Raw genomic sequence first — 144,179 nt, forward strand, 5'->3', positions numbered from 1 at the left:
ATCCTGAGAAAGAACAAATCAGGAAGTATCACACTTCCTGATTTCAAGCTATAGTATAAGCCGTAGTCATCAAACAGTACAGTACTGGAATAAAAACAGACAAATAGGCCAACAGAAGAGAATTGAGGGCTCAGAAATAAATCCAAGCATATAAGGTCAACTAATATTTGACAAGGAAGCCAAGAATACTCAATGGAAAAAAGACAGTCTCTTCTGTAAATGGTGCTGGAATAATTGGATATTCACATGTAAATGAATAAAATTCAACCCATATCTTACACATTCACAAAAATTAACTCAAAATGGATTAAGGATGAAATGGAAGACCTGAAACCATGAAATTCCTAGAAAAAAATTATAGGAACAAAGCTCCTTGACATGGATCTTAGTAATGAGTTTTTGGATATGACACCTGAAGAACAAGCAACAAAATAAAAAATAAAGTGGGACTACATCAAACTAAAAAGCTTCTGCATAGCAAAAGAAACCACCAACAACCTACAGAATGGGCAAAAATATTTGCAAACAGTGTATCTGTTAAAGGGTTAAAACCCAAAACACAAAGAACTCCTATAACTCAATAGCAAAAAAACAAATAACCCAATTTAAAAATGGGCAGAGGACCTGAATAGACATCTCTCCAAAGAAGATATACAAAAGGCCAACAGGTATATGAAAAGATGCTCAATATCACTCGTGATTAGGGAAATGCAAATTAGGTCCACAATGAGATATTAAATCACACCTGATAAAATGGCTATTAACAAAAAGACAAGGAATAACAAACGCTGGTGTGGATATGGAGAAAAGGGACCCCTGTGCACTGATGGTGGAATTGTAAATTAGTACAGCCACTATGGAAAAACAATATGCAGGATCCTCAAATAATCAAAAACAGAACTACCATATGATCCAGCCATTCTTCTGGAAATATATCCAAAGGTAACAAAAAAACACTAACTCAAAAACATATCTGCACCCTCATATGTATTGCAGTCTTATTTACAATAGCCTAGACATGGAAACAACCTAAATGTCCACCAGTGGATCAATGGATGAATGGATATTTCACACACATACTCACTGGAATATTATTTAGTCAGAAAAAAGGAAATCCTACTATTTGCAACAGCATGAATATACTTGAAGGCATTATGCTTAGTTAAATAAGTCAGACAGAGAAAGACAAATATGATCTTTCTTATATGTGGAATCTAAAACAAACAAACAAAACAAACAAAAAACACCAAACTCATAGAAAAAGAGATCAGCCTTGCAGTTACCAGAAGTACGGATAAGGGGAAAGGGAATTAGAGAAAGGTAGTCAAAAGGTACAAACTTCCAGTTTTAAGATAAATACTAGGGATGTAATGTACCGCATGATGCCTACAGCTAACATTGCCACAGAACACACAGCTAACACTATATAGAAAAGTTGTTAAGACAGTAAATCCTAAGAGTTCTCACCACAAGGAGAAATTTTTTCCCCTTTATTCTTTTCTCCTTTGCTTTCTTTTTATTGTATCCATATGAGAAGATGGATGTTAGCTGAACCTACTGTGGTAATCATTTCACAATATATGTAAATCAAACCATCATACTGTATGCCTTCAACTTATACAGTATTATGTCAATTATTTTTCAATAAAACCGGGGGATATTTTTAATTAGTTAATTAATTAATCATGTCCCTATTAACGCTACTCAGTCAAAATGATGCTAATAATAAAACTGTCATTGATTGAGCATTTCTATAGACCATGCATTTTGCTAAGTGCTTTTATCAATTTAACTCATTTAATAGTCCTATAAAATAAGAGTTAACATTATACAAAATTTGAAGATGAAGAAACTAAAGCCAAGAGTTGAAATAAATGTGATTTAAACCCCCAAGTCTACACTATTAATACTGTACTATCTATTCCTACTGCCTTTTACTATTAAGGAATTTTCCCCAGCTGTGATGCATCGTATGACTGGCTACCTTAAATTATATGCTATCTTCATGTGAAAGCTTAAACTGGAAATATATTTGAACATTACTTTTTATTTAATATTTCACAACGATTTATTTGTGCTGTCACCTAAAATATATATATTGAGAATATATGAATAAATATCCCAACCAATATTTAATTTGGCCCCCTTCTTTCTGCATAGTCTGCACCACTTAACAAATCAGGACTCTGTATTCAGTGCCAGCTTTTCATCAAGATAAATATAATATTTTTAAAAATAATGCAAATATAAAGTAAAGTATTTAAATGGGTGGGATACCAGCAAAGAAATATACCTTATAATATGAAAAGATATTGTATGGTCCTTACCAGACGCTCTGTGTGTACGTGTGTGTGTGTGTGTGTGTGGGCATGTGCGTGTGTGCACTCACTATTTAGCAATGACTAAAGGGTAATCAGGAAAGCAGTCTGAGTGCCTAGCAAGCACTGGGCACTGCTGACCCAGGGGATGCAAGCAATCAAAAGCACCTAGAGTCTTATTGGGAGCATAAGACCCACAGAGAGTCATCAAGTAATGAGAGATAAGAGCCAGGCAATAAAAAGTCAGGTGCTAATTTGTTCTGCTGTAGAGGCAGTGCTGTATTAATGATAGGGACAAAACTTCTCTTAACAAAAATTTTAATACAAATTTTCATTTTTTTCTTTTGTAAAGATGATAATTTGAAAAAATCTAAAACATCAGCAAATAAGATATTTTACAGAAATACAGAAAAACAGTTAATATTTGATAAGTTATATATCTTGAGAGGAGAGTTTACTTTAATATTTGCGTCAGTTTTGTGGGCAATATAAGAAGTAATGTTTAGTCAGAGGCAGTAACTAATCAGAAGCTAAGTAAGGTTTTACCTGGCAGAAATAGACCACTTCAGAAAGTATATGAGGGTGATATTCATTTATTCTTTTTGCCTACTTTTCCTGAATCAATTATGGGAGGTTAGATAATTTTATTCTATCTCTTTAAGTTTTGAAATCCTTTAGAAACCCATATATATCATGATGATTCTAATATCCATACTTTTGTTATTTCCAGACCGATTCTTATTTTGAGCCCTCTGTCTAATCAATATCTTAAAAAAGCCTTTTTTGACATGTCAATATATCAAACTTCCTCCATTAGCAGTAACTTTCTGTATTTGGTTGAATGGTGTCCTCCCCCCAAATTTAGTCCAGTCCGAACCTGACTATAAAATTATTTAGAAATAGAGAATTTGCAGATGTAATCTGGTTAAGATGAGGTCATACTGCATTAGTGTGGACTCTGATCCAATGATTGGCATCCTTAGAAAATGTTATACTAATAGTGAAGATTTGAAAAGCACAAAAGCACACTAAAGTTCATACCCTCTTGATGCCGGAAACCCCAAGACTTCCATGTAAAAAAGCATGATCTAATCACCTAGAATATGAAAAGAACATCTGTAGACAGTGTTCCAGCAATCCCAACCATTACAGCCATCCCAGCTGAGGCCCTGGACATGTGAGTGAAGCCACCCTAGATGATCCAGCTCCAGCTGAGCCAACTCAGACTAAAAGAAATGTCAGCCAACCCAAAAGCTGTGAGAAATAATAAATCATTGTTTAAAGCCATTAAATTTTGTGAATGGGTTGTTATGAAGGAAAGGGCAAGATAGTATCTGAAAAGGCCCCAAAGTTCATAAAATTTCAAACACATGTTCCTCTGTCATCTCCAAGAATACAACAAATACTTCTTTACATACAATTATCATAGACTTCCTGCTTCTCTAGTCTCACTTTCCAACTGCTTTCCTTATAAAAATAACTTACCTGTTTGATGTGGTTTTCTTAGGGAATTCATTTACTTTTCTGGTTTTACTGTTCTCTCCAGAATTCAAGCTTGTCATCTACCCTTGTGAGTTTCACAACAGCAATCATTCCCTCCAACTCTGTTATTTTTAAAGTAGGTGAGATGGGGAAGAACCCAAAGTTATGACAATGTTGCTTCAAATGTCTCTCAAATCCATTCTCTCCCCTTCATTCCTATTGACTCATTATTTCAGGTCTTCATTGTTTCTTATGTAACTACATATCGTAAAGTCTCTCAGGCCTTCAGTCTCCCCCCTAAAAATCCATCCCCTATCTTGTCGCCAGAATGATCTTCTAAAATAAAAATTTTCTTAAAACCCTTTGATGGGTTCTCATTACCTAGGTCAAGACAACCAAATATACTGGGGTTTCACTAAATGCTTGCTAGACACTATGCTAAGTGTTGAGCATATAAAGTTGAATAACCCAATAGCTGCTTTAAAGGAGTTTCCATTCCTTTAAAGGGAAAAAAAATTGGCAAAAGCTTAGAATATCATAAAAACTTCCTAGAGATGATGATACTTAAGCAGTCTTAAAAGCTGACTGAAATTAGCCAAGCAATGAAGTGCAAAGGGCTATCAGGCAGGGGAACAGCACAGCAAAGACACAAAGTCTTGAATCAGTAGGTTCAGTGTTGGAAACTAACCTCATTTGAGGTTAGTTGAGTTTTACATCATTTGAGGTTCAATTTTGAGAGGTGGTGTACAGAAGTTATGTCTTAAAAAGGGAGAAAAGAGCTGTACTAGGCAGTATGATACCTCTCAAAGGTGTCTACATTTTAATTTCCAAGACCTATGAATATGTATGTTTCATGGCAATGGGGAATTAAGATTCCTAATGGAATTAAGGTTGCTAATCAGCTGACCTTAAAATAAAGAAATTATCAGGGTGCCTGGGTGGCTCAGTCGGTTTAGCACCGAACTCTTGATTTCAGCTCAGGTCATGATCCCAGGGTCATGAGATCAAGCCCACATCAGGCTCCATTCTCTCTCCCCCTCTTTCTCTGCCCCTCTCACCCCCATGCTCTCCCTTTCTCTAAAAAATAAAAAAAAAGAAAATAAAGAAAATTATCATAGGTCATCTAGATGGACCCAACGTAATCAACAGATTTTTAATTATAGAGAGGGAGGCAGAGGTCTGAGTCAGAGATCTGAAGACACTACATGCTGGATTCGAAGTGGGAGGACGGGGAAGCTTCTAGAAGCCATAGAGAGGAAGGACATCGATTGTGTCCGACAGCCTCCAGAAGAATGCAGCCATGCCAACACTTTGATTTCAGCAAGATGGGATTCATTTCAGACTGCTGGCCTCAATTATTGTAAGATAATACCTTTGTGTTGTTTTAAGCCACTAAGATTGTGGTAATTTGTTACAGCAGCAAGAGAAAACTAATACAGGGACCAAGTCACAGAGGCTGTTATATGCTTTGTGTTAAGTCTTAGGGTAACTGGGGATTTACTAGAGGAGAGAGAGATGGCGTCAAAGATTAATTTGATAAAAGATGGACTATTGGGTAAAAGGTGGCAGACAGATAAGGCTGTTGTGATCACACAGACAAAAAAATGATGAGTGGCTTAACTGAGGGAGTAGTGTACAGATGGGTAGGAGAAGACCAATTAATTTCAGTGATAAAATCAGTAGGACAAAGAGATCAACTGAATGTGTGGAATAAGGGGAAAGGAAGTATCTAGTATTATATCTCAGTTTCCAGCTTGGGTAGATACTGATATTGTCACTGAGATGGGAAATGCAAGAAGAACAGGGCCTTAGTTTTGTACTGTTTTAGTGAAAGGGTGGGTTGAGATTTGAGTACACTCAATTTGAGATGACTGTGAGACCCCCATGTGGAGTGCTGGTAGTGGACTGTGTCCCGAGATCAGATTTCAAATTTAGGAGTCCCATGCATATGAGTGGCATTAAAAGAAACAGAACAGACATAAAACTAGTATATTGACTAAGAAACTGTCTCTGGGGCCATGCCTTAATAGTAACTATCATTCCTCTTTAACCTTTGGAAAAAAGAGGTCATTATTGGCAAGGCTGTTATAAAGATTAAATGTGGTGAGTGTTTACCACAGTATCTGGAGTTAGTAAATTCTCAATAAATAGTAGGTATTACTACTAAATGGGCCAGAAATAAGAAAGAACAAGGGTCTAAATCCACATTCCTGACAAATCGGATACATTCTGCGCCCTCCAAGTACTCACAGTCTAGTTAGCTCCTTGAAAGAAGGGGCCAAATTTTACTCACCACCATATTCCCAGTGCCCCTTTCAATGACCGGCCCCAAGGAGTCGTGCATTTTATAAATTCTGGCTGGATGGCTGACAGGAGAAGAAAAGAGGGATCTAGGAGAAAGCAGGGGAGGCAGAGAAGAGGGAGTAGGAGAAAGAGAAGAGCTAGAAAGGAAAGAGGAAGACTAGAGGAGGGAGGAGGACAGGAGAGAGGCAGAGCCCCAAAGGAAACCAAAGTACAGTAATGTGGACCTGGAGTGGAAAGAGGTCGTGGGAGCCTGGGGATGGGGTGTGATCACCGTGTCTATAAGGGGGCACATACACAAAACCAGGCCTCTGTCCCTAGAATGGAGTTTTTTTTGTTGTTTGTTTGTTTGTTTTGCTCACCCCCCACCGCCCTACCCCGGCCAAACCATAGCTCCTCGGAGGCCAGGAGAAATTAGCCAGCTACCCTCCCGCAAAGCTTTCAAAGTTTGGAGTTGGGTTTGGTATGACTGAGGGGTGCTGGATTCTGAGAGAAACGGTATTTCAACTGCAGCCCTCATAGACCAGGCCCCTAGAACTGATTTCCCCAAATCCCGGGCGCTGCACGCCCAAGCATCTGGGACCAGCCCTCGGGAGGGCACCACCTGTCTGCGGCCCCCAAGTTCGGAGTCTGGAACGCCGCGAGGGTGAGGCCTCGCGGACGCGGGGTACTGGCCATTCCGGGTCCAGTCGCAACGGAGGGACGACGACGGGGAAAGGGGTGCGAGGGAAGGGGCCAGGGGAGGGCGGAGAGGGGCAGAGGGGCCCGGGCCGGCGATGGAGCTGTACCTCAGCGCCTGCTCCAAGGCTGCCAACATCGCTGCCACCAAGACGGCCACCAGTAGCCTGGCCGCGGACAGCCAGGAATGCGGAGACGTGAGTGGCAGCCAGCCTGGCGTCGTGGTCCTCCGACGGGCTTCCGGCCCTCTGGGGCCGGGGCAGGGAGAGCCACAGACGGGCCGCGCGGTTCCTAACCGCCCGCTTCTGGCGCCCTCGTGCGGGCGGCGGGTGGAAGTGCTCTCGGCTGCTGGGGCCGCAACTGGCTGTGGCGCAGCTGCGAAGCGGGTGGCCCGGGAAGCGGGAAGCGGGAGGCGGGAGGAGGTCTTCAGGGCTGTGTGGTAGGGCGGGAGCCTTCGACCCTGACTGTATGACTCTTGATTGGAGTAGGAGTAGATTGGCCTCATATCTAATACTGAAAGGAAAGGCCAAACTCTCCAATTGCATCTGACAGGGCGTGCACAAAACCCACTTACCAGGGGTCGGAGCGGGTCAACTACTGGATCTGCCTCTTGGGGTCAAGCTGCCTATGATCCCAGGAAGCAAAACTTTATACTATACTACGAAGTTAAGTGAAAAGGTAAAGTAATTTTTAATGGTCTTACGTTGGTTTTCTTTGCTCTTTTCTATTTGCTGTTAGACTCAGGCACTACATCATACAAAGTCCATTAGGGGAATTTGCACTACCATACACAGGAAAAAAATAACCAACCCCACATCTAACCTAAGATATTGTTTAGGATGCATACGAAGCAACTTCATCTAGTATAGTCTCAGAATCTTGGGCTAGAAAGTTTAGATTCTTAGTTCTGCCTTAATTTATAATTTATAGAACCATATTAACTTTTCTTTATAATAACTTTATACCTATTTAGTGAGATTTTGTTAGAAAAATATTTGGTTGAAAGGTGAAAGATTATTGGTGCTAGCTGGCCATTTAATTGTGTTATGACTTTAACCAATAATAACTTGGACAAAACTCTCATTACAGAACACTTTTCTATGACTTTTGTTTGTGCTGCATTCTATTTCACACACTAAGTGAGAAAACAGTGAAGTTGAAATAAGTTAACATGTTTAGTATTTAACTAATGACTCCATGATTTGCCCCAACCTCCTCATCCAGTCTTTTCTCTCATCGAGAGCCTCAGCTCCTTCCACCTGGGGTATTTTATGCCTTACTCACACATACCATGTTAAAATTTCTGTGCCTTTGTTCACCTTGCTTCCCAAACCTGACATATTCTTTCCTCTTCTGCCCAATCTGTGAATTTGAACCATCTTTCAAGATTCTTTCTGAACTATTACAGCCCCCAATTAGCTTATATTTCCTTAAAATTTGCATTGCCCTTGGTTTGTGTAATTTTACTCAATGCTATAATTTTATAATTATAATTTTATAATGTAAATCATACTGGGGTAGAGTGTGCTTCCCTCAAACTCTTTCATATTCTTAGTCCTCAGCGCTACCTCTACCCTCAAACCTCCCCAGCCTTTGACCCAGTGACTAATGCTGAAGGAGGTTCAGTACATTTCTTTTTTTGAGTGGTTGCTTTGATCAATAGTGCAAAAAATTTTACAAGAAAGAATTCCGAGTGACCCTTGTGCCCTCCTTCTATCTATGATGTCATCAGAAATTAGTAGGGCCTCTTGGTATTTGATACTTGCCTAATAAACATGATCACTTAAAGTTTTGTTTCTGGGAAATATATAATTTCCCTTTGTTCCACTAGAATAGAGCAAGCTAACAAAAAATAAGCCACCTCACACTGTTTGGCTGAGTCACATCCAAACAAACTAGCTTTCCTAAACCATGCTTGAAAACTCTTCAGGGTATAAACTTAGCCCTGTCTTTCAACTGTTTAGTCAAATACACTGTTTGCTGAATTACCATTTCTGTCAAACATTAATTCACTTGCCAACTACTTTTTTAAAAGATGTTCTCTCTATTCTTTATTAGATTCATTCCCCCCAAACTATCTTCATTTAATCATAATCAAGCACCAGACTATTTCCCTGAAGACTGACTTTGTGAAATCCTTCTTTTTCTTTCAGTACTATCTCCTCAATAAAGTGATTTTTTATGTTTACACTTTTAGGGTTTTTTTTTTAAAAAAAACCAATCACTTTGACAACAGAATGCATACCCTGGCTCTAATGAATGGATATGTCTAAAAGGTGTTCCTTATTTACAGGTAATTAGCCCAAGTTTGGTCTTGAGAAACATACTACCATCACAGCTGAAGTTCAACAGCTAAGAGATGTTGACAGCTAAATGTCAACGTCTTAAAAAAAAAAAAAAATCAATCCATTCTTGAGTCACAATTGTTGATTGTTTCCCTTACAGAAAAGGTATGGGCTTTATACCTGGTCTCACTGAATTCAAGACACACTCCTAAGAGATTCTTTTCTTTGCCTTCTCAGGGAAACATTAGTAATTAGGGAATTTTGCTTTATGAAGTATGCCCTTGGAAGAGATTGAAGCCTTGTGTTAAGCAAGAAGTCAGAAATTTATCAAGGAAGCTTTTAAATGGAAAATGAAAGCTAGCATCCTATCATATTCCTCCAATCTGCCCCTTTGCCCGTATATGAAACATCCTCCCACCTATAGCTTGAGGGAGTTCTTTATAGAGTGCCACCCAGCCAGGCTCCTTAGTGTTCAGAATCTGACTGAGGTGGCTACTGCCAGGCTGAACACAGAGGTCACGAACTAGTACCTGCAGCCAGATCTAGATTGGTGCACAATGCATGGGGGCTTATCAATGGAATTGAATGCCTGCAAACAGGTCAGGTGCTCTCAGGTTTGCCACATCTTCCACACATTCCAGTTGCCTTTCACTTGAGCCAAGTACTGCTTTGACTGTACTTTAGACTAAAACTTCCATTTTTCTCACCACAAAAAATTAAAGGAAAGCAAAAAGAAAGAATGCAAAGGCAATATTAGGACAACTTCCACACCTACTTACATCCTCTACTTTTTCCCTTTCAGAGGTTCCCCAAAACCCATTTTCACCATCCTGCCATTGAAAAATGGGCTCGGAACTCACACACACACACACACACACACACACACACACACACACACACCTCACTTTGGTAATGTTTTAATTTACAAACGAGATGAGATAATTCAGCTGTTTCCTCTAATGTAACAGAGAAACAGGACTATTAGCTGATATTTTCCTTTTATATGCTAATGACTACTGTATAAGGTTGTATTTGGTCTTTACACATATGAAGAAACCTCAATCCTTATTAATATCTTTTATAATTGGTTCTTCAATATGTTGAACTTTATAATACAGACCTTGATTTTTTTCCTAACTGTAGTGCTCTCAGAGACTACTGGGTTTCTTGCCTTAAATAAGACCCTAACACAATAACCTTTATTCATTATCTTTTTTTTTTTAAAGATTTTGTTTATTTATTTGACAGAGAGAGACACAGCAAGAGAGAGAACACAAGCAAGGAGAGTGGGAGAGGGAAAAGCAGGCTTCCCGCGGAGCAGGGAGCCCGATGTGGGACTCGATCCCAGGACCCTGGGATCATGACCTGAGCCGAAGGCAGATGCTTAACGATTGAGCCACCCAGGCGCCACCTATTCATTATCTTTAACATCTGAGTTTTACTTCTACTTTTTTGGTTTAAGTTTCCATGAATCTTGGTGAAAGACTTTCTATTTTCTTCATTTTCAGATTACTGAGATAATCATAATTAATATTATCCCTTTATCCTTTTAAACGTAGTGAGTACTTTGACTTGGAAGTGGGAAAAGGAAAAGGAAGAATCATAGCTTTCACTTTCTTTATACATTAAAACAAATTTTATCCTAGTTCCTTTCTTTTCTTTTCCTTTCTTCTGTGACTCAGGGCCAGGGACTGATAGTGATCAGGGGAGGAATTAATTGAGTGAGGGAAGGTTTTTAGAATAAGTCAGGTCAGTGGGGAAAAAGAAGTCAGGATAATAAATTTATGTTGCCTAATCCAAATCTTTCTGTTGCCAGTTCTTCCCCACTTCAAATTCTTCTCGCCTGCTTTATTTTCAGTGAACAGTCTAGTCATTTCAATAGATTGACATTTAAAAGTGAAATTCATTAGCTTTACCCTTATAATATTTTAAAATCTGTGTTTGCAGCTTTTTCGACCTTCTTACGGTTTTAACCTGACTGATCCTTATTGTCGACTTTTGGAAAACCAATATAAAAGTCTTCATGATCCACATTTAAGAGCATACTATAAGCGCAAAGATATCCTGAGAAGATTAAAGAAAGGAGGCTATATCACCAGCAATAATAAAGTGGGTTGAAGATTAATTCTTTTTAATCATTGCAAACCTCCAAGACTTGATAAAGCTTGCTTCTGTACCTCACTGGGGGGTCTGTATCACCTTTAACTTGGTCATGAGAAATAATGGGAAATTTCATAAATTACTCAGCATTTGGGTCAAGGGAAACCAGACAGTAGTTTTTTCTAAATGAAACTACTTCTTCCCTCACCTTTTTTCTTTATGATATCAAAAGATGATTACCAAATAATTTCAGGATGTAAAGGTATTTCCAAATGTACCATAGTCCTCTTTCTCTGTCTCTAATGTCACTGTATGCTTGTCAAGGATTACGTCCCATAAGCTTTTTAAAAACTTGAGACAAAATAGGAACCTAGTAAAATCAGCCTGATGGAATCTTGATGGACTATATTCTTATTGGGATCAAACATTATTATTACATTAGTATTTTCTTTTAATAACTCCAGTTGTATGTACTAAATCCCCTATCATGATGCATATTAATAAAGTAATGTTATCTGGATAGAAATTTCCTGTTGATTAAACGTTGTAGAGAGTTACTGCTTACAAAATCGTTAGCAATTTATTACTCTTAATACCAAAATATTATCAAATGGTATGGTATTACTATTTTTCCTAGGAAAGTAATTGCTATGATTTTTAAATATTTGTATTTATATATTTTTGTCATTACTGTTGTTTTGTTTTTTAGATTGTATGTACCTTGAAGGACTTGAATAAGTACAGGCAATATCTTACCAGTTTAAAGTTAGACTTTGAAAGAAACTATATAAGAGATCAAGTAAGTTAAATACTTAAATTTGGTTTCTTTTCATAGGGTTTGGAAGAAAGCTTTATTTGTATGCAAAATATTTTCATATATTTTTACCTTTAATTCTGACAAACTACTTTTTCCAAATTAAAATTTAGAAGAGGAATAAATAATATTTTGAGGTTGCTATATTAAGCCAAGAAAAGAAAAGGGACCAAGTTATCTATTAATATGCCAATAGTAGCTTGCATAATTTAGCAATTAAATTACTACTCAGATATGTCATTTCTACCTGAGCTAAGAGCAATAGGAAGAGTCTATTGTGGCAGCAAGATTCTTCAGCTGGAGCCCCCAAAACAGCTTGCATAACAGGAGAGGAGGAGTATGAATAATTACCATGTCCTGTAGGTGACTGGAAGAACATGTACACTGTGTATGTGTACCCACACACATGCAGCTGTGTTCATTCAATAAAAAATGTTGTTCTTAAAAATGAAGTGGAATGGTTTGGTGTAGAGTGGGTATAGATAGTGACTTCCTTTCAATTTTTGACTCAAAAAGTTTGTGTGAGTGTGTACACATATGCACGTGTGCATGAGTGAATTCAGGTTTTACGGTCAAGAGAGTTGGATAAAAATGAGAAATGTGTGTGTACATGTACATTTACAAATTTATGTTCAAATGTTATGTAGAGGGGTGCCTGGGTTGCTCAGTGGGTTGAGCATCTGACTCTTAGTTTTGGCTCAGGTTATGATCTCATGAGTGGTGGGATTGAGCCCCATGTTGGGCTCCGCATTCAGTGCAGAGTCTGATTGAGGATTATCTCCCTCTTTCCCTCCCCCTACTTGTGCACTCATGCTCTCTCTCTAAAATAAATAAATAAATCTTAAAAAAGAGAGAGTTGTAGAGAAATGATAATGACTTCCCTATACTATTAAATGTTCTGTATTTTACCCAATTTCCTCCTTCTGCGTAGAGCTTCTCCTCCCCTCCCTCCTTATTATCATTTATTTTTTTCAGAATGGATAGAAAAATAAGATGAAATATTTATCATTCATTTTCAGAGAAAGACATCTTTATTTTGGGTTGGTTGTCCTTGTCTACAATAGGTTTAAATGCAGTTAAGCAGAATTAGCTATTCACAAAGTACAGGAATTTTACTAAGCATATGATAGGACAGTTTTATTTCTGAGAATGTAAAAAGAAGATTTTACATATACATAGTCAAATTTACATACATTTATGTATATGTGTATATTATAACACACTTTTCTTAATAGGAAATGCTTGCAAAGCAAGTAAATAGACTACAGGAAAACAGTCAAATACCTAGACGTTCTGATGTTGCACGGTTCCAAAATTGGTTGTTACAGGAAGGCACCCAATCTATTAAGGACCAGGAACGATTAATAAGGCACAGGTAAGATTGAAGTTAATGCATATTTCATTTATATATTGTGGACCCAAATATGTAGGAAGATACTAGAAAGAATTGAAGGTAGGATTTTTAGAGAACTAGACACTATTTAACTCCACAATTGTTCCCACTATGGAGAGGAAGAGACCAAGAGGTACGGGAATTGGGAAATTGTGGTGGCAAGGCTATAAAGAGAAATTTCTACCAGAGAAGACAGGGTTGTTGTGAGTCCAAAAGATAATCTAAGCTGATAACTGGAAGAACAAAATCAGATCCAAAGTCCTTCCAATTGTAGTAGATGGAGGGAAAGTATCTTTAGCACACGCTTCTACGGTAGCTTCTTATGATCATCTTTAAGGACTGATAGCATTAAGTTTGAGGAAGTTAGTGAAAATTCAAAAAAGGAAACTTTATCTAATGCCAGTATAAATATGCATCGTCTCTAAACTGTCGTTCTCTAAACTAAGATATTACCTACTAACGTTCAATCGTTACCATTCCATGACCAAGACCATTTCTTAGGAAGTGAAGGGATATTATTGGTCTTTTTCCTCCTCCTTCATTGAAGTGAGAGAGGCTGCAGTGCCTAACTTTCTATATTCCATAGTTCAATTTCATAGTAGGTCCATAAAACAGATTGACATACTAGAGACCCAGACTACAGATGGAAGATTTGTTCAAGGTCTTGTAAATTACAATGGACCCAGTATACATCTTTTTATTAGGAAACTCAGATCTGTTTTTTTTTCCCAGATTTGAAGTCAGTGTTTCAGTTACTTTAGGCTTCTTTGCAAACCCATATTCCCAAATGTACAAAGTTATGAATACTTACTGTGTAAAATGTTTTTAATCAATTTGCTCCACATTTTACCATTGGCTGTGCCATAACAGATACTTATATAATAGGGAGATTTGTATAAGGAGTAAAGTGAGTTGGTGGGTCAGGCTGGCTTGAAGGTCCATGAGCAGAGCTGATAGAGAAACTGTAAAATTCCTGTGGCTTAAGAAATAAAAAGCAAGCAAGAAGTTGGTTTGAGAATATCAAAGCAGAGATGATGCCATCATAAGGGAAATAGCCAATTCACCTTTACTTGTATTTGTACTTTTACTTAGATATTTGGATATGATAAATAGGGAATTAGAACAACTTGAGCACACAGCAGAAGAGCAACGCCTACTTCGGATGGATAGAGAAGAAAGACGACAGCGAGAATACACAAGGAGAAAACTTAGTCTTCGTAGAAAAATTGAAGAGGTGAGATAACAAATTCAAAATATTTAGAGAAAAATTGTGAACAGTTGTTTCATTTGTAAGTAATTTACCTCTCCATCATACTTCTTGAAGTCATTTCAGGTCTGAATCATTTATCCACATTAATCTTTTTTCCAAGTTGTTACATAAAATAATGAGGCTGACCACAAACTGTATGAGCCAATATCTACTATTAAAGTGATGATTGTGAAAGTTGCTAGACACTATTTAACTCCCCAAAAGTCCTCATTGTAGGGTGGAAAATTTTTTAAATTTAGCTTTAGTAAAAAAATAACCATACCTGCATTCCTAATAGGAATGTGTAAGAAAAGGCCATCCTAAACCCAGTGTATGACTTTAATTATGCTTGGCCTGATTTCTGTTAGGCCCCTTACTTATTCTAATTTGCTTGTTGGTGGTGGAAAAAACAGAAAGGTTTACTGTGAACACATACTGAGTATAGTAACATTCATACTTTCTAGGAATGGAAGACAAAAGAGATGTTACTTCTGACAAGGATTGGAGAAGATGTTAAAAGAGAAGCTAGGATAGAGGAACAACGGCGTAGAAGCAGAGAGGAGAGTGACAGGAAGGTAGGGTGAGCTTTAACCTCTAACTGGGGCTGTTTGAAGAGAAGCTTTTGCCAGTTTTGATATTTGGGAGTACACTCTGTGAGATAACAATGGACCAGTTACCCCAAATGATATGCAACTAGTGCAATGGAACAAGTTCTGGCACTGGGAGTGCCCATTAGACATGACCACTGATGGTAGGCATGGTCATGCCACAGGCTACTTGAGCCAGGTTATTGGCAGAGCTATTTGAATTCTAGATATTTCCAATGGAGTTATTCTAAATTGTTTCTTTTGAATTGTGTTTTAATACAAGAGGTTTTCAATTCATTGCTGTATACTTCTTAGTATTGTAATCTTTTTGAGATTGATGTTTTATGTATATAATGTCTCTATATATAATGTCAATTATATATATATATATTTTTTTTTACTCCAAAGTATGTGCTTAAATTACAGTTATCGAAATCTTTAAAAGATTTTTTGCCTTTGCATCTTTATCAAAAATCAGTTGTATAGACTGATTTTTGGACTCTTTTCTGCTCTTTGACCTATTTGTCTATTATACTGTCTTGATTATTATACCTTTAATCGTTCTTTAAATCAGTAGTGCTAACCTTCTAAGTCTGTTTTTCTATTTTAAAGTTGTGTTGGCTAATCTAAGCCCTTTACATTTCAATATAAATTTTAGAATCAGCATTTCAATTTCTACAAAGAAATCTCACCAAGATTTTGATTAGAATTATGTTGATTCTATAGGTCAGTTTGGGCACAATTGATGTCTTGATAATATTGAGTCTTCCAACTCATGAACCAAATATCTCTCTCCATTTATTTAGGTTTCCTTAATTTTTGCAGTTTACAGGTCTTACTTCTTTTGATAGATTTGATAGATTCATCCTTAGGTATTTCATAATTTTTATGCTATTATAATTGGTATTTTTAATTTCAAATTCTGATTATTTGATGTTAGTATATAGAAAAGCAATTTTTTATATTCATCTTGTATCTTGCATTGACAAAATCACTTATTCTAGTAATTTATTTCTAGATGCCAGTTGATATTCTACATAAATGATTATGTTGCCTACAAATAAAGGTGGTTTTATTTCTTCTCTTTGGATGTGAATGCATTTTTCTTTTTTTTTTTTTTTTGCCTGATTGAACTGACTATAACCTCTGTTATAACATAGAATAGAGAAAATGATAATGGACATTATTATCAAATATTTATTTTGCCCTTTCTCTCTTCTCTACAGGCATATTAGGCTGCTTGATATTGTTCCACACCTCGCTGATACTCTTTTCATTTTGTAACTTTTTTTTCCTCATTGTTTCCTTTTGAATGGTTTCTTTTCCTAAATTTGCATTAATTAATCTCTTCTTCTGCAATGTCTATTTTACTATTAATGCATATCTCATATTACTCATCTCATACATTTAAAAAATTGATTCTCTTCCCTTTTATATGTTATATGTCTTTTCTTTACCTTGTAAATATATGGAATACAATTGTGTTTTAATATTCTTATCTTTAATTCTAACATTTGTGTCATTATGGGTCAATTTTGATTGATTGATTGATTGATCACTCATTTTATGGGTTATATTTCCCTGCTTTTTATGCTTGGTACTCTTTGATTGGATGCCAGATATGGTGAATTTTACTTTTTGGGTGCTGAATATTTTCATATTCTTTTAAATATCCTTTAGCTTTTTTCTTGAATGTAAATAATTTCTTTGGAAACAGTTTGATTGTTATAGGTCATGCTTTTTAAGATTTGTTAGAGGGGCCAGAGCCATGTTTAATCTGAGACTAGTTATTCCCTAGTCCTAGAAGCAAGACCCATTTTAGAACTCTACACAACACCCTATGACTTACGAAGTTCTTCCAGAGTGGCTGGTGAAAATAGGCGTGATAGACAGGTGCCAAGCACTGTTCTCTCTAATCCTCTAGTACTGTCCTTTGTGTGGCCTTGCTTAGTTTCCTCACACACCTGTACGGATGCATCTGTTGCCGAATACTCAAGGGAACCCTTTGAGGATCCCTAGGGTTCTTTCTCTGTGCAGTTTCTTCCTTTCTGAGACATCCAGGGTCAATATTAGCCCAGAGGTTCACAAAAGGAAGTCACATTTTATATATTATGTGTATCTCTGGTAGGCCTGGGTGTTTTGGGTTAAGTTACTCAGGAATCCCTCCCATTGAAGATGATTTAGAAATTGCCTAAGCTCTGCAGGATAACTATGATTAAGAAACCCTACCTCATCTGTGACTGGACCAGTTTCCTGAAGGTATACAGTGAGGTAACTGTATCTAAGTTTTCATGTTTTATCACAGATGGAAATCTGTACCATGTAACTTTACAAGTCACAAGACAGGAGTGACTGTTGATTTCCAATATACACTCTCACATTTTAAATATTTGTCTTGCATTTTTAAACAGGAAGCTGATGTTAACTTATATATATATATATTAATATTTTAGAAACAAGCCCTTCTAGAGAAAAAAATGGCTTATCATTTACAAAAAATGCAAGAAGACAGCTTTAAAGGAGAAGAGATGAGAAATGACACATTTCATTACAGAGGACAAGATGGAACATACTGTGAACGTGAGAATATTAAAAGCTGATAGAGCTATGTAGAAAATGCTTATTTATATATTTACTTAAAAATCCTTTTGTAAAATTCTGTTTGCTTACAATTGCTATTTGCTTTGTGCTAGGCACAGTTCTAGGCATTTCTCTATGACAGTTCAACTTGAAAAGCAGACATATGCAAAAATTAAAACAAAGTAAAATAATCTTATCAAGTGGTTCAGTAGACAAGCTTGCCTATGCTGTAGTTCTAACCAAATTACATATAATAAAAATAATGTATTTTTTTGCTACTGAAACTTTAAAAACTCGTGTGTAAGATAATTGCTATTGTATACCAACATGGTGATCTACTATGTTGCCAGCCAGAAAGGACAATATCAGAAGAGAACGGCGGGGGGGGGGGGAGGGGGGCAGGAGGTTGGGGAATAAGGAAGGGAGGAAGTAGAGAAGAAGGGAAAGTAAGGAAGGAAAGAAAAAAGAAGGAAATGAGTTTAAAGGAGGGGCATCCAGTTATGACTTTTCTATGCCCAATCTCTACCAGCTTTTTTTAATTTATAACATTATAAAAAATAGTGAGTTTATTAAATTAAATTAATTAATGATATTAATTACAATTTCATGGCCAGAATGCAAAAATGTAAACTTGCTTTAATTATCATGACTAAGTAGTATTAGGAAAGAGTAAGATCATCTTCCATCCCATCAATCCTATCTCTATCCCATCAATCCTGTTTTTAGGTGAGAGCCTCCTTGCATCTCTCCAGTAGATTACTAACTAGTCTCCATTGGCTCTTTTTTCTACCTACTTCAAATCCATTTTTCATGCTGCTACTAATTAGACTTTAAATCTGTTCTGAGGCTTTCTTCCAGCCCCAAAATGTAAAGATTCCCATTACCTCTTAAATGAAGCTCAGACTTTTGAGGCAACCATTCATCACCATCTAGAGCCCAACCCAAACCTAACTTTTCAGCTTTATTTCACACTACCTCCTGGAAGAAGGAAGCTATGATCTAAGGGTGATGTGCATAGGCTCTGGAGCCAAACTGCTGAAGTCCAAACCCTGCTTTCCCATTATCTAGCCATGTAAATAGCTTGGACAAATTATTTAACCTCTTTGAGCTAAGTTTCATCATCTGAAAACAAAAATACTATTCCTAAATTCTCATAAAATCTCAAAAGCTCTGGCCCATAGTAAGCTCTCAATTTATTTCATTGTCCAATCAAACGAGACTACTGACCATTCCTAAAACACAAGTAACTTTTCTTCTGTGCCAGTCTTTGTCCAATTTTCTTAGCCTGGAGTGATGTGCTCACTGTCCATCTATCCCTATCCCACAATTCTTTTAGCTCCACTATAAATGACACTCCACGAAGTCTTTCTTAATAACCCTAATTGGAAGATCCTTCTCTGGGGCACCTGGGTGGCTCAGTTGGTTAAGAATCTGATTTCGACTCAGGTCATGATCCCAGGGTTCTGGGATCGAGCCCCATATCGGGTTCTCTGCTCAGCAGGAAGCCTGCTTCTCCCTCTCCCTCTGCCCGCAGCTCCCCCTGCTTGTGCTCTCTCTCTGTCAAATAAATAAATAAAATCTTTAAAAAAAAAAAAGAAAAGAAGATCCTTCTCCTTTGAATCCTTTATAGTTCTTTGTATCATTCTCCATACACTTATTACATACTTCCCACTGTCTTAATCACCCATAATATTCTAACTCCCACTTTTGTGTTCACAGAACAAATAGCACTATATGTATGTATGTATGTGTGTGTATATAAAATATATATTTGCTAAATGGACTAATTCAATCTATTCAGCTCATTGATATAATGACAACAATCTCATGCTTCAGAAAAGAAACCACTTTAGGGGCGCCTGGGTGGCTCAGTCAGTTAAGCGTCTGACTCTTGGTTTCAGGTCAGGTCATGATCTCCTGGTTGTGGGATCAAGCCCTACATCAGGCTCTGTGCTCAGTGCAGAGTCTGCTTCAGATTCTCTCTCCTTCTCCTTCTCCCTCTCACTCTCTCTCTCTCTCAGATAAAAAAATAAAACCTTTAAAAAAAAGAAACCACTTTAGTAACAATATACATCCCTACATCTTCAACTGATAACTGTCTCATTTAATAGGAAAAGAGTTTCAAGTAGACATTTTAGACCTTTGTTACCTCAGAACCCCTCTTTTGTTTTTTAATTTTTATTTTTTTATTATGTTATGTTAGTCACCATACAGTGCATCATTAGTTTTTGATGTAGTGTTCCATGATTCATTGTTTGCATATAACACCCAGTGCTCCATGCAATATGTGCCCTCCTTAATACCCATCACCAGGCTAATCCATCCACCCCTTCTAAAACCCTCAGTTTGTTTCTCGGCATCCATAGTCTCTCATGGTTCATCTCCCCCTCCGATTTCCCCCCTTCATTTTTCCCTTCCTTCTCCTAATATCCTCCATGCTATTCCTTATGTTCCACAAATAAGTGAAACCATATGATAATTGACTTTCTCTGCTTGACTTATCACACAGTATAATCTCCTCCAGTCCCATCCATGTTGATGTAAAAGTTGGGTATTCATCCTTTCTGATGGCTGAGTAATGTTCCATTGAATTTATGGACCACATCTTCCTTATCCATTCATCTGTTGAAGGGCATCTCGGCTCTTTCCACAGTTTGGCTATTGTGGATATTGCTGCTATGAACATTGGGGTGCATATGACCCTTCTTTTCACTACATCTGTATATTTGGGGTAAATACCCAGGAATGCAATTTCTGGGCCGTAGGGTAGCTCTATTTTAATTTTTTGAGGAACCTCCACACTGTTTTCCAAAGTGGCTGTACCAACCTACATTCCCATCAACAGTGTAAGAGGGTTCCCCCCTCTCCATAACCTCTCCAACATTTGTTGTTTCTTGCCTTGTCAATTTTTCCCATTCTAACTGGAGTAAGGTGGTATCTCAGTGTGGTTTGGATTTGAATTTCCCTGATGGCTAATGATGATGAACATTTTTTCATGTGTCCATTAGCCATTTGTATGTCTTCTTTTGAAAAGTGTCTGTTCATATCTTCTGCCCATTTTTTGACTTGATTATTCGTTTTTTAGGGGCTGAGTTTGAGAAGTTCTTTATAGATCTTGGACATTAGCCCTTTGACTGTAGTGTCATTGGCAAATATCTTCTCTCATTCCATGGGTAGCCTCTTAGTTTTGTTGACTGTTTCTTTTGCTATACAGAAGCTTTTTATCTTGATGAAATCCCAAAAGTTCATTTTCGCTTTTGTTTCCCTTGCCTTTGGAGACGTGTCTTGAAAGAAGTTGCTGTGGCTGATGTTGAAGAGGTTACTGCCTACGTTCTCCTCTAGGATTTTTGATGGGTTCTTGTGTCACATTGAGGTCTTTCATCCATTTTGAGTTTATCTTTGTGTATGGTGTAAGAGAATGGTCGAGTTTCATTCTTCTGTATATAGCTGTCCAATTTTCCCAGCACCATTTATTGAAGAGACTGTCTTTTTCCATTCGATATTTTTTCCTGCTGTGTCAAAGATTAGTTGACCATAGAGTTGAGGGTCCATATCTGGGCTCTCCGTTCTATTCCATTGGTCTATGTGTCTGTTTTTGTGCCAGTACCATGCTGTCTTGGTGATCACAGCTTTGTAATATAGCTTGAAATCAGGCAACGTGATGCCCCCAGCTTTGTTTTTCTTTTTCAACATTTCCTTGGTGATTCGGTGTCTTTTCTGGTTCCATACAAATTTTAGGATTGTTTGTTCCAGGAATGGCATTGAAGGTATAGATTGCTCTGGGCAGCATAGACATTTTAACGTTTATTCTTCTGATCCATGAGCATGGGATGTTTTTCCATCTTTTTGTGTCTTCTTCAATTTCTTTCATGAATGTTCTGAAGTTCCTAGAGTATAGATCCTAACCTCTTGGTTAGGTTTATTCCCAGGTATCTTATGGTTTTTGGTGCTATTGTAAATGGAATAGATTCTCTAATTTCTCTTTCTACAGTTACATTGTTAGTGTATAAGAAAGCAACTGATATCTGTGCATTGATTTTGTATCCCGCCACATTACTGCATTGCTGTATGAGTTCTAGTAATTTGGGTGTGGACTCTTTTGTGTTTTCCACATAAAGTATCATCTCATCTGCAAAGAGAGAGAGTTTGACTTCTTCTTTGCCGATTTGAATACCTTTTATTTCTTATTGTTGTCTAATTGCTGTTGCTAGGACTTCTAGTACTATGATGAACAATAGTGGTGAGAGTGGGCATCCCTGTCGTATTCCCGATCTTAAGGGAATTGAGAATGATATTCACTGTGGGTTTTTCATAGATGGTTTTTATGAAATTGAGGAATGTTCTCTCTATCCTATACTCTGGAGAGTTTTAATCAGGAAAGGATATTGTATTTTCTCACATGCTTTTTCTGCATCAATTGAGAGGACCATATGCTTCATCTGTCTCCTCTTATTAATGTGTTCTATCACATTGATTGATTTGCGAATGTTGAACCACCCTTGCATCCCAAAAATAAATCCCACTTCATCGTGGTGGATGATCCTTTTAATGTACTGTTGGATCCTATTAGCTAGGATTTTGTTGAAAATTTTGGCATCCATCTTCATCAGGGATATCGGTCTGAAATTCTCCTTTTTGATGGGGTCTTTGCCTGGTTTGGGAATCAAGGTAATGCTGGCATCATAGAATGAGTGTGGAAACTTCCCTTCTATTTCTATTTTTTGAAACAGCTTCAGGAGAATAGGTTTATTTCTTCTTTGAATGTTTGGTAGGATTCCCCAGGGAATCCATCAGGTCCTGGACTCCTGTTTTTGGGGAAGTTTTTGATCAGTGCTTCAATCTCATTACTGGTTATTGGTCTATTCAGGTTGTCAATTTCTTCCTGTTTCAGTCTTGGTAGTTTATAGGTTTCCAGGAAGGCATCCATTTCTTCAAGGTTGCTTAATTTATTGGCATATAGTTGCTAATAATAATTTCTAATAATTGTTTCTGTTTCCTTGGTGTTAGTTGTGATCTCTACCCTTTCATTCATAATTTCATTAATTTGGGTCCTTTCTCTTTTCTTTTGGGTAAGTCTGGCCAGAGGTTTATCGATCTTACTAATTCTTTCAAAGAACCAGCTTCTAGTTTCGTTGATCTGCTCTACTGTATTTCTGGTTTCTATTTCATTGATCTCTGTTCTAATCCTAATTATTTCTCTTCTAATGTGTGGCTTAGGCATCATTTGTTGTTTTTTCTTTTTTTATTAAGATTTTTTTTTTATTTTTTATTTGACAGAGAGAGAGTACAAGCAGGGGGAGTGTCAGGCAGAGGGAGAGGGAGAAGCAGGCTCCCCGCTCAACAGGGAGCCTGATGTGGGGCTCGATCCCAGGACCCTGGGATCATGACCTGAGCCGAAGGCAGACACTTAACCATCTGAGCCACCCAGGCGCCCCTGTTGTTTTTTCTCTAGTTCTTTAAGGTGTAAAGTTAGTTGGTGAATTCGGAATTTTTCTATTTTTTTGAGTGAGGCTTGGATGGCTATGTATTTCCCCCCTGAGGACGGCCTTTGCAGTATCCCATAGGGTTTGGACCAATGTGTTTTCATTCTCATTAATTTCCATGAGTTGTTTAAGTTCTTTGATTTCCTGGTTGACTCAAACATTCTTAAGCAGAGTGGTCTTTAGCTTCCAAGTGTTTGAATTTCTGCCAAATTTTTCTTGTGGTTGAGTTCCAGTTTCAAAGCATTATGGTCTGAGAATATGTAGGGAATAATCTCAATCTTTTGGTATCATTTGAGACCTGATTTATGACCCAGTATGTGGTCTATTCTGGAGAAAGTTACATGTGCACTCGAGAAGAATGAGTATTCTGTTGTTTTAGGGTGGAATGTTCTGTATATATCTATGCGGTCCATCTGTCCAGTGTGTCATTCAAACCTCTTGTTTCCTTGTTGATTTTCGGCTTAGATGATCTCTCTATTGCTGAGAGTGGAGTATTGCGGTCTCCTACAATTAATATATTATTATCAATATGTCTCTTTATTTTGGTTAACAGTTGGCTTATGTAGTTGGCTCCTCCCATGTTGGGGGCTTAGATATTTACAATTGTTAGATCTTCTTGTTGGATAGATCCTTTAAGAATGATATAATGTCCCTCTGTATCTCTTAATACAGTCTTTAGCTTAAAATCTAATTTGTCTGATATAAGAATTGCTACCCCAGCTTTCTTCTGAGGTCCGTTGGCATGGAAGATGGATTTCCATCCCTTCACTTTCAGTCTGGATGTATCTTTAGGTTCAAAATGAGTCTCTTGTAGACAGCATATGGATGGGTCTTGTCTTATTATCCAACGTGCAACCCTGTGCTGTTTTATGGGAGCATTTAGGCCGTTCACATTGAGAGTGATTTAAAGATATGAATTAATTGTCATCATGTTGCCTGTGAAGACCTTGTTTCTATAGATTGTCTCTGTAAATTTCTGTTGTATATCACTCTTGGGGTCTTTCTCCTTTTATAGAACCCCCTTTAATATTTCTTGCAGGGCCAGCTTAGTGGTCACATATTCTTTCAGTTTCTGCTGGTCTTGGAAGCTCTGCATCTCTCCATCCATTCTAAATGACAGCTTTGCCTCGTAAAGTATTCTTGGCTGCATGTTATTCTCATTTAGTACCCTGAATATAGTCTTGCCAGCCCTTTCTGGCTTGCCAGGTCTCTGTGGATCGGTCTGACATTATTCTGATGTTCTTCCCTGTGTACGTAAGGAATCTCTTTCCCCTAACTTCCCTTAAGATGGTTTCCTTTGTTCTAAGCTTTGCGAGTTTTACTATTACATGCCAGGGCATTGGCCTGTTTTCCTTGATCTTGGGAGGGGTCCTCTCTCCCTCTAGGACATGAATGCTTGTTTCATTCCCCAGATTAGGGAAGTTCTCAGCTACGATTTGCTCAAATATATCTTCTAGTCCTCCCTCTCTCTCCACCCCTTCAGGGATGCCAGTAATTCTGACATTGGAACGTTTCATATTGTCACTTATTTCTCTCATTCTGTTTTCATGGATTTTAAGCTGTTTCTTCCAGGCCTCCTCATGCTCATTCTTTTCTATCATTTTGTCTTCTAGATCAGTAATTCGGTCTTCTGCCTTGTTTACCCTAGCTATTAGAGTATCTAGATTAGATTGGATCTCACTGATAGCATTTTTAAATTCTGCCAGATCAGCTCTCATTTCTGCCCTTAGAGACTCTATGTTGCCATTAATCAATTTCTCCATTCTAGCTATCGTCTTCATAACTGTTACCCTGAAGTCTATTTCTGACATCTTGCTTATATCTATATCCATTTGTAAATCTGCAGCAGAAGTCACAGTCTCTGAGTCCTTCCTATTTGGGGGGTTCTTCCTCTTAGTCGTTCTGTTGAGGGGTGGTTGAGGGAATGTACAGAATCCAAATTATTGATCACAAGCCAAGCAAGATGCACCTGTTTTATAGGGACTTTAGGGTTGTCGGCCTCTTGTTTTCCCAGCCTGTCTTCTGGGGGAGGGGCCTGCCGTGCTGTTACTCAGGCAACCCTGTTTGGGCAGAGTTGCCCTGCCCCCTGTGTGGGGGGATGGTCTTAGTGAAAACCGATTTTGGGGGGGCTTTTGTTCTCTAGCGGCTTTCCCTGCTGGCTTTCCATGTCTCTTCTGAGAGTCAGAGCAGAAGAGATCATTTCCAACCCTCTGCCTCAAGCAGAGAGATCACAGTCTGTTCTTCAGTGAGCTTTCCAGGACACACTGTCTCCGTTTCTGTCTGTGCTGCTAAAACCACAGCATCCTGGGTTGTGCACCCCTCAGCAGCGCTCCCAGTCCTCGTTTCCAGGTCCAGGCAGGTCTTTGTCCTCTGTGCTTCTAAAACCGCCAGCCACCCCCAGTTCACACATGCGCTCCTGCAGCTCCAGGTTTCAGTCCGGGGGGGCTGCCCTAAAGTCCCTTCCCCGCCGCTACCAGTCTGTAAGTCTGTGCCCGTTCCCCAGCGTGGGAGGCTTTCGTGCTCCAGTGGTGCAGAATCCCTGAGGCTCCCTCCCGTTTCCATTTATCTTCCAGTGTCTGCCCGCCTAATCATGGCTCCCTGTGTCATACCTCAAAATCAACTGCCAGCGATGTTCTGTTTGTAGAGATCCAGATCTATCTTCTTACATCTCAGGCTGATTTCACGGGTGTTCAGAATGGTCTGGTAGATAAAGCCAGCTCACTTCAGGGGACTAGTTGGAGTAGGGTCCCCTACTCCTCTGCCATCTTTTTTTTCCCTCAGAACCCCTCTTTTTTTTTAAGATTTTATTTATTTATTTGACAGAGAGAGAGAGAGAGCACAAGTAGGCAGAGCAGCAGGCAGAGGGAGAAGCAGGCTCTCCACTGAGCAGGGATCCCGATGTGGGGCTTGATCCCAGGACCCTGGGATCATGACCTGAGCCGAAGGCAGCTGCTTAACCAACTGAGCTACCCAGGTGCCCCAGAACCCCTCTTTTGAAGAGGATGTAAAGGAATTTATATTATCAAGGTGACAGAAGAATATCTATTTTACAAATGAAATTGAATTATACTTCCAAGTAACATTGTCATCTTCCACTAAGTAGACATTTTTTCAGAGAGACAGAGAGAATGAGAGAGGAAGGGTGAATTTGGTCCAGTGGGGAGATAGAGCACTCTCACATTTTATATCTCTAATGAAAACATCTCTAATGAAAGTGTAATTGAGTACACTTGATGTGAGGAGCCTTTGCCCTCCTTAAATGATTAGAAACAGGAAATACAATTACCTCTATCACAAAGGAGGAGTATGTATACAGTTGCTTATGCCAGGCTGGGAGGCACATCCAAGAACTCCAATAGTCACTGTGGGCTAGTGGGTTTCAAGCCAGTAGCTATGTTGGTATGCACCCCCACAAATAGGAAATGACATGTTACAGTTGGTCTCTGTGTAGCTTTCCTCTCTACCAGAAGAAAATTCTGTCCCTCCAAGTATATCTTTTAACTTGAAGGATAATATTTCAAGAGTAATTGTCTTCCCATTTCACATCTCTCCATTTTGTCCAATGCCTCCCCACAGTACCACATACAAATTAGCATAAGGCTCACTTCTTCTTGGGCATGAAGAAATAGTCTATCTTGGGTAATTCTTTCATCACTATTATTAAAAATACATGTTTTATTACATTTCTTTAAGCTTATTATCCAAAGAAGAAAAAGAAGACTTATGATAATCAAAACTTAATTTACACTGTTGGTGACCAGACAGCAAGTAAAGGAGCATATGGTAATTGAATATTTTAATAAGAAATACTAAGTAGTAATTTGGGGAAAGACTGAGATAGCATCTTTTGCTTAAATGCTTTTAATGCCTTAAATCTTCTGTTTTCAGTTGTCAAATGACTGATATAGAGTGATGCTTACCAATAATGACACAATCTCTATTGCTTTCAGAATTTGATTTCTAGTTACTGATTTTGTGTTCTAAACTTAACATTATGTCATCACTTTAGAAAAATCAAATGAAGAGTCTATTGCTGTTAAAGAAGCAGTATATGAAACCCAACAAATCGCAAAATAGTTTTAATAATGCTCAAAATTATTTTAGAAAACTCTGAGGTGGGTCAGAAATTAACTCCAAAGCCACTGTGAACCCTATTTATTATTTATCTCATGCTGTGTTACTTGATATTGTCTATTAGGCTCGTTGGATTAAACCAGGAACCTAAATTACAGCATAAAACTCCCCCAAATAATACGCTATCAAAAGTATGAGACTGTTAAAAATTAAACAATATGAATCTCCTCCCACTATCAAGTTTCCAGGGAGAAATTAAAGTATAAAAGTTAAAATTCCTTTGGCCTTATCAGTTCAAATCTAAAGAAAAAAAAGTCCAAAATCTTTCCTCCCTGATGAGGTAATTTGATTAATCTCATCAAGACTTAGAAACCTGGGGAGTGACAAGGATGCTTTAGTGGAAGCTGTCTTCCATTCTCAGGACCACTGAGGTAGAATTAATTCAACACTAAGCTTCATGGGTCCTATATTTAAAGTTCAAAGACATTTTTTTAAGACACCAGAGTTACTACAACATACAAAATTATGACAATGCCAGCCCCCCCGCCCCACTAAATATAGACAATGAAACTAAATTTTCAGTTTCCAAAGCAGTTATCTCACACAGAGTGATCTTCTAAAACTCTAGTGTTTAATGCAACACAGACTGGTCTTACTGATGACAAAAATTCTAGTGCTATTAGGAGAGTATGATAGATGGAAAATACTGTTTTCATCCTTACCAGGCTACCAGTCTGTGACAATTGTTCAGGGATCAAACCTGTAAATTTAATTAAGCATAGTTGGGAAACATTCCATTAAAAGATGAATTCTGAAACTCTACTGACACCTTTCTTGGGGTGAGAGGTCTTCACTCTAAGAGTGCCTTGTGAATCATTTTTTTGTGAATCTTAGAACTATACATCAGTGACATCACAAGTCATTGTATATTATTAGAAGTGCCTCTCTCTCCTAGTCATTGCAATCAAACCTTCTTACTTTTCATCATTGAACCCTGAGTATGAACTCTGTACAGTATCACAGCTTTTATAGTCCTATGGGTAATTTGCCCCACATTTTGTAGCTGGCAACTCTCCAATATGAGTTCTGAGCCCTGAATTCCCTGTATTTCTTGCTTCTGATCTTGTGTCTGTTTTCTTATTTCTCCCAAAAAGATCCTGAGGTGTTCACTTTGTTTTTTCAAATATCTAAGGCAAAATGGATTTTTTTTTTTGTATAATTGCATCCAAACACATGTATGGATTTGTGTGATCTCTACCACAATCATGTAAGATTCAGTCATTACAATCACAACATCCCAAAACTTTCCTTTTGCTGTCATACATTCCTCCCTCCCACTAATAACGCTAGGTAACCACTGATTGTTCTTCGTCACTATAGTTCTTTTCCCTTTGAAGCATGTCTTAGAAATAGAATCTTATAGTATTTGACATTTTGATAATGTCTTCTTTCATTCAGTGTTCGAAATTTATTCAAGTTATTGCATGCATTGATAGTTTACTCCTTTTGAATCGCTGAGTAGTATTCCATTGTATGTATGCACCAGAATTTGTGTGTACATTCATCAGTTGAAGGAAATTTGGGTTATTTCCAGGTTTTGGTGATTATGAATAGAAAAATCAGAAGTATTTTTAGTCTGCTTTTTGTATAAATAAGGGATTGTTGAGTCATATGGTATATATGTTCAAGTTTATAAAGAGCTGTCCAACTGCTTTCCAGAATGCCTATAATATTTTGCATTTTCATCAGTAATGCATGAGAGATCCATTTGCTATGCAGTCCTGCTACCATTAGTATTTTCAGCAATTTTTAAAAAAGGTTTTATTTATTTATTTGGCAGAGAGAATAAGCACAAGCAGGGGGAGTGGTGGACAGAGGGAGAAGCAGGCTCCCTGCTGAGCAAGGAGCCCGATGCAGGACTTGATCCCAGAACCACAGGATCATGACCTGAGCCAAAGGCAGATGTTTAACTAACTGAGCCATCCACGCATTCCAGCAATTTTTTATTTTAGTCATTCTAATAGATGTAGTGGTATCTCATCGTGATTTTATTTGCATTTCCTTAATGGCTAATGATGATGACTATCTTTTCATATGTGTTCGCCTTTTGTAAACCCTGCTTGGTAAAGTATCTGTTGAAGTTTTTGCTCATTTTTAATTGGTTGGTTTTCTCACTGTTGAGTTTAAGGAGTTTTTTATATATTATGAATACAAGTCTTTTTCAGATATGTGATTTGCAAATATTTTCTCTCAGTCTGTGATTTACCTTTTCATTTTCTGTTCCATTAATCAATTTATGTGTCTATCCCTTTGCCAATACTGCACTATCTTAATTATTGTAGCTTTTTACTGTCTTAAATTCAGGTAGTATAATTCTACTAACTATTTTTTCCCTTAAAATTTAGGGACTATTTTAATTAATTTGCCTTTTGCATATAAATTGTATGATCAGCTTGTCTACAAAAATTATCCTGGGATTTTTGAATGAAGTACATTAAATCAATCTATAGATCATTTTGAGGAGAAAATAAATCTTTACAGGTCTTGGTCTTCCAATCCATAAACATAGTAACTCTTTCTGTTTCTTTAGTTGTACTTGATTTCTTTCATGTTTTTATAGTTTTCAGCATAGAGATCTTGTATATGTTGTGTTATATTTATACATAAGTACTTCATTTCTTTCATACTATTATACAGGACATTTTTAAAATTTGTTTTCCAGTTGTCCATAACTTTTTTTTTTTAATTTATTTATTTATTTTAGAGAGAGAGTACACAAGTCAGGGGAGGGGCAGAGGGAGAGGGAGGGAGAGAATCCCCAAGCAGGCTCCCTGCTGAGTGCCAAGACAGATGTGGAGCTTGCTCTCACCACCCTGAGATCACGACCTGAGCCAAAATCAAAAGTAGGATGCTCAACTGACTGAGCAAGCACCCCTGTCCATGACTGTTGTTTTTATGTCTCTTTGTACAGATTTTTTTTTTAGGGTTGTTCCAGATAACAATGTACTAAGCTTTTCACAATCAACTATAAATAAATATTTAACCCTTTAAGTGGAATGTGAAAATTTTGCCACTATATATGACTCCTTATCCCTCTTCCCTTTGTTATAGTTGTCCTATGTATTACATCTACATACATCAAACATCCACTCAGAGAATATAATAAGTTTTATTTTAAATAACTAAATAGAAGACTAGCCTATTATATTCACTCAGATAGTTACCATTTTGAATGCCTTTTAATTTCTGATATCCCAGGTTTCGTTCCAATATCATTTTTTTAGTCTATAGAACCTCCCTTAGAATCTCTTTTAGAACAGATTTTCTGGCACTGAATCATATTAATTTCCCTTCATCTAAGAATGTCTTTACTTTACCTTCATTCCTGAATGATAGTGTTTTCATTTGATATAGAATTGTAAGTTGACATTTTTTTTCCCCAACTTGAAAACTGTTGTTCCATTTCATTGTGTTTCCATGGTTCGGATGAGATATGAGCCATATTTGAATTGTTGATCCTCTATAAGTAAGGTGACATTTTTCTCTGGTTGTTAAGATTTTTGGGGGTGGGAAATAGTTTTTAGCAGCTTGATTTTGATATGTCTTAGTGTGGATTTCTTTCTTTTTTTTTTTTTTTTTCTTGTTTTAAGGTTCACTGAATTTCCTTAAGCTGTAAGTTTATATCTTTTGCCAAATTTCTTTAAAGCAGATTTCCTTCTCCCACAGAAAGAAATACTGTCCAAATCTGGTGATTGTCATAACCATTATTTTAAAATATATTTACTACATGAGTGTATACCCTTAAACTATATATACACATATAGACATAAATACCATTAAAATATTTTAATGTAACTTATATGCTGTTGTATCCAGTCTTATGTGACTTGCTTTTTACATCCAGCATTATATTTCAGAAGTTTTATCTCTGTGCTGCCTGACATTTTATTTTATTTCACAACTGATCTTATCCCATTGTGTGGATATACCACAATTTATACATTTGTTTTTCTGTTGAGGGAAGTATTTGTTATTTGAACAATATTGCCCTGAACATTCATATATATATGAACATTCATATATATATAAAAAATCTCATGGTACTCACAGAAAGGAGATTCTCTCGGGGTTATATGCCTAGATATGGGATTTCTGGGTCATGTTTCCTCTTCTGAGAAGTTATCTTTTCAAATCTCTGGTCCATTTTCCTACTGGGTTTTCTTTTTCCTGTGGATTTGAAAGATATTTAAAGCCATCCTAGACATTTGTCTATTATATACATATATATAGTATAAATAACTTCTAATTTGTAATTTTTTTCTATTCTTTCCTTTTATCTTTTGATGACAGAAGTTATGAATTCAATATGACTGATGTTAATTTTTTGTTTATTTACAGCAAATATTTCCAGTTTTGTTAATGGCTTTTTTAGCTTTTCTTATTAAACATTTCAAAAATAAGTAAAAACCAGCAGTACCCTTAATGTGCTTATCATTCAACTTCAACAACAACTCATGAATAATTTTGTTTTGCCTATGCCCTCAACCTCTCTCTGCTGCCTTGTTGTTCCAAAGTACATCCCATTAATATGAAAATAGGTATCTAAAAGACAAGGATTTTTTAAATGCATAGCAACAATACCATTATCACATGGCACAAATAATCCTTTAATGTAATAAAATAAATCCCTATTCAACTTTCCAATGATCTCATAAATGTCACAAAAATATTTTGATGTTAGTTTGAATCTACATTGACATGCATTACAATAATTTGTTATGTCTCCCGAATCTTAATCTAATAGGTTCTTCTTCCACATACCCTTCTCCCTCCCTCCCTGCCTCCTTTTATTAATTGTTTATTTGTTGAAGAAACTGAGTTGCTTGTCTGTTGAGTTCCTCACAGACTGGACTTTTGCTGATTGTATCTGTATGTAAATAATGTATATTATTTCTTCTGTATTTCCTGTAAAGTATTAGTTAGATCTATACACTTTCAGGGTTTTTGTTTTTTTTTTATTGAGGTATAATTGACATACAACATTATCTTAGTTTCAGGTATACAACATAATGATTTGATATTTGTATACACTGCAAAATGATCCCACAGTAAGTCTAGTTTCCCCCGTCACAGTATAAAGTTACATGATATGCAATACAATATTGTTGACTATAGTCACTGTGCTGTATATTACATTCCCATGACTTACTTATTTTGTGACTGGACATTTGTACATCCTGACCCACTTCTCCCATTCCTCACCCCCAACCTTGCCCCGTCTGTCAACCACCAATCTGTTCTTTGCATCTGTGAGTTTGGTTTCGTTTATCTGTTTTATTTTTTAGATTCCACATATAAGTGAAATTACATGGTATTTGTCTTTCTCTGATTTGTTTCACTTAGCATAATACCTTTTCAATATATAAAATCGTGTCATTCACAAATAGTGACAGTTTTACTTCTTCCATTCCAATTTGGATTCCTGTTGTTTTTCTTTTTTTGCCTAATTGGCATCCCGGTAGGTACCTATAGGTCCTTTAATCTATTTTTTTGACCTTTTTTTTTTCTTTTTGCTGCTCTGTTTGGGTGAGTTCCACTGACCTGTATTCCAGGTCACTAGCCCTTCCTTCTGTTTCATCCAGTCTGCGGTTGAACCCCTATAGTGTCTTTTTTCATTTCAGTTATTGTATTCTTCAGCCCTATGACTTAATGTTTGGCACTTTCTTGTATTTTCTCTCTCTTTGTTGATCTCTCTGTGTTCATCCATTCTTCTCTCAAGATCCATGAGCATCTTTATGACTATTACTTTGAACTCTTTATCAGGCAAATTACTTATCTTTGTTTTTTAAAGTTTTCTTTGGGGGCTCTTCTTGTTCTTTAATTTGGAACACATTCCTCCATTTCCTAATTTCACTTGATTCTTTGCTTCTATGTATGAGGCAAAACATCTCTCTCTCCCAGTCTTAAGGGAGTGGTCAAAAGAAGACTGGGGGTGTGTTTCACCTGTTGTCTGTGCAGCATCCTGCCAAGAACTGTCTCTCTGATTGCTTCAGTCCCCTGGGGCCCCAAAACACAGGGCCCCTTGGCCACCAGAGATAGGCATTCAAAGGGTATCTCTTGTGAACTATGTGTACTTACTGGCTTTGGCAGGGCCACAGGGGAGCGTTGGGGCAGGCAAGCCCACCCACTGGCTTTAGTGGGGCAGAGCCACAGGAGCAGTGCTAACAGGGTAAACAGAGTAAAAAATGGCATCTGGCATTGCCAGCACTTAGCAAGGTAGGAGAGTGTAAAAATGGCACCAACCAGCACCTCCTTCCCTGGAGAGAGTTGGAACAAACCTCTGCCCATCCAGCAAATGCTTTAAGAATAGCCAGTGGATCTCCTTTATGTATGGTCTAAGTGCTTTTCAGCCTGCTGCTTTTGTGCTGGGTCTCAGGATAAGTAGTCTGCGCACAAGCCCTTTAGGAACAGAGTTTCAGTTTCCCAATGCCCTTTGAATCTCCTAGACATAAGCCATGTTGATTTTTAAAGTCAAATGTTTGGGGGCTCATCTTTCCAGTGCAGGTCCCAAGCGTTAGGGGGCTCAAACTCAGGGATGTGCTCCATATTTGTGAAATCCCTCTAACCTGTGGGTTGCTGCACTGGGGGTGGGGTTTTCAGTTAGACCATGCCTCTGCCTCTCCTCTCAACCAGATGTGGCCTTTTTATCTCTCTTTTTCAGAGAGAGTTGTTCTAGATGTAGCTGGAGATTTTGTGTGTCCAAGGGAGAAGGTGAGGTCAGGGTCTTCTTATGCTGTCATTTTGCAGGTTCAGTTTCTCTAACAAGACTGATTCATAGATGGTGGTTAGTCTTTCCATCAGGTGGAATATAATATCTCCTTTTCTTTCTCTTTGTAATGTTAGCAGCCATTTATGTTCAAGGCCTAGATCCATGAATTAATTACAGGTTGCAAAGTTGGGATATTTTAATTCTATCATTCCTTCTTCATAGATTAACTGTAATACTTGTATAAAATAAACTTCCTCTTAACTACTATTTGGTTACAGTGTGGTACAGGATACTTCAGAAAAGCAGACTGATGCTTAATATTTTACCATTATTTATCAGTTTTCAAAATAGTGACTTGTTTCAGTAGCATCCTCCAACAGTAAGCAACTAGTTTTGTTTTGTGTCATTATGAATTTATAGATTTAAATAAATTCAATGTGCTTCAATACAATTCTGTTACTATGTTTATTAATGCTGAAATTTTGATAGCTTTGGCCAGTGGGATCTCCTTTTAGGATAATTCTTGAGTCCTTTGTGACATAACCCTAATGATTTTTGGTAGCTTCCTTGTTATCTGGGAAGACAGGCTTATTCAAGCTTATCTTATACACATTCAATTGCTTCAACATCATTGAGTTTTAGTGGAATTTTTGCAAAGATAAAGTGAACATATATAGATGATAGATATACAGACAGACCTATTTGTGGAAAGTCTCCTGTTTTATTTATCTATTTGTTCTTATGTGAATACAATGTTCTCTTAATTACTGTAGCTTTATAATAAGTCTTGAATGGCAGTTTGAGTTCTCTAACATTCGTGGTTCTTCTAGGCTGACTTGCTTATTATAGGGCCTTTATATCTCCGTATAAATTTTATTTTATTTTATTTTTTTTTTTAAAGATTTTATTTATTTATTTATTTGATGGAGAGAGAGACAGCGAGAGAGGGAACACAAGCAGGGGGAGTGGTAGAGGGAGAAGCAGGCTCTCCGCCGAGCAGGGAGCCCGATGCGGGGCTCGATTCCAGGACGCTGGGATCATGACCTGAGCCGAAGGCAGCCGCTTAACGACTGAGCCACCCAGGCGCCCCTCCATATAAATTTTAGAATGAGCTTTCTAGTTTCTACAACATAGTCTGCTGGGATTTACTTGGACTCACTTTTCATTTCCTTTTTCTTGCTGGCTAGCACCTCCAGGATAGTGTTGAATAAAAAGGTGATTGTGTACATCTTAATCTTGTTCCAAAAACTTAAGGGAAAGTGATCAATATAAATTAGAGTATCAGCTCTAGAGATTTGAAGATAGCTTTTATCAGAGGAAGGACACATCCTCATATTCTTAGTTCACAAAGAGGTTTTATCATGAATGGTATTGAACTTTATCCTATTTTCCCCTGCATCTTTCAGATAATCATCTAAATTTTCTTTTTTCTTTTAATGTTGTGAATCACTTTGACTTATTTTTAATGTTAAATGTTAAACCAGTCCTGCATTCTAGGGATTAATCTTACTCATTCATTATGCATTATCTTTATCTTATATTGTTGGATTCAATTTATTTTATTTATAATTTTTGTATCTTTGTTAGTGGGGGGATGTTGATGGAGGTTTTCTTTTCTTGTAATGTCTTTTAATGATTTTGAGATCAAGGTGATCTTGATCTCAAAGTATGAATTGAGAGAGAAGTTCATTCCTCTTCAATTTTCTGTAAGACTTTGTATGGAATTTGTGTGATTTCTTCCTTAAATATCAGATATAATTCAGAAATGAAGTCATTTGAGCCTGAAGCTCTTTCCGGACATGTTTTTAACATATTCCATTTCTTTGATAGATATGTAGTTTTTCATATCAACTATTCATGAATGAGATTAGTTTGTGTTTTTCAAGGAATTTGTCATTTGTATATAAGTTTTTAAACTTAACTGCCATACATTTTTCATAATATTCCTTTGTTATTATTTTTAGTATTATCTATAGACTTCCGTCATGCTATTATCTCTAATTTTCCTAATGCTGAAAATTTGTGTCTTCTCTTTTTCCTGGTCAATCTGGCTTATCACTTTTATTGAAGTTTTCAAAGAATTAGCTATTAGGTTCATTATTTTCTTTCTTTTTTCTATTTCTTTGATTTTCACTTTGATCTTTACTATTTTCTTTCTTCTGCTTACTAAATGTGGACAAGGATGTGAAAGAATTGAAACTCTGATGCACTGCTGAATGGTATGCAAAAGGTATAGCCATTTTGGAAAACAGTGTGGTGTTTTTTAAAAGTTAAACCTATACTTACCATATGATCCAGTCATTCCACTACTAGGTATTTACCCCTTAGAAATAAAAACTCATGTCCACACAGTGACTTGTACATGAAAGCTCATAAAGGTTTATTTGTGAGAGGCCAAAATGGAAACAACCCAAACAGTAGGTAAGTAGATAAAAAACTGTGATGTATTCATATAATAAAACACTTCTCAGGGGATGAAAAAAATTTAATGGTATTGGAAAAGTTATTTTGATTGCAGTGATAGCTTCAGAGTTGTAGACATATTTTAAAATTGAAAAAAGAACATTCAATTTAAATAAGTATAGTTTGTCGTATTTCAGTTACCCTTCAATAGGTTGTTAAAAAAAAAAAAAAAACAACTATGGTGTTTCTCTCTCCTTTACTTTTAGGACCTGCAGCAAATGTTATTTATCAATCTTTAAGTAGTTCAAAGACTGTTGTCAAAAAACCAACAACTTCAGCTGGCCAGTCAGAAGTGCAAGTTAGTGGTACTGAACAAAAGGTATAAAATTCGGTCTCAAATTTTTGAATGGTGATTTTTTATCTCGTTAATCTTTGACTTTTTTGTCCTATCTCCTTCACTAACATAATACTGATTGGCTATAGATATTAGGGTCTATTCATGAGGCCAGATCTTCCCTTCAGAGTATTGAGTCACTATGTAATTTAGCAGAAACTAATCCAAACATTTAGCAATTGTAATAATAATAGCTAAAATTTATTGAACATCTATTGTTGTCCAACCCCTGTGCTGAACCAGAAGGAAGGGAAAATGAGGAAATTGGGACACATAAGATAAAAAGATGAATAAAACATAATCACTCCCCTTGAGGACCTATTGCCTGATGGGACAGACAGACACAGAAAAATGATATCACAATGAAATGATGTTCTCAAAATCAAAATAAAATTTTGATCAAAATTTTGAGAAATGTGTTTGCCTAGCTGTAAGCTGGATTGGTATGGGTTATATTTATTTCCCTTAAACAGATTGAGTGACTCTAAACTTTTAGAACTAACCATTGAATGGATTACTATGCCTTTAAACAAAATATAGAATACTAGAAAAGGAACAACTGTACATTGCTACATACTGAACTCAATTTTAAACTAATTAAATTTGAGATCCCTATAGAAGATATTCTAGAAGGTTGTTAATATATATTTTCCCTGAGACAATTTTAGTTGAAAGTTAGGGCATAAATGGGGGAAAGTTTTTATAAATTTGGTTGACTGATAGAGGCAAAATTTCTTTTAGAAGTACAGTTGCTAATGAATGTTTTTCTCCTTAATGTACCATATAGAAAGATGGAGTAACTAGAAAATCAAGTGCTTTTGATGATAGAGGTAAGAAAGTGAAAAACAGTCAAACTTGTTATTTTGTTAATTTCATAATCATAGTTTTATCATATAGTTTTTGAAGTTGTTTTACTTGATTATAAAAACCATATTTTGGAAAGTAAGGCATGGTATAAAATTATTTATGAATATAGATATTATAATTGGCTCATATATTTCAGTGATTGCTTGATGAGTATGGCTTTTGAATTTTGTGCAGTGCGGAAAGTTAGGGTCCCTGCTGTGGCTGTTTATAGTGCTATAGCACATTACTGATAAACTGGGATCCAGTAAGGTACACTACAGAGACCTGTCTCCAGGACGATCCCCATACTCCACGGCCTTTAGTTCTTCCATAGATAATACATCTTACTTCTCATCTCCCCTTCAGTGGACTACACATTAGCTAAATTTTTCTGTGCCTTGTTAGATTTCTGGAAGTCACTAAAAATACTCCCATGCATATCCTACATATATATACAGAAAATATTGGACACCTACATCCAGTGGCCAATGATCACCTCTAATTCAATAGAATATCAAACTCATCATCTTCCTGATTTTTCTTGTTTTCATCCAGACACAAAATGTGAGTTATCTTTGACTCTTCTTTTTTGTATTTGTGTCCCAGAGTTGCCACTTTCTGTCTAATCTACCTCCTTAATTTCTTTTGCCCTTTCCTATTTTTTCATTCCCACAGCTTCTATCTTTGTTTCCTTCATCCTTGACTATTTCAGTAATCTTCCTCCATTCTCCTCCTCCTCTTTTTAATCCACCATAAATTTTACTGTGAAAGCATTCTTCCTAAAACACAGCTTTGGTTATTCCCCTATCCACATAGTGAGTTGGTCTTCCATTGCAGCCTGAATGAAATGAAAATAATTCTGGCAATGGTCTGTGTTTAATTATAGGAATTAAGCTGGCATAATATTAAATAAATTAGGATTAGAGGTTAAGGATTTCAGACTTGTCTCCAAAGGCAATGGTGAAAACCACTGGAAATTTGTAGCCAGTGAACATTTACAAAGGTCATGTTATTCTTGGAGATACTTCCTTAACTCAAATATATCCCTAATTGTGGTAATTCAGTGACTGTGGCAGCTCAGCAGAGAGAGCATTGGATCAAATATATTCATTAGCATTCACCCTTCTCCAGAAATATGATCTTCTCATATGTAAAATTATCTCTTCTTTCTCTAGGAGCTGTAAACATCTTAGCTCAAAATTCAGTTATTTCACCTCAAACTTCACCCACAAGAAATTGTCCAAGATCTTCACAGTCTTATTTGGATCCTCCAAAAGATGAGGTATATAATATTTCTTTTGCTCCAAATGCAAGTAAAATAAATGAGATACAATCTTATGATCAGCATTGGTATAAAAATTTTCATTCATGAAGTGACCATACCAAACTGCTTCACTCCCTGAAATTAGTCATATCATAATAAAATTTTAATAGTCCTAGGATAATCTTTCTAAATATAGGCTACAACACTGTAGTTCACAGTACATACCTGCAGCCTTCAGAGGAAGTATTAATTTGGCCTTTTATTGGGCTTTAACTAGTACTGATGGACTGTTCAGAGACAGTCATGCTATCTGTCCTCTTGGCTCTTGACCAGCCATCAGTTTTCTGCTATTGGAAAGTTACCAGCAAAGATTCAGGGTATGTCTTCTGATATAAATTAGATTTTTTTTTCTGTGAGTTGCCTACTTATTATAGATAGGAGTCAAAACCACATCATCCATTCCATTAGTAACACAGTGTTAACTGTTCAACTGTGCTAAAGAGTTAACATGATTTGAAAATGGTAATTTATTAAGTTCTTTCCAAATGAATTCTACTTGATTAGGGTAGGAAGTGGCATCATTTTCTGTTTCTTCTAATGCATAATAATTGACAGACTGTGTAGTGCAGTTTTATTATAAACATTTTACAGTTCAGTGTTCTACTATGTCATTTTCCATTTTACGTATGCTAAGAGTCAAAAAAAAATTTCTTACCAACTTCAATATTTAAAATCCTAATATTGCCCAACAGATTGCAAAAGCTATGTCCTTTACTAAAAAACAAACAAACAAACAAACAAAAAACTCCTGTAAAAACAGTATCTAAGTTTTATTACTGACTTTTTTTGGTTAATGTGTGTATTATTAAATTTGCCACCTATCTTGATCTCAAATGAGTACGAAATGTCCAAAAATTCCTAATTTATTATAAGAAATAGCATGGCCATTTTATTATACTAAATATTACACTCTGCTTCCAAATGTACATAGCCTACCACTGTCAGAAAATGTATTTGTAGCGGTCTATGTTCAGCTCTCAGACCTGGGGGGCAAAAAAAAAAAAAAAAAAAAAGCCTATTTATTTCACTGGATTTACCTCACTGAACATATTGAGTTCTTGAACAAGTCTAGAGAACCACATCCCTCTGTATTCAGAGAACCTGTTCTCTGCTTCAGCTCTACTTGAACTTTTCTCCTATTGTAGCTTTGTTAAAAAACACACCTATTCTTTTGTCCCACTGAGTTGATAAGCTTACTTACTAAACAGTGCATTCCACAGATAGTTAATTTTAGGATGCCAGTGAATACTACTGTGTAGGAAGGGGTTAACATAGCAGGCTTGAGACTGTTGTCAAGGTTGCCCTTTGGCTAGTGTTGGGGAAGTTAGTTTTTCTAACAGTCCCTAAGTGATAGGGAACTTTCCTGAGCTGAATGGATGGTGCACTATATTAATAGCAAATAATGTGATTTTTGCTGAACACCTGACTTCTTTTTAGGAGGTTAGAATTTTGATATGCACTAAGGCAGAGGGCGTCCTTATGACCAGCCTTCAATAAAGACTTTGAGTGCTGAGTTTCTAATGGATTTCTCTGGGCAGAAACACTGTACATGTTACTGCATTTTTTTTTTTTTTTAACTTGCTAGAGAAGAGAGCATGCTTAAGTGTGTCCTCTCACAGGAGGAGAGGGCATAAGAAAAACTATGCATGGATTTTTCCAGACTCAGCCTGTGTCTTTTCCCCTTCTTTATCCTACAGTGTATCCTTTTACTGTAATAAATCTTAGATGTGAGTACAACTATATTCTGAGTCCCATGAGTCTTAGCAAATCACCAAATGTGTGGGCGGTCTTGTGGACCTCCCATGATACAAGTGTGAACTTTTAAATTCTGTAAATAGATTTAACATAAACATCACAAAATGTGTGCATTTCTTAAAAACTGACAGTTAAGAGAAGCTCTCAAAATCTTAAATTTTTGTATTTTAAATATATAAGTAATAGTTGATGTTCAAATCCTGGAGGAAAAAAAATCCTTTGAGGATGTTTGTTTTGTTGTTTGGATTATGTAGAAGGAATTAAATGCTGATTGGAATGAAAGATCAAACAAGAGACCAAGATACTTCTGTGAATCAGGTAAATATCAGTAACAGCTATTGAGTAAGTTATGCAATCTCTTAATTCACTTTTTCTACTAACATTTATTGAGCTCCTGCTTCATGCCTAGTATGGTGCTAAATATTCCTTGAATGTTTGGTACAAATCACCAGCAAAATATTTAACCTGGTCCCGGATCTCTTAGTGAGAAAAAATTTAAAACTACAGAATCAATTAGATTTGAAACTATGTATTTTCTGTTTCTTTTTGAGTTTGTTTTCACAAGTTACACTTTTCTTGTAAATTTATTCATCTAAATTTTCAAATTTCTTGGCATCAAGTAATCGTATGTCCTATCCACATGGATCAGATTATCAGAAGGCAGTATGGCATAATAGGTAGGAACATATATACTGGCAAGACTACTTAAATTGAATCCACACTCCAACACTAAAAATTTATGTCTGGCCAAGTTATTTAATTTCTCTGTTCTTTGGCTTTTCCAACTATAAAATGAGAATATTACCTAACCCAAATTCACTGCCCATCTCTGGAAAGGCCAATCAAGAGATGAGTTTTGATTAAAAAGGAATTTGAGCTTTATTCAGGAGGCCTGAAATCTGGAGAGAGGCAGTCTCTTGTCTGAGGTTTCTGCCTGGCCATAAGATTTTTAAAGGGGTTTAATCAGTTAAGGGAGTACAGTAGTCTGTGACATTTTTTTATTACCTGCAGACTCAGTGATGTCAGCTAGAGTTATCTCTCAGCTCAGAAGTTGTGCAAGAAGTTCTAGTTCTTTTGTGTCCAGGGTGGGGGTTGTGCAAGAAGGTCTGGTTCCTTGGTACCCAGGGGTTGTGCAAGACTACTCTGTTTGTTCTGCAAAGGAGGGCAAGGTCTACAGATGCACAAAGGGAGGTCGGTAAAGTCATAGTGTGACCTTAAAAAAGAAAAACATTTTGCTAAAAGATTGTTGGGCTAATCAGAGTCCAGATGGCTTCAAATAGGTCTGGCCTCTGTGGCCTGGGAATGTTCTGGTCCTTCATTCCCCAAGGCCAGTGGTCTGCAGATCTCAAAGGAAGTAAATTAGTTCTGTTACAGATCAAGAACCTTAGGTCAGTAAGCAAGGAGTGTGTTAACTTGAAGCAAGTTAACCTTTAAGACTCTTTTGAGTGCTGTTACATGAACAGTAATAGTACATCATTCATATGATTCCTATGGCAATTCAATAAGTTAATATTTGTAAAAGTGCTTAGAATAGTGTGTGGCACTTAATTGGTGATATGCAAGAGATTTTGAAATGTACTGTAAAACTTAATGTGCAATATTTTCATTTTTTAAAAATCCTATCTAAATTCCAATTTTGTGTTATTTTGTATTTATAGATTAGTTTTAAAATTTCAAGTATATTGGATTTCTAGTTTCCTTTTTGCTATTGATTTCCAATTTAATTGCTTTGTGGACTGACAGCCTGGCCTTTATGATACCAGATTTTTGAAATATCTGCAAAATTGCCCTATTGGCTTAGCACACATGATTAATTTTGTACATGTTCTGTGTGGTTGAAAATAATAAATATTATCAATTTGGTGGTGCCATGTTCTAAATATTTCCATTCAATCAAGATGTTGAATTGTGTAGTTCAAATATTCTATATACTTTTATTTACTCTGTTCTAAAAATCATTGGGAATGATTAGTTATCAACTCCTCCATGTAGTTCTGTCCATTTTTACTTTTTAATTCTTGGTCTGGGTTACTCGGCACATCCAGGACTATCCTGGTGAATTGAGGTTTTTTTTTTTTTATTTAAATTTCAGTTAGTTAACATACAGTGTAATATTAGTTTCGGTTGTAAAATTAAGTTTTTTATTATTATGTATGGATCTTTATCATAAGTGATGCTTTTTGTCTCAAATTTAGTAGGTCCGACACTAATATAGCTATATCAGCTTTGTGTCTTAGTATCTTTTTATGTATAGATGTGGCTTTTGTAAGCACTCTACACCTGCATCATCTTGTTTTATTTTTATTGAGTCTAGGAATTTGACTACTAATTGAATTTAAGCCATTTACACTTATGTTAATTAAAACCTTGGAATATTTCTCATGCCTTATTGGTGCTTTTACTTTGTTCTGCTTTTTTATATTTCCCTTCAATTTCTCCTTTCTTGATTTCTTTTAGAGTATTAAGCTTATTTTTTTTATTATGTAAGTCACCATACAGTACATCATTACTTTTTGATGTAGTGTTCCATGATTCGTTATTTGCATATAACACCCAATGTTCAACATGTGACTTCCTTAATACCCATCACTGGGCTACCCTATCCTCCCACCACCCTCCCCTCTGGAACCCTCAGATTGTTTCCCGGAGCCCATAGTCTCTCATGGTTCGTCTCCCCCTATGATTGCCCCTCCTTCAGTTTTCCCTTCCTTCTCCATGCTATTCCTTATGTTCCACATATGAGTGAAACAGTATGATAATTGTCTTTCTCTGCTTGAGTTATTTCACTTAGCATAATCCCCTCCAGTTCCACCACGTCGATGCAAATGGTGGGTATTCATCCTTTCTGATGGCTAAGTAATATTCCATTGTATATATGAACCACATCTTCTTTATCCATTCATCTGTTGAAGGGCCTCTCAGCTCCTTCTGCAGTTTGGCTATTTTGGACATTGCTGCTATGAACATTGGGGTGCATGTGCCCCTTCTTTTCACTACATCTGTATCTTTGGGGTAAATACCCAGTAGTGCAATTGCTGGCCATAGGGTAGCTCTATTTTTAACATCTTGAGGAACCTCCATACCGTTTTCCAAAGTGGCTGTACCAACTTACATTCCCATCAATAGTGTAAGAGGGTTCCCCTTTCTCCACAACCTCTCCAACATTTGTTGTTTCCTGCCTTGTTAATTTTTTACCATTCTAACTAGTGTAAGGTGTTATCTCAATGTGTTGGGTTTTTTTTTTAAGATTTTATTTATTTATTTGACAGAGAGAGATACAGTGAGAGAAGAAACACAAGCAGGGGGAGTGGGAGAGGGAGAAGCAGGCTTCCCGCCTAGCAGGAAGCCCGATGTGGGGCTCAATCCCAGGACCCTGGGATCATGACCTGAGCTGAAGGCAGACGCTTAACGACTGAGCCACCCAGGCGCCCCCTCAATGTGGTTTTGATTTGAATTTCCCTGATGGCTAATGATGATGAACATTTTTTCATGTGTCTATTAGCCATTTGTATGTCTTCTTTTGAAAAGTGTCTGTTCATGTCTTCTGCCCAGTTTTTTACTTGATTATTTGTTTTTTGGGTGTTGAGTTTGAGAAGTTCTTTATAGATCTTGGACATTAGCCCTTTGTCTGTAGTGTCTTTTGCAAATATCTTCTCCCATTCCGTGGGTTGCCTCTTAGTTTTGTTGACTGTTTTCTTTGCTGTGCAGAAGCTTTTTATCTTGATGAAGTCCCAAAAGTTCATTTTTACTTTTGCTTCACTAGCCTTTGGAGACGTGTCTTGAAAGAAGTTGCTGTGGCTGATGTTGAAGAGGTTACTGCCTATGTTCTCCTCTAGGATTTTGATGAATTCCTGTCTCACATTGAGGTCTTTCATCCATTTTGAGTTTATCTCTGTGTATGGTGTAAGAGAATGGTCGAGTTTCCTTCTTCTGTATACAGCTGTCCAATTTTCCCAGCACCATTTATTGAAGAGACTGTCTTTTTTCCATTCAGTATTTTTTCCTGCTTTGTCAAAGATTAGTTGACCATAGAGTTGAGGGTCCATATCTGGGCTCTCTATTCTGTTCCATTGGGCTATGTGTCTGTTTTTGTGCCAGTACCATGCTGTCTTGGTGATCACGGCTTTGTAATATAGCTTGAAATCAGGCAACGTGATGCCCACAGCTTTGTTTTTCTTTTTCAACATTTCCTTGGCAATTTGGGGTCTTTTCTGGTTCCATACAAATTTTAGGATTGTTTTTTCCAGCTCTTTGAAAAATGCCACTGGTATTTTAATAGGGAGGGCGTTGAAAGTGTAGATTGCTCTGGGCAGCATAGACATTTTAACAAATGTTTATTCTTCCGATCCATGAGCATGGAATGTTTTTCCATCTTTTTGTGTCTTCTTCAATTTCTTTCATGAGTGTTCTGTAGTTCCTAGAGTATAGATTCTTTACCTCTTGGTTAGGTTTATTCCGAGGTATCTTATGGTTTTTGGTGCTATTGTAAATGGAATCAATCCCCTAATTTCTCTTTCTACAGTTACATTGTTAGTGTATAGAAAAGCAACTGATTTCTGTGCATTGATTTTGTATCCTGCCACATTACTGCATTGCTGTATGAGTTCTAGTAATTTGGAGGTGGAGTCTTTTGTGTTTTCCACATAAAGTATCATCTCATCTGCGAAGAGAGAGAATTTGACTTCTTCTTTGCCGATTTGAATTCCTTTTATTTCTTATTGTTGTCTGATTGCTGTTGCTAGCACTTCTAGTACTACGTTGAACAATAGTGGTGAGAGTAGGCATCCCTGTCATGTTCCCGATCTTAAGGGAAAAGCTCTCAGCTTTTCCCCCTTGAGAATAATATTCACTGTGGGTTTTTCATAGATGGATTTTATGAAATTGAGGAATGTTCCCTCTATACCTACACTCTGAAGAGTTTTAATCTGGAAAGGAATTTTGTCAAATGCTTTTTCTGCATCAATTGAGAGGATCATATGGTTCTTGTCTTTTCTTTTATTAATGTGTTCTATCACATTGATTGATTTGCAAATGTTGAACCACCCTTGCATCCAGGAATAAATCCTACCTGGTCGTGATGGATAATCCTTTTAATGTACTGTTGGATCTTGTTGGCGAGGATCTTGTCAAGTATTTTGGCATCCATATTCATCAGGGATATTGGTCTGTAATTCTCCTTTTTGATGGGGTCTTTGCCTGGTTTTGGGATCAAGGTAATGCTGGCCTCATAGAACAAGTTTGGAAGTTTTCCTTCTGTTTCTATTTTTTGAAACAGCTTCAGAAGAATAGGTAGTATTTCTTCTTTAAATGTTTGGTAGAATTCCCCTGGGAATCCATCTGGCCCTGGACTCTTATTTTTTGGGAGGTTTTTGATTATTGCTACGATTTCGTTACTGGTTATTGGTCAAGTCAGGTTGTCAATTTCTTCCTGTTTCTGTCTGGGTAGTTTATAAGTTTCCAGGAAGGCATCCATTTTTTTCAGGTTGCTTAATTTATTGGCATATAGTTGCTAATAATAATTTCTAATAATTGTTTCTGTTTCCTTGGTGTTAGTCATGATCTCTCCCCTTTCATTCATAATTTTATTAATTTGGGTCCTTTCTCTTTTCTTTTGGATAAGTCTGGCCAGAGGTATTGATCTTATTAATCCTTTCAAAGAACCAGCTTCTAGTTTCATTGATCTGCTCTACTGCTTTTACGGTTTCTATTTCATTGATCTTTGCTTTAATCCTTATTATTTATCTTTTCCTGCTTGGTTTAGGTTTTATTTGCTGTTCTTTCTCCAGTTCCTTTAGGTGTAAAGTTAGCTTGTGCATTTGGGATTTTTCTACTTTTTTGAGTGAGGCTGGATGGCTATTTATTTCCCCCTTAGGACCACATTTGCAGTATCTCATAGGTTTTGGACTGATGTGTTTTTGTTCTCATTGGTTTCCATGAGTTGTTTAAGTTCTTCTTCAATTTCCTGGTTGACCCAAACATTTCTTTAGCAGGATGGTCTTTAGCTTCCATGTGTTTGAATTCCTTCCAAATTTTTTCTTGTGATTGAGTTCCAGTTTCAAAGCACTGTGGTCTGAAAATAAGCAGGGCATACTCTCAGTCTTTTGGTATCAGTTGAGACCTGACTTGTGATGCAGTATGTCGTCTATTCTGGAGAAAGTTCTGTGTGCATTTGAGAAGAATGAGTATTCTGTTGCTTTAGTGTGGAATGTTCTGTATGTATCTATGAAGTCCATCTGGTCCAATGTGTCATTCAAAGCTCTTGTTTCTTTGTTGATTTTCTGCTTAGATGATCTGTCTGTTGCTGAGAGTGGAGTATTGAGGTCTCCTACAATTACTGTATTATTATCAATATGTTTCTTTATTTTGGTTAACAGTTGGCTTATGTAGTTGGCTCCTCCCATGTTGGGGGCATAAATATTTACAATTGTTAGATCTTCTTGTTGGATATACCCTTTAAGAATGATATAATGTCCTTCTGTATCTCTTAATACAGTCTTTAGCTTAAAATCTAATTTGTCTATTATGAGAATTGCTACCCTGGCTTTCTTTTGAGGTCCATTGGCATGAAAAATGGTTCTCCATCCCCTCACTTTCTGTCTGGATGTATCTTTAGGTTCAAAATGAGTCTCTTGTAGACAGCATATGGATGGGTCATGTCTTTTTATCCAATCTGCACCCTTGTGCTGTTTCATGGGAGCATTTAAGCTGTTCACGTTGAGATGACTATTGAAAGATATGATTTTAGTGCCATCCTATTGCCTGTGAAGTCCCTATTTCTATAAATTGTCTCTGTAAATTTCTATTCTATGTCACTTTCTCCTTTTATAGAATCCCCTTTAATATTTCTTGCAGGGCCAGCTTAGTGGTTACATATTCTTTCAGTTTCTGCCTGTCCTGGAAACTCCTTGTCTCTCCATCCATTCTGAATGACAGCCTTGCTGGATAAAGTATTCTTGGCTGCATGTTATTCTCATTTAGTACCCTGAATATGTCTTGCCAGCCTTTTCTGGCTTGCCAGGTCTCTTTGGACAGGTCTGATGTTATTCTGATGTTCCTCCCTCTGTACATAAGAAATCTCTTCCCCCAGCTCCTTTCAGGATTGCTTCCTTGGTTCTAAGATTTGCGAGTTTTACTATTATATGTTGGGGCATTGATCCTTCTCATTGATCTTGGGAAGGATCCTCTCTGCCTCATGGACATAAATGCTTGTTTCATTCCCCAGATTAGGGAAGTTCTCAGCTATGATTTGCTCAAATATATCATCTAGTCCTCTCTCTCTCTCCACTCCCTCAGGGATCCCAATAATTCTGACATTGGAACGTTTCATGGTGTCATTAATCTCTCTCAGGCTGATCTCTTCAGCTTTCAGGAGTTTATCCCAGGCCTCCTGGCTTCCTTCTTTTCTATCATCTTATCTTCTAGCTCATCAATTCATTCTTCAGCCTCTTTTACCGTGGCTGTCAGAGTATCCAGTTTAGACTGCATCTCATTCATGTATCTTTAAGTTCAGCCTGATTAGATCTCATTTCTGCCTTTAAAGATTCTATATTGTCACTAATATTTTTCTCAAGCCTAGATATCGACTTCATAATTGCTACTCTGAAGTCTGTCTCTGACATCTTGCTTATATCCATATCCATTAGGTCTGTGGCAGAGGCCATAGTCTCTGATTCTTTTCTTTGTTGGGGGTTCCTCCTCTTAGTCATTCTGTTGAGGGGTGGTTGAGGGAATGTAAAGAGCCCAAAGTATTAACCACAACCGAAGCAAGATGCACCCATTTTATAGGGACCCTAGGGTTGTCGTCCTCTTGTTCTTCCACCCTGTCTTCTTCTGGGGGAGGGACCTGCTGTGCTGTTTCATGCAACCCTGCTTGGGCAGAGTTGCCCTGCCCCTGTTGGGGGGGGGGGGCTCAGTGGAAACCAGTTTTTTGAGCTTTTGTAGCTTTCTGAGTCTCTTCTGTCTCTTCCGAGAGTCAAAGCAAAAATCACCATACCCAAACCTATGACCCAGAGCAGAGAAATTGTAGTCTGCTCTTCACTGAGCCCTCCAGGACACAGAGCCTCTGTTTCTGTCTGCACTGCTAAAAACTGCAGCCTCCCTTGTGGTGCGCACCACAGCAACTCTCTCAGAGGTAGATTGCAGGGCTTGGTGTGTCTCTGCCCTTTGTGCTTCTAAAACCACGAGCTGCCTCAGTTCATGCATGCACCCACAGCTCCTGGATCCTGTCTGGGGGCTGCTCTAAAGTCCTTTCCCTGCCACTATCGGTCTGTGAGTCTGTGCCCGGTCCCCCGCTGGGGACGCTTTTGTTCTCTGGTGTTATATTACCTTCCCGGCGCCAGCTTATGGTGGCTCCCTCCCCCTTCTGTTTATTTTCTGATACCTGCCCGCAGAATCATGGCTCTGCCCTTCGTACCTCACAACTGCCAGAGATTTTCTGCTTGTAGAGATCCAGATATATATTCTTACATCTCAGGCTGATTTCTTGGGTGTTCAGAATGGTTTGGTAGATATCCAGCTAATTTCAGGGGACCGGTTGAAATAGAGTCCCCTACTCCTCTGCCATCTTGCCTCTCCTAAGCTTATTTTTAATCCATTTTTCTCTCTACTGTTTTAGAAACTGTATGCTATGTATATTCCTTTTGACAATTACCTTTGAATTTTGCATGTATGCTTAAAGTAAAAGTCAAAGTTAAAATAATTAACTTCTAAATCACTATTTCATATCATATTTAACCAATAGTTTAGTTTTGATTTTTTTACCAGCTAAATTAAAATTCTGATTTTTATACAGTCAGGTTTTGGTTATATTTGTCCATGTTTACCAGTATTTTTTTTGTTCACCATTCCCTTTTGCATTTCATACTTTCTAGAATCACCTTCATTCTTCCTAAAGTAAATCCATTCTTTAGAAATGTCATTAGTAAATGAATTTGGGGAGTAAATCCTCAGATTCTGTTTGATAAAACTCTATTTTACCATGTTCTGGGATATAATTATGGCTGGGTATACAAGTCCTTAAGGACAGCTATTTTTTCTTAGCACTGTAAAGATATTGTTTTACTTAAATGTTCTACTTTTTCTCTATTTAATAATTCCTGCATAAGTGATTCTCCCCCTCCCCTACCCACACACACCTCAGTCTGCTTTTAAGGTCTTTCTTTTATTTTTCTTTAGTATTATTATGGTGAACAGTTCTGGACAAGTTTCAGCTACTTTTCCTCTCCTGTATTGCCTCTCCCCACTTTCTTTATTATTTTCTTCTAAAACTCCAGTTATGTATATTTAGACCTCCTTTTTTTCTTCTACATCCTTTAACAACTATCATATTTTCCATTTCTCTGTGCTGCACTCTGGTTAATTTCTTCAAATTTGTCCTCCAAATGACCAATTCTTTCTTCAGTTTATCTAATTTACTATTTTATCAATTCAATGCATTTTGAAATTTCTCTGATTAAACAAACATTATATATATATATATGCATATATATATAATTTCTGAATAGTTATTTTTCAAATTTAACTGGACTTTTTTGATAAGTTCTTGTTCCATTCCTATGTTTTCCAATCCCTTCTTTATATATTTATACATATAAGATACACTTTTTAAATATTCTCTATCTGGTAATTCAAATATCTGAAATAGTGATGTCTAATTCTAATGCTTTTTTTTTCCTGCTAATAGTCACAGGGATTTGTTTCTTCATATTTGTCTTTGTGTGTGTGTGTGTGTGTGTGTGTGTGTGTAGGGGGCATTATTGTTATATGTAAGCTCATTTTTGACAGAAATGTATCATTAGGAATTCTATATTTGGATAGTGTGTGTTGCTCTATAAAAACTCAAATTCAACACATTAAATATGTACAGTTCTTTGAGTACCAATTATACCTCTATAAAGCAGTTTAAAAAATTTCCATATGCTTCTGCTAGGCATCTGGAAGAGGTATAAACACAGGTTCATTTTAAATTAATTTCTTACTTGGAGTTTTATGACCATATAGATTTGAACCTCAAAGTCATATTGGAATTCATAATCACAGATTATCTCTTAAAAGAGATTTTTATTTTTTTCCTCTTATTCCTCTATCCACAGCTGTAGCCAAGACATAGTTTATTTGTGCTGCTACCTCTGTGGCATGAGTTTTTTTGTTTTTGTTTTTGTTTTTAAAACAACTCTTCAACCAAGGGTATAGCTCTTTGGCATCTAGTATATTTTTAGAGGCTCTTACTTAGTTTTGATTCCCCATTTTGTTTGTAGGTATTGCCAATGCTCACAGAGCAAGCATCAGCTTCAAAACTTGCTTACCACTCTAGATTTGTGTTATTACAAATTTTTTACTCTCAAAGATTTCTCTTAATGTGTTTGAAAGCTTAGCTGCTTTTAAGAGGGTAGTTTAAATTATTTATATAGAATTCTAGGCAATTTTTTTAGATATCTACTCCAGCATATTAATGGAAACAGAAAAGCTTTTTTTTTTTACTTTGCTTTTAAAATAGCATTATTTTCACACTTAATTTCTCAGATCTGTGCACTCTTAATTCCAATTACTTCTACCAAACTGAACATACACAAAAACGTATCTATAAAAACAAACTCAAAATGGTTCACAGGATTTAAGTAAGACATTTTATACACATCGTTAGTACCTATTGGTTACTCATTTGCTGGAAGAAACAAGAGTTACCATCTAAACTTAACTTTGAACTAGTTCTAATTACTAATACTACTTTCTGAAATTAGGGCAATCTTTTTGTCTAAAACTTTAATTCATTTGTGTTTTTGCATAATTGACATACACCAATTCAGTATGCCTGTAGAGATGTACTGCAGAAAGACTTCCTATATCACTTCAATCCTGAGTATTTACCAAAACTCAGCAATAGAATCTTGCTGGATTATATACAAAGCAAGTTAGATAATATTCAAGTAGGAGAAGATTAATGGCAGACAAATCAATGCATAAATGTTGAGGAACATATTAATTAAATAATGGATTCAACAAACAAATGTTACTGAATACTTACTGTGTGTTAAGTGCTGAAGATATAGTGGTAAATTTATTTCATAGTCAGGAAGACAGAAAAGTAAACATTTAATTATGATATAACATAATGAGTTTTGTAATAGAAATGTGTAAAATGCTTCAGGGGCACTACAGAAGGATATTTATTTACTTAGGCAAGGCTTTCTGGTGGAATTAATACAAACTGAGTGAAGCCTAAAAGATGAGAAGTTAAAAAGAAGGCATAGGGTGCTCCAGACAAAGGAAATGGCAAAAACAAAGGCCCAGAGACATGGAAAACAGGATATATTTAGCAAATTATATCATTCTGTGTCTATGGACCATAGATTATATATGAATAGATAGAGACTAGCCAGAGTAGACACTGCAGAGGTAAGTGAGAACATCAGATTGTATGGTATATTTTATGCCTTCCTAAGGAATTTGGGCTTCATTGTGGAGAATCTCTGGAGGCCTTTAAACAAGATAGTACCAAAGAATAAAGATCTACTAAAGAATATTAATTTCCATTTCACAAATTGCTGGGGAAGAATACAAACTAATTACAATTTTCTTTTTCTAATAAATAGGACCTCAGGTTCATGCCACAGCCCAGGGTACTTTCCCTTCTCGTGCTTTCTCAAATACGTAAGTATCTAAGAAAATTAATGTGTAAATATAAATTAATATTTTAATAATTACATGAGTGCTATTCAAAAGCAAATGATTACATAGAATCCTCTAGTAGTTCTACTTGGATTTAGTGAAACTTCTGTCTTTTGCAAATTCTCAGCACTAAGCTTAAATTGTAAAGCAGACAAAGGGAATGTTTTTCCTCTTCCTTCTCTGTTTCCTTATCCCCACTGTGGTTCTACACTTCCCCCTTCACTTCAGAGTCTTCAACCATGTTCAAGTATATCCTACCGTAATCCCTCCTCTTCAAGAGTTTTCCAGCATCTGGACCTTGTTCCTTTGCTTTTATCACCTTTGAAACATTTACCATTTCTTAGGCCTTTTGAGATTATTGGCTTCCCAAGGATGGTAAGTTAGTTTACTGCAAATATTGATGACTTAATCAATTATTCTCCTAACGGGTATTTGCAGTATAACCTCAAATAATAACCTCTGAGGATGGAAATTGCAAGTCTCTGAAGAAGAAATTTGGGGGGCCTGAGGGATTTTCATTCCTCAAACCTCAATGGCCACCTATTCTGTTGGTGGTTATGTATGGTTTTCTCAACTCTAGGGGGAAAAAAACAAAAAACTATTATTTTAGACCCAATATCATCACATTCTTATAAAGGTAATATGCCAAATAATGTCCAGGATATACTTTAGAAACCCCAAATCCCTATGAAAATGGTAGGTCAAAGTTAAGAGATGTATGGTGGTAAAGGTTATCAAAATATTCAGATCAAACTTCCTTGGAGGAAGTATCTTCTTTTAGGACTGATGGCTGTCAATTTAACTGACTTACTGAGAGTACATAGGATATGTAGCACTATAATAGATGCAGAAGGAAGAAAACTGACGAGTTCAGTTTAAAATACAAAGTGGAGGAATGATGATCATGTGTAAATAATGACTATTTTTATTTTACTTGTTGAAATATTTTTTTTTATTTATTGGAAATATAAATACTTGCCTCTTCATTAAATAGGTTAGAAGAGGCTCATAATAGTCTTAATTCCTGCCTCTTCATTTTCTCCCACCCAAGATTACAGAACCACAGAATCATTTGAATGTTTCATAGCAAATATTTTGGCTACTCTTTCATTAAAAATCTTAGCTCAGCTAAGATGATTAACTCTAGGCATGGCCTGGAGCTTCTTCACCAGTCCCTCCCAAACTGATGGGAATAAAATACTTTTAGTTTCACGTACCCATTCTAACCTCAGGTCAGAGTACAAATAAAACACAACTAACAATACTTTCCAGTCTGACTCTTCCCATCATACACATATCCCATTCCTCGTGTTCTGATTTAACTCCAGATTTCATAAGACTTTATGATAGAATCATCACATCTGATATACTGTCCACCTCATCTTCCCTCTCTTTCTTCTATTGTTTAGTTCTATTTTTTTCTAATGTTAATACAAAAGGCATACAGAAAGGTTTATAAAATAGACATGGAAATTCAGGACCAAGAGAATGAAGACAAATCAAATACCATAGCAGTGGGGGTAAACAGAGTTGCAATAATTATGTCCTGCACTTAGATAATGAGTAAGTTCATATTATTGGATGGAAGACGTTAGGAGTAACAGGGTGAAGAAGGCAGTAAGTCTGCAGCTGTGCAGACCGTGGTCAGGAATTTGTAGTTTATTTAATGGGTGGCACTCTGATGGTTTGGAGGGGGAATGTAGCGGTCATATTAGCATGCATGATAGACAACTCTGATAGAAATATATAAGAAAAATTGAAGGCAAGAAACCAGGAATCAGCTCTAGAAGCCCATATTAGTGACCTGCACAAAGGCTTCATTTTGTATTAGAGATTAGGCCTAGATCCAAAAGACTTTAAGTGGGAATTTATTTATCAAATATTTATTAAGAAACTTCTATGTTCAAAACATAATGCTAAATGTTAGGCAGATACCACAATGAACAAAGCCATGCCCCTGTGATTGAAAGGTGTTGCTTTTCAAGGATACCATGGAGCTGGAGAAAGGGGATAGAAATAGGGCAAGTTAAAACCCCACAAAGCTCACTGTTCTTACCTAGATCAATCATTTTTCTTGAATAAACATTCTCTGGAATGCTGAAAGCCTTTGGTTAATTTTCAGAGTTCAGAAAACTGAAAAAAAATGGCTATAAAAGCATTTATTATGAAATTATAAAAGAAATTTTTTTTTGCCAGTTTTCCCATTGCTTTTATGGAAGAGTAAGTTTTCAGAGCTCCTTACTCTGCCTTTTTCACTGATATCATACTTTATATGGTTATTATAACTGTTGAAAGTGGTCTTCATTAAAGCTTTCTGTTATTTGGTCAATTTTATTAAGTCTTTGCTCTTTGGATCTATATGCATGCCTTGGGGCAGAGAGCCTATTGGGGACAGTTATCAGTCAATAGGCTGGGCTCCTTGAGTTCCATTTGGTACCTACAGTAGAATGTGAAGAGAATAGAAAAAATGAATTTGGGAGAGTTAGATTGCAGAATGTCTAAAAGAAGAAAATTATGCTTAGGTTGACCTGAGAAACCAGATCCTGAAAAAATAAAGAAGGCCAAAATATAGAAAACATGTCACTGACATCAGCTTTCATGTTCCAGGTTCCATACTGCAAAAAGGTTCTAATCTAAATATGGGTTGTTACTACCAAGCCTAATTTCTGAGCTGAAACGAGTGAAGATGGGGTTTTTTTGCTTGTTTTTTGTTTTGTTTTGTTTTGTTTTTCTGCCAAGATTTAGGATGTAATTCTCAGTCTTGCTGTTTCTCATGATTGAATTTTAGACTTTGGGAAAAACTGAATGTTATAATGTATAGCACAGGCCTACAAAAATGAAAAAGGAATGTCAATTTTCTTTTAAGAAAGTAGGAAGAGGATTGAAATATATGAGAGTATCATATATCTGATTATAAGAAAAGAGCCCATGTTGAAATTTATGAAAGTATCATAATATGGTCTTTGATCTGCCTTTATTAACTATTTGTTTTTTCTATAATTTTCATTATTTTCTTTTATTTGTTACAATTCAGAAACTATGTTTTTTATTTCATTAGTGTGTGTTGATAAATAATTCTAATTAGAACACATGATAGAATATCTTCATATGAAGAAAAGGTCTCCATCTAAATTAGTATTGCATATGGCTAGGAACCTATTATTTTAACCCATAGTTACTGAATATCATTCACATATTCCCTTCCTGCTGTTTGGTGAAAGTGTAGGTGGGACCATGGGATTTAAAAGGGTAAGTAAACGATTATCAGAAAGCTCTGGTCAAATACTTTGCCTCATGGTACCTTTTAGCAGACAGAAAGGACTAGCCCACCCTCTCCTCCAATTCTGTGTCCTCCCCCAGAGAACCACAAAGCAGGCTTGACAAAGGTGGCTCAGAATTGGACTTTTCAGATAGATATATTTTTTATGCAGCAGCTACAATTCTATTCTTCCAAGCAATAAAGTACGTGAGTATCAAAGGAGCAGGATAAATTGGGGGGGTGGGCGGGGGTTGGACAAAAAATAAAGTTTATTCTTCCTTTTGAATTTCTGTAGAAAAACTCTCAGATATAAAGAAAAGAAACAGATGATTCAATGATTAGAAATTTTGGAAAAAGTTATATAAATTCTTGACCCTAGGTAATAACTAAATGCCCAACCTTTCTTGACTTTACAGAGAACAGAACCTCCTACAAAATTGCTTGCAAGAGAAAGTATGTATCATAAAATCCATTGATAAAGTAACATTTTTATGGTACTTTCTAATGTATCATAGTAGAAAAAAACTGTGAATCAAATAATGAGTAATCATCTATTGATATTAGTCTATCTCTTTGACTTTTTTTTTCTTTAAAGTTTACTTTCAGTTAATTCTTAAATTTTGCAGTGATCTAAAGTTCTTATCAAAAATAATGCTGGCCCTTCAGGAAGAAGTCTCATGGGCACAGAAATGTGTGGAATGACATTAAAGGACCTAGCCATCATAACAGCATCAAATACACAAACTCATTTTATCATGGGAAGCCATTAGGTGACATGGCTTTGCCGACTTGGCTGATGAGCTGGGATGCCTGGGTCTGGCTCTAGCCATTTTAGTGAGAAGTGTCCTGGTCACCTAAGAATGTCACATAAAAAAGTACCTGGTCACCTATGAGCTGAGACTTGGAACAGGCAGATAAGATGGTCCAACTTACAAAGCCCAACTTTGGAACTAAGACCAGTCAGGAAAGACAAAGGTGTTGGAGAACAACACATACTCTGACATTCTTTTTCACATGGACACTTATTCAAGTCATAGAATGTGTAGCAAATATAAAAGCTTTGATTCAAGGGAATATTTCTCAGTTTAATATTAAAATGGAAAGCAACTGAAAACTAGGTTCTAATTACTACATTTCACCACATAGAAAACTTAAGGAATATCTCTCTTTCATATATCAATATTGGAAACTTTCACACCTAGCCTTAGAGTAGCAATGTAGATTTTTTTTTAGTATCTTGTAATAAGAAAAAATATATATATTGAATGTCTTAGTTTATATGTGCTGTAGTGGATTAGAACAATTGCTTTTTCTGTTAAATTTTAGATTTTATTTTTAAAATGTTTGATTTAGGATGTCATTATATAAAACAAGTATTTTACAACATATGCTGTCATCCAAAATGTTTTCAAACCACTAGCCATTGTACAATAAAGGAAAAAAATACATTAGGAGACTCGTGAATTACAGCAAGATAGAATTGCTTTTCCTAAGGTGCCTCCACTCTAAAATGTGTAAGGAGAATATGTTACATAGGTGTTAAATTTTCTTTGAATGTTTGCCTGAAATGTGAATATTTCCATGTTAATTTAAGGTAATATTTTGGGTATGAACAGCCCCATTATAGGAATCATATTGTTTAACCTGGTGCCTATATACCAGCCTTCCAGGCTTTGCTGCCAATTACTCATATTTACAGCCTTTGTGTCTTAAGAGTAATAACAATTTAAAAACAGACTACTCATTTATTATAGGCAAAAGGATTTTTGCAAGCCCAAAATTTATTTTCAGTAAATAAGAAGTGGTTTATAGAATTCTACAGATGCACTGTTTCTACTTTTGGTCCAGTTTAAGCTGTGACATCACCAATGACTGCTAAGAAAATGGTTTTCCAAATCTGGTCCCTGGGTTTCTATTTCTGGCTCAAAAAGGAATTCAATTTCCCTACCCTTGTTCCTCGCTCCTGATCCTTTTTTTTTTTTTTTTTTTTAAGGGTCTAAAGCAAATTTTTTTTTTTTAAAGATTTTATTTATTTATTTGACAAAGAGAGACACAGTGAGAGAGGGAACACAAGCAGGGGGAGTGGGAGAGGGAGAAGCAGGCTTCCCGCTGAGCAGGGAGCCCGATGCGGGACTCGATCCCAGGACCCTGGGACCATGACCTGAGCTGAAGGCAGCCACTTAACGACTGAGCCACCCAGGTGCCCCGCTCCTGATTCTTTTAAACCCCAGTCTAGGGGGAGCCCTTTGTTGCTATCTTAACTAATTTGTTCCTTCATTTCACCATCTTTTCTCAGCCTTCCTATCTAAAACAGTTTGCACTGATACTCTTTTGTTGACTACAAAGCCAGTCGGTCTCCATAAGCATTAACTTTTTTGTTGCCTATTAAATAACTTTTAATAGCTGCACTTATTTCCATATATACAAATCATAGGTTCTCCTCTGCAGCAGAGAATCAGAAGAAGAGATGGCTTATTTTTCATCCTTACATCTTAGCTAGACAGATGCCTCTGAAGGCACCCAAATGTTCTGACCACATCTGTTTTGAGAAATACTTTGTAATAAATAATCTGGCATATTATTAAATAATATCATTGGATTGTAGACACTGTTTCTTCTTGCCAAAAATTGCATGTTCTTTGGCTAGACAGCAATTTGGTGACTTTTTTTTTCTATTTTTACCAAAAAGTCATTTATCTCAGCAAAAAATGTTGGGGAAAAACAACAAAAAACTTGGAGGGAATGTGAATCAAACAAATTTATAAAAACTATTTTACTATAGTACAGAGTAAACCAACTTGAAAGTAATCCAAAATTCTTTTTTTTTTTTTTTTAAGATTTTATGCATTTATTTGACAGGGAGAGAGAGACAGCTAGAGAGGCAACACAAGTAGGGGGAGAGGGAGAGGGAGAAGCAGGCTCCTGGCCGAGCAGGGAGCCCAATGTGGGGCTCGATCCCAGGATCCTGGGATCATGATCCGAGCCGAAGGCAGACGCTTAACGACTGAGCCACCCAGGCGCCCCAGTAATCTGAAATTCTAAATAAATTCTTTACTGTGTTCTCTTTATAACCCATATGATGGTATCCAGTTAGGTACTGTTTGATGTAAAAAATTAAATGATACCCTCTGTCCCAGAATACAATAAGTTGTTACATGAGTTTCTCTTCATTCCTTCTTGCCTCTTCTCCAGGTAACTTCTGAAGAACTGAATAGTATAATTCAGAATATAATGACCTGGGTCGTAGCTACAGTGACCAGTATATTATACCCAGCCATCACAAAGTATGAAGAAAGGTTGCGAACTAAAGCATATCCAGTGTCTGATGACTCCATCCTCTCTTCAGAGAGTTCAAGTTTCTGTAGCACATGCAGTGAAGAGTTTACATATGGAAGCTACACATCTGCCACAACTAAAACATTTCGGAGAGAGCCCCATGCATTTACAGTTGACCTATCAGTAAGGCGACCAACCACACCTTTAAAACCACCTTCTGCCCATGTGGAAAGAACAACTGTGGGTAAAACATATCACGTGGAAGGACAAGCTGTATCACCTGAACTCAAATATAATAAAACCAGTATGACATATGCATATCCTAAGCTCAGAACTTGTAAATCTGATAGTCACCTTTTAGCATCATTTGAAACAGGCACAAAAAAATCTAAGGATGCCACCACTGAAACAGATGGCTTAGAGAGTCCACTGTTTCCTGATCAAAAAGCCAAAGCCATGAATGAAATGAAGAATTTAAAGAATGTTTTTGTTAACTTTAAATGTCACTTAAAAGGGGAAACTGAATTGATTTTAGAAAGTATTTTTCAAGAAATAATGTCTGATTTAACGCAGGCCATTCCTTCTATTTCTTCTGTTACTGCTGAAGTTTTTGTTGACCAAAGTGAACCTGAAAAAGGAGACTTGCTTTCCAATGTTGATATCTGCTCAGCAGCTTCAGAGATTGTGGAGAGTATGCTCGAGAAGCTACAGTCTGCAGTTGAGAAAAAATGTGTTGAGATATTTTCACAAGAAGATCTGCCAGTTGACATTAAACCAAGCTTACCACCCAGTAAAGAATATCTCAGTCCATCAAATGGAAAATCTTTAAAAGCTTCACTGCCTTATAATTTGGAACCCATGTGTGATATTGCTGAGGATATGGTACATGCCATTTTAGAAAAGCTGATGACTCTTGCATCTTGTAAGCAAAATGAACTTCCTTATCTTGAAGATGCAATTAAACTTTCTGATCAGCAACCTACGACAGACCCAACATACATGTCCCTCAAAAGAGACAACAAAAAGAAATGTGGTCCTGAACCTGATGCAGCTAATTTAATTGTTAAAGATCAAATACAAAATTTAATGTCAAATATTTTTTCCCAGTCCTCTTTGGTTGGATATATAGAGGAAGCAATCAGCACTATACTAGAATATGTACAAACTGAACTTAATAACGAGAGACTTACTGCATCTGAAGAAACAGTAGTACTCCTTCAGCTTCTTGATGATATCGTCACTCAGCTACATCAGGAGCCAGTAAAAGCAGATGTTCAAAAATGCAGACACTCTAGACCAAGAAATCTTTCTGACACTGAAGAAAAGTACAGACTTACTGGCACTAGATTATCTAATGGTCCTAAGTCTACAAGATCATTTCCACCTATTAATGTTCCTGGCATGGTCCTTTATTCTGAAGATGATAATGAAGAAATAGACAAAATTGTGAAAAATGTGCTTGATTCATCTTTCAAAGGTGAAAAGCCAAAATCACAGAAACAAGTTCCTGAGAATTGGTTTACAAAAGGAAACACCAGTTTTGAATATAAAAGAAATAGTAAACCACCTGCAAATGCTGCTTCTGGAAGAAGCAAAGTTGCATTTTGTGATGGGGGATTAAAGACTGAGCTACCATCTTTTAATAATAAAGAAATTTTAAAGGGAAAACCCTGTTTGAATAGAGACATTTTGATTTTCAGCCAAGATCAAAAGCATCACATACAAAAGGCTTCAGAAAACATAGTTAAAAGTATTTTAACAGAAATGCTCAAGGACCTCTCTTCTGTTCCGCCTGGTCACTTAGACAATAAAACTGGCAAAGAAGCTTCAGTTCTTGTTTCAGAAAAATCTCAAGGACTGTCACATCAAGAATGGATGGACCAGATGTTCTCTGTGTCAGAAATTAGTGCAGTGGCTCAAGAAATAACAGATGCTTTGTTAAATATACTTCATAAGGCTTCAAGCTGCATTCCCAATATCACCAAAGGTTCCATTTCATCATCAGTTCAAACTTCTCTAGGTAGTTCTGATACTCCACACCTGGTCAAAGAAGCACCAAATAAAAAGTCATTAAAAGTATGGTTTGACAGTGAAAAGAAAGTGAAATATTTATCTTCATTCAATGTAGATCCTGCAAAACCTTCTGTGTTAAAATCTGAAAAAAGTGAACCTCAACCTATAGATGACATTACTGATAAGATCATTAATACAGTGTTTAAAAGGCTGAAGTCATTCTTTTGTCCAAAATTGCAAATGGGCTTCAAACCTTCAGTTGTGGAGCAATCTTCATTACAATCTCAACTTAGTACTTACACAACTAAAGTGGTAAACATTGTTTTGCATGCTATCCAGAATGAACTAGAACTCAGTAAGAGAAGCCTAAACTGTAGGGAAATAGACCATACCAAATCCCTTACAGGTAAAGGGTTTTTTGCTGACACTGATAAATTAGAATCTCTTGTCTCAATTATGGAATCTCCATTATTAACTTATATTTGTGAAATGTTATCAAGTGGACATTATGATCAACGCAATATATCACTCCCTTCAGATAAGCCAAAGCCTGCAACTTCGTATGGATCTGACAATGTTGATAAACAAAATGGTTTGCCAAGTAGGCAGGATAAAAAATCTTTTCACAAATATTTGGCTACTCCATGTGCCCTCCACAGTGTTGCAAATGGAAAAGATCTCAAAGACAATGCTAGATTGCAAGTGTTAGACAGTATTGGGGAAACACTGTATGAAATGTTATGTAAGCTCCTAGGAGCCCATCAACACCATCAGCCATCTTGTAGTAAACTAAACAGAGAAAAGAATGAAAATCCCGAAATGGCTACTACATTGCAGTCTAATATTCAGCTCATTTCCAAAACAATTTTTGAATACATCCTTGCAAAATTATGTAGTGTTGATATAGATACCAGTTTTGCAAGTTCTGGATTTAAAGTCTCAGAGTCTCTTGATATCGACAACCTATCATTTGCTTCAATTATTGAGGAAATGGCCAAATGCACTAACATAATCTCCAGCATAGTTTCCAGGATGATTCAGGAGGGTAATAAAGAGGTGACAAAAAATAAAGAAAAAACTATTGCTCCCGTGTCCTCCAAAACAGGGAGCACAAAAGAAATACATCCAAATGAACTGAAAGCTCTAGCTTCAGATATTCTAAATATGGTTTTTGCTAAACTGGAAGGGTTTGCTAACGGAAATTTAGAAACTCTGGGTTCTATTACTTATGGAAATGAAGAAAGCAATAAGATAGACTTGGAATATGAAAGTCCCAGTATTTTCACAGACACACATGAGAAACTATTGCAGTCTGCTTTATACATGAATGCAAAGAAGATATCAAGTACTATTTTGAAAGCTATTCAAACAGAATTAAATATGAACTCATTAGATTTGAGGACAAGTGTAAATACCCCACCACCTGAGAAACAAATGCTTAAGAATATAGTCAACTTAATTTTAGATGCAGTATCCTCAAATATGTTTAATGAAACTGAATCTGAAAAGGAAGGCATTGAAACTTATCGATACAGGCCAACCTATGGAAATTTTCTTCCTGGAGGAGCTGAATCAGATTCATTTCTAGAAGATGTCTCACATACAGAGAAAGAATTCACTGGGGAGAGAACATTACTAAGAGAAGAAGCTAAATCAGATTCTCTTAAACAATGGGTTCTAGAAAGAACCTTAAACAAAATTGAAGTGAAACTCAAAGAACCACAGAAATCTCCAATTGTTCCCATTATAAGAAATATTTTGAATGAAATTTTTCAAAATGCTTTGGTCAATCAATTAAATGTGCTTTCTCTCTCCCACTCTCATTTAAGTGGCATCGTTCACAATGTTGGTGAGCCAATTCCTCAAACATCTGTTCAATTTATAGATAAAATGATAGGTCCTTTAGTATCTGAAGCAGATGTAATCATAGTGGCAGATGATGTTGTTAGAACTGTATTTCATAAACTTTACTTGGCTGCTATGCCGGAAAGAAATGCAAGTGAAAACTGGTATAAAACCATCACCTGTAGAGCAAATGTTTCTTTACATGAACGCACCCATGGAGGGAAGTCCTCTGTTACTGTGCTAGACAAGAACCCATGTACTCTTAAGTCCAGATTCAATGTTGACAAACAGGCTAAAGTAAATGTAGTTGAAGATATTGTACAGGCAATATTAACAAACTTAGAGACTTTTGCTACTTCCAAAGTAAAATCTCTCTTTTGTCCCCAAATCAACTTTACCGTTCCAATGGCTTTACCTATTCAGCAGGATAAAAGTGCCTTAAGCAAAGCATTATCAGCCAAAGATTTGTATTCTGATGATCAATTGTCCTCTTGCTCAGTGGATCATATTACGTCAGAAAAGACCAACTCAGTGTGTCAACTCTCTTTGAATAAATTAAATACATATGCAACAGAAGTGGCTAGAAAAATTTTACAAGGAATCAAACATGAATTAGATAAAGAAAGGGAAAGTCCTTTCTTAACTCATAACATTGTGGTTTCTGAAAGTATTGCAAGTCAAGTTGTTAACACAGTGTTAGATATTGTATCATCTAAAGGCAAATGTGACAAAAACAATTCTGAGAAAGAGATTAATTCAGATCAACAAGAAGGTATTATTAAAAAGCTGTTTAATAAGACTGAATATAGAAAAGTGCTTCAGTTTCAAATACAAGATATCATTGAAGGTATCTTATGTGATATTTATGAAAAAACACTGTATCAAAATAATCTATCATGTGCCACATCCACTCTGAAATATAGCATAGCTGGGAAACATTCCGGAGCAAATTCTGAAATATTCATCAAGGATGCAAATAAAATTATTCCAAAAATTTCAGTTCCTAAATCAGATGTCATTTTGATATCTAATGATATAGTGGATATTGTTCTTCATAACCTCAGTTCTGCTGTCATGCTTAGCATAAATGCAAAAAATCCTACTTCTGCAAGATTGCCCCTGATCTTTGGTGACATATTTTCAAAAGCAGAATATCAACAGCCTCCTCTTGTGGGGTCAAAAAGTGAAAGAAAAACAGAGTATTTGCCATCCTCAAGAAGTCTGAAATCAGCTTATGCTGATGATTGTCAGATAACTACAGTAGAGAAAGAAGATGCCAAGAAATCTCCTGACCCATGTGAGGAAAATGCTAACTTCATTACTAAAAATATTTTCAATCGGTTAGAAGCTTTTGCCACAGAAAGAATAGATTCCTTAATTACTCTTGCTTTCCAGTCTAAAGAAAAGTCAATTGCTAGCCTGGAACTGGAAAATTATAAACAAGATGATAGCATCTTTCATGAATCAAGCCAAGTGGAATCAAATGTGAATGTCCTGAAAACATCCACTAAAACAATCCTCAGCCAAGAGCTCCCAGATTCCACTTTTGCAAGTTACAAAGAAAATCTTCGGTCCACAATTCATCTCTCACGAGCTAGTCTTAAGGAATATGCGGACATCATTGCCAGTGCCATTTTGAAACTTATTAAAAATGACTTAGACTTAGAAATTCAAAAGATGTATCCATATCCAAACAACATTTCATTCCAAGAAAATATCATTGTGACTGGAATTGTCAACAGTATTTTAAAGAGTTTAGATGATAAAAGATCTGCAAAGGAAATTAGTGTTTACTCAAAAGACATTCCTAAATTATTTTCACAACTAACTGTATCAAATGAAATATCACTGGGACAAAGAGAGCAGGAAAAAAACAAATTATCTCGGTTTTCAAAATATCCAATGGAACAAAACCAAATAACATTGGAAAAAGAAAGCCAGAGAATTGTTTTGGAAGAAATATTTATGAGAAAAAGAGAATCAAAACAAAAAGAAAAGACTGCATTGCTCAGTGCAGTGGAAGAAGTTTTAACTAAAGTGCATCAAAGAATAATGGAAATCATAGGCCATTTGCCTCCATTTAATGAAATCCCCCACTTAATATCTAACTCTAAAATTAAAACATCAGACATAATGCAAAAAAACTTCTTTCAAGCACAGATTAACAGTGTAGCAAATGACATAGTTGAAAGTGTTTTGGGGAAAATGTACTCTATAGTTGTTACATCATTATATGAAAGCAACAAAAAAGTAGAAGCATCTGACAACGATACCTTGTCTAAGAAAGCAGGCTGCATCAAAGAAACTAAACAACCAGGAAAAGGAAGTAATCCCCCCAGAGATGTGATACCACAGGTTTATTCTCATGCAGGCAGTCGAAATGTCTCTCTATTAGAAAACAAATTTTTGCAGTATTCACCATTGCAAGTGGGGAAGGATTTAGTCCAAATGGTTCTTAATAAGATTATAAATTTTGCCTCAATTTATCTAGAAGAGACTTTGTCCCCAGAAAGTTGTTCTCATGAGCTGCAACCTGTAAAGCCACACAGTTCTAAAGTGAGCTCTAAGGGCAGCCCTAAACCAGTTTTTAAAACAAGCTTAAAAGCAAGATCAAAAGTTATTCCTTTGCCTAAGTTTAGAACAAAGTCACACCTAGGACCTACTGGTGCTAAGGTCAAAAGCAAGACCAAATTAGGTCCTGGAGAGAAGACTCCAAAAGACAGCCAGTCCAAGACTACCACTGGGCTGCCACACACACTATCATCAGGAGATGCCAAAAACTTACTGGAAATGAGATTGTCCACTTCAGAACTAAAAATGTATGCCAGGGATATAATAAGTAGTATCCTGGAAACAATTGTGAAAGAATTTGAAAAGGTGAAGCAAACCAAAGCAATGATAAATGTTAAAGCTTTACCATCCGATCAAATCATGGCAGCAAATACAATAGTTAATACAGTTTTGCAAGGATTATATGCAACAAGTAACCACAATTTGGCTTATCCAATAAAATACTCACATGTGGAAGATCTCAAACTTTCACAGGGGAATTCAGATGCAGAGTATCTTGCCAAACCACAAGCATGTTTTTACTTGGAAAATGTTTCTTCACAGCTCGAACAGATTTTTCCTAAAGAAGGTATATTTAAAAAAATGTTTGACAAATGGCAAGCAGAATCAAATGATATGGAAAATGAAAAGTCTAAGCTAATGATGATAGCTGAAAATGTTTTGACTAAAATTCCAATAAAAGCAAAAGAATTAGAATATTCTCTTTCACTTTTAGATTTGCCACAACTTCAGGATTGTGAAAGCAGGTGCTATAATCATTTCAAAGGAGCTTCTACTAGAGTTGAAGATACCAAAGCACAAATTAATATGTTTGGAAGGGAAATTGTTGAAATGCTATTTGAAAAATTACAGCTGTGTTTTTTGTCCCAAGTGCCCTCCTCAGATAGGAGAGAAACACTAGCAAGCAGGAAAGAATATATTAGTATTAAAAGTAAATATGATTTGCCAATCAAGGACATCCTCAGCAGTGTACCAATATATAACACAAATATAGTAGACCAAATTTCTTTGGGCTCCAGCAACCAAATTGTTCAAGAAATTATAGAAAGGGTTTTAAACATTTTAGAGTCATTTGTAGACTTGCAGTTTAAATATATCTCTAAATATGAGTTTTCTGAAATAGTGAAAATGCCTATAGAAAACTTTTTTCCTCTCCAACAGAGACTATTAAACAAAAAGATGTTGCCAAAATTACAACCACTGAAAAAGTTTTCTGATGAACCCAATTCAAATACTATTATTTCCAAGGAAAACATAGAGAATACCCTTCTACAGATTCACTCATTCCATTCAGAATTACTTACATGTGCTATTAATATTGTCAGTGACATGCTAAGTATAATTAAGAACAAGCTAGACAAAGAAATAAGCCAAGTGGAACCATCTTCAATTAGCACATTGAAAGAGACTGTTATAGCAAGTGAGATCATTGGCACACTGATGGACCAGTGTACTCATATCAATAACCTTCCAAACAAAAGTTTGTTCCAAGGAGCAGAAAATACCTATATTGTTAATCAGGTTGAATTAGCAACTAATATGAAAATGCCCACATCAAAGTTAAAGGAAGTTAGTTTTGGGAATAATCCTTCACAAATCAGTGTACCTGGTTTTGTGTGTTATTCAGAGGAAAATACAAAAAAAAAGTATAGGGCTTCATCAAACTTACCCTCATATGCCAGAGCCTCTGTAGAAGATACAATTAAAAGCTCGGAGCCAATGGAAAGGCTTGATTCAGAAAATATACCATCATGCTTTAAAAATGAAGTACAAGACTACAGTCCAAGGGAATCGAACTTTGGCCATTTTGACAAAATCATGCAAGGAAATAGCTCTCTCCCTGAAGGCAGTGTCTTACAAAAACTATTTAAGAAAGCAAATGAGTCCACAGAAGCAGCATTAAAGCAAGTCATGTCATTCATAGAAATAGGAAAAGGTGAAAATCCAAGAGTATTTCATTATGGAACTCTAAAACCAGTTGAGCCAAACCAAATTCAGACAACTGTTTCCCCAATCAAAATATGTTTAGCTGCAGAAAATATTGTCAATACTGTGCTGTCAAGCTATGGTTTTCCAAGTCAACGACACATTAATGAAAACATGGAAACAATGAAACCATTTTTCCTATCAAAGCAAAACCCTTTGTCCATAGTATCTGGAGGACAAAAGAATGAGGAGAAAAGTTTGCTTGGAATGTGGGATAAAAAAATAAGCTGTATACCTGAAGAAGAAAATAAAAAACCTGAAGCCATCACAGAAGATTTTTCTTTATTGCAAAAATGGGAAAGTAAGAGATCCCCAAATGGAAAGGCTCTGAAGGAAGTTAAAGTCATTGCTTTTACTGATCATGAACTGGGTCCAAAGGAAATTCATTTGGTAGCAAGACATATTTCCACATCCGTGGTCACATATTTCAAGAATTTTGAAACTAGAGGTAAGCAAGAAATAACCTACTTTAAAAGTTGGGATAACTTAGAAAATATAGATATTTTTAAAGCTCTTCTATCCAAGGAGCTGAATTTACTATTTTTTGTTTTTATTTTTGTTTTTTTCTGAAAATAGCCTTGGAAGTGGAGTATTTAATTACTTCTTAACATATCAGGATACAAAAAAAAAAGTTTAACATTCAAACGATTTGAATCTGAACAAGCCTGTTGATCAGTTTTCCATAACTACAGATGAGAGAAAATGGCATTACTTTAAAGCAGAGGATTTTGGTTGAGTATGAGATAGACGCTCCAAAGAGTTTTTAAAGTTTTTATGCATGACTTCTCTATAATCATGCCAAATATACAGTTAATTGATTGAAGGTTAGTGATTCATCTTTTCAAGGTGAATAGTTGAAGTCTTTGCCATCTTTAGTCACAATGTATAAGAGCAGTGGTATTAACCATTTGTTTGGATTGTAGTCCAGTATTCTTAAATTCCTTAAAATCTAAATATATCCTCACAAAGTTATTTTCACTCTTTTCTAAGAGGTTGAATCATATGTAAGAACCATTTTTTATATATCAAAACCTGTTGATTATTGGCAGTTTCATTATTGGTAATATTCTAATAATGCTATAGTACTCCTGAACTGGATCAATAATTCCAGTTACCAGTAATTAGTTGCCATAATACCAGTTCAGATACATCACTTGCCAATCATTCAAACAGGAAAACATATCCTACCAGTCTTACCCACCTGCATAGGGGGGTCATTTCTCATCCTTAAAACTGGCATTCTTTCAAGATGGATAGCTGTGTGTCTGCAATTTTCAAGTTCATAAACAGACTTTCTCCAAACATAGCCTAACTAAACTTAGAGAATTATAAAGAAAAACAGAACAAACAAGAGAAGATCCATGATTCCATCCCATTGGTACTTTTCGCTATCAAATCTATTCTCTATTTTCAGACATGTTCAGGGCCTTCCAGTGATTTTACTCCTGCTCCTTATTTCTTTTGGAATACTCTTTCCTCACTTTCTTCATCTCAACGTAGCCAAAGCCTGCCTAGCAGTCAAAGCTCAGCTTAAAGTTTCCCATCTCCACAATTTTACCTGATTTCAAATGCAGAGGTATAACAGATGATTAAGTTTTGAGAAAAAATAGTGTGTTTCTCTGGCTGCCACTTGAAGAAGTTGGCCATCCCAGGGAGGTATATGATTTTCAATAAATACTCTTTTGAATAGAAAAAAGAATAGAGTTGTGACAAACTAAAATCTAGGGGTTAAAGTACTACTGACACTGCAACCTATCCTTCTGGAGTTTAGCACATTTTCATTTCAATCAAGTCATTATTGCAACACATCTCTGTAGCTCCCTAAAAGTAACAGAGGGATGCTTGGGTGGCTCAGTCGGTTAAGTGTCCGGCTCTTGGTTCCGGCCCAGGTCATGATCTCACAGTCGTGGGATCGAGCCCCCCGTTGACCCTGTGCTCAGCGTGGAGCCTTCTTGTCCCTCTCTCTCTGCTCCTCCCGCACCCCCAAACAAATAAATAAATAAATAAATTCTTAAAAAAAAAAAGTAACGGATAACCTAACATTAACTATTTTCACTAAAAATAAATTTTAAATAATTACATGAGCTCTCTAGAGATCACTGCAGACAAGCTAAATTGTAACATTAAACTTGGAAATCATTTTTCTGCCCCAAGATTTCCAGCTTCTTAGAGTCCCTAACCCATCTAAGCAAGAGAGATATCAGCACTTAACTGAGAGACTTGAATTCTTCAGGGTTATTTTCTCAACTTTCTGCCTAAAATTAAGATTCCACAGGTGGGTAATAAATATCTGAAGAAAACCCAATTTCTTTCTTGACTATGTTTTTTTCTTTAGTGAGATATTCCATAGGTGAAATTCATATGTAAATAATTACCAGTATGTTGAATTTTACATATTTCTCTTTATGCATGCTAAAAGTGGTAATTTTTTTCAGTTTCCAGTGAGGAGAAGGTGTCTATTATTTCCACATTGTCAAGGAAAAAATGTGAATCAAAACAGCCTCTAAGAAGTATCTACAGTGATTCTTCACTTAATCAATTTTGTGAACATCTCACTGAGTCTATTATTTGCCATTTAACTTCAAGCATTTCTGGTAACACCAAAGATAGTAGAGAAAAAAAGAAAACACTGGAAAGCCAAAATGTAGGATTTAACAAGATTATTTCAATTAATTCTCAAATGTTTGAAAGCAGGTCAATTTCTATTGGGGAACTTGCTTTAAGTATTTCCGATATCATCACTGAAATCCTTTTTAACAGTAATATTATAGAGGTTGACATTGCACAGCAAATGTCTCCTTTAAAAACAAAGTACATTTACTGCCCAAGAGCAGCTTCTGCTGACTTTGATAATCTCTTTCAGGATCTCTTAACAGGAGTGATTCATGTAATGTCCAAAGAAATAGGAATAAACCATCATCTTGAAAGCAATGGAAGAAAAAAATCATTTTCCATGCTTAGAAGAAATAGTGTGACCATTTGCAATGAAACAAATACCATGGAAAGACAGAAAGGCTCCAGAGATTGGGAATCATCTAATTACCAAATTGATCATCTCCTTCAAAAAAGTAAATTAAATTATCTGGCATGTCAGTTAGACAATCTGGTTGGTACTCTAAAAACTCGTGAATCCAAAGAAGTAGTCAATAAAGTTTTTAATATTGTTTTAGATTTATTTTTACCAGATGAACATCCAGGTGAGGCTATGAATTCTGATAAAAAGGCAGGAACATTTTTTTCATCCTCAAATGATCAGCAAAGTAACAGCATACTTGGAAATAACTTAGGCCTCACCCCCAAATCAGTTTTTCTTCTCAATGTCGTGTGTGAGAAACTTATCAGAACACTTTTGGAAAAATGCACAAACACTGTTTTTCTTGATAATAGCCCTCTTTCCAATGAAATATTAGCAGAAGAATGTAAACTTTTAAAAACACTGCAAAGTGTAGAAGATGAAGAATTTGATTACTGTAAGGGAGCAATGGACTGTGAACAATTTCAAGGAGATTATATGTCAGACTTTTTAGAAAATCTGGCAGAAATGGATCAAGATTTATTATCATCAGACTCTATGCTTACTATTATTTCCCACAGCTTGGTTAAATCATTGATGGACAAACTATGTCACAGTGTACAACTCCCCCAAAGCCCACCTTTTGCAAACAAGCCTTTGAAGTATGCAAGAAAAAAAATGCAGTCTAGTTTCATAAATGTAAACAGGCCAGAATTAACAGAATTAGGACAAGGTAAAGCCTTTTTAGGATTCATGAGTCATGATGGTAATGCTTTGACAGGATCCCTGAATAGTCCCAGTGGGGTTAGCTCCAAAATACAAGCAGCATTTGGCAAGAAATGTTCAGTAAATTCCACTTCTGTGTCACCTCTCAAAAGACAGGGAACAAAGGATGTGGATTCAATACCCATCCATAATAAGCTATATCCAGGAGATATAAATACAGGTGTGTACTCGGCCACATTTTTGGAGGAAATAATTTCAGAACTGTTTTTTAATCTCTCTATTTCACTGTGGGACAAAAACAAAAACATCACTGAGGGCTGGCTCTATGAGATGAATACAATATTTGTCAACAATGTAGTGAATGAGTTTAATAACGCACAAGTCACTGTTTTACGGAATGTTGAAGAAAGGCTGTGTTTTCCACCAATCCATAAAAAAACCATTAGTAGAATTGTTGATTCAGTTTATTTTGATGTTTTACAGCAATATAAATTGAAAATGACCTGTGATGATAATCTAGCATGTGACAATACCTCAATAGCAGAACAAATAACTAACGGCATATTGTCAGAGATTTTAGACTACCAACTCCCATCTTACTTCAGAGGAAAGCTCATACCAAACTCATATTACTCTCTCCAAGCTGAAATTATATTGCAGAAACTTCAAAATAACCTGAGAAAATTTACTTCCCAGTCTAGGTCTTCAACAGGCTACAGCACCATGTTGTCCCACTCATTTTTAGAAGATATCATCCGAAGACTTTTATCTCAACTCATTCTTTCACCCAACAAGGCTTCCTCTTTGGGAAACAAATATTTCATGAGTTCAGATTTCAATGAAATGTCTACCTGTATAATAAATAAGGTTATATCAGCCATTTCAAAACATAAAATTTGGTTCACTATATATGACAATCAATATCTATGTACTGGAAAAAACCTCCAGAAGATGGTGGATTCTGTTTTTAGTAATACCGTGCAAATGTCTGACTCTCTTGTTTCAATACAGAAAAGTATAGTTAGCCAAAGCCCAATTATGATTGACCGAATAGCCAGTTTTATTATCCAAGAGATTATTGAAAATCATCTTCAACCATTTTTGTGTGGAGAAGGTTTACCTCGTCCAAAGACTCCATTGGATGCAGTATCGAATATGGTTAAGCGGGTTCTCAATGAAGTCACAGAGTCACACAGACCCCAGACACCATCACCCTTAGGTATTTATCCTGATACATTTGTAGGGGAAATTGTTGCCAGACTTTTATCAAAGATTTTCAGTCCAAAGCGTAACACTGAAATTGAACTGGAAAATATGACCCAAAAAATAGTAAACTCAATAAATAACCATTTTCACAAGGCTAAAATTCACTTTCTATATGATGGCAAAGAACAATCTTACACCTCTGTAAATATGGATATTGTGGATGAACTTGTCACCTCAATTTATAGAAATGTTTTAAAGCAGCATGGGCTAGACCCTGAAGTTGATAAAGAGTCTGAAGACAGTGATATTTTTGTGGAAAATATTACCAATTTAATTGTAGCGGCTATTTCAGATTACCTTCTTCATCCACTCTTTTCTGGGGATTTGTCGTCATCTTCCCATTCTATTTCAATGGCTGAGAATATTGTTCAGGACATTCTTAGTAACATCAATAAATCTACCAAGCCAAGTCAGAGTTTATCTCCATATAACACCTTGCTGCCATACACATTTTTAGAAGACATGATAAGAGTACTATTATCTAGAATTTTTCCTTCTGCACCTAGCATTGTTCCAGACAGAGAAACTCCAAAAGACATATCAAGAGCGAATTTCAATGAAATTGCTTCAAAGATAATCAGTGATATTAGGATGAAAATTTCCCAACATGAAATTCGATTTTCAAAAAATGAAGAAGAAACCAAGTTTGTTTATTCAGAAGGTGATGTTCAGCATCTCGTTGACTCAGTATTCAAAAATATTTCACAAAACTCTGAGTCTCAAGAACCAGTTGAGCAAAATATCACAAGTAGTAATGATATTCTTATTGATAGAATAGCAGGGTTTATCATTAAACATATCTGTCAACAACATCTTCAGCCATTTGTGGATGGAAAGCTATTACCTTCTTCATCATACACGTATTTTGATGATGAGAGAAAGCAGTGGTTTTATGCCACTGTTTATTCCTCAACTTTTTTGGAAGATGTAGTCTCTGGGGTTTTAAGCAAAATATTCCACAGGGTGTTAGGCATTGTACAAACAAAATCAGTAAGAGATTCAGAAGATGAACTGTTTGATAAAGCTGAAAAACTCATAAATTTGATAGCAGAGGAATTCTCAAAATTTGAAGTTAGCATTCTAGAAAATGCTGAGGAACAATTGTGTTTGCCTCCAGTGGAGAGAGATATAGTCAAGAACATTATTGACAAGGTGTACAGCAAACTTCTGCAAGAATATGAGATGGAAATAATGCCTGATAAAGATTTTCTAAATGACACAAAGACATTAGCTGCAAGGATAACCAAAATCATCCTTGCTGAAACTTTTGATTTCCAAATTCATCCAAACCTTATAGGAAAGCTTCCTTTTAAGTCACACACCAAACTCAATACTAATGTTTTGATGAAGAGAGTTCAATGTAACATTACCAAATCAAGATTTCAAAGGCAGGCATCAACAATATATACTACCATGTTATCACATACTGATTTGGAAAAAATTGTCACTCAGCTTATATCTCAGATGAGTCCTTTGTCCCCCAGAACAGAACATCTAGATACTTCTCAATCAGACCTAAGTAATACAGTCATAAAACTGATAAATGAAATTATGTCAATAATTTCAAAACATGCAATATGTATTATTAAACATGGAAATGAAAAACAAAGTATAATTTCAGAAAAAGATATCCAGTCTATGGTTGAGTCCATTTATGCTGATCTTTCATATTTGAATCTATACCAATCTCTTACAAAAGATAAAAAAGGTATAAGTAACATACCTGTTTCAAAAATAGCAAGTTTTATAATAAAAGAAATCTTTAACCACCATCTTCAGTCATTTTTATCTGGAGATAAAACTCCTGTTTCATCAGCAGTTGATCAAACATATAAACAGAAAGCAATAGATCCTAAACAAAGAGAGTTGTCTTTCATTGTGAATTCAGCTTTCTTTTTGGAGGAAGTAATTTCTGAGCTTTTATGTAAACTCCTTTATGCATTCTCACATAATTTCTTGTCTGCTGAAAACCCAGATACAGTAAAAGCCAAAATTACCAGCATTGTTACAACATTAGTAAATTCAATTGTCCAGGAGTTTACCACATCAGAGATTTTAGTTGCAGATAACTTTGATGATATGTGTTTTTCAGAAGGATATAAAGAAATTGTTCAAAAAACAGTCAACCTTATTTATGAAAAAATTTTAGATGAATATAAATCTCTGATTCAAGTATACAAGGCTATACAAAGTGACACTGTTGGTTTTGGAAGAAAAATATATCATTTGCTATTAGAGGAAATTTATGACTATCAGGTGCAATCATTAGTTTCAGGAGAATTAGTGTCTTCTTCCTATTCTTCCCCTCAAGCTGATAATATCATTAGAAATGTGCTCAATGTCATCACAAGTGATAGCCATACCTTGCCATCATGTATTACTGTGCTGCCTCGTTCTCTTTTGGAAGATATGATTTACAAGCTGCTAGTGCATATCTTCCCTTCACCTAACACTGAAAGTGAACTAAAAGAGGAAGAAGTTACATCAGATTGTGAGTTTGTAGATGCAACTTCAAAGCTGACAGATGAAATTATCAAAGAAATTTCTGAACATGAGATCCGTCTTGCCACAGCAGAGGAGAATGCAGAAAGTATGCAATTAGAAATGATTGAGAATTTGGTTGACTCTATATGTAATAATATTTTGAAAAAATCTGAATTTCAAGCTGAAGTACAGAAAGGTGCAGACAAAAAAGGAGGCTCATTCCTCAGTAAAATAGCTGGATTCATCATGAAGGAAATCATGGATCATCATCTGCAGCCATTTTTACATAGAGAAGAATCATCTTCCAGTGAGGTATCTGATTATGGGCATATGCCTGTACTTAGTAAACCTGGTAAAGAAAAGACACAGCCTTCTCTATATTCAGCTACATTTCTGGAAGATGTAATCGTTGACCTTGTTCATAAATTCTATTCTCTTCCAAGTATTACTGAAGATTCTAAGAAAAAAGAAATCCTAGAGCCAGACATTGTGGGCTTAGCTATAAAATTTGCAAACTCTCTGATAGCAGAGTTTAGGAAAAGTAAAATTAAAGTTCTACCAAATGCTGAGGAAATGTTTTCTTTTCCACCAATTGATAAAGAAACAGTTGACAAGATATCCAATTTTGTGTATGATCAGTTCATAGGAAAATATGGCTCTAGTGATATTCAGAAGGATGATAAGAGTAACATTGTGACAGAAATGATTGCTGCTTTAGCTCAGAAGGCAATCTCTGCTTTTAAGATCCAACCACTTTTTTCAGGAGACTGGTCTTCCACCTTCTTTTCATTTCTAAATCCGGATAACATCACCCAAAGGGTTCAGCACCTACCACAGCAAACCTCTACACAGATAAACAGATGCTTGAAACGGAATGAACTTGCTTTACCAAAACAATCATATAAACACACTTCTGTAACCACAGGCCAGAAAAATGTGTTGGACACTTTGGAAATAGACAGTGGTGCAATAAGTAAAAAGAAAAGTTTCAAAACTGAAGGAACATCAATGAAAAAAGGTGACATCCAAGGTCCAAAATTTACCTCTATAACTAGAATTATGAAAAGCAATGTAATTAACATGTTATCAGTGCCAGCTGCAAGTGTAGCAAATGAAAAGAAAGAGACAGAAAATAAAATGGAAATTTCAATTAACAAATATGGGAATGTATCAGGAGTCAGTTCTCCAACTACTAGTGTGAAAAGTAAAGATAGGCAGGAACCAGATTTGAGGGTAACTCTTAAAAATGATGAAATTGAGAAGAAAAGCATATCAGCTTCAAAAGATGAGAAGAGACAAGGTAATAAGGTACACACACAATCTCCAGTAGCTACTGATGTTATAGTATATGAGGAGGAAATACTTGGACCAAATTTTGAAATAAACAATGAAAAGAAGATTGACAAAACAAGAGAAAATACATTAAAAAAGGAAGACAACCCCTTTCAGTTATCTTTGACATCCAAAGTGAGAAATACAGGGACCACAACAGAAAATATTTTGAAAACAGTTAACCAAAAGCCAAAAAAAAAGGTTGGAAAAGACTCTCCATCTCAAACAGATATAAATGAGGAACAATACTTAAATTATGAATATGTTCAAAATGTCATTGAAAACATTTATGACGATGTTTTAGAAATATATCATTCTCCAGAATCAGATTATTCAAAACGCCAAAGTCTCCCAAATGATACAATATCACATGTAATTCAAGAAGTCCGCCAAAATTTTACGGAGTCTGTTTCAACAAAGGATTCATCCCTCTCAATTAAGAAAAGTCTCCCAGTCAAAGAGAAAGAAGAAAAAGAGAAAGAGAGAAATACAGAAAGAGAGAAAGAGATAGAGAGTGAGAAAGAAAAAGAGAAAGAGAGTGAGAGAGGGAAAAAAACAGAAAAAGTGAAAAGTAAGGAGATTGAAAATGAACCTAGTAAATCAGACAGTCCTCACTACCCACCAAAAAGTAAACCTGGAATTGTTCCTGCTAAATTTTTAGAAGATGTTATCATCGAAATGGTTAACAAATTGCTCTTTTCTTCCTCATCAGAAACACAAATATGTGATAGATATCAAAATAAAAGTGATGGTGAAAATCAAGCTGAACTTTATGATACAGCTATGAAACTTATGGACTCCCTGTTGAAGGAATTTTCAGATGCTCAAATTAAGGTATTTAGGCCACATAAGGGAAATCAGTTTTTTCCACCTGTAGATAAGTTGTCATCACTTCCTAATGCACCTCCCAGGCGTAAAGAATCAACCAAAGATGAAACACCCTCCAACATTAAGAAAATAACTCTGGATAAAATGCCACTTATGCATAAAATGACTGAAAAACCCTCATCAAATAAGATACCTTTCCTAGATAAAATACAAGTAATTGATAAAACATTGGTCAACAAAGTTGTTCATTCTTCCGTGTGCAATATTTTGAAGGAATATAAATGTCAAGACTCAATTTGTAAGAACATAAAAAATAATGGGGAAAATTTAGCAAGAAGACTAACCAGTGCAGTGATAAATGAAATTTTTCAACATCAGCTTAATTTCATATTTTGCGATGAGGTTACAGCTTCAGCATGTTTGCCTCTGGAATCTAAGGATGTTGTTAGAAAGGTCCAAAAGGTGGCACAAACAGCCAGCAAAGAATGTCAAACATCATCACCATACACCATCATGCTGCCTCATGAATTCTTAGGAAATGTGATTTCAGCTCTTTTATCCAAAATTTTCTCAACAGTATCCAACACTGAAGTAGAAACATCTGAGTACAGTTGGTTCAGAGAATTGGATTTCCTTCAAATGAAATTATTAAATAAAGTTACAACAGCAATCTCCAAAGATAAAGATATGACAATACAATATGTGGCATCCTTACATCCCAATGATGATGAAATTATTCAATTAGTGATTCATTCTATTTATAATAATCTCTTGTCACAGTTTGGATCACAAGAGATAATACAAAATTGTGTAGCCAGCGGATGCAGAATCCTTTCAGAAAGCATAGTTGACTTAGTCCTGAAAGAAGTGACTGGCAATCAATTGCAAAACTATTTTTCTGGAGAGCTAACTCCACATCAGTGTGCAGAAGTTGACAGTGTTGTTGAAAATATCCTTAAAGATGTTATCCAAACTGCTGATGATCCCCAGCCTCAACCATCACGTGTTCATATACTGCCTTATAACATAATAGAAGAAATCGCTGTAAAATTTTTATTAAAGCTTTTATCTGTGTTTCCAAAAGTGGATAAGGAAAGAACCAAATCTCTAGAAACTGACATGCAAAAAATAAGCTCAAAAATATTAAAGTCAATACAAGAATTTATCTCCAAAAGTAAGATTAAACTTGTACCACCAGCCAAGGAATTGCCTACTGTGCCTTTAGCTAACAATGAAACTATTGAAAAAGTAGTTAATTCTGTTTATGCCAGTGTTTTAAAGCACTCTGGCTCACACACTTCTATATTTAAGGATTTAATGGGTAAGAGCAATGTCATCTCTGATATAATAGGTCTTTTAATGGTGAAGGAAATTTCCAATTCTGAATTTCAACCTCAAGTAGAGGACAAAGTATCAAGTTCAGAATTAGTTCTGGAAGCTGTCAAAGTTATGGAAAAAGTGGTCAAAATTATTGATGAATTTAAGTCCCAGGAAAAGTCTTCATCCAAAAAAGGTTCTATGTTAGATGCCAGGTTTTTAGAGGAAGCATTGGCCTTGTTCTTGGCTAAAATAGTAAGGTTGCCAAGTGCCTCAAGCAAGGATGCAAAAAATTTATCAAAGCCCGAGTTCAATATAATTGCATCTCAACTGACAAAATCTGTGACAGCTGAAATTTCCCAAAGTAATATTAATCTTGTTGCTGCTAATCCTGAAGAACACCTTTTAAATCCAGAAAGTATAGAAATGATTTCTCAGGTTATTGATTCTGTTTATAGTGATGTACTGCAACAATCTGGAACCCAGGAAGAACTTTATGATGATATAAAATGTACAAACACTGTTTTCCCTAGAAAAGTGGCTAGTTTAATTATTAATGGAGTTTCACATTTTCCATTAGATACAGTTAGCAGAAAGAATTCAAATGCTAATCTCTTTGGAAATCTAGATGTTAATAGAATTATTCAAAAGGCCCAAAAGCATGCTGATATTGATATGCGTGAGTTAGAGGAAGAAGAGCCATATCAAGATTCAACTGGAAATTTTCCAATTAAAATAGTTCCTCATTTTGGGAATAAAGCAATCAAAATAGATCCAGAAATTATCTCAGAACACTTAGCAGTAATTTCTGTAAAAACTCAACCTCTTGAGAAACTCAAGATGGAGTGTTTAAGAAAAACCGGACATAGCATAACAGAACTGAGAAGAGCATCAATAAATGGGAGAAGCTACTCCTTACCAGACACATCTAATGTAGAAAAGATAAAGAGAGAAAGACGTATCTCACTGAATAAGTTGGGACGGCTAGATGTAAAACCCTTTGAGGTAAGTGCAAAAGCAATAGCAAAAACATAAGTGAATAGTGAGACATGGTTGTTCTGTGATTCCCTTCCTCCAACAGGTATATGGTAATGTATTTTTGTTGTTATTGTCAAGCCCAATAGGAGAACCAGTTGCATGGGTTCATCCATAGAGTCATATAATTTACTGGGACTTGCCGTATCAGCTTAGGGGCTCACGCTAAAGATCTCAGGCTAGTTTTCTTATGAAAATCAGTTTAAACTGGCATTTTTTTTTTTTTAAGAAAAGAAATGCAGGGACATACCCTTAACAGTAAAATAAGGCTGACTGAAATTATAATCTTCAATTGCAAAATCAGAAGAAACACAATCTCATATAGTTCCTGTAGTTCTTTATTGTGGATACTAAAAGCAGTTTTAAAAGGCCAGTAATAGAATATCAGGATATATGAGGTTTCAGAAACTATCTAAAATAGTTTAATTTCTCAATTTACTTTTAGCAACATTCATTAATAAACATTACACTACAAATGCTAGATTATACTGTTTTCTTATTATTTCATTTCAATCATATTAGCCTTCCTCAAAATTTTCTATACTCTCAGTAAGTGCCCAGTTTCCTCTTCTATCCATATTCTAGACCCAGCTGTCCGAATGCTGCCATTTTGATGAACCAATTTCCTCTTGCTATGGACCTAGCTCTGCCCTAAAGCTCCATACTAGGGCCCCAAATATATTAAACTAATTAGGACTTTAAAATGTCAAAACCATGTCCTTGTTATATGGAAACTATACCACTGAGGACAAAGGGATTGTCTGGCCTATACATTTACAATGACCTACACATTTTAAGTTTTGTCAAATCCCCTTGTAATGATGGTGTTCACTCATTAAAAGACCGAGTGTACTTAGGGGAATAATCTATGGCCAGGAGCAAAGTTTTATAGAACCATTCTCCCTGAAGCATAAACCTGAAGTGAATTTTTTTTCCGATACTGTTCTGCAACACACTGAACTAAGTCTTAGGGCTGGTAAATATGTTAATTAGTGCTTTATATTTTCATACACAAATACTGAGATCATCATAAGCTAAGGCATAATTTAATCTCTTTTGCCCTAAACTTTTTGGATCAGAGGACAGTCCTTTTCACCCCTAAGTTTTGCTCTTCTATATGTGTTCTCATCATCGTATTAGCATATTACTTAGTAGTCTTCATTTATATACAAGTAATCCCTTCGGGGTAAAATTTGTGTGAACAGACTGTAGAATAACATTACTCAAAATTGGTTTTTAATTATCTGTAGAATTGTCTGTCACAAATCTTACTCTTAGTCATTGTCTGTCTTTATTTAAGTCATTTATAGAATATTAAAGAAACAGATAATAGATAAAGACACATGATTTGTACCAATCTGGGTATCAACACTATCTCTAGCATAGGGACAGAGAAGAGAGACAAAAGAACAGTAGATCTGACCAAAGAACCTAGACATTTGATGGCTCTATGACAGGGCTTTGTTTTTTGTTTTGAGTACTAGATAGTCCCAACACACTAGGCATATACATATCAAAATTATATATAGTAACAAATTCCAAAGCCATATGGAATGATTTTTGATTTTCTAAACCACTAATTCTCTCTACTAACACAGAAAATCAAAATCAATTGTGTTTTAATTTCTTTTTCTTTTTCTTTTTTTTTAAAGATTTATTTATTTGACACAGAGAGAGAGACAGCTAGAGAGGGAACACAAGCAGGGGGAGTGGAAGAGGGAGAAGCAGGCTCCTGGCTGAGCAGGGAGCCCAACGCGGGCCTCGATCCCAGGACCCCGGGATCATGACCTGAGTCGAAGGCAGCCGCTTAACGACTGAGCCACCCAGGCACCCCTGTGTTTTAATTTCTTAAAAAAGCTGCTTCTATATTTTTTTCCACAGAAGATATTCTTTTAGGGCACCATTGTCTGAAAAACTGGCTTACAGTATTACAAAGGGATGTTGAGGTCTACAATTATTAAGTCAGTTTGGAGGTTCTGTGGCATCATCAAAAGCTACAGATATTACAGAAATTCTATTATCTAATTATAATTGTCTTTTCTTTGTTCTGTCTTTAGACATTGAAAATGAAAAGTAAGGGCGCCTGGGTGGCTCAGTCGTTGAGCGTCTGCCCTCCGCTCAGGTCATGATCCCAGGGTCCTGGGATCGAGCCCCACATCCGGCTCCCTGCTCTGCAGAAAGCCTGCTTCTCCCTCTCCCACTCCCCCTGCTTGTGTTCCCTCTCTCGCTGTCTCTCTGTGTCAAATAAAATCTTTAAAAAAAAAAAAGAAAAGAAAATGAAAAGTAAGACTTAACTAGAAGGATAAAAAAAATTAAGATTTATGTTTTGAAGATTCTTTTGGAAAATATAACCAAAGGATCAGGAGTGGAAGAATAGGGATTAAAGAGTCAAAGACCTTCACAAGTTTGGTTATTCATCATTTTTAAAAGCCAAGACCAGACAATACCTTGATTGTTTTTTGTTGAATATATGTACATTTAGGATTCTCTATGATTGCCTATCTAGAATTTTAGAAAAATAGATTATAGTGTCTACTTCTGTCCCAAAACTTTCAAGGTCAATGAAAAAACAAAAAGTAAATTATGATGCAACAAAATAAAAATTTTAAGCAAAAAGAAAAAAAAAGAAGGAAACAAAGAAAAAGGAAAGGAAAAAGAAAGAAAGAAAAGAAAAGAAACCAGTGTTAGATGTTCCTCTATACTTTGGAGTAAATTCTCATAGATTAATATGATCTCTGGCATATAAAGAAATGCTAGACACGAACAAATATTTTTCATAACTTTCATTTGTTTCTTCTTTCTAAAACATTGCTAATATACAAAGAGTGACATTTGAAGATAATACTCCTTAAACTGAAACTATAAATCATATTAAAATAGTTAAATTACAATAGAACCACAGGAAGAGTGATTGAGGCATTTGTTTTTAATATTTGTTGTACCTTCAATTCCAGGCTGTTTGCCGAAATTCATTTCAGAATATAAGAAAGCCTGATATCTCCAAGGTAGAGCTTTTAAAAGATGTTCAGAACAAAAAAGATCTTATCATTCGGTTAGTGGCTCATGATATTTATCAAGAAAATTCAGCAAATACCATAGAAGAGGAACTAATGTCTGAAGATGAAGTTGTTTTAAAAGAGATTGTACAAGAAGAATGCTTAAGAGAACAATTTGAAGACCAAGTGAAAGAAGCCATGAAGCCCGTAGAAAGCAAAGTTGTTTCTCCCAAGCCAACACAAAGCACAAACAGCCTGAAAAAATTTTTGTCTCTAAGCAAATGTTGTCAGCCCACATCCAGTGCAAATACTGAAAGTATTGAAGCAACTTCAAATCATATAATAGAACCTAAAGAGCAAAAAGTTAAAAGAGCTATTGCTGAGTTTGACATGGCCACGTGCTCAACAACCATGACTGAAACAGGCTCTTGGGAGAAAAAGCCACAGAGTAAGGTGAATAAGAATCATAGCGGTCAGTGACAGATATCTATGGAAAAGGTAGAGATCTTCAGAAAATCTGTCCAAGAATGTATCTTAATTAGCCAGAAAAGAATATTAAAATGGTTCCAGGCTCCTCCTAAGCCTGGTAATATTTATAGTATAAAAGAAATTATTAACAGATGAAGCCATGAAACTCAATGGAGGGAAAGCAGATAATGAAAAGAGACCTAGATTAGTTAGAAGTCCAAGGAGAACATAAAATAGAAACCATTGAAAAAAATGCAAGCTAATTATTTAAATCTAATATTTAACAAATTTCAGTCCCTTTGTATTTTGGCTGGTAAATATCCATTGAACATTTTGTGTAAAGAAAACTTATACAGGTAGGATAGGACTAGAGAGTGGGTCAATGTAGGAGGAAGTAAAAAAAGATTCATACAAATTTAGATTGTCTGGGTCTGAATCCTTACTCTCACTTAATAGCTATGTGTCCTTTGGGCAAGCTACATAGCCAACTTTTTTCTTAAAAGTTACTTAGCCAACATGCCCAAAATTAACAGGCTAATCAAAATATTTGAAATATCACCCTTACTCTCAGCCCATAAGCTCCACTATCATCATGGGGTGTAGCTCTTGTCCCTAGTATCATGCCCCTCAAATGATGGTCTGGATTTCAGTGATCTTTGGGGTTTGGCCCTTTCCAAAAACTGGTACCAAAACATGTTTTTGGAAAGTGTATATGATTTAGGATTTCCTGATGAGACAATTCTATTGATTATCCAGTTGAAATGATTCTTGGGTACATACAAAAGCTGAGGTGAACAAGAGAAAAAGAACAGAGATACAACTCTGTTCAATTCAGAAGCTTAACAGGTAAATTATCTTAATGCAAATTCTGACCTATTTGTTGGGAAGCTATGTGTAATTTCATGACCAGATGCAGTCTTCAGAATAGTTTTCTTGAACCTCATAGTCAGAAATGCTGGCTTTATAGATAGTTAAAGAAATGTTATAGCATAACATTTACAAAACTCAAAATGAAGGGGCACCTGGGTGGCTCAGTGGGTTAAGCAGCTGTTTTCAACTCAGGTCATGATCTCAGAGTCCTGGAATCAAGCCCCATGTTGGGCTCTCGGATCAGCGGGGAGCCTGATTCTCCCTCCCTCTCTCTGCCCCTCCACCTGCTTGTGCTCTCTCTCTCTCCCAAATAAATAAATAAAATCTTTAAAAAAAAAAACTCAAAATGGGTTATATGAACAATAATCCCAATAATAGTAGCTTTTTTGAGATCTGAAGAAATACCACAATAAAGATATTCTCATAAAAAATATGGCCATGAAATCACACATGACTTCCCAACAAATAAAGTACATGTTAAGTTGGTTGACTTCAAAAACTTCTGAATTGACCAGAGTTATGTCTCTGTTCTTTTCTTTTTGAACTCAGTAGGATAGGATTTGAAATATTTGTAAAGTGCAGAAATTGAAAGCTATATTCTTTAAATACTGCTTAAATTTACATTTAAAATCTATTCAAACTCCAGTATTATAATAAGATCATCAGCACTGAGCCATTTCCAAAAAACGAAACAAAAAAATGTATTGGAAAGAGACCTTTTAATTAGAATTAAGGGGTTCATTCATCTTTTAAGTAATCTTTAGAATTTTTTTCATTATAGTGTAGATTAGAGTGCAAAATATGCCAATAAGGTGAGAAAGTACATGTCAAACATGTAACACATGTTTTTCACTTTTCCAGAAAGAAAAATGGCATCTTAGTACTGAACCAACACATTACTTCATACATAGAATCATGAGTTCATCTTCATACAACCAAGAAGATCTGATTTCATATGCCAGGTATATGAAATTAAAGCAGTATAAAAATAGAAATCTGAGATGAAAATAATACTTATGGGAAGAATGGGGTCCCTGGTAAAACTATGGCTGGGCAAATATTCAGCCTTGGACTTTCCCCCACTGCTTCTTATTCTTCCCTCCTGTACCTTCCCACTGTGGAGACTTCCTGAGGCCTTCCCATTTCTACCCAATCCCTGATTTCTAGTTACCTGGTTTCTACATCTTTTCTAGTATAGCAGTGTCTTGGATCAAGAATTTGCTAGTGGATTTTGGTTTGGGTTTTGGGTTTTTAACCCAGGAGATAGGCACAATGATATCTGCACTATCAGCCCAAAGGGTTCCTAATCAACTGTCTTCAGTAGCTAAATGTTCTAGTGTATATAACTGCCTGTAAGAAGAATTCAAAAATGAAAGGGGGCATTGTAAGGTAGAGCATTCAGAGATGAGGTCTGGAAAACAATGGAGCTTGATATGGGCCTCTCAGTATAAAAAGAGCATTTATATGAGAAGATAATTCAGGTTTGGACAACTATAGGAGCAACGTCTGGAGTGTGTGGAATTACAGAAGACAGAGAGAGTAAAGTATACTGTAGATGTGAAATCTAATAACTATATCTAGAAGAGTTAAAACTTGTTTAAAATTGTTCTTAAGTTTATGAATATTCTTATATTCTTATATTCATAACCCAGAAGAGGTAACATTTTCAATTATAGGAGAAAGAATGGGTATAAGGAGGAAAATCTGCCTGGTTACATTTCTTTCCACACAGCATGAAGGAATTGTTTCTTTTTGACACTGACACTGGCATTATTTTGGGGACACCCATCATTGCCTCTCTTTCCTGCATAATGGTTATTTTAAAATACATTATTGATGCAAGCACCTCTCTATTGTTTATATCAATGATGAAGACAGAGGGCATAGATAACATAAAAAAAAAGTCAATTTAGAGCAAGATGGCAGACCAGAAAACTATAGGCCCTTGTTTCCTCAGGAAAACAAACAAACAAACAAAAAAGAAAACTACAGACTGATAAAATAACTTTATATGAGCTCTGAAAAACAGTCAAATATTTGCAATAATCAGGTGAATGTGTAATCAAGGTAAAACCACATTCAAAATGGTAGGAAATTCCAGTTTTTTCTTGCCTTTGCACAATCCCCTCTGCAACATGACAAGACACAGTTGGAAAGAAATGGCCCAATTCCCAGTTCCCTCCTTTGGGATTGAAAAAGCAGATTGGAACTTGTTTGCATTGTTCTGCTAACTGTGTGCTGCCTGAGGGAATTTTTCTGTCTCACCTAAATAGATTGAGACAGTGGCATAGTTTGGAACTATGCCTGGAAATCACAGAAGGCAACTGATGGGTGCCACAGTGCATGAAAATCCCAGAGGACTACAAGATGCACCTGAGAGCAAGAGATTACTGGCAAAAGAATACAATGAATACTGAAGGTCCTGAAAATAAGCATGATGGAAAGCATTCTTGGGAAATAAAACATTTAAAAGAAGATCTGACAAAAGGGAGTCCTTGAAGTTCAGCTGGGAAGATGGCAGAAGGAGGACCCTAAGCTCACTTTGTCCCCTGGATACAACTAGATAACATCCATGCCAGTGTAAATAACCCAGGAAATAACTTGAAGACCAGTACAAGAAACTCCACAACTAAAGGCAAAGAAGAGGGCACATCAAAAAAGGTAGGAAGGGTAAAAACATGGTCTGGGAGCAAAATGGACAATGGCCTTCCACTGTAGGGGGGGGGAGCTAGTGGCATAGAGAAGGGCAGAAAACAGACTTTTCACACTGGGAAGCTCACAAATAAGGAGGATGAATCTCCATAATATTTGTCTTTGAAAGTGAGAGGGGCTGAATTTCATGAGTTCTTAAAACCAGCAGGACTTGTTATTTTAAAAATCAGTAGGCTTGGCTGTGGTAGAGCCCAGAGGTGTTAGGAAGTGGAGTCCCTGCCCTTAAAAAGACAGCATGACAAATAGCCCATGCAGATACCGGATAGAACCAGCAGTTTGAAAAACGCAGGGGACAGACAGGAGGGAGAGTGATCTGCTCATATCAGAGTGCAGCCCAGAGAGACAGGGATCATGGGGAGGTCCATCCAGGAACAAAGGAGCTGACAGGTGCCATTTCCCTCCCCTGCCCCCCAGCATAAACAATGGCCACCTGTGGGACCCAGGGCAGCACCAACACTCCTTACCTAACTTTTTTGGACCAAGCCCCACTAATCTTCCCCCCCCACACACACACACTTTAGCAGATCCACCCGTCTCAGTAATGCTCACCTCAGTCCTGGTACTGCAGGCCCGTCCCCCAGAAGACCAGTTCAAACCCTGTCAATACCACATCACCTGACCCCCGAGTACTTTGCAGGACCTCAGTTCCAGCAGCAGTGGGGGCAGATCTCATTTTGCAAGCAGACCACTGCACACCTTGCTGTCCACAATAGGAAAAGACAGGCTCTGCAAACAATTGGACTAAAGAAAAAAGAGACCAAGACTCAACAGCAGAGCATACACAACACACATAAGAGATACTCCCTGAAGTGCCAGGCCCTGGGGAACAGAAAATACTGTGCTGCAGGGCACCACAAGACATCTTCTGCATAAGTCTGTTATCGTTAAGAGCAAGTGAGTAGCTAACTCCTAACACATAGAAACAGACACAGAAAGTTACACAAAATGAGGCGACAGATAAACATCTCCCAAATGAAACAATAGGACCAAACCATAGCAAGAGACCAAAGTAAAATGAAAACAAATAATATGCCTGATAGAGAATTGAAAGTAATGGTCATAAAGATACTCACTGGACTGCAGAAAACTGTGGGGGGTGGGAGCACTGGGGTGGCTCATTCATTTGGGCATTTGACTCTTGATTTCAGCTCAGGCTGATCTCAGGGTCATGAGACCAAGCTCTGTGTCAGGCTCCATGCTCAGTGTGGAATCTGCTTAAGGTTCTTTCTCTCCCTCTGCTCACCCCCTTCTCTTGCTCTCTCTTCAAAAAAAAAAAAAAAAAAAAAAGAGGGGAGGACATCAGTGAGATCTTGAATACAGAGATAAAAAAGAACCAATCAGAGATCAAGAACACAATAAATTAAGTTAAAAATACACTTGATGGAATAAATAGCAGGCTAGATGAGGCAGAGGAACAAATTAATGACCTAGAAGACAGAGTAATGGAAAGTAATCAAGCTGACAAAAGAGAGGAAAAAATATGCAAGTTGAGAATAGTCTTAGGGAACACAGTGACTCCATCAAGTGTAATAACATCCACATTATAGGGATCTCAGAGGAAGAGAGAGATAAGGGAGCAGAAAATTTATTTGAAGAAATGATAGCTGAAAACTTCCCTAATTTGGGGAAAGAAACAGATATCCAGATCCAAGAGTCACAGAGATCCCCTCAAAAATACAACCCAAGGAGGTCCACACCAAGACACACACTAATTAAAATGCCAAAAGTTGTGATAAAATATTTTAAAAGCAGGAAGAGAAAAGAAGACAGTTACATACAAGGGGACCCCCCCCCCCACAATAAGGCTATCAGTGGATTTTTCAGCAGAAACTTGCAAGCCAGAAGAAAATGGCATGATATACTCAAAATGCTGAAAGGGAAACATTTGCAGCCAAGAATACTCTATCCAGCAAGGCTATCATTCAGAACAGAAGGAGAGAAAAAGAGTTTCTCAGACAAACAAAAACTAAAGGAAGTCATGACTTCTAAACCAGCCCTATAAGAAATATTAAAAAGGACTCTTTGAGTGGGAAGGAAGACTATAAATGAGAGTAGGAAAAGTAAAAAACACAAAAGCAGTAACAATAAATATTTCTGTAAAAATCAGTCAAGGGATTCATAAAAAAAAAAAAAAGTATGTAAAATATAACACCATATACCTAAAACATGGGAGGGAGAAGAGTAAAAAATGGATTTAAACTTAAGAAACATTCAACTTAGGGGGTGCCTGGGTGGCTCAGTCGTTAAGCGTCTGCCTTCGGCTCAGGTCTTGATCCCAGGGTCCTGGGATCAAGCCCCTCATCGGGCTCCCTGCTCCGCGGGAAGCCTGCTTCTCCCTCTCCCACTCCCCCTGCTTGTGTTCCCTCTCTCGCTGTGTCTCTCTCTGTCAAATAAATAAAATCTTAAAAAAAAAAAAAGAAATCATCAACTTAGTATACACTGCTCTATACATAAGATGTTATATGCAAACCAAATGGTAACCATAAATCAAAAACCAGTAATAGATAGGAAAAGAAGAAAGAAAAAGGAATCCAAGTATATCACTAACGAAAGCCAACAAACCATGAAAGAGAGCAAAAGAAGAAAGGATCAGAGAAAATCTTCTTTTTTTTAAAGATTTTATTTATTTATTTGATAGAGCTCAAGCAGGGGGAGCAGCAGGCAAAGGGAAAGGGAGAAGCAGGCTCCCCACTGAGCCAAGAGCCCAAAGTGGGGCTCAATCCCAGGACCCTGGGATCATGACCTGAGTTGAAGGCAGAAGCTTAACTAACTGAGCCACCCAGGCACCCCAGGATCAGAGAAAATCTATAGAAACAACCACAAAACAAGTAAAAAATGGTAATACATATTTATCAATAATTACTTTGAATGTAACTGGACTAAATGCTCTAATCAAAAGACATAGGGTGTCAGAATGGATTAAAAAACCCATCTATATGCTGCCTACAAGAGACTCAAGACAAAAAGACACCTGCAGATTGAAAGTGAGCAGACAGAGAAACATTTATCATGCAAATAGATGCAAAAAAAAAAAAAAAAAAGCTGGGGTATCAATACTTATATCCGACAAAGAAGCCTTTAAAACAAAGACTGTAACAAGAGACAAAAAAGAACACTATATAATTATAAAGGGGACAATCCAACAAGAGGATATAACAATTGTAAATATTTATGCATTCAACATGGAAGCACCCAAATACATAAAACAAACATAAAAGAAAAATTTTGTTAAGAACAAACATAAAAGAAATACTTGACAGTAATACAATAATAGTAAGAGACTTTAATACCCCACTTACACTGATAGACAGATCATCCAAACAAAAAATCAACAAGGAAACAATGGCTTTGAATAACACACTGAACCAAATGGATTTAACAGACATATTCAGAACATTCCATCCTAAAACAGCAAAATATACATTCTTTTCAAGTGCACATGGAACATTTTCCAGAATAGATCACACATTAGGCCACAAAACAAGCCTCAACAAATTCAAAAAAATTGAAGTAATACCATGCATCTTTTCTGACAACACTATGAAACTAGAAATCAACCCCAAGAAAAAATATAGAAAGACCACAAATACATGAAGGTTAAATAATATGCTATTAAACAATGAATGGATCAACCAAGAAGTCAAAGAAGAAATAAAAAATTACATGGGAAACAAATGAAAATGAAAACACAGGGGCGCCTGGGTGGCTCAGATGGTTAAGCGTCTGCCTTCGGCTCAGGTCACGATCCCAGGGTCCTGGGATCGAGTCCCGCATCGGGCTCCCTGCTAGGAGGGGAGCCTGCTTCTCCCTCTGCCACTGCCTCTCTCTATCTCTCTCTCTGACTCTCATGAATAAATAAATAAAACAAAAAAAAATTAAAAAAAAAAAAGAAAATGAAAACACAATGGTCCAAAAGCTTTGAGATGCAGCAAAAATGGTTCTAAGAGAGAAGTTTGTAGCAACACAGGCCTACCTTAAGAAATAAGGAAAATCTCAAATAAACAACTTAATCTTATACCTAAAGGAGTTGGGAAAAGAGGAAAAAACAAAATCTAAACCCAGGAGCACAGCAGAAGAAAGGAAATAAAATTTAGAGCAGAAATAAATGATATAGAAACTAAAAAAAAAAAAAAAAGAACAAATCAAATGAAACCAGGAGCTTGTTCTTTGAAAGATCAACAAAATTAATAAACCTCTAGCAAGGAAAAAAAATAAGAGAGAGAGAGGACCCAAAGAAACAAAATTAATAATGAAAGAGGAGAAATAACAACCAACACCACAGAAATATAGACAACTGTAATAGAATATTATAGAAACTTATATGCCAACAAATTGGACAACTTAAAAGAAATGGGTATATTCCTAGAAACGTTAACCTACCAAAACTAAAGCAGGAAGAAATAGAAAAATTTGAACAGACCAATTGTCAGCAATGAAATTGAATCAGTAATTTAAAAAATAAAAATAAAAATAAAAACCCAAAAACAGAAGTCCAAGACCAGACAGCTTCACAGGCAAATTCTACTAAGCATTTAAGGAAGAGTTAGTACCTGTTCTTCTCAAACTGTTTCAAAAAAATACAAGAAGAAGGAAAAATTCCCAATTCATTCTATGAGGCCAGTATAACCTGATACTAAAACCAGATAGACACCACACACACACACACAGAACTGCAGGCAGATATCTCTCATGAATATAGATGCAAAAATATTCAACAAAATACAAGAAAACCAAATCCAATAATATATTTAAAACATTGTACACCATGACTAAGTGGGATTTATTGTGAGGATGGAAGTGTGGTTTAATATTCACAAAATAATCAACGTGATATGTCACATCAATAAGGGAAAGGATAAGAACCATATAATCATTTCAATGGATGCAGACAAAGCATTTGACAAAATACAACATACATTATGATAAAAACCCTCTGCAAAGTAGGTCTAGAGGGGACATATCCAGCATAATAAAGACCTTATATGAAAAACCCAAAGTCAAGATCATACTCAATGGTAAAAAACTGAGGGCTTTCCCCTAAGATCAGGAAGAACACAAGGATTTCCACTCCCATCACTTTTATTCAACAATGTACTAGAACTCCTAGCCATAGCAATTAGACAAGAAAAAGAAATAAGAGGTATCCAAAATTGGTAAGAAAGAAGTAAAACTCTCATTGTTTGTAGATGACATGATAATATATATAGAAAGCCCTCAAGACTCCACCAAAAAACTACTAAAACTGATAAATGAATTCAGTAAAGTTGCAGGATACAAAATCAATGTACAGAAATATGTTGCATTCCTAAACACTAATAATGAAACAGTAGAAAATGAAATTAAGAAAACAATCCCATTTATAATTGCCTCAAAAACAATACTATATCTAGGAATAAATTTACCCAAATAGGTGAAAGATCTGTACTCTGAAAACTATGAAACACTGATGAATGAAATTCAAAATAATGCAAAGAAATGGAAAAACATTATATGATTGTGGGCTGAAAGAACAAATGTTAAAATATCTATACTACCCAAAGCAATTTACAAATTCAAGGCAATCCCTATCAAAATACCAACAGTATTTTTTTCAATAGAACTAGAAAAACAATCCTAAAATTTGTATGGAACCACAAAAGACCTCATATAGCCAAAGCAATATTGAAAACGGAAAAAAAAAAAAACTGGAGATATCACAATTCCAAATTCCAAGTTCTATTACAAAGTGGTGGTAATTAAAACAGTATGTTACTGGCATAAAAATACACACATACATCAATGGAATAGAGCAGAAAACCCAAAAACAAACCCACAATTATACAATCAACTTACCTTTGACAAAGGAGGAATGAATATCCAATGGGAAAAAGACAGTGTCTTCAACAAATGGTGCTGGGGAAACTGGACAGCAATATGCAAAAAGAAAAAAAGAAAAGAAAGGAAGGAAGGAAGGAAGAAAAGAAAGAAGAAAGAAAGAGAAAGAAAGAAAAGAAAGAAAGAAAGAAAGAAAGAAAGAAAGAAAGAAAGAAAGAAAGAAAGAAAGAAAAGAAAGAGAAAGAAAGAAAGAAACTAGACCACTTTCTTTCACCATACACAAGAATAAACTCAAAATGGATTAAAGACCTAAAACCACAAAAATCCTTGAAGAGAGCACAGGCAGTAATCTCTCTGACATCAGCCATAGCAACATTTTTCTAGATATATCTCCTGAGGCAAGGGAAATAAAAGCAAAAATAAACTATTGGGACTTCATCAAAATAAAACATTTCTGCACAGCCAAGGAAAGAATCAACATGGGAGAAGATATTTGCAAATGAATATCTGATAAAGGGTTAGTATACAAAATATATAAAGAACTGATACAACTTAATACCCAAAAAACAAAAATTCAGTTAAAAATGGGCAGAAGAGGGGCGCCTGGGTGGCTCAGTTGGTTAAGCGACTGCCTTCGGCTCAGGTCATGATCCTGGAGTCCGGGGATCGAGTCCCGCATCGGGCTCCCTGCTCAGTGGGGAGTCTGCTTCTCCCTCTGACCCTCCTCCCTCTCATGCTCTCTGTCTCTCATTCTCTCTCAAATAAATAAATAAATAAATCTTTAAAAAAAAAAAAATGGGCAGAAGACATGAACAGATATTCTCCAAAGAAAACATACAGATGGCCAACAGTCACATGAAAAGATGTTCAACATTACTCATCATCAGGGAAATGAAAATCAAAACCTCAATGAGAATATCACATCACAGCTATCAGAATGGCTAAAATCAAAAAACAAGTGTTAGCGAGGATGTGGGAAAAAAAGGAACTTTCTTGCACTGTTGGTGGGAATGCAAATTGGTGCAGCCATTGTGGAAAACTTTTTATAGTTAATCAAAAAATTAAAATAAAACTACAATCTAGGAATTGAACTACTGGGTATTTACCCAAAAAATACAAAAACACTAATTCAAAGGAATACATGCACCCCTATGTTTATTGCAGCATTATTTACAATAGCCAAACCGTAAAGCACACCAAGTGTCCATCAATAGATGGATGGATAAAAAAGAGGTGAGATTATATATATATGTAAAACACAATGGAATATTATTCAGTCATAAAAAAATGAATGAAATCTTGCCATTTGTAGTAACATGAACAGGGGCACCTGGCTGCATCAATCATTAGAACACGCAATTCTTGATCTCAGGTTCATGAGTTTGAGCCCCATGTTGGTCCCAGAGCTTACTTCAAAAAAAAAAAAAAGAAAAGAAAAAGAAAGATTCATGCAATAATATGAGAAGAGCTAGAGAGTATAATACTGAGTGAAATAAGTCAGCCAGAAAAAGACAAATATCGTATTAACTCACTCATATCTGGAATTTAAGAAACAAATGACCAAAGGGGGGGGAAAAGAGAGAGAGACAAACCAAGAAATAGACTCTTAACTATAGAGCACAAAAACTGATGGTTATCAGATGGGAGGTGGGTGCGGGAATGGGGAAAATATGGGATGGGGATTAAAGAGTAAAGAGTACACTTACCATGATGAAATAAAATAAAATAAAATAAAATTATTTTTAAAATAAGCAAAAAAACAAAAAACAACCAACAAACAAAAAACAAACCCAAACAGACAAATTGAAAAAAGAAAGCACATACATAGGCCGAGAAGAATGTATGCTGAGAAACGACCTAAGACCTTAAGGCTCTGCCTCAGGCTGTTCCCAAGATTGAGTTCTGTTAATTAGTGAAAGGCTTCCAACACCAATCTCCCAAAACTGAGAGAGGTAGCTGTTTCTTCAAATGCCTAAATTTCAACATAAGTTCATTATACAGGCAAAGAAACATGGAAATAAGGCCCATTTAAAGAAACTGAATAAATTTCCAGAATATGGCCAGGAAGAAGCACACAACTGGACATATACAACAGACTTTAAATAACTATCTTAAATATGTTCAAAAGCTATAGGAAAACACAGACAAAGAACTAAAGAAAATCAGGGGGAAAGTATATGAGCAACATAAGAATAAAAACAAAGAAATATAAATTATAAAAAAGAACCAGACAGAAATTCTGGAGCTGAAAAATATAATAACTGAATTGAAAAATTCACTAGATGGGTTTAAGAGCAGACTCAGGCAGAAGAGAACCAGAACACAGGTTGTTTGAAATTATTGAATCTGAGGAGTATAAAGAAGATACACTTAAAAAAAAAAAAAAAAAAATGAACAGAGCTTGAGGAATGTATGGGATACCATCAAACATATCAATATAGGTACCATGGGACTTCCAAAAGAAAGAAAGAAAAGGGGTGGGGAGATTATTTGAGGAAATGATAATTTAAAACCTCACCAAATTTGAAAAATGTCATGAATATACAAATACAATAAGCTTAATGAACTCCAAGTAGCATAAATACACAGAGACCACACCAAGACAGATTCAAATCAAAGTGTCAAAAGACAAAAATAAAAAGGGAATCTTGAAAGCAACAAGAGAAAAATGACAGTCATGGTCACAAGAAATCCCCATAGAACATTCAGGGAAATTTTCAGAAGAAAGCTTGTAAGCCAGAAGGCAGTGGATGATATATTTAAAGGGCTAAAAGAAAGAAAACTATCAAATGAGAACTCTATAACTAGCAAAAATACCCTTCATAAATTAAAGAGAAATAAAGACATTCTCAGATTAAAAAAAAAAAAACTGAGGATTTTTATTACCATCAGACATGGTCTAGAAGAAATCCTAGAAGTCCTTCAAGTTGAAAGTAAAACATGCTAAACAATGACTCAAAGCCATATAAAAATAAAAAGTTCTCAAGTAAAGGTAAATACATGGACAAATATATAAAAACCCAGTATTATAATTTTGGTTAATAACTCTACTTTTTATTTTCTACAGGTTTTAAAAGATAAATGCATAAGAAAAAAATTATATACCTATGCTGACAGGTATAAAATATATAAAGAAATAATTTGGGATATCAATAGCGTGAAAGGAATGGTGATTAATCTATAAAGGAGTAGTTTTGTATGCAATTGAAGTTAAGTTGGTGTCAATTCAAGACAGAATGTCATCATTTTAGGATGTTATATATAATTCCTGTGTTAACAACAACAAAAAAATGTATAGAATATTCATAAAATAAAATGCAAAGGGAACCAACCAACTATGTATCTGCCAAATATCAACTAACACAAAGGAAAACGGCAGTGAAGGAAATGAGGTATAAAAACGTTATAAGATATACAGAAAAAAACTAACCAAATGGCAAAAATAGTGCTTCCTTATCAGTAGTTTAGTATAAATGGACTAAACACTCCAATTAAAAAACAGATTAATAATAAATATTATTAATAATATTTATAAATATAAATATAAATAAACTGTTTAATAAAACAGGATCCAACTACAAACAGTCCCCAACTTATAATGGTGCAACTTATGATATTTTACTTTATGATAGTGCAAAAGTAATACCCATTCAGTGAACCATACTTTGAATTTTGAATTTTTACCTTTTCCTGGGATAGTAATACACTGTACAATACTCTCTTGTGATGCTGGGCAGGAGCAGTGAGCCACAGCTCCAGTCATCCACACAAGCATAAGGGTAAACAACCCATATGTGAACAGCCATTCTGTACACATATAACCATTCAGCTTTTCACTATCAGTAAATATTCAATAAATTACAAGAAATATTTACACTCTATTATAGAATAAGCTTTGTATTAGATGATTTTTTGCAACTGTACACTAATGTGTTTTGAACACATTTGAGGTAGGCTAGACTAATCTATGGTGTTCAGTAATTTAGGTGTATTAAATGCATTTTTGTAATGATATTTTCAACTTATAATGGGTTTATCAGGACGTAAACCCATCATAAGTCAAAGATCTGTATAAATTGTCTTTAAGAGACTCACTTTAGATGTAAGGACACATATAGGTTGAAAGTGGAAGGATAGGAAAAGATATCCTATGCAAACAGAAACCAAAAAAGAGCAGGGTTAGCTATACTAATATCAAGCAAATAGACTCTAACGGAAAACAAGAGACAAAGAACATTATTATAATGACAAAGGGTTCATTCACCAAGAAGACATAACAATTAAAAACACATATGAAACAAACTTGAAAGCTCCAAAATATATGAAGCAAACACTGACGAGATTGAAGAGAGAAACACCTCTAGCTCTCCAATAGAAATAGGGGTCTTCAATAAACTACTTTCAGTAGTAGATAGAACAACCAGACAGAATATCTGGAAGGCTTAAACACTATAGATCAATTGGAACTAACAAATCTATAGAGAACACTCCACCCAACAACAGCAGATTATTTTTCTCAGTGTACATGGAATATTCTCCAGGATAGACCATATGTAGATCACAAAACAAGTGTCTGTAAATTCTAAAATATTAAAATCATACACAGCATCCTTTCCAATCACAATGGAATGAAATTAGAGTATGTAATACAACATATTTTCCAGAAGAAAAACTGAAAAAATTCACAGATATGTAAAAATTAAACAACATATTCTTAAACAGCCAATGGAACAAATCACAGAGGAAATTAGAAAATACTTGAGACAAATGAAAATGAAAATATACTAAAACTTATGGGATGCAGTGAAAGTAGTACTAAGAGGGAAATTTATAGCTGTAAATTCTTAATAAAGATCTTATAACAACTTTATACCTTAATTAACTAAGAGAAGAAAAACAAACTAAACTCAAAACTAGTATAAGGAGGGAATAATAAAAAGCAGAGATAAACAAAATACAAAATAGAAAAATAATAGATAAAACCAATGAAACCTAGAGTTGGCTCTTCAAAAAGACCAACAAAATTGACAAAATTATTGTAAGATTCCCTATGGAAAAAAGAGAAGACTCAAAAAACTAAAACTATAAATGAAAAAAAGGGACATTACAACAGATTTTACAGAAATAAAAAGGATTAGAATAAAGTACTATGGACAATTATATGCCAACAATTTGGATGACTCAGATGAAATGGATAAATTCCCAGAAATACATGACTACCAAAACTGAATCATGAAAAAAATAGAAAATCAGAGCAGACTTATAACTAAGAAAGAGATTGAATCAGTAACCAAAAACCTAACAAAGAAAATCTCAGGACCAGATGGTTTCACTGGTAAATTCCAGCAAACATTTAAGGGATAATTAACATCAACCCTCCTCAAACTCTTTCAAAAAAACTGGATAGGAGGTAATATCTCCAAACTCATGAGGCCAGCATTACTTTGATACCAAAGCTAGAAAAAGGCAGTACAAGCAAACTACAGATTAATATCCCTGATGAATGTTGATGGAAAAATCTTCAGCAAATTACTGGCAAACAGAATTCAACAGAACATTAAAATATTTTACTCCATGACTCATGTGGGATTTATCCCAGGAATACAAGGGAGGTTCAACATATAAAAAATGTAATACAACATATTAACAAGATGAAGAAAACACACACATTCTCATCTAAATTAATGCAGAAAAAACATTTAACAACACTCAACACCTTTTCAAAATAATAAAACTCAGCAAACTAGAAATAGAAATTACCTCAAAATAAAAAAAAGCCATATATGGGAAACTTACAACTAATACTGTACTCAGAGTGAAAGCCTGAAGGATTTTCCTCTAAGAACAGAAATAGTTGCCCACTCTTACCACTTCTATTCAACATACTGGAAGTCCTAATCAGAGCAGTTAAACAAAAAATAAAAGGCAACTAAATTGTAAGATAAGAAGTACAATGACCTCTATTCACAGATAACATTATGTTATGTGTAGAAAACCCTAAAGATTCCATACAAAAAAGAAACAAAAATTTTAGAATAAATGAATTCTTCGAAGTTATTGGATAGAAAATCAACACAGAAAAATCAATTGCATTTCTATACACTGACAACGAAGAATCCAAAAAGGAAAACTAAAAACTACAAAATATTCCTGAAGGAAATTGAAGGAGACAAAAATTAATAAAAAATTATGTTAAGTGAAGTAAGTCAGACTGAGAAAGAAAAAATACCATATGATTTTACTCATAAGTGGAATCTAAAAAAAAAAAAAAAAAAAATGAATAAATAAAAAGCAGAATCAGACCTGTAAGTACAATACAGAGAACAAACTGATGCTTGCCAAAGGAGAGGGAGTAAGATGAGTGGGAGAGATACACTTTCAGTTATGGAATGACTAAGTCATGGAAATAAAAGGCACAGCATAAGAAATATACTCAATGATATTATAATAGCATTGTATGGGGCCAGATGGTAGCTACACTTGTGGTAAACATAGCATAATGTATAAACTTGTAAAATTACTAGGTTGTACACCTGAAACTAGTATAACATTGTATGTCAACTATACTCAAATATTTTGGGGGGGGGGTTTCTTTTTTTTTTAATTTAAGTTCAATTAATTAACATATAGTGTATTATTAGTTTCAGAGGTAGAGTTCAGTGATTCATCAGTTGCATACAATACTCAAATTTAAAAAATAATAATTAAAAAATTCATGGATTGGAAGATTTACTATTGTTAAGGTGTCAATAATTACACAAAGTATTCTACAGATTAGTATTTTTATAAGAATTACATTTGATGGCATTTTTTGCAGAAATAGAAAAAATTCATTCAAAAATTTATATGGTCTCTCAAGGGACTCCTAATAACCAAAACAATGTTGACAAGGAAGAATAAAGTTAGACTTACTAATTTTAAAACTTACTGCAAAGACATAGTAATGAAAACAGTATGGTACTGACATAAAGACAGATATATAAGGCAATGAAATAAAATAAAGGCCTATAAATAAATCTCTCATATATGGCCAAATGATTTTTGATAAGCATGCCAAGGCCATTTAATGGGAAAAGAACATTCTCAAAAATGGTGCTGGGAAAACTAATAACCACACACACAAAAAATGAAGTTAGACCCTTATCTTACAACATATATAAAAATTAACTCAAAATGGATCAAAGATCCAAGTAAAACTATAGACCTCTTATAAGAAAACATGGGGGAAGGAGCGCCTGGATGGCTCAGGCAGTTAAGTGTCTGACTCTTGATTTCAGTTCAGGGCACAATCTCAGGGTTGTGAGACTGAGCTCAGAGCTCAGTGGGAAGTCTGCATGGGATTCTCTCTCTCCCTCTCTGCCCCTGCCCCGCCCCCTGCCCACACACATGTTCTCTCTCTAAAAAAAGAAAAAATACACATGAGGGAAAGCTTCATGACATTGGATTTGGCAATAATTTCTTGGATATGACACTAAAAGCACAAGTAACAACAAAAATTACATAACTGGACTTCAGCAAAATTAAAATCTTTTGGCTTCAAAGGACAGAGTGAAAAGAATGGGAGAAAATACTAGCAAATTATATGGGGTTACTACCCAGAATATATAAAGAACTCTTATAACTTAATAACATAAAAAAAATCAAACAACCTGATATAAAATTGAGCAAAGGACTTGAATAGATATTTCTTCAAAGAAGATATAGAAATGGGCAATAAGTACACGAAAAGATACTCAACACATCACTAATCATTAGGGAAATGCAAATCAAAACCACATTAAGATGTTATTTCACACCCATTAGGATAGCTGTTGTCAAAATAGAAAACAAAACCGGGGCGCCTGGGTGGCTCAGTTGGTTAAGCGACTGCCTTCAGCTCAGGTCGTGATCCTGGAGTCCCGGGATCGAGTCCCGCATCGGGTTCCCTGCTCGGCAGGGAGTCTGCTTCTCCCTCTGACCCTCCTCCCTCTCATGCTCTCTGTCTCTCATTCTCTCTCTCTCAAATAAATAAATAAAATCTTTAAAAAAAAAAAATAGAAAACAAAACCAAACAAAAACAGAAAATAACAAGTGTTGGCAAGAAAGTGAAGAAATTGCAATCCTTGTACATTGTTGTTGGGTATTTAAAATGGTGCAGTTGTTCAACATCCGCAAATCAATCAATGTGATAGAACACATTAAGAGGAGAGAGAAGAATCTCTCAATTGATGCAGAAAAAGCATTTGACAAAATACAGCATCCTTTCCTGATTAAAACTCTTCAGAGTATAGGGATAGAGGGAACAGTCCTCAATTTCATAAAATCCATCTATAAAAAACCCACAGTGAATATCATTCTCAATGGGGAAAAGCTGAGAGCCTTTCCCTTAAGATCAGGAACACGACAAGGATGTGCACTCTCACCACTATTGTTCAACATAGTACTAGAAGTCCTAGCAACAGCAATCAGATAACAAAAAGAAATAAAAGGTATTCAAATTGGCAAAGAAGAAGTCAAACTCTCTCTCTTTGCAGATGACATGACACTTTATGTGGAAAACCCAAAAGACTCCACCCCCCAAATTACTAGAACTCATACAGCAATGCAGTAATGTGGCAGGATACAAAATCAGTGCACAGAAATCAGTTGCTTTCTTATACACTAACAATGCCACTGTAGGAAGAGAAATTAGAGAAACGATTCCATTTACAATAGCACCAAAAACCATAAGATACCTCAGAATAAACCTAACCAAAGAGGTAAAGGATCTATACTCTAGGAACTACAGAACACTCATGAAAGAAATTGAAGAAGACACAAAAAGATGGAAAAACTTCCATGCTCATGGATCGGAAGAATAAACATTGTTAAAATGTCTATGCTGCCCAGAGCAATCTATACCTTCAATGACATCCTGATCAAAATACCACTGGCATTTTTCAAAGAGCTGGAAAAAACAATCCTAAAATCTGTATGGAATCAGAAAAGACCCCGAATTGCCAAGGAAATGTTGAAAAAGAAAAGCAAAGCTGGGAGCATCACGTTGCCTGATTTCAAGCTATATTACAAAGCTGTGATCACCAAGACAGCATGGTACTGGCACAAAAACAGATACATAGACCAATGAAACAGAATAGAGAGCCCAGATACGGACCCTCAACTCTATGGTCAACTAATCTTTGACAAAGCAGGAAAAAATATCGAATGGAAAAAGACATCTCTTCAATAAATGGTGCTGGGAAAATTGGACAGCTATATACAGAAGAATGAAACTCAACCATTCTCTTATACCATACACAGAGATAAACTCAAAATGGATGAAAGACCTCAATGTGAGACAGGAAACCATCAAAATCCTAGAGGAGAACATAGGCAGTAACCTCTTCCACATCGGCCACAGCAACTTTTTCAAGACACGTCTCCAAAGGCAAGGGAAACAAAATAAAAATGAACTTTTGGAACTTCATCAAGATAAGAACGTTCTGCACAGCAAAGGAAACAGTCAACAGAACAAAGAGGCAACCCACAGAATGGGAGAAGATATTTGCAAAAGACATTACAGACAAAGGGCTAATGTCCAAGATCTATAAAGAACTTCTCAATCTCAACACCCAAAAAACAAACAAGTCAAAAAATGGGCAGAAGACATGAACACACACTTTTCTAAAGAAGACATACAAATGGCTAACAGACACATGAAAAATGTTCATCATCCTTAGCCATCAGGGAAATTCAAATCAAAACCACATTGAGATACCACCTTACTCCAGTTAGAATGGCAAAAATTGACAAGGCAAGAAACAACAAATGTTGGAGAGGTTGTGGAGAGAGGGGAACCCTCTTACACTGTTGGTGGGAATGCAAGTTGGTACAGCCACTTTGGAAAACAGTGTGGAGGTTCCTCAAAAAAATTAAAAATAGAGTTACCCTATGACCCAGCAATTGCATTCCTGGGTATTTACCCCAAAGACACAGATGTAGTAAAAAGAAGGACCATATGCACCCCAAAGTTCATAGCAGCAATGTCCACAATAGCCAAACTGTGGAAAGAACTGAGATGCCCTTCAACAGATGAATGGATAAAGAAGATGTGGTCCATATATACAATGGAATATTACTAAGCCATCAAAAAGGATGAGAACCCAACTTTTACATCAACATGGATGGGACTGGAGGAGATTATGCTAAGTGAACGAAGTCAAGCAGAGAAAGTCAATTATCATATGGTTTCACTTATTTGTGGAACATAAGGAATAGCATGGATGACATTAGGAGAAGGAAGGGAAAAATGAAGGGGGAGGAATCGGAGTGGGAGATGAACCTGAGAGACTATGGACTCCAAGAAACAAACTGAGGGTTTTAGAGGGGAGGAGGATGGGGGGATGGGTTAGCCTGGTGATGGGTATTAAAGAGGGCAGGTATTGCATGGAGCACTGGGTGTTATACGCAAACAATGAATCATGGAACACTACATCAAAAATCAATGATGTCCTGTATGGTGACTAACATAATATAATAAAAATAAAAATAAAATAATAATAAATAAAATGGTGCAGTTGCTGTGGGAAATAGTATGACAGTTTACCAAAAAATAGAGTTACCTTAGGATCCAGCAATTACACTTCTGGATATATATCCAAAAGTATTGAAAACAGTCACTCAGATATTCATACACTCATATTCATAAGCAGCTTTATTAACAACAGCCAAATCCTGGAAGCAACTCAAGAGTCACTGATAGAGGAATGGTTAAGGAAAATGTGATATATACATTCAATAGAATATTATTAAGCCTTAAAAAGGAAATTCTGACACATGCTACACGTATGAACCTTGAAGACATTATGCTAAATGAAATGTCAGTCGCAAAAGGACTAATATTACATGATTCCACTTATATGAAATACCTCAGGTAGTCAAATCATAGAAGCAGAAAGTAAAATGGTGGTCCTTGGGAACAGAGAGAGAGGGCAATGTGGTGTTAATATTTAATAGGTACAAAGTGTCAGTTGGGGAAGATGAAAAAGTTCTGGAGAATAGATAGTGGTGATGGTTGCACAACAATGAGAATGTACTCAAGCACAGAACTGTACACTTAAAAATGGTTAAGGTGGCAAATTTCATGTTATGTATATTTAACCAAAATTTTAAAAGTGAAAAAAATGTCAATTTAGATATTATTTTCATTTGATTTGGGAACTCAGTTATAAATTATTCCAGGTTTACTTCCATATGAAGAATAACTGACAGATTGTTCTGCTTAACCAGTAATTTCTTCATTTAATAAATACACAGAAAATGAAATGTTCTCTTTCTTTTGTTTTAGTGAGACTGAAGATTTTACCCCAGATACAAGTGACAAATTATTAGAAGGTTGGATTTATTATTTTCTTAAATTCAAAAGGAGACTGCTTTACTGCTTTAATGAACTTTTCAGCTATTGCTTTTTGTTTTTTTACTGCTTTGTTTACTGCTTTGATGAATTTTTTAGTTATCAAACCTAAGGTTGATACCTTTTTTTTCCTGTGATTTTACCTATTTTTTGGAAAATAATCTAGTACTACATCACTCAGGTGTTAAGATGAGCCAACTAATTTGCCTTTGCTGAATGGCTATCAAGATTTTATTAATGATTTTGATCAAGAATATGGTGTCACATTATGAATTCATATTTACCATGCTCCTGTGAAAAATATTCATAAAATAAGGATGCACACACAATAGCTTTTATCTGAGCCAGAACCCATTATACTAGGATTTAATGATTTCTTACCCTTCCTTTGTGCTTAATCCTACCAAAATGTACACACTTTTTGTACAAAAAAATGTACAAAAAGTGTGCGGGGGGGGAGCTTTTAGAGTTAAATTTATTTGCTCACATTAATATCTGACTAGTATGGACTTCACTATTTTTAAAAATCTCTATTAGTACCTACTCCTTAGAACATTTGTGAGAACTTTTTGGTTCTCTATTTTTTGAAACCTCAGAGGATCAATGTGGTTCTAACAGTTATCATACATACAAGAGGTAGAGTGTCATGTTTACTGTAAAGTGGCTTTAAAACTCAAACCACAGGTCCACACTTGGCTATTTCAAACACAAAACCCACTCAAGGAATTACTTTAAAAACATATTGTCTCAACTTGGAAGTGAAATTATTTTCATTAAGATGACTCCTAGAATAGCAATAAATATGCCAGAATTCTATAAACACACCATAATCAGAGATGCCACAATAATCACAGATCATACCTGTAGTATGGACTCATAGGCTGCTAGTGAGACAAAAACCATTTAATACAAATCCCCTCATGTTTACATGAGGAAACTCAAGCTAAGGATGACAAAGCAGTTCTGCCAAGGTTACTCGGAGGCTGAGGCAGAGCCAATTCTGGATCTTAAGTCTCCTAACCATAAATGCAGTGTTTTGTTTTTTTTTTCTTTTCCAATTTTTTGCAATGATCATGCTTAAGTCTTACATCCTTCAGTAGTATTTCACCTGCCCAATTCAATCATTATTTATTCATTCATTCAAATATTTACTGAGCATTTCCTTTGTGTTCTAGAATCCCATGTGTGAACAAAACTAACAAAGTCCTTAATCTCATAGAATTTACACTGTAACCTGGGGTGGGCATCAACGGTTAAGGACATAAACAAGATAATTCCAGATATTGATAAGTATTCCCCATCTCATCTGGGACAAAAGCCAAAGAAACTATGATAGCTTGCTAAACCCTACATCATCTGGACATCACCTCTCCCCCAATACATTTCTAACGTCCTTCCCTGTTTCTCTTTCTGGCTCTCTGCACCAGCCTCATGGACCTTGCTATTCCTTAAACATTCCAGGCATTCAGGGCCTTTGCTCTTGCTGATCCTTGTGTAGAGCTCTTCCCCTTCATCTGCATTGCTCATCCCTCACCTTCAGGTCTTTGTTCAAATTTCACCTTCTCAGTGAGGTATTCTTTGACCATAGTCTGAAATTGTAGCCTCATTCCCACCATGGCACTAACTATTCCACTTCTTTGCTTATTTTTCTCACTGGCACTTAATACTATCTGACAGACCGTTAATTGTTTTTTCACTATCTCCTTTTAGAATGTAAGCTCCATGAAGATCACAGCTGTATTCCCAAGAACCTAAAATAGGCATATAGTAGGAGGAGGAAGAGCATTTAGTAAAATAAGAGGGACAATGGGAATAACTAATGAGAAGCACAAGAATTCTGTTTTGGTTATGTTGAGATTGAGGTACCCATTAGATATTCTAATACCTCTAATACCTCTAGTTGAGGTATCACATAAGAAATAGGATATTTAAGACTGAAGTTTAATGGATAGGTTAGGACTGGAAAATTATATTCTTTGTTTCATATAGATATACAATAAAATAACAAATCTGAATACCTGAGACCCTCAAATATCAGAAATTTTTCTTTGTCTTTTCATCAAAACAAATTCTTAGTATATCCTCGGAAGTTGACAGCCATTTAGCCTAGAAACTTAACCTGCATTTGGAATGATAGCCCTGGAAGTAAACCCAATACGCTCAGTCACTTAAAAGCAAAAGTCAGTTAGTTCAATTATGTGCAATATAGAGTCAGGCACTTTAAAAAGATTATCAACCAACAATAAAATTTTACCAATATTGTCAGATAAGTGCAGTAATCAATCCCTCTCATATTTGAGTTAATTGAAGTTCTACTACAACTTTTTTTTTCCCCCAAAACCTACATTGATCTAAAGGATAATGCAGAGAATAACCACCTGTTTTGGCCCTTGATGATTACATTTCTATAAAATGCACAATATTTTTATATAAGATATCTCATTGCATCCTTTTGTGAGACAGGCAGGGAAGATAGTCTCATTCACATTCTACATAATGAGGAAACAGAGTCAAGTAAGTTGGATTCAATTTGCCAATGTTCACACAGCTCGAAGAAGTGAAGCTAAGACTCAAATTCAGAGTTTCAGCCCCCCTAGTGGTGGATCTTTGTAAAAATTTTCTCATCATTTCTAACTCCTTAGGCTAAATTTGTTTTACAGGCATACTAACCTCCCCTGGAACTTAGGCAACTTTTGGTTCTGTAGCAATTCCTCCACATTTCCTCTTGGTATTGCCTCAAAATTCTCCTGGTTCTCACTCAAATTATTTCATAAAACCAGCACTTTCCTGTTTGTTCCAATTATCTGCTTTTAATTAGCTATGTAGAATCAAAGAGTGTTAGAGCTGGAAGGCCCCTAGGAATCATCTATAAGGTAATCTCTCATTTACATGTAAACAAATAGGCTTATAGAGATTGAATATTGTGCATAAACATGTGGCTGTTAAGTTACAGAGGCTGCCTCTCCTACCAAATCATATTTTATCTTTCATAATTCCTAAAGGAAGATATAAGACATGCCCCAGAATTCTAGGGATATTACCTATTTCAGTTTTATTCCCATTGCCTATACACTGAAAGTAATAATAGTTTCTTCTACTTGCCTAAATTCTAGAACATTCTGGTGAAAAATAATAAGACCAGGTTTGTCTCAGTACTATTCATGCCTCCAAAAAAAATACTATTTTTCCTTTTTTTGCCCTCCCCAACAGGAAATTCTCAGGAGCAAATGCCAGAGAATTCAAACAGTGTTCAGGTAAATATTTTTCAATAAACTGCAATTGGTATACATGGGGTCCAGTTTAATATAGTCCAGTTTTCAAGGTCAAATCAGGACTTGGGTTGTACTATTTGAGGGACTTCAGGAAGCACACCCCTATCCACAATTTCTTCCTGCTCAGATCGCCCCCTCTGGCTGAGACCTGTCCATGGTACTGGAGAAATCCCCTAATCAAAATTCTCACTTTACAATTAAATTATTCCTTGCTTAAGTGCACAGAATGAGCCACTGTTCTCTGAAGAAAACGCTACAGGGAGTCACTTGGCCTTGTCTAGGGCAGGTAGACCCAAGTGAGGAACTTGGAGGAGGCAGGGAGGGAACAGAAGCTTCAAAAACAGAGGAAACTGGCTTGTAGGAAATTAGTGCAGATTCCATCTATTTTTCTGTATTCCAAAGGACTGACTGTTTAAAGGCAGCTTTCCAAAAGGCCCTGCTACTCTCCACCATAAACTCAGGAAATTTCCTCTTCCTTAATCCTTTTTAGAGTTTCCAGTGAGGGCTGAAGCTACAGATCCTCTTCTGTTTTTATCACTTTGTTTCTTGGCTCAGTTGAATACCAATTCTAATTGAGTTTCCCAAACACCATGCACACATAATCCTGATGGATTTTACAATCCCTTCTCATTATCAGAGTAGTTTTCAGAACCAAACCTTACAATTCTTACTCATACCAAACCCTGAAGATGCTGGGCTAGTTCCTCATTCAACCTAATCCTCATTTATAAATATAAACATCTATTTGACAACCTCAGGCTTCACTTAGACCATATTTTCCAAGTAAAATCATATGGAAACAACAGGGAGACAGAGAATCTCTAGACTGACAACCTGATTATAGACTATTCCTTGTGCCAGGCTGAATCCCTGGCTAATCTGGACCCTTTGGCTCTTTGCCCTTCCCCTCACTTATAGCTTTTTCCATGGTGAAACATGGTTGGAACTGGTATATCCAATCCAGTTCAAAGTAAGGTGTAGTAAGCACATTCCACCTCGGCTCTCTCTTTTTACAACTAAAAATGCTGGAAAACTACTGAGGATGCTGAATAAATAATAGCAGGAATTTGAGGAGGGAAATAAAAACTCAAAGAATCACAAATACCATTATCAGTTTCCTGCTGCCTCCCCCCTCATATCTCCAAGTTTAGACCCAGAGCAGTTCAAATCCTGGAATTACATAGAATAGGCAGAATAAATCTTTAGGAGAAACCATTGCTCTCTTACCAGAATTAGGAAGAAGTTCCTGTGGACTGGGAAGTAGAAGAAAGTCACTTTTTTTCCCACTTTTCCTGCCTCTCTTGGTTCTGCCTCAAGGCAAGTTTCAGACATGAAGCTACATAGCAATGGCAGCAGAGGCTGCTGAGGCACTTAAAACTCAGAGAAAATCCTTCTCTCTGACCAGAAGAATTAGGAAAAGGTCTCCAGAAACCTGAAGAATATTAGAAGGAAATCTGCTACTTTTTTCTCTGCTTTCTTTTGTTATTTCACCCTAGACATGGATGCAGTTATGGGATGTGTGAGACAGCACACAGGGAGGGTAGCCACAGCATTTAGCCATAGAACCAGAAAAGGGGACTTCTGAGTGTTAAAGGTACTGAAAAAAAAAAAAAAAGTCACAGAGGATCATCAAAAAAGGATCCCCTACAAATCTGTCTGAAAAGTCTCTCCTGAGCTGTGCAGGTAGGGAACTGACCTGAACTTGTATAAACAAAAGGCTTTGAGAACTTGAACTATAGCTTTAATAGTGGTGCAGAGGGATACAAAAAAGTACTGCCAAGACTTTGGAAATTGAATTTACATTGGAAACACAGCCATAGAAGGCAGGGTAGGATGTGTGGTCTGAATCTAAGTTGGCTAATTACCTAGTTAAGCAAAAAAACAAACAAAAATCTCAACCATCTCAAGAGGATTCTAACAGTTCTTGGAATCTCATAAATTATTTAAAATGCCCAAGATAGAATTCAAAATTACTTAACATGTAAAGAAATAAGACAATGTCTACAAAACTTTTAAAGGAAAGGACAAGAGATGTAAGTCCAATGCAGCCAAGATTTTGGAATTTTCAGACAAAATCTTAAAGCAGTGATTATAATAGTGTTCCATGAAGAAATGGCAAATACTCTTAAACCTTATGCAAAGATAGATGTTTCCAGCAGAACTTACATATACTTACTCATCTCAGACACTTGGTAGCATCTGCCCTCTGCTTTTAGATTAGGGATTGTCAAGTCAGTCTCACACATGTGGCATTTTTTTTAAGATATCAATATATGCCCCACCCTCAGAAATTTAAATTCAATTGGAGGTGTGGGACCCAGGGATTCATATTTTTTCAAAAAAAATTCCACATATAACTATTGTGCAGGCCATACTGAGAATCAGTGATTTAGATAGTCTCAGCTCCATTTTATTCCTCAGCTCTCAAGAAATATATAAATAAATAAGCTGCCTCAAATCCTCTTGGAGGAACTATGATAAAACTCTTATAATATCTGGTGGTCTTTACATAATCTATACATAACACATTTTATGTTTCATGTATTTAGGCCTTCTTTCATTTCTCTTTATTGATTTCCTTATTTAATAACTAGTATTATAAAATATATACAGTGAAGCCCAGCAACCTAACCCAGTCTATATTATACATTCTGAGAAGATTGCTGCTTCTGCATTCAGAGGTGATATAGGCCTAGAGAGTAAAACTATCATCTGAGCCATGTTCCCTACCTGACTAGGTCCACATAGCCACTTTATTGAGCCAGACCCCAAAATGCCTAAGATTTCCATAACAGGAAATTGGAATTACATAATGAACATCCATTTTCCTTCCCCACTTACCATTATCTCTAAGCATCAGAAAAGAATTTATAATTTGTTACTTATTTCAATTCACCCAAAAGAGGGAGGGGGCAGACAGAGCTGGCATTTTTATTGACTTAAGATGCCTGATCATCATTTAATGGTGGCTAAGGCCCACATCTATGACAAGGGTCAATCCTAGGTGCCACAAGTGGCAAAAATTATGAGCCCAAGACTCAGAGAATAATTCTGAGACTACAGAGCACAGATACTATTTATGGAAGGTGCTACAATGGTTGTACTACATCTTTTGGGGATTTCTAGGTATCTCTAGTGTGTAGAGTGCAATAAAACGTTAACTATGTACTTTGTCTTGGCAGTTTATCACCATCTTTGAAGGAAACAAGAATATTACTGGCAGTGTGTATTCCTCAAAAGAATTCATTTCAGGTACAAAATATACTATCCTTTAGCATTCCTCCTGGAATGACTGGCTCCTCCCTTTCAGTATTGATACCTGAGATTGAGTACTGAGATTGAAATAATATACTTACCTATGTATATGTATGTGTGTATAGCCATTTTGCAGTTTATTATGTAATTCTTTTACTTTAACTCAAACCACAGTAATAAATAATGGAACTAACATTTATTAGGTAGCAGATATCTCCATTTTATTAAAGAGGAAAGTGAAAGTCATTGAAGAGGAAAGCAAGAGTAGGTTACTCAAGGTCACCCCATAGTTAATAAAGTGCAGAGCTGAGATTCGAACACAGATCTGCCCAACTTCAAAGCTTAAGCTCATTCAATATGACCATAATTCATACACTCAAATGCCCACAGGAGCCAGACAGTTACTATAAACAAGAGCAGTAGGTTGAGCAGGTCTGTGGTCCACTGGAGATGGCATGTCCTGTATAAAGGAGGAGCTGATACCCACGTCCAATCACTAACATACTGGTTGTTGCTAGGTCTTCCAGTTCAAGTCAGCCTTTTTCAAAAGAAGCTGGTGATGAAAGTTTTATGTGAAAATCCTGACTTTCAAATTTTATCAAGTAATTGAATGCTTTTGTGAAACGTTTTGTGGGCCAAACTAAATTTGTCTATATCCCCTATACCATACTACTCTCCCTCTGTCAATCATAATGCCCTAATTTACAAAAGAGAAAATGGAGTTAATAATCACCTGAGTTTACACAGTCAACAAATGGAGAGCTTTTAGGGCCTGAAAACAGATCTTCTGACTTTGATCCTTCATTTTTGCTTCCCTCCATAATGTGGTTCCATATTGTGGCCACTGCATCCCAGAATGAGCCCCATATTGGGTAATGACCAAAGATACTCCATAGTTTTGCTACGAAAAGAACTATTAAAGGACAAACAGAGGGCTCAGTACTCTCTCTAGGGATGAGCTTCATGTAGGTTATTAACCTATGATACTAGCCACCCACTGGTCTTGAACAAGATACAAGGAATCTAGAATGGATGCATATTTGAGGTAGTACCCTCAGTGTGTTTCCAGGAACTGCTTTACATCGGAATCACCCAGTGTATTTTTTTTAACAATGCAGATTCCTAGACCCTCTCTAGACTGCCTAAGTTAGTATCTCTGAGTGATGGTGCCCAGGAATCTGAATTTTTAATAAGACCACCAATTTTTAAGAATGGAAGCTCTTTAATATCTCCAATAAGAATTTCAGAAGTCTTGCAACGTCTCAATCATGTCAGTAAAAAATTTATCTTACTTTTTCAGAATGTACATCTTTCTCTTTCATCCATGTTTTTGTGTCTTATTGCTGCAGATTTTGGCTATTTCCTTTTAAATTCTTAGGTCATTTTTAAAAATAATAGCACAGGTAAAAACCTAAATATACTTTTTTGTTCTTCATAGTTAAATTTACTGTAGGCTATCTTTGCTTTAATCATAGAATATTATCGGGGCACCTGGGTGGCTCAGACGTTAGGCATCTGCCTTCAGCTCAGGTCATGATCCCAGGGTCCTGGGATCGAGCCCCACATGGGGCTCCCAGCTCCGCGGGAAGCCTGCTTCTCCCTCTCCCACTCCCCCTGCTTGTGTCCCCTCTCTCGCTGTATCTATCTCTGTCAAATGAATAAATAAAATCTAAAAAAAAAAAAATCATAGAATATTATCTTGCTAGAAAAGACAACTCTAGATAACTGCAACAGGTACAGTCATGAACTTTGGCATCTACTGGAATTAAGAAAATACTGGTTTTTACTGGCATGTGTGTTTTTATGCCCTGTTATAAAGTTTCAAAAAAGTACATAAATGTTCACTTTTGGTCTTTACATGTTTACATGTAAATATATCATTTTGTGATAATTAAAATATGATATTCTTTAAGAGGCCATGTGCTGAATAAGTCATGTAGAAAAATGAATCCAAATGAAAACTCTTTTATTATCTATACAGTCTTATCTCACATAACAAAAAAATCACTTGAAGTTAGCCAACTGAAAATTCACCCAAAGTAGGTGAGAAATTATAGCAATTTTAATGCACTTGTGCTTTCACTTAAGCACTCTGAAATAGATACCCTTACTGTATAGAGTTGAAAGTTACTTTCCCATGTGAGTTTAGCTCATCTGGCATTTTCCAAGAGTGTTCTGCTAGATAAAGAAAGACATTCTTTGCACTCGTGACTAAAGAAGCATCAGAATGCATTAGGTATAATGATGCCATGAGAGTCAGAAAGCTGGACCCTGTTCCAGTGTGGCCATTTTCTACTCATATGACCTTATGCAAAGTATTTGACCTTGCCAAGATTCAGTATTCAAAAATGGAGATATTGTTCTTCCTATTTCCCTCATAAGAGTGTTAGAAGGATCAAATCAAAAGAGTCTTTGTGAATGTTTTTTAAATCCCATAAAGTATTTTATAAATGGAGGCCTTCCTGGAAACCTATAAGCTGCCAAGACTGAAACAGGAAGAAATTGACAACCTGAATGGGCCAATAACCAGTAACGAGATTGAAGCAGTGATCAAAAACATCCCAAAAAACAAGAGTCCAGGCCCTGATGGATTCCCTGGGGAATTCTACCAAACATTCAAAGAAGAAATAATACCTATTCTACTGAAGCTGTTTTAGAAAATAGAAACAGAAGGAAAACTTCCAAACTCATTCTGTGAGGCCAGCATTACCTTAATCCCCAAACCAGGCAAAGACCCCATCAAAAAGGGGAATTTCAGGCCGATATCCCTGATGAATATGGATTCCAAAATCCTCAACAAAATCCTAGCTAATAGGATCCAACAATACATTAAAAGGATCATCTTTCTGAATTCTAAATCATCAATGCTATAGTATAACTTCTCTCAATTAGAATGTCTAATAAATATCCGTATTACTTTTCTGCTTTGTTCACAGAAACTCTCAAGCCTAGTATTTCCAAACAAGGATCTAAAATGCTGGCAAAGGTATCTTCAGCTCTGTCAAAGGTGTTTTCTCGAACTAACACCAATATTTCCAAATCTTCCTCACCACCTCACCAGGATGAGCACTGAAGCTTTTATACCTGATATAACTATGCTTACTTCCCTTAGAAAATAAAGTGGTTTTTAAAGCATAACATATTGTCCTATGAGATAATTTTTATAATATTGAGCAAAAGTTTAAGAGCAAAAGAAATTGCAATAGAGATCTGGGTAAGAGAATGTTTTGATGAATGCTTTTGATAAGCATTTTGGTATAAGAAAAGGCAGAGCGGTAGTATTACCTATGTGTCATAAGGATAAAAAGACAAAAAGTGTACACAGTAACCAGTCAGCACTTAAGCAACCACCAGAAAATGGCTTTGGATGTTTCCTGTTAAATTTTTAGAGGGTATTTTCACCAAAATAGTTAGCAAATTGAGATGACACTCAAATGAATTCTATAACACAGATATGAAACTGATTGGTTCACTGTTAAAGAAAAAGTATACCAGATATAAGAAATCAGTCTTTCCCATCTGCAAATAATGTTTCATCAGTTTATAAAATATCTCCCAAGGAAACAGATCCAACTATAAATAAAGCATATTTATAAATAAATATGTGGATAAAATGCATAAAATGACTCCTGTCACTTAAAAAAAAAAAAAAACTTTTCAGAAAAGACAAAGGTATTTTGTGGATAAATTACCATCAATAAAAAACTGTTGGTCAGCAGTCATTGAATCCTTTATATAAATATTTTTTCATGAATATAAATAAAAGCTCTATTTGTAAGAACATAAAAAGTAATGAAAATTTAACAAGAGGAATAGCTAGTACAGTGATAAAAGACACTTTTCAAAATCAGTTAATGTGCTACTTTGTGATATGGATCCAACTTCAGCATGTTTGCCACTGGAATCTAAGGATCTTGTTTAAAAAATCCAAAACAGCAAAGAGTGTCAGTCATCATCACTATCTACCCTAATGCTGACTCATGAATTTTTAGAGAATGTGACATCTTCTCTTTTATCTGAAATTTTTCTGACAGCAGCCAGTGCTAAAGTAGAAACATTTGAGAAAATTTTGTTTTACAAAATTGGATTTTAATAAAGTTAGTGAGGTTATGACAGGGAGCTCCTAGAGAAAAAGACATGATTATGAGGTAGAATTTCTACATTCTAATGATAATGAAGTGATTCAATTAGTAATTTAGTCTATTTATAATAATCTCAAATTATTTGATCTCAAAGATCACACAAAGTCATGTAACTTATAGGTGCAGACCTTTCAAAAATGTTAGTTGATGAGAAATGACTGGCAGTCCAATTCAAAACTATTTTCAGAAGAATTCTACCAATGGGCTTAAATTCACAAGTATTAAGTTGAAAGTATCCTTACAGATGTCATCAAAACCACTGACATTCTATATCATATGCTTTTAAGCTGTCTTTTAAAATAACAAGATTCTGCTGTAAAATTTTTTATCAAAGCTTTTATCCATCTTCAAAAGTTAATAAGGAAATAAGCAAATCTCTCACAATTGAAATTCACTCTGATTTCAAGGCACTCTGATTCACATAGTTCTGTAGTTAAATATTTACTATATAAGAATAATATACTCAATATGAAGGGTTTTTTTAATGGTAAAGGAGACTTCCAGTTTTCTCCAACTCAAGTAGAAGAAGAAACAAGTTCAGAATTACTTGTTAAAGCTGTCAAAATTGGCTCTCCCCCACCCCCCACCCCTCTCTGTCTTCTCTGCACTGGGAGCTGCTCTCCTGCCACAGCCCCTCATCCCCTGAAAATGTACACGTGTGCAAAGTTCATCTCCACCCCCTTCTTGGTCAGGAGCACCTCTCAGCTGTTGAGGCCATCACTGTCTACAGTGGTGCTAAAACCACCGGAGACACTGACAGGTGAGGTACCTTATAAGAGCCTCAGCAGCTTGGCAGCCCCACGTCCCCTGACCTCACTTATTCCTAGCCGCAGCTTCCGAACCAGCGCCATTTCAAGGGACATAGACACAGCAGCCAGGTTCATTGGGGCTGGGGCTGCCACGGTAGGGGTGGCTGGCTCTGGGGCTGGAATTGGGACTGTGTCTGGGAGCCTCATCACTGGTTATGCCAGGAATCCCTCTTTGAAGCAACAGCTCTTCTCCTACACCATTCTGGGCTTTGCCCTCTCGGAGACCATGGGGCTCTTTTGCCTGATGGTGGTCTTTCTCATCCTCTTTGCCATGTGAAGGAGCCATCTCCACCTCCCATAGGTCTTTCTCCCGTGTCTCGTCTGCCCTGTACATTCCTTTTCCTATACCTCCCCAGGCAGCCTGGGGAAAGTGGTTGGCTCAGGGTTTGACAGAGAGAAGACAAATAAATACTGTATTAATAAGGAAAAAAAAGGCTGTCAAAATTATAGAAAAATGGTTAAAATTATGGATAAATTTAAGTCCCAGGAAAAACGTTAATCCAAAAAAGGTTCTGTATTAAATGTAATGTGTTAAATGAAACTTTCGGCATGTTTGGCTAACCTAGTGAAAAAGATGTTAAAAGTATCAATGATTAAATTGGGGAAAAAAGCATAACACCTGATAAATTTTTTGGTAGCTAAAATTTCTAGAAGTAACCATCTTTGAGCTGTGGATCCTAAAGAATGCTTTAAATCCATAAGGCATCTTAGGTTGTTGATTCTGTTTATGTTGTACTAAAACAGAGGTTGGCAAACTTTTTATGTAAAGGCCTAGACAATAAACACCACAGGTTTGCAGAGTATATGATCTCTTTCAAATCTATTCCACTGGGCCTTTGTAGCACAAAAGCAGCCATAGAAAATACATAAACAAATAATGGATCCAATGAAAATTTATTTATAAAGAGTGAAATTTGAACTTCAATTTTCACATCACAAAATATCATTTTTCTGATTTTTTTCAGTGATTAAAAATTGTAAAACCATTTTTAGTTTTCAAGCTGGTCAAAAATAGATGGCAGCTAGATTTATGCCATTGGTGGTAGTTTGCTTAGCCATTTTCCATAAAAATTTGGGACCCATAAATTAGCTGAGTATGATATGAAGGACACAGAATAATTCTAAAAACAGTAAACTTTACTAGTGAAGCACATTACAAAAAATGAGTGATTTCAAAAAAATCAGTACATAAATTTCAAACGTTCATCTCTTTAGTGATTTAGTTATTGAAAATATTGCCAAGAAGGCACATGAGCATTCTATTAAAATATACCTCGAGTTAGAAAAAGAAAAGTTAAATCAACTTTAATTTGAAGCTGAATTTCTAGTAAAAATTATTTATTATCTTGGGAATACCCAATCAAGATGGATCCAGCAATAATTTCAGAATACTTGTTAGTCATATTTGTAAAAAAAACAAAAACAAAAAACAAACAAACACCATTAGTATCCATTGCAGCAAAAGGGAGTAAGCAGCTCCAAGTTTTCATCTCCCACAGAAACACTGACAAAAAAACAAAAACTATCAAAATTAACTCTGTCAGAATTCTGGAAAATAGTCAAAGGTTTACAGCAATGAATTGAACAAGAAAAAGGTAACTTTAAAATGTTAGCAAAGATTTGTGGTGTATTTATTTGCCCTTGCTCTAACTCCTCCCCAGCATAGTTCTTGAAAAAGAAACCTGCATCCTTAGTGTTAAGTCCTTGGTCCCTAGTTCTAGAGGGAGCATAGCAAATTTTATAGGAAAATTATTGCATATGTCCATCCCAAACTGTCTGGGAGATACTTGAATGAGGGATGCAAAGCACTTGTCTCTGTTTCACATAACTAGAAACTCTGACCAGAAAAGCAGGGGACATTGTTCAAAAAAGGTGCAAGCCAAGGGACACACTGGGTGGCTCAGTGGGTCAAGCATCTGGCTCTTGATTTTGGCATGTGTGTGTTTTAACTCCTGGTGCTCAAGGAAATCTCTATGAAAACTAGTTTAACACAAAGATAAGAGACTTCAGTGACCATAAAAGACAAGCAACATAGCCTTTTAAAAAACAGTTTGGGAAAGTCACTAAACAAATGGACTAATACAGCTGTCAACAGTCAAAAAACAAGCCCTGGAAAAGAAGGAGATCTGATTTCCAAAGTTACCATGTTATACTATTCAAATGTCTGGTTTTCAACAAAATAACTCATGGAATACAAAGAAACAGGAAAGTATGGCACATTTAGAGGAACAAAATGTTAAGAAATCATCCCTGAGGAAATCCAGGCTTCGGGTTAATTATATAAAGAGTATAGAAAGACTTTGTTAAATATGTTTAAAAAGCTAAAGAAAAATACAGACAAACAGTGAAGGAAATCAGAAAAACAATGTATAAACTAAATGAGAATATCCATAAAGAATAGAGATCATTAAAAAGAATCAAAAAGCCACTGTGGAAAATTTTGACATTTCCTCAGAAAAATATTACTCAGCCTTAAAAAGAAATAAAATTCTGACACATACTATTAACATGTATGAAACTTGAAAACATTATGCCAAGTGAAATAAACCAGATACCAAAGGGTAAGTGTTATATAATTCTACTTACCTGAGGTACACAGAAAAGGAAAATTCATAGTGAAAGAAGAATAAATTTTAACAAGAACTGGAGACAGTGTGGAATGGGAGGTTATTTTTTAATGGTGGCAGACTTTCTGTTTGGGAGGATGAAAAAATTCTGCAAATGGATAAAAGTGATGGTTGCACAGCATTTGAAAATATACTTAATTATACATTTTTAAATGGTTAAAATGGTTATCTTTTGTTAAAATGGTAACTTTAAAAAATGGTTTTAAAAAGGAACCACACAAGTTCTGGAGGTGAAGAGTACAATAACAAACAAAAAATTTACTAGAGGGGTTCAACAGCAGAGTTCAACAAGGAGAAGAAATAATCAGTGAACTTGAAGCTACGACAATTGAACTTATTTAGTTTGAGGATTAGAAAAAAAAGAATGAAGAAAAGAAAATATAGCCTAAAGGACCTATATGAGATGCCATGAAGCAGACCAAAATATGCATTATGCGAATCCCAGAAGGAAGGAAGAAAAAAGGACAGAAAGAATATTTGAAGTACATTCTCATATATAACACAATTCTTTCTTCTTTTACCCTGTCCTAAAGCCAGATGTCCTAAAATTGCTAATTTTATACACCAGTTTTAATTCAGGAACTTAGCTGGTCAACGGTTTTATATCATACTCTATTTTGGGGAAAGCATAGATTTCATTACCAAAGGCAATGTGCAATTTTCTTCTGCAGCATGGTCAGAAATGCATATAGAAATAGAAGGAAGTTTTAAGGCATTGTTTTCTCAATTTATATCAAACTATTCTTTGTCTAATACCTGACTTGCATGTTTTCCTAAAGAAAGGAGACCAATTACTGAACCAACATATTACTGCATAAATAGAATTGTGAGTTCACACTTAGATGTCTAAGAGGATCTGATTTCATTTGCTGGTTACATTCAATTAAAGCAATTAAAAAATATAATTCTGAGATATAATTTATGTGTTTGGTAAAATAAGGCCCTTGATAAAACTGACTACTTGACCATTCCTCCATTCCCCAACTCCCTATTAAGGTCAGTTCCTAGACCTCCGTTTTCCATCTGCTTCCCCATTCCTGTTCCCTAATTTCTACTTTGTTTTCTTGAGACCTACTTTGTTGTGCAATGATGCAATTGATAAATTTTTGCTAATGTGTTAGATTCTTTAATTGGGAGATAGGCACTTAGTCAACAATAGGGCCGTCATACTCTAGGCCCTGATTTTGTTTATTTTTTTTTTTTTTTAGTGTTCAATTTATCCAGTTTATAAATCTAAGTTTTCTTAAACTTGTAAACACAACTTATAATCTGGCATTTATAAGTTACTTGTAAATATAGTAATTTGTGGTAAAATTAAAAGCACTACTTTTACTTCTGTTCTTTGTTTAATATTCAATTATTCTATCATTTTGGCAGTGTAGAATTACATTAAACACCACAGTTTACAAATTTCACTATGTAAATTCTTTAAGATATTTCAAGGTGCATGAAAAAATTAGTGTATTTTTCTCAAGCATTCAAAATACCTACACATCAATCTAGACAACAAATGCTTCCTACTACTTATAAAACTTTTAAATTTAATAAATTAGATTTTTAAATTTGAAAAAATTCAAACATTCAAACACTAACACATTTCAAATAAAGCTTAAAGAAAAGCATAACGATTATAAAATTTGTCAAGTACATCCCACACACATATATACAGATAAATATTATTATGATTGCAAGATAGCTCTAAGTTTTGTGACCAAAAACAAGGTTTTAGGTGATGGATTTCATTGGTGGGTATCTAATATGAGAGTGCCTGAAATGACTGAAGTTTGCCAGAAACAATTCAGGGGTCACCATTCTAAGGACCAGACCAATCTAAGAACAGTGATCATGGAGGAAACCCAACTGACAATATTTATTCAAATGAAGCAAAGTCATCTTCAAAAGACTATTTGTTCTCTGACACATTGTTTAAATTGACTGAATATATAACCAAAAGAGACTACTTAAACACAAAAGATCTAAGATGTATAGATTAAGTAGTTTATTTCCCAATAAGCAAAGTGAGAGCCCACAAAAGTCCATGGAAAGGAATATTAGAAAACAGAGAAAGACAGAGGGGAGCAGAGCAAGATGGCAGAGGAGTAGGAGACCTGGATTTCGTCTGGTCTCAGGAATTCAGCTGGATGGGGATCAAACCATTCTGAACACCTACAAACTCAACAGGAGATCAAAGAAAAGAATAGCAACAACTCTCTGAACAGAAAAGCGACCACTTTCTGGAAGGTAGAATGTGTGAAGTGAATCCGAGGCGATATTTGGGAGGATAGACGGTGGGGGAGGGGCCTCCATCGGCCACTTCTGGCAAGTGCTAGAGCAGCAGAGCATGAAATTGGAACTTTTAGAAGTCTGCTCTGCTGAGGGACTTCGCTCCAGTGGCTAAGCGGGGGGTGGAACCCTCGTGGGACAGTGTGGTCTCAGGACCATTGGGGTCACAGAAAGACCGGGGGTGACTGAGTGCGGCAGAGCTCCCAGGTATCAGAGTGGGGAAGCCAGCTGCAGAGATGGAGCCGAGGTGCGGGCTCTCAGCTCGGGGTTGCCATAAACTGTGATCCACGGCACAGTCAGGCCACTACTCCTCCAGCAGGGACCCAACAAGCAACAGATCCGGGGAGACTCCCCTTCCTCCCCCAGGAGGAGCGGCATGGGAGCGCACCGCAGGGATCTGCTGGGTTTGGAGACTCCACACGGGGTCGGGTGCCAGAGATAGAAACGCTCGGTCACAGGCCGAGTGAGCACAGAGTGAGGCCAGAGACCGGGGAGACGGGAGTGACCAACTGCTTTTCTCTGGGGGCGCACTGAGGAGCGGGGCCCGAGGTCTCGGCTCCTCCACGGCGGAGATTGGGAGGCTGCCATTTTCACTCTCGGCCTCCAAAGCTGCACCGAAAGCTTGCAGGGAACAAAAGCTCCCGAGAGCAAACCCGAGCAGATTACTTAGCCTGGACTGGCAAGGGCAGGGCAATTCCACCTCCGGCAAAGACATTTGGGAACCACGGCAATAGGCCCCTCCCCCAGAAGATCAGCAAGAACAGCAAGCCAAGACCAAGTTTACCGATCAGTGAGAACTGCAGAACTCCAGCACTAGGGGAATACTGCACATAGAATCCATGGCTTTTTTACCATGATTCTTTAGTCTTTCAAAGTTAATTTTTTTTTTAACTGTCTTTTTTTTTAATTTTTCTTTTTCCGTTTTTCAACCAACATCTTATCAATCCCTTTTTTAAAAAACATTTTTATTTTTCATTTTAGAGTCATATTCTATCCCTTCATAGTAGTTACCCTTATTTTTGGCAAATATATATAAGTTGTTCTCTCTTTAAAATTTTGAGATACAGTTTCTTCTAACAGATCAAAATATACCCTAAATCTCTAGTGTATGGCTTTGTTCTAGTCTCCTGCCTGATCACATTCTCTCCCTTTATTTTTTTTAAATCCTCTTCTTTCTTTTTTCAAACAACTTCTTATCAATTCCTTTTATAAAATTTTTTATAATTTTCATCTTTACAATCATATTCCATCCCTTCATCATATCAACCCTTATTTTTGTACATATATAAGTTTTTCTTTCTTTAAAATTGTGGGAGTCACTTTCTTCTAACAGACCAAAATACACCCAAAATCTAATCTATGCACCAGCCTGATCATATTTGATCATATTCTGTTTTTTTTTGTTTTGTTCTGTTTTTGTTTGTTTTTATCTTTTTCTTTTTCTTTTTTCCTTCTTTCCCTTTCTTTTCCCCCAGCTTCAGGTCTTTTCTGATTTGTTTAGAGTGTATTTTCTGGGGCCGTTGTTACCCTGTTAGCATTTTGTTCTTTCATTCACCGATTCTCCTGTGGACAAAATGACAAGACGGAAAAAATCACCTCAACAAAAAGAACAACAGATAGTACCGACTGCCAGGGACCTACTCAATACGGACATTAGTACGATGTCGGATCTAGAGTTCAGAATCATCACTTTAAAGATACTAGCTGGGCTCGAAAAAAGCATGGAAGTTATTAAAGAAACCCTTTTTGGAGAAATAAAACAACTAAAATCTAACCAAGTAGAAATCAAAAGGGCTATTAATGAGGTGCAATAAAAAATGGGGGCGCTAACTGCTAGGATAAATGAGGCAGAAGAAAGAATCAGTGATATAGAAGACCAAATGATGGAAAATAAAGAAGCTGAGAAAAAGAGAGATAAACAACTACTGGATCACAAGGGCAGAATTTGAGAGATAAGTGATACCATAAGATGAAACAATATTAGAATAATTGGGATCCCAGAAGACGAAGAAAGAGAGAGAGGGGCAGAAGGTATATTGGAGCAAATTATAGCAGAGAACTTCCCTAATTTGGGGAAGGAAACAGGCATCAAAATCCAGGAGACACAGAGAACCCCTCAAAATCAATAAAAATAGGTCAACACCCTGACATCTAATAGTAAAACTTACGAGTCGCAGAGACAAAGAGAAAATCTTGAAAGAAGCTCGGGAGAAGAGAACTGTAACCTACAATGGTAGAAACATTAGATTGGCAACAGACCTATCCACAGAGACCTGGCAGGCCAGAAAGAACTGGCATGATATAATCAGAGCACTAAACGAGAAAAATATGCAGCCAAGAATACTATATCCAGCTAGGCTGTCATTGAAAATAGGAGAGATAAAAATCTTCCAGGACAAACAAAAACTAAAGGAATTTGCAAAAACGAAACCAGCCCTACAAGAAATCTTGAAAGGGGTCCTCTAAGCAAAGAGAGAGCCTAAAAGTAACATAGACCAGAAAGGAACACAGACAATATACAGTAACAGTCACCTTACAGGCAATACAATGGCACTAAATTCCTATCTTTCAATAGTTACCCTGAATGTAAATGGGCTAAATGTCCCAATGAAAAGACACAGACTATCAGATTGGATTAAAAAACAAGACACATCAATATGCTGTCTGCAAGAGACTCATTTTAGACCCAAACACGCCCAGATTGAAAGTGAGGGGGTGGAAAACCATTTACCATGCTAATGGACACCAGAAGAAAGCTGGGGTGGCAATCCTTATATCAGAAAAATTAGATTTTAAACCAAAGACTGTAATAAGAGATGAGGAAGGACACTATATCCTACTTAAAGGGTCTATCCAACAAGAAGATCTAACAATTGTAAATATCTATGCCCCTAACATGGGAGCAGCCAATTATATAAGCCAATTAATAACAAAAGCAAAGAAACACATTGACAACAATACAATAATAGTGGGGGACTTTAAAACCCCCCTCACTGAAATGGACAGATCATCTAAGCAAAAGATCAACAAGGAAATAAAGACTTTAAATGACACACTGGACCAAATGGACTTCAAAGACATATTCAGAACATTCCATCCAAAAGCAACGGAATACACATTCTTCTCTAGTGCCCATGGAACATTCTCCAGAATCGATCACATCCTAGGTCATAAATCAGGTCCCAACTGGTACCCAAAGACTGGGATCATTCCCTGCATATTTTCAGACCACAATGCTTTGAAACTAGAACTCAATCACAAGAGGAAAGTTGGAAAGAACTCAAATACATGGAGGCTAAAGAGCATCCTACTAAAGAATGAATGGGTCAACCAGGAAATTAAGGAAGAATATAAAAAATTCATGGAAACCAATGAAATTGAAAACACAACTGTTCAAAATATTTGGGATATAGCAAAGGCAGTCCTAAAAGGAAAGTATATAGCAATACAAGCCTTTCTCAAGAAACAAGAAAAGTCTCAAATACACAACATAACCCTACACCTAAAGGACCTAGAGAAAAAACAGCAAATAAAGCCTAAACCCAGCAGGAGAAGAGAAATAATAAAGATGAGAGCAGAAATCAATGAAATAGAAACCAAAAGAACAGTAGAACAGATCAATGAAACGGAGCTGGTTCTTTGAAAGAATTAACAAGATTGATAAACCCCTGGCCAGAGTTATCAAAAAGAAAAGAGAAATGACCCAAATCAACAAAATCATGAATGAAAGAGGAGACATCACAACCAACACCAAAGAAATACAAACAATTATAAGAACATATTATGAGCAACTCTATGCCAGCAAATTAGATAACCTGGAAGGAATGGATGCATTCCTAGAGATGTATCAACTGCCAAAACTGAACCAGGAGGAAATAGAAAACCTGAACAGACCTATAACCACTAAGGAAATAGAAGCAGTCATCAAAAATCTCCCAAAAACAAGAGCCCAGGGTCAGATGGCTTCCCAGGGGAATTCTACCAAACATTTAAAGAAGAATTAATACCTATTCTTCTGAAACTGTTCCAAAAAATAGAAATGGAAGGAAAACTTCCAAACTCGTTTTATGAGGCCACCATTACCTTGATCCCAAAACCAGACAAAGACCCCATCAAAAAGGAGAATTACAGACCAATATCCTTGATGAACATGGATGCAAAAATTCTCACCAAAATACTAGCCAATAGGATCCAACAGTACATTAAAAGGATTATTCACCACAACCAAGTGGGATTTATCCCTGGGCTGCAAGGTTGGTTCAACATCCGCAAATCAATCAATGTGATACAATACATTAACAAAAGAAAGAACAAGAATCATATGATCATCTCAATAGATGCAGAAAAAGCATTTGACAAAGTACAGCATCCTTTCTCGATAAAAACTCTTCAGAGTATAGGGATAGAGGGTACATACCTCAAATCATAAAAGCCATCTATGAAAAACCTACAGCAAATATCATTCTCAATGGGGAAAAGCTGAGAGCTTTACCCCTAAGGTCAGGAACGCAGCAGGGATGTCCACTATCACCACTGCTATTCAACATAGTATTAGAAGTCTTAGCCACAGCAATCAGACAACAAAAAGAAATCAAAGGCATCCGAATCGGCAAAGAAGAAGTCAAACTCTCACTCTTTGCAGATGATATGATACTTTATGTGGAAAACCCAAAAGACTCCACCCCAAAACTGCTAGAACTCATACAGGAATTCAGTAAAGTGGCAGGATATAATATCAATGCACAGAAATCACTGGCATTCCTATACACCAACAAAAGACAAAAGAAAGAGAAATTAAGGAGTCGATCCCATTTACAATTGCACCCAAAACCATAAGATACCTAGGAATAAATCTAACCAAAGAGGCAAAGGATCTGTACTCAGAAAACTATAAAATACTCACGAAAGAAACTGAGGAAGACACAAAGAAATGGAAAAATGTTCCATGCTCATGGATTGGAAGAACAAATATTGTGAAGATGTCAATGCTACCTAGAGCAATCTACACATTCAATGCAATCCCCATCAAAATACCATCCACTTTTTTCAAAGAAATGGAACAAATAATCCTAAAATTTTATGGAACCAGAAAAGACCCCGAATAGACAGAAGAATATTGAAAAAGAAAAGCAAAGCTGGCGGCATCACAATTCCAGACTTCCAGCTCTATTACAAAGCTGTCATCATCAAGACAGTATGGTACTGGCACAAAAACAGACACGTAGATCAACGGAACAGAATAGAGGGCCCAGAAATGGACCCTGTACTCTACGGTCAACTAATCTTTGACAAAGGAGGAAAGAATGTCCAATGGAAAAAAGACAGTCTCTTCAACAAATGGAGTTGGGAAATTGGACAGCCACATGCAGAAGAATGAAACTGGACCATTTCCTTACACCACACACAAAAATAGACTCCAAATGGTTGAAAGACCTCAATGTGAGACAGGAGTCCATCAAAATCCTAAAGGAGAACACAGGCAGCAACCTCTTCAACCTCTGCCACAGCAACTTCTTCCTAGAAACATTGCCAAAGGCAAGGGAAGCAAGGGGAAAAATGAACTATTGGGACTTCATCAAGATAAAAAGCTTTTGCACAGCCAAGGAAACAGTCAACAAAACCAAAAGACAACCAACAGAATGAGAGAAGATATTTGCAAATGACATATCAGATAAAGGGCTAGTATCCAAAATCTATAAAGAACGTATCAAACTCAACACCCAAAGAACAAAGAATCCAATCAAGAAATGGGCAGAAGACATGAACAGACATTCTTCCAAAGAAGACATCCAAATGGCCAAAAGACACATGAAAAAGTGCTCAACATCACTCGGCATTAGGGAAATCCAAATCAAAACCTCAATGAGATACCACCTCACACCAGTCAGAATGACTAAAATTAACAAGTCAGGAAACAACAGATGTTGGCAGGGATGCAGAGAAAGGGGAACGCTCCTACACTGTTGGTGGGAATGCAAGCTGGTGCAACCGCACTGGCAAACAGTATGGAGGTTCCTCAAAAAGTTGAAAAGAGAGCTACCATACAATCCAGCAATTGCACTACTGGGTATTTACCCCAAAGATACAAATGTAAGGATCCAAAGGGGTATGTGCACCACGATGTTTAGAGCAGCAATGTCCACAATAGCCAAACTGTGGAAAGAGCCAAGATGTCCATCGACAGATGAATGGATAAAGAAGAAGTGGTATATATATATATACAATGGAATATTATGCAGCCATCAAAAGGAATGAGATCTTGCCATTTGCAACGACGTGGATGGAACTGGAGGTTGTTATGCTGAGCGAAATAAGTCAAACAGAGAAAGACATGTATCATATGACCTCACTGATATGAGGAATTCTTAATATCAGGAAAAAAACTGAGGGTTGCTGGAGTGGGGGTGGGTGGGAGGGATGGGGTGTCTGGGTGATAGACATTGGGGAGGGTATGTGCTATGGTGAGCGCTGTGAATTGTGCAAGACTGTTGAATCACAGATCTGTACCTCTGAAACAAATAATGCAATATATGTTAAGAAAAAAAAAAGAAGAAGAGGATAGCAGGAAGAGAAGAATGACGGGAGGGAAATCAGAGAGGGAGACAAACCATGAGAGATGATGGACTCTGAAAAACAAACTGAGGGTTCTAGAGGGGAGGAGGGTGGGAGGATGGGTTAGCCTGGTGATGGGTATTAAAGAGGGCACATTCTGCATGGAGCACTGGGTGTTATGCACAAACAATGAATCATGGAACACTACATCAAAAACTAATGATGTAATGTACGGTGATTAACATAACAATAAAAAATTTTTAAAAAAAAGAAAGAAAACTTAGAGAAAGACAAAGAGACTAATGTTTTCTCTGAGTGCCTAAGTATTATCTGAATAAATTTGCAAAGGTTGTGGCTAGAACTTTTGGCTATGGCTTCAAGGAGTTTAATAAATCCTCTTCCTCAAAAAACAAGTATAAAACCAGACAAAGTTGTTAAAGCAAACCATATGAGGAATCTGGAAATAGACATATGGCAAACAAAAAATTGGGAAGGGATTATTCATAACAACCTGCCAGAATTACAGGTAAGAACAGAAAGAGATCTGGTTTTGCATGAGGCTGCTCCCTACCTTCTCTCTCTTTAACTTGATCAGCTGGAACAGTTTTCTCCAGGCTTGGATGACCACCATAACTAGAAGCTTTGCTTCTAGAGAGGGCACATGATTTGGGGCAGGAGGTAAAACCATGAGGTGATTTTTTTCATTAAAGGTAGTAAAGTCAGTAGAAAAGAAAGGAGAAAACCTACAACTATGCTAGGACTGGTTTGTAGTCATTGTTGGTACACAGAGTGCTCTGACCAGAGATCCTGGGTATTAGAGAGCTTACAAGGGTGAGATAGGCTATCCACACAATCCTGGCTAACTAAGAGACTAAGTACATGTATAGAGGATCCTTGAGATCTTGGATACCTGAGATACCTCAGATACTAAAGAAGTGAAAGCCCAGGAAGAATAGAAGATTGGCTGTATTTTTAATGCATTCTAACAAACATAGATAATTCAGCTGAGGTTTAAAGCCTTAAGGACTTAAGGTATTGGAGCATATCCTCTTCCTCAGTCATTAACTGATACTTACCTTCGCAGACCTAGAAGTGACCATTAAGATACCAGGCTAAAAAATAAATAACTAGAATAAAAAATACGAGGACAAATACATCTAGGTAAATTCTTTGAGGTGACAGATATGTCAACTGAATCCAGAAATGTTACCAAAAATTTTTAAAAATAAAGAAGGACCCAGATTTGCTATATTATCTAAAATGTACGGTTGTCAATAAAGTTAGGAAACATGCAAATAATCAGGAAACTGTGACCAATACTATGAAAGAAAAGCAGGCAATATAAATGGACCTTTTTTTTTTTTTTTTGGTAAGGGCAGTATTTTTTTTTTGTAATTTTTTTTATTGTTATGTTAATCCCCATACATTACATCATTAGTTTTAGATATAGTGTTCCATGATTCATTGTTTGTGCATAACACCCAGTGCTCCATGCAGAACGTGCCCTCCTCAATACCCATCACCAGGCTAACCCATCCTCCCACCCCCCTCCCCTCTAGAACCCTCAGTTTGTTTTTCAGAGTCCATCGTCTCTCATGGTTCTTCTCCCCCTCCGATTTCCCCCCCTTCATTCTTCCCCTCCTGCTACATTCTTCTTCTTTTTTTCTTTCTTGACATATATTGCATTATTTGTTTCAGAGGTACAGATCTGAGATTCAACAGTCTTGCACAATTCACAGCGCTTACCAGAGCACATACCCTCCCCAGTGTCCATCACCCAGTCACCCCATCCCTCCCACCCCAACCCCCACTCCAGCAACCCTCAGTTTGTTTCCTGAGATTAAGAATTCCTCATATCAGTGAGGTCATATGATACATGTCTTTCTCTGTTTGACTTATTTCGCTCAGCATAATACCCTCCAGTTCCATCCACGTCGTTGCAAATGGCAAGATCTCATTCCTTTTGATGGCTGCATAATATTCCATTGTATATATATACCACCTCTTCTTTATCCATTCATCTGTTGATGGACATCTTGGCTCTTTCCACAGTTTGGCTATTGTGAACATTGCTGCTATAAACATCGGGGTGCATGTACCCTTTCGGATCCCTACTTTTCTATCTTTGGGGTAAATACCCAGGAGTGCAATTGCTGGATCATATGGTAGCTCTATTTTCAACTTTTTGAGGAACCTCCACACTGTTTTCCAGAGTGGCTGCACCAGCTTGCATTCCCACCAACAGTGTAGGAGGTTTCCCCTTTCTCCGCATCCCCGCCAACATCTGTCATTTCCTGACTTGTTAATTTTAGCCATTCTGACTGGTGTGAGGTGGTATCTCATTGAGGTTTTGATTTGGATTTCCCTGATGCCGAGCGATATTGAACACTTTTTCATGTGTCTGTTGGCCGTTTGGATGTCTTCTTTGAGGAAAAATGTCTGTTCATGTCTTCTGCCCATTTCTTGATTGGATTCTTTGTTCTTTTGGTGTTCAGTTTGATGAGTTCTTTATAGATTTTGGATACTAGCCCTTTATCTGATATGTCTTTTGCAAATATCTTCTCCCACTCTGTCAGTTGTCTTTTGGTTTTGTTGACTGTTTCCTTGGCTTTGCAAAAGCTTTTTATCTTGATGAAGTCCCAATAGTTCATTTTTCCCCTTGCTTCCCTTGCCTTTGGCAATGTTTCTAGGAAGAAGTTGCTGCGGCTGAGGTCGAAGAGATTGCTGCCTGTGTTCTCCTTTAGGATTTTGATGGACTCCTGTCTCACATTGAGGTCTTTCAACCATTTGGAGTCTATTTTTGTGTGTGGTGTAAGGAAATGGTCCAGTTTCATTCTTCTGCATGTGGCTGTCCAATTTTCCCAACTCCATTTGTTGAAGAGACTGTCTTTTTTCCATTGGACATTCTTTCCCGCTTTGTCAAAGATTAGTTGACCATATAGTTGAGGGTCCATTTCTGGGCTCTCTATTCTGTTCCATTGATCTATGTGTCTGTTTTTGTGCCAGTACCATACTGTCTTGATGATGACAGCTTTGTAATAGAGCTGGAAGTCCGGAATTGTGATGCCGCCAGCTTTGCTTTTCTTTTTCAACATTCCTCTGTCTATTCGGGGTCTTTTCTGGTTCCATAAAATTTTAGGATTATTTGTTCCATTTCTTTGAAAAAAGTGGATGGTATTTTGATGGGGTTTGCATTGAATGTGTAGATTGCTCTAGGTAGCATTGACATCTTCACAATATTTGTTCTTCCAATCCATGAGCATGGAACGTTTTTCCATTTCTTTGTGTCTTCCTCAGTTTCTTTCATGAGTATTTTATAGTTTTCTGAGTACAGATCCTTTGCCTCTTTGGTTAGATTTATTCCTAGGTATCTTATGGTTTTGGGTGCAATTGTAAATGGGATCGACTCCTTAATTTCTCTTTCTTCTGACTTGTTGTTGTTGTATAGGAATGCCACTGACTTCTGTGCATTGATTTTATATCCTGCCACTTTACTGAATTCCTGTATGAGTTCTAGCAGTTTTGGGGTGGAGTCTTTGGGATTTTCCACATAAAGTATCATATCATCTGCAAAGAGTGAGAGTTTGACTTCTTCTTTGCCGATTTGGATGCCTTTGATTTCTTTTTGTTGTCTGATTGCTGTGGCTAGGACTTCCAATACTATGTTGAATAGCAGTGGTGATAGTGGACATCCCTGCCGCGTTCCTGACCTTAGGGGTAAAGCTCTCAGTTTTTCCCCATTGAGAATGATATTCGCTGTAGGTTTTTCATAGATGGCTTTTATGATATTGAGGTATGTACCCTCTATCCCTATACTCTGAAGAGTTTTGATCAAGAAAGGATGCTGTACTTTGTCAAATGCTTTTTCTGCATCTATTGAGATGATCATATGATTCTTGTTCTTTCTTTTGTTAATGTATTGTATCACGTTGATTGATTTGCGGATGTTGAACCAACCTTGCAGCCCAGGGATAAATCCGACTTGGTCATGGTGAATAATCCTTTTAATGTACTGTTGGATCCTATTGGCTAGTATTTTGGTGAGAATTTTTGCATCCATGTTCATCAGGGATATTGGTCTGTAATTCTCCTTTTTGATGGGGTCTTTGTCTGGTTTTGGGATCAAGGTAATGCTGGCCTCATAAAATGAGTTTGGAAGTTTTCCTTCCATTTCTATTTTTTGGAACAGTTTCAGAAGGATAGGTATTAATTCTTCTTTAAATGTTTGGTAGAATTCCCCTGGGAAGCCATCTGGCCCTGGGCTTTTGTGTTTTGGGAGATTTTTGATGACTGCTTCTATTTCCTTAGTGGTTATAGGTCTGTTCAGGTTTTCTATTTCTTTCTGGTTCAGTTTTGGTAGTTGATACATCTCTAGGAATGCATCCATTCCTTCCAGGTTATCTAATTTGCTGGCATAGAGTTGCTCATAATATGTTCTTATAATTGTTTCTATTTCTTTGGTGTTGGTTGTGATGTCTCCTCTTTCATTCATGATTTTGTTGATTTGGGTCATTTCTCTTTTCTTTTTGATAAGTCTGGCCAGGGGCTTATCAATCTTGTTAATTCTTTCAAAGAACCAGCTCCTAGTTTCGTTGAACTGTTCTACTGTTCTTTTGGTTTCTATTTCATTGATTTCTGCTCTGATCTTTATTATTTCTCTTCTCCTGCTGGGTTTAGGCTTTATTTGCTGTTCTTTCTCCAGCTCCTTTAGGTGCAGGGTTAGGTTGTGTACTTGAGACCTTTCTTGTTTCTTGAGAAACGCTTATTGCTATATACTTTCCTCTTAGGACTGCCTTTGCTGTATCCCAAAGATTTTGAATAGTTGTGTTTTCATTTTCATTGGTTTCCATGAATTTTTTTAATTCTTCTTTAATTTCCTGGTTGACCCATTCATTCTTCAGTAGGATGCTCTTTAGCCTCCATGTATTTGAGTTCTTTCTGACTTTCCTCTTGTGATTGAGTTCTAGTTTCAAAGCATTGTGGTCTGAAAATATGCAGGGGATGATCCCAATCTTCTGGTACCGGTTGAGACCTGATTTGTGACCTAGGATGTGATCGATTCTGGAGAATGTTCCATGGGCACTAGAGAAGAATGTGTATTCCGTTGCTTTTGGATGGAATGTTCTGAATATGTCTTTGAAGTCCATTTGGTCCAGTGTGTCATTTAAAGTCTTTATTTCCTTGTTGATCTTTTGCTTAGACGATCTGTCCATTTCAGTGAGGGGGGTGTTAAAGTCCCCCACTATTATTGTATTGTTGTCGATGTGTTTCTTTGCTTTTGTTATTAATTGGCTTATATAATTGGCTGCTCCCATGTTAGGGGCATAGATATTTACAATTGTTAGATCTTCTTGTTGGATAGACCCTTTAAGTAGGATATAGTGTCCTTCCTCATCTCTTATTACAGTCTTTGGTTTAAAATCTAATTTTTCTGATATAAGGATTGCCACCCCAGCTTTCTTCTGGTGTCCATTAGCATGGTAAATGGTTTTCCACCCCCTCACTTTCAATCTGGGGGTGTTTGGGTCTAAAATGAGTCTCTTGCAGACAGCATATCGATGGGTCTTGTTTTTTAATCCAATCTGATAGCCTGTGTCTTTTGATTGGGGCATTTAGCCCATTTACATTCAGGGTAACTATTGAAAGATAGGAATTTAGTGCCATTGTATTGCCTGTAAAGTGACTGTTACTGTATATTGTTTGTGTTCCTTTCTGGTCTATGTTGCTTTTAGGCTCTCTCTTTGCTTAGAGGACCCCTTTCAATATTTCTTGTAGGGCTGGTTTCGTGTTTGCAAATTCCTTTAGTTTTTGTTTGTCCTGGAAGCTTTTTATCTCTCCTTCTATTTTCAATGACAGCCTAGCTGGATATAGTATTCTTGGCTGCATATTTTTCTCGTTTAGTGCTCTGAATATGTCCTGCCAGTCCTTTCTGGCCTGCCAGGTCTCTGTGGATAAGTCTGTTGCCAATCTAATGTTTCTACCATTGTAGGTTACATATCTCTTCTCCCGAGCTGCTTTCAGGATTTTCTCTTTGTCTCTGAGACTCGTAAGTTTTACTATTAGATGTCGGGCTGTTGACCTATTTTTATTGATTTTGAGAGGGGTTCTCTGTGCTTCCTGGATTTTGATGCCTGTTTCCTTCCCCAAATTAGGGAAGTTCTCTGCTATAATTTGCTCCATTATACCTTCTGCCCCTCTCTCTCTTTCTTCTTCTTCTGGGATCCCAATTATTCTAATGTTGTTTCGTCTTATGATATCGTTTATCTCTCGAATTCTGCCCTCGTGATCCAGTAGTTGTTTATCTCTCTTTTTCTCAGCTTCTTTATTTTCCATCATTTGGTCTTCTATATCACTGATTCTTTTTTCTGCCTCATTTATCCTAGCAGTTAGCGCCCCCATATTTGATTGCACCTCATTAATAGCCTTTTTGATTTCTACTTGGTTCGATTTTAGTTCTTTTACTTCTCCAGAAAGTGTTTCTCTAATAACTTCCATGCTTTTTTCAAGCCCAGCTAGTATCTTTAAAGTGATGATTCTGAACTCTAGATCTGACATCGTACTAATGTCCGTATTGAGTAGGTCCCTGACAGTCGGTACTACCTCTTGTTCTTTTTGTTGAGGTGATTTTTTCCGTCTTGTCATTTTGTGCAGAGGAGAATAGATTAATGAGAGAACAAAATGCTAGCAGGGTAACAACGTCCCCAGAAAATATACTCTAAACAAATCAGAAAAGACCTGAAGCAGTGGGAAAAGAAAGGGAAAGAGAAAAAAGAAAAAGAAAGAAAAAAAGAAAAAAGAAAAAGAAAAAGATAAAGATAAAAACAAACAAAAGCAGAACAAAACAAAACAAAACAAAAACAGAATGTGATCAAATATGATCAGGCTGGTTTATAGATCAGTGCCACACACTAGATTTTGGGTGTATTTTGGTCTGTTGAAAGAAAGTCCCTCCCAAAATTTTAAAGAAAGAAAAACTTATATATGTACAAAAATAAGGGTTGATATGATGAAGGGATGGAATATGACTGTAAAGATGGAAATTATAAAAAATTTTATAAAAGGATTTGATAAGTTGTTTGAAAAAAGAAAGAAGAGGATTTAAAAAAAAAAGAAAGAAAAAAGGGAGAGAATGTGATCAGGCAGGGGGGTAGAAAAAAAACATACACTAGAGATTTAGAGTATATTTTGATCTGTTAGAAGAAAGTATCTCAAAATTTTAAAGAGAGAACAACTTATATATATATGCCAAAAATACAGTTAACTACTATGAAGGGATAGAATATGACTTTAAAAATGAAAAATAAAAATGCTTTTTTTTTAAAAAAAGGGATTGATAAGATGTTGGTTGAAAAAGGGAAAAAGAAAAATTCAAAAAAAAAGAAAAAAAGAAAAGAGAAAAAAAGACAGTTAAAAAAAAATAATTTACTTTGAAAGACTAAAGAATCATGGTAAAAAAAGCCATGAATTCTATGTGCAGTATTCCCCTAGCGCTGGAGTTCTGCCATTCTCATTGATCGGTAAACCTGGTCTTGGCTGGCTGTTCTCGCTGATCTTCTGGGGGAGGGGCCTGTTGCCGTGGTTCCCAAATGTCTTTGCGGGAGGCAGAATTGCCCCGCCCTTGCCGGTCCGGGCTAAGTAATCCGCTCGGGTTTGCTCTCCGGAGCTTTTGTTCCCTACAAGCTTTCCGTACAGCTTTGGAGGCAGAGAGTGAAAATGGCGGCCTCCCAGTCTCCGCCCCGGAGGAGCCGAGAACTCGGGGTCCCGCTCCTCAGCGAGCCCCCAGAGAAAAGCAGTCAGTCACTCCCATCTCCCCGGTCTCCGGCTGCACTCCACGCTCACCCGGCCTGTGACCGCGCCTTTCTATCTGGCACCCGACCCCGGGTGGAGTCTCCAAACCCAGCAGATCCCCGCGGTGTGCTCCCGCACCTCTCCTCCCGGGGGAAGAAGGTGAGTCTCCCTGGATCTGCCGCTTGTTGGGTCCCTGCTGGAGGAGCAGTGGCCTGACTGTGCCGCGGATCACGGTTTATGGCAACCCCGAGCTGAGAGCCCGCGCCTGGGCTCCGTCTCTGCAGCCAGCTTCCCTGCTCCGATACCTGGGAGCTCTGCCGCACTCAGGCACCCCCGGTCTTTCTGTGACCCCGAGGGTCCTGAGACCACACTGTCCCGCGAGGGTTCCACCCCCCACTATGCCACCAGAGTGACGTCCCTCAGTGGAGCCGACTTCTAAAAGTTCCGATTTTGTGCTCTGCGGCTCTATCACTTGCCAGAAGCGGCCGACCGAGGCCCCTCCCCCGCCGTCTATCCTCCCGAATATCGCCTCGGATTCACTTCTCCGCATGTCCTACCTTCCAGAAAGTGGTCGCTTTTCTGTTCAGAGAGTTGTTGCTATTCTTTTCTTTGATCTTCTGTTGAGTTCGTAGGTGTTCAGAATGGTTTGATCCCTATCCAGCTGAATTCGTGAGAGGAGACAAAATCCAGGTCTCCTACTCCTCCGCCATCTTGCTCCGCCCCCTCATAAATGGACTTTAAGAGGACCTAGATGTTGGATTTCGGAGACAAAGATTTCAACCCTTATACAGATGTTTAAAAATTAAGATAGGATAAAATTATTGAAGAAATAGGGATTGGCTATCTTTCTGTTATTTTTAGTTTAATTCCACTGTGGGCTGAGAGCAGACATTATATGATTTATATTCTTTTGAATTTGTTAAGGTGTACTTTATGGACCAGAATGTGGTCTGTTTGGGTGAATATTTCCTGTATGCTTGAAAAAATTCTGCTGTTGTTGGATAAAATAGTCTGTAGATGTCAATTAATTATCCAGTTGATTGTCCTTATTGATTTTATGCCTGCTAAATCTATCCATTTATAATAGAGAGGTATTGAAGTCTCCAATTACAATAGTGGATTTATCTATTTCTTCTTGCAATTTTATTAGTTTCGGCCTCATGTAGTTTGTCACTCTGTTATTAGGTGCATACATGTTTAAGATTGTTACATCTTGGAGAACTGACCCTTTTTTCATTATATAATGTCCATCTTTGTCTGACCCTTTTTTCATTATATAATGTCCATCTTTGTCTCTGGTATCTTTCTTTGCTTTTAATTCTCCTCTAAAATTAATATAGCTACTTCTGCTTTCTTTTGATTAGTATTACTGTGGTATATTTTTCTTCATCCACTTATCCTTAATATATATATGTATCTTTATATTAAATTGTTTCTTGTAAACAACAAACATATAATATTTTTACCCACTCTGACAATCTTTCAGTTGGTGTATTGATATTCAAAGTAATTATTAACTATAAAGGAAATTAAAGGTCAAAACCCAGTAATCTTACCAATTTTATAGATTTTTTATCACATTAATGTCAGAACCTTTACTGGCAAATAAACTGGTACAAATATTGCTCTATTATAAATTAAACTGATCATTTGAAGTTCTCAAAAACACTAAATTATAAATTTTCCAATATCACACAGAAAAAAAATGTGCTCTCAAATATTTCTATGCTGTACTACTTAAAAAATTAAGGGTGCTATTTAAGCTTTCAAAAGTTGAAAAGTATAATGAAATATATTTTTGAGAGGAAGATTATTTTAGGATAGTACATTTGATAACTAGCTTTTACTTTGAATAAAATCACATTTGGAGTTTCAAAGAAATATCTTAATTCAAAATTTCTTAACCCAAATTTTAAGAAAGAGCAAAGGAGTAACTTGGGGAAAATGGAAGAGTTATGATAATTAAATGATTTATAATGCATAACGTACTTAGGATAGCCTAACACAGAGTAAATTTAATATATCCACAGATATATTATCACTCAGAATTCACGGAATTTTATAATTTCAATGGATTCTTTTACATAAATTAAAACTCAAAAATTTGACAAACATATAAAAAAATTAGACAAAGATGTGCATGGTGCTATAATTTTAAATAGAAAAAAATAAACTATCACTAATTTTCAATATATGAATTTAAATAAATTATAATCCAGTCACCTAAATCAATTCCATTAAAAACAACTTGTTTTTAATGAGCAAAGTAACATCATTATAACTGAAGTTTATTAGACTATCAAAATATCTTGACCCTAAACATTAGATGAAGTCTTTCTGTTTTTTAGAATTTGATTATGTAAATAATTAAAATAGTTATATTGATCTCCTTTTTTTAATTAAACCTTTTTTTATCTACTATTTTGTATTCCTTCTATTATGAAATGGATGTCCAAAAACATAATTTTTGGTCAATCCACATCTACGCATTATAATGTGAATAATAATGCAGAGTTGGGAAACACACATACCTAGGTTCATATTCCTCTCTGACATCTATGACCTTTTTAATCTCAGAAAGGATACTTATCCTCAATGAAATAGTAAGAATTCTTATTTTATAGAGATGGTGTGAAAAAATATGGAGACATGCAGATGATGTTGAATTACTATTGTTACTCTGAATTATTATCAACTATCAATCTTGTTTAGTAATTTCATTTTACGGATGAGAAAACAGAGATCCAGAAAAGCTAATAGGTTTATCCAAGGTCATAGATTGTAAAATTTAAAGTTAGGTTCACAACTATTTATTCTAAATAACAATTACTTTGCTATACAACATGTTGATGGACTTTAGTTGAATTTACCATTCCCTCAATTTTTTTCTAAAATTAATGAATTAAGACTTGTATAATTCATGGATAGTTTTCATTCAGATCAAATATCCTCTTTGCCATAACTTAGAACAATGCCCTGATGTTTCTTCACAGGCCACAAATATTCACTCTACTATTGAGTTTTCTTCAGATGTTCCATACTCTATAAAAATAGGAGGAGAAGGCAAAAATCTCATCCACCCCCACTGCATATCCAAAAACCTTTCTTGTACTACACTGACAAAATGGTTTCCAAGTAATAATTTGAGAAATTCATGGGACTCACCTTGTTTTTCCTTTCTCAAAGGATCACAGACTTACACTGTATTTTGTCCAATATCTGAAAACAATATTTCATATATTTTTGTCTGCTTTTAGATTTTATTTTTGCATAAGAAGGGGTAAATCCAGACCACTACTCTGTTATGGATGTAAAGAGAAGTTATTTTTTATTTTTACTCTCCTTTCTAAAAAATTACTTTTTTGGCAAATCATTAGGTAATTTTAGTTGGAAACTTTCTACCATGTAGGGTATTTTTCAGTTTAAGTATTTTATACACTAGAGTTTATCAGTTCAGTTCATGATCAAGATGGTTATATACATTCCTTGTTGAATTCCCTCTGAGTCATGAATTCCCTCTGAGCTTGGACCATTAAGTCTAAATATACCCAACCTTAGAAAACTAAGAGTATATGAGTTTAGCTTTTTATTGACTGAGAAGTGTGGTTTAGATAAATCATTTGTTGATGTTCTAAACTGCTTCATCCTCCATCATATCATTCAGGAAAAATTATATTTTGTGTTTTCACGTTTCCCATTGCTAATATGTGCCAGGTTCTGATATAATTAAATATATTTATAAAATTTTACATCTGATCATCTTTTGTAGATGATTACACAGAAGATTAATTTTCCTTAAAAGCTTGAAATATGGGTCTTTTTGTCTTAATTAGGAAATAAAAGTTTCAAAATAATACTACAACACACTTAGAATAATTGATCATTATCAATAATATCTTTTGGGTTAAATTTTGTATTCATTTTCTGAAATTACATTTCTAACTTGCTGACAGCCCATTTTAAACACTGAATAAACTATTTTGCTCTCTAATGTATTTCTCTTATGACTTATTTTTTATTGTAATATAAGGAAAAAGAAAGCAGCTGCATTCTCCAGCTGTGACAAAGTGTTTCAATAAATGAGGCAAGCAACATCAGTAATAAATAAGGCAATTTACTTCTTTACAAAAATGACTATCTCTATTTAATATCAAAGCTGTAGCTAGTAGCACAGCCTAGCAGCTGGAATGGCTAAAGTGAATACTCACTGGAAAATTAGGTTGCCATTATGTCAGCTATATTATACTGACAAGGCCATACTAACATTCCTGTGGAAAACATTTTAAAGCTTTCCTTTTGAATTCAGTACCAAGAAACTGTCTCATTTCACTTAGGTCACTGATATTGGTTGAGTGACAGAATGCAGTCTGCTGCTGCTATTGCAAAGCAATTAACTTCTATTTCCCACTATAAGCACAGAGTCCAGAGTGCTCTTTAATGATAAGTAGGAAGAAATATACTAAATCCATAGACTGATGAAAAAAATTATATTGCTTATCCAGAGGTTGCTGTGTTTCTAGAACAGCTAGAGGTTGTAGAAATAGATAGAGCATGTTCCAATATGAAGCTCTTAGGTAATTCATCATTTTATGAACACACACACACACAAACACACACACACACAACAGACTTCCCCTAGTTGTCAACTATCACAAATTAGACTTTATAACAAAATTAAAATTTCCCAAAGTATCTTCAGAACTAATTGTGTTTTCTAGTAACCACTAAATCTATGAGGATCTATAGTTAAACTAAGTTTTGTAAGGCTCACTGGAGAAACCACACAACTACTCAACAGCTATTAATCACCTCTCAACCTGAATTCATATTCTCACACTAATATTTGGATATTAGAGATCAAGGCATCCCCTATTCATGGATCCAAGTATGTATGTATCAATGACCAAGGACTAGTATAAGTCATTGAAATATTTATAGCTTATATTTGTATATCACCTTTCAGTTTACCTTTTATTTTTGTGTATATTAATATATTTAATAACAATGAAAGGAGTTATTACCCCACTTGAGATTAGACCACTCATTTCATAAGGGTAAATAATACTCTAATGTTGCATATTTATCTGTTTGCAATCTTTCTGTTTGCTAGACTGAGAAAAGGGAAAATTCCACAAAATAACTGTCAAAATAAAGTCATCATTACATTAATATACCAAGTTTGGGAAAGAAGTTAATGATAGAATGAAAAAGAAAAAAAAGAATGCTTAAAATAGAGAATTTAAAAAGAGATGATTACAAAGGAATTTCTAATGAATTTGTATGCTTTCATCAATATTTCATCCTCTATCTTTAATATGGCCTGAAATGTTTCTGTATGTAAGAAACAAATTATTATGCATATTATTTGTTGAGAAATTCTGCATTCTGAGTGTGCTGATATTCTTGTCAACTTGCTTAAGCTGCTCAGTGCTTACCAGGTACATACTGAGCAAAATTTTTATATCTCCAAAGGAGTGACATTGAGGACAAATTAAAGGATATTTCCATAGCTGTGAAATGGTACAATAAATGATTTTAGCAAACTAAGGTAGCTTAAAAAACTGCTTCTTGATTTTCTATATTCCAAAAAATGGCCAGTGAGGTAAAACTATTTTCTGAAGAAGACGACAATAACAACAATGACAAGGTTGCCTTTTTCATGCTCACACTCTTAAGTATTCCAGATCACATGATGTGTAATATTAAAACAGATTAAATAAGCCCTCTTCTATTAAACCAAACACAACAGAGATTTACAGAATGATAATTCTTGTTTTGTTTTAAACATTTTTAAAGTTCTATAAATATACAGAATATTTTATAAATATTTCATAAAATATATTTGAATTATTTGTTATTTTATATATTATATAGGATAGCTATATTAAATAAATGAATATTCTAAAAATTCTCCATTTAAATTTCTAACATGGTAAATATAAATAGAACTTACCCACATTAAGGCTCTCAATAATTTTTAAGAATTTAAAATTTCTTGAGAACAATTTTTGAGATCCATTGCCTGAAATTAATTAGAGTGTGTTACACCAGGTACATAACTACATATTCATCTTTTCTAATGGGAACAGAGTTCTGCTTCTGCTACATATAACTAAATAGTTTTTTTTTTCTGGTCTACTAATTAAAAGTTTTAGGAAAATATTTTTCTAATAAACATAACAAATATTGATACATCATCATTAAGCATACATAAATAAAAATTCACATTAATGATATGGGTCAAAAATTTGTCACTTAACTTGATAGTGTATCATTATTGGCAAAGAACTTTCCTTTGTATAGCCATGAAAATTAATTAATTATTATATTAGTATCTATAAAATTTATCTATATCAGAAGTAGTATATTTTGAAGTAGAGGGAAAACATGTAAACACTCTTCTAGCAATGGTCAAAATGGATTATGGCAAATGATACCAATAATAGTAGCTTCTCCTTTGGTGTTTATGATAGATAAATCTAAAAGACTCCTGAAAGCAAATTTTGAGACCATTCAAAAGTACATGGATATTAAAGAATTTTTTTCAAAGAAAATAATTCTACTCCCTTACAACAAAAAATATTTAAGGTAATCAGAAGTTAGAAACAACCTATAGTATGAGAATGAGAAAGTTAAATCTGAAGTAATTAGAATGTACACTGTGGGATGTAGATTGGCATATCTTAGACTACCTGAATAATCACTTAGTCCTCTCTTCTACAATTTCTAGCACATCTATATATGAGGTTACATTTTTCACTTAAACATTTTGTGTTTTGTGAGCAAAACTGGAATACAAAGTTAAGATGGGTAAGTCTAAGGACGAGACTTCACAAAATTCCCAGTCTCTTCACATGAAAAGTGTTTTTTTTTTTTTTTTGCTAAGTTTTATTGGATCATATATAAGAAAAAGGTTGTGAAAATAAAAATCTTAATTTATGTAGAGACTGGGAAGACCTGAAATAGACTAAGGGGTTGATCTATCAGTCCACTGTGTCTCCTAAAACTCTCATATAGAATTATAGTTGGTCATTTTCCATGGCCTTTAAGAGGGCCATTTCATTATGAAATTTAATTGAATATTGGTTTGTTTTGTTCTTCTTCCAGGGAATCTAAAAGGACCAACTTGATCTCAGTTATGTTAGTTATGCCTGCCTTGGTTTAAGAGTCAACCTTAGATTCTATCCTGGTTTACTTTCTTTTAGCACCAATTTCTGGTCCATATTTAACTGTTTTGATCTTATTGGAAGAAATTATATATTATTTAATTTTTCATTCATGGATCATAATGGTGATAACTATTAGTGATAACATAACTAAAAATGTCATCTGTCCCTAAATTACACTTTTTGTCTATACTATTTTATTAACCTAACCGACTCATTTGTGTTTCAACAGTTGAATAGACATCCTAATTTATTGAAATAAATTGAGTACAACTGCAATTGTATTGGTCAGAAATTATTACTAGAGCTCATACATTGAGAATCTAGAAAATCTAGAAATCTAGTTAAAATTAATTAATCCTAGCTGTCTTTCATGGGGAAACAGTTTAAGCAAATGATTTATTGATATGACAACAAAATCACAGGCAACAAATGCCACAAACAAGTGGAGCTAAATCAAACTAAAAGCTTCTGTGCTGCAAAGAGAAAAAAAACATTGGAGTGAACTGGAAACCTAGAGAATGAGAAAATTATTTCCAAACCACATATCTGATAAGGACTTAATTATAAAATATATAAGGAGCCATATATATTCCTGCTAGAATGGCCATTTAAAAACAAATTTAAGTGTGATGAGCACTGGGAGTTATATGCAACTAATGAATCATTGAGCACTACATCAAAAACTAATGATGGGGGAGAGAAAAAAAGATGGCGGAAAAATAGGGGACCCCATTCCAACTGGTCCCCTGAATTGAGCTGGATATCTACCAGACCACTCTGAACATGCACAAAATCAGCCTGAGATGTGAGAAGATATATCTGGATCTCTACAAACAGAATATTGCAGGCGGTTGGTTTCAAGGTTTGAAGCGGGGAGCCATGACTCCAGGTCACATATAAGAAGATAAATGGAATGGGGAGGGAGCTTTCAGGAGCAAAAGCCTCCCGTGCTGGGGATGGGACACAGACTTGGAGACTGGTAGCAGTGGGGAAAGGATTTTGGGGCAGGCCCCCGGACGGAAACCCAGAGCAGTGGGGCCACATGCGTGAGCGAACTGGGGGCGGCTGGCAGTTTTAGAAGCACAAAGGGCAGAGACCTACCTGGACCTGGAAGTGAGGACTGGGAACACTGCTGTGGGGCTCACAACCCAGGACGCTGTGGTTTTAGCAGCACAGACAGAAACGGAGACAGTGTGGCCTGGAGAGCTCACTGAAGAACAGACTGTGATTTCTCTGCTCGAGGCAGAGGGTTGGAAATGATCTCTTCTGCTCTGACTCTCAGAAGAGACATGGAAAGCCAGCAGGGAAAGCCGCTAGAGAACAAAAGCCCCCCCAAAACCGGTTTTCACTACGACCACCCCCCCACGCAGGGGGGCAGGGCAACTCTGCCCAAACAGGGTTGCCTGAGTAACAGCATGGCAGGCCCATTCCCCAGAAGACAGACTGGGAGAAAAAGAGGGCGACAACCCTAAGGTCCCTATAAAACAAGTGCATCTTGCTTGGGTTGTGATCAATAATTTGGATTCTGTAAACTCCCTCAACCACCACTCAACAGAATGACCGGGAGGAAGAACCCCCAAAATAGGAAAGACTCAGACTGTGATTTCTGCCACAGATTTACAAATGGATACAGATATAACCAAGATGCTGGAAATGGACTTCAGGGTAACAGTTATGAAGACGATAGCTAGAATGGAGAAATCGATTAATGGCAACATAGAGTCTCTAAGGGCAGAAATGAAACCTGAACTGGCAGAATTTAAAAATGCTATCAACGAGATCCAATCTAATCTAAATACTCTAACAGCTAGGGTGAATGAGGCAGAAGAACGAATTAGTGATCTAGAAGACCAATTGATAGAAAAGAAGGAAAAAGAGGAGGCCTGGGAGAAACAACAAAAAATCCATGAAACAGAATGAGAGAAATAAGTGATGCCATGAAAGGTTCCAAAGTCAAAATTACTGGGATCCCTGAGGGGGTGGAGGGAGAGGACTAACAGATATATTTGAGCAAATCGTAGCTGAGAACTTCCCTAACCTGGGGAATGAAACAAGCATTCATGTCCTAGAGGCAGAGAGGACCCCTCCCAAGATCAAGAAAAACAGGCCAATGCCCTGGCATGTAATAGTAAAACTCGCAAATCTTAGAACCAAAGAAACAATCCAAAGGGCAGTTAGGGGGAAAAGATTCCTTAGGTACACAGGGAAGAACATCAGAATAACGTCAGACCTATCCACAGAGACCTGGCAAGCCAGAAAGGGCTGGCAAGACATATTCAGGGTACTAAATGAGAAGAACATGCAGCCAAGAATACTTTACCAGGCAAGGCTGTCATTTAGAATGGATGGAGAGATGCAGAGCTTCCAAGACCAGCAGAAACTGAAAGAATATGTGACCACTAAGCCGACCCTGCAAGAAATATTAAGGGGGGTTCTATAAAAGGAGAAAGACCCCAAGAGTGATATACAACAGAAATTTACAGAGATAATCTATAGAAACAAGGAGTTCACAGGCAACATGATGACAATAAATTCATATCTTTAAATAATCACTCTCAATGTGAACAGCCTAAATGCTCCCATAAAACAGCACAGGAT

The 144,179-nt window shown here is 36.2% G+C and overlaps 1 protein-coding gene and 1 pseudogene across 1 annotated transcript; both read left to right on the forward strand.

The window, feature by feature from the left end:
- Positions 1-6,877: 6,877 nt before the first annotated feature.
- FSIP2 (fibrous sheath interacting protein 2) lies at positions 6,878-113,284 on the forward strand. The gene is made up of 25 exons (XM_036102270.1): positions 6,878-6,976; positions 7,332-7,457; positions 11,012-11,173; positions 11,874-11,963; positions 13,214-13,353; positions 14,464-14,605; positions 15,085-15,195; positions 17,661-17,781; positions 26,964-27,053; positions 36,783-36,895; positions 37,698-37,740; positions 38,932-39,038; positions 41,090-41,153; positions 52,427-52,484; positions 56,178-56,214; positions 58,954-65,396; positions 65,445-67,900; positions 69,888-76,787; positions 76,839-79,423; positions 82,408-82,902; positions 84,649-84,749; positions 103,619-103,665; positions 106,895-106,938; positions 110,139-110,208; positions 113,148-113,284. Exons 1-25 carry the CDS (start codon positions 6,878-6,880, stop codon positions 113,282-113,284), a joined length of 20,781 nt encoding a protein of 6,926 aa, XP_035958163.1.
- A 1,657-nt stretch (positions 113,285-114,941) lies between these two features.
- On the forward strand, positions 114,942-115,439 carry LOC118542254 (ATP synthase F(0) complex subunit C2, mitochondrial pseudogene; annotated as a pseudogene).
- The last annotated feature ends 28,740 nt before the right edge of the window (positions 115,440-144,179 follow it).

Source organism: Halichoerus grypus, chromosome 4 (assembly GCF_964656455.1).
Source record: "Halichoerus grypus chromosome 4, mHalGry1.hap1.1, whole genome shotgun sequence".
Lineage (NCBI taxonomy): Eukaryota > Metazoa > Chordata > Mammalia > Carnivora > Phocidae > Halichoerus > Halichoerus grypus.

Bases quoted from the DNA above. Each gene is read 5' to 3' on its own strand.
- FSIP2 (XM_036102270.1), top strand. From the start codon at position 6,878: ATGGAGCTGTACCTCAGCGCCTGCTCCAAGGCTGCCAACATCGCTGCC. The intron at 6,977-7,331 runs GTGAGTGGCAGC...TGCATCTGACAG, and splicing joins ACAGCCAGGAATGCGGAGAC to GGCGTGCACAAAACCCACTT. The intron at 17,782-26,963 runs GTGAACGTGAGA...CATTTCTTTAAG, and splicing joins AGGACAAGATGGAACATACT to CTTATTATCCAAAGAAGAAA.